Source organism: Ruditapes philippinarum, unplaced genomic scaffold (genome assembly GCF_026571515.1).
Source record: "Ruditapes philippinarum isolate M1 unplaced genomic scaffold, ASM2657151v2 ctg1993_1_1_1_1, whole genome shotgun sequence".
In the NCBI taxonomy this organism is placed as follows: domain Eukaryota; kingdom Metazoa; phylum Mollusca; class Bivalvia; order Venerida; family Veneridae; genus Ruditapes; species Ruditapes philippinarum.
This window is the reverse complement of record NW_026864840.1, coordinates 4,151-128,315: the sequence shown is the minus strand read 5'-3', so window position 1 is coordinate 128,315 and position 124,165 is coordinate 4,151. Positions and strand designations below refer to the sequence as shown.

The 124,165-nt window shown below is 32.0% G+C and overlaps 4 protein-coding genes and 1 long non-coding RNA gene across 7 annotated transcripts; 1 reads left to right on the top strand and 4 right to left on the bottom strand.

Annotated features, from left to right (window-relative positions):
* Positions 1-2,618: 2,618 nt before the first annotated feature.
* LOC132727000 (uncharacterized) lies at positions 2,619-85,078 on the bottom strand. Its single transcript, XM_060712412.1, has 4 exons — positions 84,758-85,078; positions 3,617-4,255; positions 3,280-3,333; positions 2,619-2,993 (listed from the first exon to the last, which is right to left on the bottom strand). The coding sequence occupies exons 2-4, from the start codon at positions 4,020-4,022 to the stop codon at positions 2,650-2,652; spliced, it is 804 nt and encodes a 267-aa protein (XP_060568395.1). The 5' UTR covers positions 4,023-4,255; positions 84,758-85,078; the 3' UTR covers positions 2,619-2,649.
* LOC132727002 (uncharacterized) lies at positions 18,934-29,220 on the bottom strand. Its single transcript, XM_060712415.1, has 4 exons — positions 28,746-29,220; positions 28,221-28,421; positions 24,292-26,388; positions 18,934-22,631 (listed from the first exon to the last, which is right to left on the bottom strand). The coding sequence occupies exons 1-4, from the start codon at positions 29,218-29,220 to the stop codon at positions 22,165-22,167; spliced, it is 3,240 nt and encodes a 1,079-aa protein (XP_060568398.1). The 3' UTR covers positions 18,934-22,164.
* On the bottom strand, positions 31,832-86,588 carry LOC132726999 (uncharacterized). Of its 2 annotated transcripts, none has more exons than XM_060712411.1 (9): positions 86,452-86,588; positions 85,573-85,706; positions 51,189-51,834; positions 50,856-50,909; positions 50,153-50,638; positions 46,406-46,468; positions 44,881-45,357; positions 44,387-44,557; positions 31,832-34,377 (listed from the first exon to the last, which is right to left on the bottom strand). In XM_060712411.1, the coding sequence occupies exons 3-9, from the start codon at positions 51,832-51,834 to the stop codon at positions 31,916-31,918; spliced, it is 4,359 nt and encodes a 1,452-aa protein (XP_060568394.1). In that variant the 5' UTR covers positions 85,573-85,706; positions 86,452-86,588; the 3' UTR covers positions 31,832-31,915. The 2 variants fall into 2 exon arrangements, with proteins under 2 accessions (XP_060568394.1, XP_060568393.1); XM_060712410.1 differs by lacking the exon at positions 86,452-86,588 and adding an exon at positions 85,988-86,155.
* Positions 55,901-58,412, top strand: LOC132727003 (uncharacterized). The gene is made up of 3 exons (XR_009625278.1): positions 55,901-56,377; positions 56,861-56,974; positions 57,290-58,412. It is a non-coding gene; the product is annotated as an uncharacterized LOC132727003 (long non-coding RNA).
* An 8,763-nt stretch (positions 86,589-95,351) lies between the features above and the next one.
* LOC132727001 (glucosidase 2 subunit beta-like) lies at positions 95,352-110,665 on the bottom strand. 2 transcript variants are annotated; one of them, XM_060712414.1, is made up of 9 exons: positions 110,545-110,665; positions 105,959-106,366; positions 105,046-105,137; positions 103,465-103,604; positions 101,596-101,750; positions 100,105-100,240; positions 99,063-99,166; positions 98,003-98,124; positions 95,352-97,780 (listed from the first exon to the last, which is right to left on the bottom strand). In XM_060712414.1, the coding sequence occupies exons 2-8, from the start codon at positions 106,328-106,330 to the stop codon at positions 98,026-98,028; spliced, it is 1,098 nt and encodes a 365-aa protein (XP_060568397.1). In that variant the 5' UTR covers positions 106,331-106,366; positions 110,545-110,665; the 3' UTR covers positions 95,352-97,780; positions 98,003-98,025. The 2 variants fall into 2 exon arrangements, with proteins under 2 accessions (XP_060568397.1, XP_060568396.1); XM_060712413.1 differs by having other exon boundaries at positions 95,352-98,124.
* Positions 110,666-124,165: the final 13,500 nt, after the last annotated feature.

Genomic DNA, 124,165 nt, shown 5'->3' with positions numbered 1-124,165 from the left:
ATTAAATATTTTTTTAATTTTTAAAAAACCCCCTTTGTCTTTCAGAAGGAATTTTTTGGAATAAAATTTTTGGGGGAAAAAGGGGGGAAAACCTTTTAAATTTTTAAATTTTTTCCAAAAATGATTTGTTTTTACCCAAACAATTTTACGTTTTAAAAAAAAAAAAATTCATTTATTTAAAAGATTTTTTAAAAAAAAAAACAAAAAGGCCTTTCAAAAGGGATTTTTAAAAAAAAATTCTTTTTAGAAAAGCTGTTTTTTGGGTTTCTTGGTAATGAAGAGCACAAAAATTTTAGGGGAAAATACAAGCATTTTTAGGGGAAATATGCCTATTTTTTTAGTTTTTAGGGGAAAACAGCCTTTATTGGGCTGTAAAAACAGTGAAAAAAATTCACTGATTCTAGTCCTGTGTTTAACAGAAAAAGAGAAAAGCATGTAATCTTAATTATTACTACTGTCAGTACAAAACAATTCAACACCATTTTGTATCCATCAGAAGATTGTTTAAAGAATATTAAATCACTATAAAACTTTACTAGAAAACATGTCACTTTGTCAGAATAATAATGGCATGCATCGCAAACAATTTTTATTTCCTGTGGAATCGACACAACCGTCAATAATTTAAATCTGTAAATGTTTCAGTCTTAACCTTGAATGACATAACCGGTCATTTAGTCACATTAAAACAGTAAAAGTGAAAGTCATAAGATAAAATACTTATTGAAAGCTTCAAAACGAAGTTATGTTAACACTACATGATAGGCTCAACTTACGTTCAGTAACCTCTGATTTAACGATAATTGTTTGTAAAGGTACATCCACCACGTGGTCAAGAATGGCATGCCGTCCGATTTCGTTGATACATTTTTCTAGTTTACCCTTTTTACACGTTAATACCATGTTGAAATTCCCTGCTATAACTGCTCTGTACAGGTGATCAAACATGTTGTACCATTTGTACACATCGTTCTCTTCGTAACGATATTTTCCAGCAAACTCGTCAATGATAACTAAGCAGATGTTTGTAAAGTCAATGTAATTGACATCGTTAGGCTTCTTGAGAAGTAAACATTGGGATGATTCATAAGCAGATGCCAACGCAACAGCTACAGAAGTTTTACCACATTTCTTAGGCCCTGTTAATACTACTGCTTTACCTGTCTTGAACTTCTCTTTCGCTGTCTTGAAAACATTCGCATCAACTTGACGGCTGAATACCTGATATTCGCTCAAAAAATTCTTCGTCATCACTTAAATTATAAAAAATAGCAAGCGTACCATTTTTCCGAAATACACCGTTTAAATGCTTTAGTTTCATCATGGGGAACAGTTTTTATGAAATACCTTAATTTAAGAAGAAAAAATGGTCAATACTCAAACGTACATTTTATCCTGAATTTCCGCCTTTGTTTTTGACCTAGGCTAAAGGGAACTAAAATTTACGGACAATTATATACCTTTCTTTTATTTTGGACAAGGGGTATTACCTGTGACCCTTAAGTGTGACATTGGACTATCAGTCCAACTTCGTGCCCAGTTCTAGAAGTATAAGATCCCTTCTTGTATGTTAAAGACTCCATTTGTTACATTCAATCATCTCTGGAGACATTGACTTGAATTATGCTTGTCATTTTCAGTCTCACTATTGTGAACATATGTGATAATTGTAATCCCTTAGCTCAAGTCTATAAATTCTGTTTACACACATTTTCTTTCTGATAAATTGTGACCTTGACCCAGAGACATACTTCATTCGCCAAAATCCATTTCATGATCAGGATCTATATCCTCTTTGTAAACTCTGTACATTTTATCATCTTGGTAACCTTGACTTTGCATATTGTGACCAAGATAATGTTGGCAATACCAAGTCTCATTTTTTGAACATTTGAAATCAGAGCTCTTAAAAGCTACACTGTAGTGCATACGCACATTTTTATATTTTTTATAAGACCTTTGACGTCAACTTACGGGACCTACATTTTACGCGTAATACTAAGCATAATAATGTGAACATTTGCGCAATATTATTTCTAAAATCTTCAAGACGTTTTGCTACATATGACCTCTAAATGTGACACTAACCTAGAGATCTATTTCATGCCCATGAACTACGTCATATCGTGGTGAATATTTGTATATTATTATACCTAAATCTCACCATGCATTTTAGAAGATAGATTTAATATTTAACTGTACACCAATCTCGCTCCCATGCAACAACAGCGAACCAATAATAAGACCCGTTCCATACAAAACGGTCTAAGTAAACAACAAAGCAACTTACCTTCTAAATTTCTGTATACTGACACCAAGGACTGTTGTACGTATAGATTTTGACTTCCACGACCTGCAATTATAAATGGTTCTTGTTTGTGAAAATTAAACAATTGAGAAATTATATAACAATTTTTTCACTTAAAATATTGACAGGAATTATTTCAAAAGTACATGTATGTTACATTTTATCGAACAGTTGCATAACAAAATAGTATACCTATTGTAAGATCAGCCGGCTGTGCTGAACTTGTCTTAGTAAACACCTTCACCACTTCTTCTAATAGATTTCATGGTCATGATGCAGTTTTGCACTCTTCCAAAATCTTAAGGTCTGTTACTATGACAATGTCAAAGGCTTTATCGCCATTATTTCTCTTTTGTTGAATGCATTATGCTTTTAAATATATCATCCATTGCTTTAGCTTTGCTTTCATCATAAGAAAATCCTCCAAATGGATCTCTACATAAAACCAAGTCTACATCTTTAGGATCAATGTGTCGCCAATCAGACGACGTGTGCATTGCTACGCTTCGTTTGTAATTATAGTCCATCCCCTTTACTGCTGCAAGAGCGGTCTCAAAGTAACGACTATTGTTGCATCCGGTTACAACCACGTAATGGCAATCTCTTAGTTTAGCTCGAATGTCTGTCATTTCACTTGGTGGTTTGAAATCATCTGATAATTCTTTCATCGTTGACTCAAACCCCGCTTAAAATAGAAAACGATTGTTTGCACACAATGCTCTCATGAAAACAAAAAATAAAAGTAGAAAATAAAACAACAAAAAACGTATCTTGTTTTTACTTTTATTTGATGAAAGAGATATTGTAATATATATATTCTGATGAGATTGATTATATCAGACCAGATAAGATTAGAATAGATATCAGTTTTGTGTGTATCAGATTAGAACAAAATACAAATGTTTCAGTTGAACGTTGAAAAGGAATGTAGATATTACTATGCTAGAGTTGTTTTTTAATAACGAACATACCTTGAAGCCGTGCCAGTATATCATCAGCAACTTTGATTCTTTTATCTTTGTCCCCTGAAGTTTAATGCATCAATTTCCATTAAACTGTAACATCAATTAAGTTTAAGAACAATTTCGAAAATAAGAAACAATCATAATAAAAATATAATGTTTAGAACTTTATGTAAACAAATTGATTGATATCCCTTTGAAATGTTTAAATAATTTCACGTAGCTAATCATATCAAATTTAAGTGTTGATTGCAATAAATAAGACTCAATACATAAACATAATATTATACAAATAAAATACATTGCAATATAAACTTTAAGTTGATGTGTGATTACTGAAACTTACCTGAAGGTCCTGGTTTTTGGACAGTCACTTGTCTGAGAATGGAAGTTGTTTCTTCGGCATTTGCCTGCACTTCATTCATAATGTTTAACAACTGCTTAGAAGTTTCTTCATGCCAAATACGTAAACAATCACCGAGATTTGGTAGATGATTACATTTTACCTGATTTATTTTCCCTAGTAAGGATGCTTGATCATTTGGATCAAGCGCATTCTTTGCTAAAAGCCTAACAGAAGAGTCCAATCGTTCCCAATAATCATCGAAGTCATCATCCGAAATATTGCCAGTATTTGGGTGATGCTGCAACTCATTACGAATCTCTCGAATTTCAACGCGAAGATTTCTAGTGGCGGCAAGCGTGTGGCAAAAAGTTCTGATATCAATGTTACCAGTATTGAGATGTCCCATTTGTTTTCATCAGCGGTGCCGTTACCAGGATACAATAAATCATACTGATCTCTCCTGAGCCTTTTGTTATTAAATAATTGCACCACATCCCGATTTCTGTGAGATATGTATGCATCGACTGATGTATAAGTGTTCCCTGCATCAGTTTTTGCAAGTTTGACAAAATATTTCCTTAATACGTCAGCACAAATATCTACCGCAAAGCAAACAAGTCTATAATATTTGTCTGCCATCTGTAAAATGAACAAGTAATAAGGAAACTCATTATTAATACATATAAATAGCATTATTTGTTTCTTTATTTTTGTAGAAAAAAATGTGTATGCATTATTTTAAGTTCAGTTTAACTAATACAAATGTTGATAAATAACAATTAAATAATGTGCAAAAGTAACTAATCAAAAGTATCAGTATACATCCATGTTTATAGTTCAATGTAGTTAAATTTTTGCCGCACATTTTATATAAAGAATAAATAGAACAACCATTATTATCTAAGGTAAAACCGGTTTTATTACAGTTAAAATAGACAAAAATAGTTAATTATAAATGTTAGCCGGGTCAAATTGCTGATATGATAGGGAGTCTAAAAAGAAAAGAATATGTTCTTAATTCATTGCCTTTATTCTTTCTACTTAAAACATGGCGGAGACTGCCTTTGCATAACAACATGTGGCATAATAACATTTAACTAATAGTTCACAACTAAAAATAACAATGTTTTAACTTTACTCATGTCTAGGGGTACATGCAAAGAGTATTAAAATATAAATCATTATTATGATAATACTGCAATGTAAAATGTTTGGAATGAATAATAATAACATGATTAACACACAACCTTGATTATTTATATATCTGATTGAAATAATAACATATCAAACTGATGATTACTAAACTGCTACTATAGATACTAAACTTGAGAGTTTACTATTATGCATAAAACAATAACAATCTAAATCATTGGCACAAATGATTATACTGACAATCAATTTATTTGGCACTTATAACTGTATATACTTAACAAAAGATGAAAGATAATAAATGAATTTTTATATGTTCGGTTAGACAAATAGCATATAAACAAAGTTCAAAACAATATTTTACATGTTCGACTTTATGTCGTTTATTTAGTAATGTTCAAAACAATATATTATATGTTCGACTTTATGTCGTTTAATCGCTCTTTCCAAATATGGCATAATACATGCTTTTCTAAGTAACTGTCTTACAAATATTAAACTGTATTCTACTTATAAAAAGTTCATTATTATCATGTAAAATGCGTATTAACAATAAACAGTAAAATATGATGATATAAAGATGAATCTCAAAATACGTATGTAAAACGTTCATTCGCGAAAACATATGACTCTAAACTTTAAACATGTTTGCAAGCAAAACAAGTCAATGTCATTGATAACAGTTACGATAAACGAAAAATACAATGAATAAACCTATCGAGGAAAGTCTTTTTCTTTCTCTAACTTGTAAATACTTACCTAAAAGAAAAGAATATGCTGTTAATTCATTGCCTTTATTCTTTCTAATTAAAACATGGCGGAGACTGCACCAAATTACCGCAAAGAATAACTAACGCAAAGAACGCTCAACATTTTTTTATAGGGGTGCCTTCATCAATCTCACATAAAGTTAACGAATACTTTCGCTGATATAACAGTAATGTCTTAATATTCATCTTATGCTAGGGTATCTTTTAATGATATTGTTCATGAGGAAATAAATAAAGTAATGTGAATAAATTTAATAAATATTTCAGACTAAATTTCTCCACACAGTACACTGTGACCAATCTCTATATAAATTTGTATTTTATTTAGCTTAAGGTCTTCAGCGTACCCGTTTATATATATGACATGACGTGAATAATGCCGCATCTGATGAAAAACAAAAATGTTAAAAAGCGGCTTATAAAGTTTTGGAAGCCAGAACTATATTTTATTATGCTATAAGATTTACCTCTTTCAATTTGTATTTCAAATATGTTTTAACGTTAACCTCTTTCAATATCTTTCTTGTTTTATACATAAGTTGTATGATACGTAACAGTGAAATTAAATGAACTATAGTCAAGTGAGTACAAGGAGTAATTTTCAAATAGATTTTATCTTTCACATTAAAATTATATCCTAACGGACGTCCTTCTATCTTTCGCTTCGTTGTATGAGTAACGGAGCGGAAATGATTTTAACAAGTCATAAACCAGAAAACCATTTTCACTATAAATAGAAACAGCTATGGAAATTTTACAGCTAAATATATCACACGATACACTTTTTTAAATAAACATATCTCAAATTAGTCAAATGAATTACGTGTAAGATAAAATTAACATGTAAGGTCATGGTATGTTAAATCTTATTTAAGATGAAAACAATGGTAGATATATTGATTTACATCTCATAAATCATTCCTATGCAAATTTAAACCTGAGACTGAAAATTTTATAATGATGAAACTCAGCTTACAACTGTGTGAAACAGTTTAATACAGCTAATTTTAACAAAAGACAAATCGGTAAACGTGTCTCAAAATTTGATGAATTTAGCAAAGAAACAAACATAAATTTAAAAGAAAATTAAGAAATAGAAGAAATAGTTTCTATTACATGTAGTAATCCCATGAGGTATATGATGAAACTGGTTTTACCTTTTTCTAACAATGAATTCCTTTTGTCATTTTTGCTTTACTGAAAAGGCATTACACTATTGCAATGATAAAAATTGTCTTACAAACGATCAGTCTTTTGAAAAGTGTATAAACTGTAAACCCATTGCAACAATTGTACATTTGTAGACTTCGAAAATTAAGATTTAGTAATTTATTTGCAAAATAATTTATAGTTCAGAAAATTCCTGCAGAAGTTGTTGCTTTAAAATATACTGTTTTACTGAGGAGCAACGCGTTAGTATAAAGCGATTCGAATTTTACACGAAAATAAAAAAAAATACTTTCCTATCAATGATGTAACCTGAGTGGTTGATTTAAGCCAGAAATCCATTTTGACTATAAATAGAAATAGATTTCGGAGTTTCACAGTAACAATTTCTTCTATTTAAGGTTTGTTTAATCAAAAGGGGGATGCTCGCTAGGCGCCCCCCCCCTTTATAGTTTCTAAGCAAAACCTTAATAACATTTTTTTTTAAAGAGTATTTCTATTAGTTTTTAAGAATTTAATATATGTATATTCTTCTGCTCGCTTCGCTCAAAAACTCAATATATATTTTATGTTTTAGGTTGAGTTATTTTACTCATGTTTCATTGTATATAAAGACAAAAGAGATGTGTCATATCAAGCATTAGCTCAGATGTCAGAAAATCAGTAACTTATAAATCAAATGACAATTTAATATAAATAAACAGACATAATTACTATCAAATAGCATTTTGAATTCCTTTGTTGCCTTTAATTTATGCTTGTACTAATATTTAAAATGTAAAATATACCGTGTTTTAAAATTAGATCTTTCTTCATTTTTCAGCCTACTACACAGATGTAAACCAAAATCATATAATGAACATAATCATGAAGTTAAACTTTGTTACAGTGACAGCTAAAATTAACATTTTGTCGATGTCGGGAGACGTCATACTGTTCTGCTGACAGTGGAAAGTAGGGGCACCTGTGACCTATCGACCTAGTTGTTATTTTTTATATTGATATTTCATAATCTTTATTTCAAAATTCTAAAGTTAAAGCTAAGGCAAATCCAAAATGTACGGAAGCCCATAAGTGCCATTTTGTCTTAGGAGTTTTGTCTTATGACTAATGACTTGTGTATTATGACTTTTGTCTTATGTATTATGACTTGACAAAAAAGCGACAAAAGGGCAAGTTTCATCATATGCACCCATCATGGACGTTGGAGGTAAATCTGATAGTGAAACAGAAGACAATTTGGTAAGTGTTGAAATTTAAAAAGTATGACAGTACTTTATTTCTCCTAACTTGAATAATTATCTCCCATACAAGGTGTTAGGTTTCGAATATGGGTAATCTCAGATGAAAAGTAGGTCACAGGGCACAACAATCGTGTTAACTGTTAAAGTTTAAGTATCAAGATATTTGCAAGACTGACACATTTTAAAACATGTTTGAAACATTTTTGTGTATAAAATATAAATTATTTCTCCTTCAGGTAAATGCGAGTAGTAAACAATGCGAGCAGTAAACGTATTCAGACACTAGTTCAGAACATAGCAGCCCACTAAGAAAAAGAAGACCAAGAAAACATTGAAAAAGATTAACTTATGGAGATCCATTGATGGTAAACATATTGGACATTCATCTTCTACCTGTGACTCTCTTTATAAAGGTAAATACAAGAAATCGGTTTATGATTTATCAGACAAGTGCCGAATGAGGATATTTTATCAAATTAATTCTTGATTGTTCAACAGTATATGTGAATATATGAAATACTGATACTGAGTGGAAGAAACATATTTATTTTTAATTTTAATTTAAAATATATAATTGTCAATTTCATATCACATAAGACATAATACAAAAGTCATTATACATAAGACATAATACAAAAGTCATTATACATAAGACATAATACAAAAGTCATTATACATAAGACTGTTAAGACATAATACAAAAGTCATTATACATAAGACATAATACAAAAGTCATTATACATAAGACATAATACATAAGACAAAAAAAATGAAAATAAAACCTGACAATTAAACATCAAATTTCTTGATAAATATGTATGCCTTGGTGTATTTTCATTAAATTACACTTAATATCCTTTTTTACAGAACTAGCTGGGTCCTGGGAGGCATTTCACAAATAAATTACAGGTTGGACGTCTTCATGAAATTCGTAGGAAATTTTGACAAGTGACAGCACGGACAGAGAGAAAGAGATGCAAGAATAAATTTGTAATGCCAAATGGAGATATATCAAATCAAATCTTCAAAGATACTTTAAATCGATAGGTGTGTTTCATCGCAGTACTATTTATATTTTAAAAATACCACAAAAAAAACGAGAGATTGAAGGACGAGTGCTCTAAAATCAGCGGCTCATAATAGCTTTCCTTGGCTTTAAAAAAAGTGTATTACTATTTTGTATTGATGACAAAGAAAGATAATTACAGACCTATGTTAAAACAAAATAAGTTGAATTTTTGTTTTATTATCATCGCGAAAACAGCCATATTGTATACATTGTATAACATTTTTGTAATACCAATGTGACGTCAATGCTGTTTAAGATTTTTGGACAATGGCATGATTTTACCATTGGCTGGATTTACCATTTCCATAACGGACAAATTGTTTCAATTGCAATAAAAAGATAAGATAATAACATCAATATTGTTTCTTTTGATATTGAATTTATTGCATGTCTTGATTTTATAAAGGATATAATTAATTGCTCACACAGACGCATATTTTTATTTTTCATAATTCTTTCAACAAAAAAACCTCAATATTAAAATACACTCGTAATACCTACTTTACAGTTGTACAAAAATAAAGTAAAAGTACACATAAACAACTTCGTCAAGAAGTTCTAGTAGTCTCCTGTTCCTTGTACATCCATGGCAGTGCGGATGTTAATCTTTAGTAATATTGCTAACTCTTGAATTGCATTAAGTGTACATTTCGCAACAAGCGTCAACATCATGTTGATCTACAATCTTTGCAAAATTGTGTCCACCAACTTATTCCGACAGAAAGTAAATTAAATCGTGTTTACCATTTGATATCTCAGGACTCATTTGTTTATGTATGGTTAGTAGGTTTCAATTTAACGCTATTCTGTTAATCTCGGCCTGGACCAAGTGAATGAAACAAAATTTCAATCATTCACATCACTATACTCGTGACTGTCTTTTTCATCTCTGAAAAAAAAATCCAAAATTGAATTCAATGACGTCGTGTTGGTCCCCTCCAGATCTCTATTCATTTAAACGTTTTTTTCCCTGAAATGCAACTTCCATAGGATTCGACATATTATTTCTATCATTTTACCGGAAAAACGGTTGGAGTAAAGGTCGAATGTGTTGAGATTTCCGTTCCTTTAACATAACGAAGTATTTGTGTAGCAATGCTTACCGTCTCCAGTGCTTCAAGATAAAACATGGCGATGACTGCAAAGGTTGTTGTTACTTTGTGACACTTCAAGTCTCAGTATCCTAATAGCACCATGTATGCAAAAGTCATATGGTTTCAGTTTATTGTGACCGTCTTCGTGTTATACATTACTTTTACCCTTTATTATTGCGTCTTTTCATTATGGTGGCTTTCCAGTAATAATTCAATCAGGATCAATAGTTTTCTTAAAAGATTTAACTCTGAACCTATGTTTATTTATCACTGAACGATAGCCAATGCATTGATCGCTTGTCACAATTCCATTGGAAATATAATCAAAGAACAAAATTGTAATATGGTGTGTTTCCAGTTTGACGTCATACGTCGTTACATTTGGTTACTCTTTTTAGCTGTCGAAGCGGTATTTTATTGTTATTTATAACGAACAACAGAAGAACTATTTCAGGATATGTAACCCAACAGTACAGTAAAGTATTGTTTCACGAATACAATTTTTGTACTTCCAGCAGCGTTGTCAATGTTTCAGGTATGTTAGAAGGTGTCACTTCTAAAGCAAGCTCAACATTTTGTATCCCAGACAAAGCCACGTGCTATAAAACGCCAACATATTCTTTAAAGATATCTGAAAAACAAAGTACATAGCTATTAAACTATTATATATAATTAATAAGATGACAGACAAAAACAATATAATATGCAAAAAAAATTTTCAGTCAAAGTTCCTGTGAAATAAAGCTTGCACAGGGCCAGAAATTTGTTAGTATGCTCATTTGGATGTTGACTATGAATCCATAACATTGATTTTCTCGAATACAGTTGGGATATGTTAAAAATAGATGAATACTTACCGTCCATCAATTTTGTTTCGTGCGCTGACATGTATATACTGGTACAGCTGTCGACGATTGAACTGCTGTCTGCCCATTCGATTGTACGGTGTGAAAATCGGCTACTTTGTTGGTATGATGGTAGAATATAGAGCTATCTTGTTGCTACGAAGAAGCCAATTAGGTTGTATCTTAATTAAAATGTAACTAAACCGAAGTATTTAATTATGACACGAATAGAAAAATTCAGCTAAGAAATTAGGATTTTGTTTTGTTTTGTTGTAGTTTAGGGCAATTGCACAGTATTTCAGTCATATAACTAGTGTCCCTGGATTCTGTACCAGTACTAATGTCTTCAAGCTATGCGGGCAGGATATAAGTAATAAAATGTCTGTTTAAAGAACAAGAGCACCAAAATCAGGCCCTGCATGAACACTTAAAATTACTTAATGCTTTAAAAAGAGTTAAAGCGGCATAACTCTATAAAGGCATCAATGGAATCAAAGTTCCAAGTTGTTATGCATACAATTATGTCATAAAGTTTTGGAAAAAATGAAACAGATGCGAGGAGGAGTTACGTTTACAAAGTTTACAAAATCAGGCGTCTGGTTAAAACATTCTTTTTCAAGCCTGTACAGTAGTTGTCATTTCATAAACAACATAATTATGAAAAACTGTTCACAATTCAACACTTACCAAAGAAGTCTTCTTTTCTCACTTTTTTACCCCTTCTGTTTTACCCCGCCTATTTGCCGCCTTTTTAAGTTTATATCTGACATAAGTCATAAGGCATAAGACAGAAGTCATAATACATAAGTCATCAGTCATAAGACAAAACTCCTAAGACAAAACGGCACTAATGGGCTTCCGTAAAAATGCAATAAATCAATACTAATTTTTGTGAATGATGGTTGTTATGTTACTTTATAATTATTTTTGTAAACCTTGTTTTATAATGCTTTCGTGCTTTCGTCAACCTTATATACTAAAGTATGCTAATTTGGTTTTAAAATGGGTTTGCAAATGCCCAATTATGCGATTCAGATGGTATGCATATATTTTATTTATTAAATATTTGCCTTCTTGTTTATTAGCACATGATTAAAACACAATTAAACCAAGCCTGAAAATATTAAGTTAATACAAAATTTAATGTTTTGTATTTATTAATAACTTTAATGAACGTTGCATAATATTTTCATCGATTAGAATTTGCATGTTCGTTATGACACGTTCTCTTTACTACACCCTTCCCAAAACAAATATTTGTTATTTTGCCGAAAGTTATTTTTTTATGAATTGATACTGTAGGAAAAGTACGGTGATACTGCTTTTGTGAAGAGGTAATTGCTTGACAGGGGGCTATTCTGCAAAGATATCTACAGTTCTATTCATTTTATTGAGACATTATGCTCAGATTGTTTGCAATGTTGAATTTTTATAATTATGTATTTACGTCATTTATTCCTCTGATATTTTAGCTACATTCGTATTACGACAAAATATTTGCATGAATACCATCAAAATTTCACATTTAATTTATACGCAATGAAATGTATGTAGAAAAGGAATTTTGTAATGTACTCGTACATTCATTATTATGAGTAAATGCCTCAACAGATGGTAGGATTTAGTTGTACAGCACTAATTAGAGATAAGATGTATGAAATATACTAAACATAAATATGTATTTTCTTCTTCATAATAAGTATGCAAAGATTATAAATGCAAAGAAACAAATGTCAAGTAATTTATTACTGTATAACAACACGCCTTGCTAAAGCCCACGACAAATAAGTGGTTAACATGAACATGTATTAGTTTAACAGAAAGCAAATAATACTATAAAAAATGAACATTCTGTATCTCGATCGAACGCTTTTCTTATGACTAAGAACAATTAACGGATGGAATCAACTAACACTAACGCTGAAATAAGATAATATTAAGATACTTTTATTTCAAATTTAACACATGTAAAAAAATCGTTTTACTTTCTTTAACGACTTCTGCGATTAAATAATATGTTTGAAATTAGTCTACTATTATTTAAAATATATATATGCTGTAAGAAGCATTATTGATTTCATCTTATTTGAAACTTTTTATAACATAAATATTTTGTATTTTGTTTTCATCCGAAATTATCATTTATATGAATAGATAAATTTTGCACTAAGAGCTAATACATAAGTACCAAGTGACACATTCAATAAATTTGACAAAAGTCTGGAAAAAATTAAATATGAACATGTCTTAAATTCCTAAGTATCATACAGCAATCCTGTCTTTATTAACAATTATATATAGAGAATATTAAATACACATAAACAAATATTGTATTACCGCATAATAAAACTAATAGATGAATAAAAAACAAGTGGTTAACATCAACATGTATATATATGTTTAAGAGAATGCAAAAAAAAAAAACTTTTATAAAATAAACTTCCTGTATCTCGACTGAACAATTTTCTTTTGAATAATTTAAGATCAATGACGGCATTAATTAATTCGAACATGTACGAGGGATGTCCGGAAAGTTCATATACATCTACATTTTTTATTGTATAACAATACATACGCTGTACAAATTTTGTCAGCATAAATATACATATCTAGCGAACACATTTTTATCAAACATTATTGAACTGTGACTTAACAGTATTTACATACAACATATATACATCGTCATGGAGCACTTTGACAGCGTCAACGGCGTCAAATTAACTTCATGTTTACCAACTATTCAATTTCTTCCGTTTTCAATAGGCATGGTACCTGTCTGGCTTATACTTAATACATGTAATGTTTCTTTGCTATTACCTCATGAATTTCATATTTAAAATTATTCTTTAAAAACAAAGATGTCGCTGATACCATACAGTGTGTGAGATGTCTGCCTTTTTCAAAAATGGTAACACAATCTACGATATTTCGGCCTTGCTACTTTTGGTCGTCTGATGTGTTTCTTATACGACATCCTGTCATGACCGCTTTTTAATCTTGTTTGACATTTAAACACAAGTTGCCTTTAACATTTTATGGTTGATTTTTTTTAAAAGTAAAGATTTAAATCTCAGTTGGCGCTAAATTAGCGTTGCTATGAAGTTAAATATCATTACGTTGCTCCGTAAGTGAATTTGACGTAATTTTTGCAACACAAAATTTACGCACCTTCATTGCCTATAATTGTCGTTCCCAAGCTTTTTATTTACGAATGACGTCATAATTTACACTAAATATCATGTACATTGTAATAGTATCATATGATGTCACAAAATTAAAAGGAGAGTTTGCGTTAAAATTACAAATTTTAGCAACAAACTATTCGAGTAGCTATGGTTATTAAATCAAAGTGCTCCGTGATTCGTTGATCATGTTGCCATAGTGATCGGCGCTTTACAGATATTTATTTTATCATGCCTTTTAATTTGAAATATGTACATGCTTTTCGGTGGTTTATAGAAATATATCAGTGATATAAAACTGGTAATTTCACTGTTTGAAACAGTGAAACTACCACTTTGATAATTTCACTGTTTTGAATTTAAGCCCTTTACGTTGTTTCAGTGAAATACCAGCGTGCACAGTACTGGGTACCAACTATATGACGTGATGGCGTAAATAAAAAAAAATGAAATTTAAAAAAAAAAAAAATAACGTGTTATATTATATTAAGATTTATGTATATTATATGTATTTTAATCCATCAAATCTTGCCCGTGGTGGTGTTTTGTCCACTCTGTAAAATTGAAGGTGTGGGGTTTTGTCCACTCTATAAACTTGAGGTGTGGGTTTTTGACCACTCTGTAAAATTTAGGTTTAGGGTTTTGTCCACTCTATAAAATTTTGAGATGTGGGGTTTGCTACTTCATATCGGGTAAATATTTCTCAGTTTATTAGATTTGCCAGAGCATGCAGTCTTGTTGATAATTTTAATGAACTCAATTTATTTGATACTGACAACATTCTGAAATAAGGCTATCGCTATCATAAATTGCGTAGATATTTTACAGTGTTTTACTTTCGTATTTCAGATGTAGTTTTAATTAAAATTTAAAAACGCTTTTACGTCTAGGTATAAGCAATGCTGATTTCCATGAAAATGTGGTATACAAACTTTGTGGGTCATAGTAATTTTTCTGCTGTCTTCACTAAAATTATCAAACTTTATCAAAAGAGGTTATGACCCAATTATTTTTAGCATAACTGCATGCTGGTGTTCCCCCAACTTTAAACGGGGTTTTGACTCAAACTTTTTCCAAATTTGAAAATATGACAAAACTAATGGTAGTAATTTTTTAAAAGCCCTTTTGGGACTAAAATTGTTTTAAAAGGTTCCCCTTTCCCTAGGACCCCCTTTATTTTATTTTTTTTGTTCCCCAGTCGCCCTTTTAAAAGCATCGTTTAAACTTTTGGTTTAATTGTCCATTTCCTTTCCCTTTTTGTACATATTAAAAGATATTAATGTTTTTTTGGATTTTCCCGTCTGGGGTTACCTCCCATTGTTGAATTTCATTTGGCGGGTTTAAAATTTATTTACAATGTCTTTTTATATGGGAAAAATATTTGGACTAAGATGGGGTTTTGGGCGGGGCCTAAAACGGGGTTTTAAAATTCCCCGGGTGGTGTAATACCAAAGATTTTTTCCCAAAATGCGGTACCTCCCCTGTGTTCCTTAAACACGTTTCACAGTTGTATTTACTTGTTTTGAATGTTTGCATGTTTTGTCATGTCTACCTTATTACATTGTCGTAAACGTTAAGTATTTTGTCAACCCTTAAACCCCCTTCTCCCATTTTTGACCCCCCTTTTTACCCTTGTACATATTGTGTAGCCCTTGTACCTTTCATTCCCATATGAGCCCGTTTTGTTTTTATTATTTCACTCATAACTTGTCCCTCTCCTTTTGCCGCCCTTGTGTCCATTCCCGGTTTGTGTTTGGTGCCTTCTGAGTGCCTTGCTGAAGTAGCCTATGAAACCTCTGAATTACGGAATTTCTAAATTCTGAATTCCGAACGATTTTCTGGTAAAATTCCGGCTTTATCAATCCAAAATCCGGACATCCGACCATTGAAAAAGGTGTGAAGTAATATTATAAAATTTTCAAAAAATTTCATGTCAGTATCGTCCAATTAGCAGTAACCATTTATCTTGACATCTATTAGAAAACAACCTGTCAAGCATGTCAAACACTTGATTAAAGTGTGAAAATTCAGAAACTGAAAAGCGTATTATGTGATGAAAATTAAAAGTTAAATGTAAATAGCCCTTTTCTTGCATGTCAGCCAGGATTACCTACCGTTTACACCGGTGCTAGAAAACTCTGTCTCACACCCCAATGTAAGACAAGTCGCGTGATTTAAATGACGTCATTGCAACGCGCCTTTTATGAATGAATTGCGTTCTTAGGATGACGTCATATTGTACGGTATGAATTTAATTGTAAGTTCATACTCTACTCTAAGAAAAAAGTGCGTAATAAGAATATCAGTTTTCGTAATTTCTGTTCTAAAAACAATTAAATATGTAATATGCAAGAAAAAGAATCAAACACCGGCTGTCGGTACAGACGGGAATATATAACTCTCGGGTAACTGTTTAGCGGAAACTCTTCAAAGCCTCGTTATCGATGTAAACAGTTATCCTCGAGCTAGATATTCCGGTCTGTGTAAGATTCTTATAATCACACACATGTGCAGATTTTGCGACTCCGTAAATATGGTATTGCACGGCCGTGTATATATTTTGACGTGACGTCATTAGCGTTATACAAACATAGTGTAAAGACGTGCTAAATGTTAGCGTACTAAATGACTCTTATTTCACTCTAAACTGTCTCTATTTTGGGTAAGTGATAAATAGAATATTAAATGTGTAAATTCATTACTGAATTTATTGCACTCGTTGAATAAAATTATATTATGCGAGCCTGTGGCGTGCAATAAATTCAGTATTGAACTTACACCCATTCAATATCCTCTAAGTATAACATGAAATAAACTTGATAATTATCATTATGCTTTTTTATCAACAAATTAAATTATAGGCGATTATGAAATTTAATATACATTTTAGTCCTGTAATTTTGCTATTTTAAGAATTTAATCAGCTTTTCATAATTTTCATCATGTCTTACTTAAACAAATGATTTATATTTCTACATGTTCAGATAATTTTGAACTTCTGAACTCCGAAAACTTCCAAATTCCGAACTTTTTGGCTAGTCCCACAGGTGTTCGGTTTTCAGAAGTTACACTGTATTTAAACATATAAATATTTCTAGAAATACACATAGAAATACACCCTTTAGATGCCTTTGCTCCTTCGATTCAAAAGTAATAGTGAACCACTGGAAAAATGAACGATTCACGCTGTTTGCTCTAAACCCTTGCAATTTTCCTTATTCAGTGCCAAATTCTTGTCTTTTGCACTGCGGCACAAATATATGGACTTTTAAGATACTACGTTAAATAGTAAAAAAAGTTACACAGGTTGTTTTATTCCTTCCGCAGACATTAAGTAAAATTGGGCGTGGTGGATTTTTAATGGCATAGGTGTACTAAAAGGTGGTCAAATAGATAATTTTGTAGATACTGTACAATAGGACTATTTCGGCAATTTCCAATTGTTCGACTTTGACAAGATTTCAAGAAGGAAGGAAACCTTTAATTGATAAAAAGAGTAAGGCTTGATCTTGTTGCGCTAGCCCGTAACACAAAATGGGCTTACAATACACTTGAGGCGTGCCTGCCTGGAATACAAGTGTTGAAGGAACTGGACTTAAATAACCATTTGACGAGGTAAGTTAATGCTTTTTTGCTTAATGCGAAAAATGACACCTGTGACACATAGTTATCCTTAATCACATTTCCAGCTTTTTTCAAAATATAATCTAGAAAATATTGTACATAAGAAACTCGGTGTATATTTCAGAGGTATATCTTGTAATTAACGAAAATGTAATTTTTACTTAACACTACTTCCATCTTTTAATAATTAGGCTGGAATATTATGTTCATATGTGTCATGACTTATTTAATGGCTTAATGGTCAGAATCTACTGTAAAACGAAAGCATTGTTTAAAGCAAAAAATGAATAATTTGATCATTGTTTCAGATTTGTCATGGAGGTCAGGATGCAAAATGGCGATTACTTTTCACTGGAGTCAACATCTTTATAATAACTGCATTTTTAAAAAAAGATGATCGAGATGATATGTATATATTTTTTGAAAACAAAAAAGTTCTGTCAACTGTGTGATGTTTTTGTTTTGCTTATTTCAGGTATGCTCACTTTATTATTTGAAATAAAATAATAAACCGGAAAGTATACTGCTACCTTATTAAGAGCTCCCCAAAAGCGTACTGATACTTAATTTAGAGCACCTCAAAGTTTTCCAATACTGAAATTTAAAAAACGTCGATCATCATAGAAAAGTTGTGGCGGTCATGCGTTAATATCATGGAATTCCTCTTACTACATATACAAATTCTAAAAAGTACACTTACTGTTTTTTTTGGAATGATATTGTTCATTAATTATATATTTTTACAGAGTCATCAAGATGTAGTAAGTAATTTCGTCTATTTAAATCAGTAGTTTAGTAACCAATATGTCACAGGGTGAGAAAAATGTGCAGCCTGACTGGGACTCGAACCCGGGACCCTCGGAATACCGTACCGCGGCCCTACCAACTAACCTATCCGGCCGCTTACACATCTTCTCCCCTAAAAGGTGAACAGTTCTAAACCGTCACATACTCCCGCGCTATATTGAAATTCGTCCTCGAATTTCTAATTGGTATAGAGAACAATGTGAAATTGGACTCGGAGCGTATACCATCAGGGTAACCTGTTGGGCGCCAATGTCGCAGAGGCGCCAGACGTCATTCTTTTATCTAGGGCACTGGACCGTCTCAACGGTAAAGTTTTGTAAATCTGGGGTCAGGGGATGACGAATCAAAAACATCTTCCGTCTTAAGCAAAATATATTTCTTTATTATAATTAATTTAATGATTTAAGTTAAGATTATAAAAACCAAACGTACACAGTACAATCTTATTTTCTTTTAAAAACATATTGTTTAATTGTATTGCATTTAAATAATGTAAACATACGTGTACAAAATAGGCGACATCATATTACACAATGAAAAATGTATTCTAAGAACTGGTCTTAGAATTCAAATAATATACGTCAATTAACATTAGATGTAAGCAATTTACAAATGCAACATATGAAGGGAATAAGTAACATAATATATTCTTATTTATTATAATTAATTTAATGATTTAAGTTAAGGTTATAAAACCCCAACGTACACAGTACAATCTTATTTTCTTTTAAAAATATATTGTTAAACTAACTTATATACGTCATAGAAAATCATTTAAATAACAAAAGAATAGTAAAGAGATAGCGCTATTGTAAATCACGTTAAGTCGACGATTTACAATATAACGGCATACAGTATTAATATATTGGAGAGAAAGGGATGATATAGGTAAATTTGTACACCTGTGACACATAGTTATCCTAGTTACCCTAGCGTTCAAACCATGCTTAAACTGAAAAATCCAATTAAAAAAAGTTTTGAATGTAACAAAAGGGTACTAAAAATGTACAATCTACAAAAGGAAAAAATATATGTACATGTACATAAAAAACAAAAAACTTAACTATGACAAAAATAATGTACCCTAGATGAAAAAATTAAAGAAAGAAAGACGGAAAAGGGTAAAAGAAAAAGTAATCTCATGATCGCTAGCGGCATAGGTTCAAACCCCGTCAGGGGCAAGTCGTCCTTTCCTTGAGTAAGAAACTTTACACTCATTGCTCAGTACTGGTTTGTTCCAGGAACGGATTCGAAATTGTGTCTATAAGGTCATAGCTTTCTACACAATCGAACTAAAATAAATTAAGAAAAGATGTCATTTCATTTTTATGTATATTTCAGTCTAAATTAACCACATGGCTTGTGTTAATTTCAGTTAATATTTTATAAATAGAACTGTCCAAATATTTCAGTCTAAGTTCAGTGTGTGATTTTATTTTATTATGGCATGTTATTATGTTACTAGCCCTATATTATATACGGTTTTGTAATGGTATTTTCACTTGGCATTGTTTGAACAAGCATTTATATTTGATTTTATTATACCTCAATATATCTTTCAATGTAAAACTCCCATAGGCCTATCATGTGTCCTGATTGAAGAATATATTCACCGGGGAATATTTCTTATATCACCCTGGGAAACATATAACTCCATATTTAGCAAAATTTCAATGATACAATATGTTTTGGGTGTAAGTGAGATAACACCTACATACATCCGAAATTATTAAGCATCAAGCCTTTGGACGGTGACTAGCACTACATGTAAATGAATTATGGCCCTTGATTAAAAATGCCTATGCATTTCTGTCAATCATTGATCTAGTGTACGGAATGACTCTGGCCTTTATTAGCAACAAATATCAGGTGAGTACCCCTCGTGGCATATATCTATTTATGTGTGCATATTCTTTTTCCTTTCATCTAAACAAAACCATTTGGACCATGTTACTCGAATTTCTTTTTTTTTCTTGTCGACAATTTTAAACACAAATTCAATCGCTATAATACCGTCTATAGACCTATACATGTCAACACAGGCACACAATAAACCATTTAAGTTGTCGTATCTGGATTATACTTGATATTTGACACCAATAATAATGATCAAGCATAGCATAGCAAAGATGTAGGGGAGACATTCCTTAATAATGTTACATGATCGAAAATATGCGCCGCAATATGCAGTCCCGTTCCCGAGTTCCTATGGTGTAAAGTAAAGTAAATTTATTCATATACAAAATGTGACAGATAAAAGTTAAAAGATTGTCTGTAGGTTTAAGGAATGAAATCTTGATAAAGTACAAATAAGCAGCATTAATTAAACGTTAATATTAATGTAATAAATACACTTTAAAACATGCAAAAATAGTAATACTATTAGTAAACAAAACAAGAGGCAATGATTGGCCTGAACCGCTCACCAAAAACAACTGTCAGTGCTAGAATTTTTATCAAATAAACTTGCCGAAAAGCAAGTCGAAAGGCAAGTCAAGCTCAACTTTAACTTACCCTTCTGGCTATGTAGTTTCTCGTCACTGATTGTTTTTGTTTTATTTTTCTTCATAATAGGAAAAGGAACCTTTTTAGAAATAGCTTTGACGAACAATATCATTGTCAATGTATATCTGGCAAGTATATAAAGCATGTTAACTCACGCTTTCTAATTTCCTATTCATACTGGAGAAGAAAAAAATGTTGTTGTTAGGGAAACATGTCCATTTAAAATATGAAGGGTATGTAAGCTTTTTTTATTTTTAGCTCACCTGTCACAAAGTGACATAGTGAGCTTTTGTGATCGCATAAACCGCTGAACAAATTTCATTTAAACTTCACTGGCATGTTCCTTCGGTGGACACCTTTAAAATTGTATAAAGAATTTAATTCCATGCAGAATTCTGGTTTGCTAAGGCAACCATAAGAAAAACATAAAATATCTTCTTTTGGAAAAAAACAAAAAAAAGGGCTAGAGCTTAGATACTTGGCAGGAAACATCTCTTAGTGGATGTCTACCAAGTTTGTTCGAATAAAAGGTTTAGGTTATTGTGAGCTAAAAATCAATAAGATATAATTGAGAGTGAAGAGAATAATTAAGGTCCTAAAGCACGTCTAAATTTTATATGTATCAGACTGGATCTGACGGTGCGTGTTTCGTTATGATACACGCTATCACTCAAGTTTTCTTAGCAATGTCTATTACAGCAGAAATCAATTTATAAAAAACTGGTGTGTTTAAGTTTGATAAAGCAATATTTGTTGACAAGAGTTTTCGACTATGTGAACTTTCAATATGACACTTTCATATCTAATCACAGGTGATAAGGATATTCACGTTTCGCAAGCAACATTCGACTAATAGAAAATAAGTCAAAATATCCACAGAATACGTGTATAATATTCAGGATTCAATATTGGTTTACCTTAAACAAAGCAAATCTAAAGGCATTCACAATTTAGTAGAAGCCACTTTAACATTATAATGTGCTCACCAACAGTGGATAAATTTATTTCATATATCAATTATGAATGTAATTTCTAATGTTAGTCGCTAGTTGGTAAATGTATTGTAAACATATCTCACACTTTCTGATATGTTTAAGATTCATCCATTTCATCCGTTTCTCTGAACTGTTTTAACTCTAATGTTTTACCAATATTATGGCCCAAAATCTTCAATATATTATCAATAGGTGTGATTACAGCTGTGAAGTCGTTACACAAGACACCAATAAGCATTCCAATACAATGTAAATGATTGTTATCATCGACCAAAAACACACCAGAACCAGAGTCGCCAGCTTGGCTAAATATTTTTTTGACATAAGAGTCCACCATAAACTGACTGTTTATTAGAAATGTTTCCCTACTCCCATTGTATAATGTTTCTAATGTAGAATACTCCAATGTTTCCTTAACACATCCATCTGTTGTTGACAGAGTTCCTTTTGTAAGAGAGGTTGTACAGCCAATCTTGATGATTCTTCGCGTGGCTTGATCTTTTACTGTTAAAGACTTTGCATCCAGAAACTTCCCGTCGTTGTACACTGGTTGCTCCGTTAATCCTAGGATAGGTAAAACAGCATATTTGGTAATAGTCGAAAAGAAAGAAACAACATAATTTCTAATATGTTTAGAATATTTGAACAGATCATATTATAGATAAAACAAGGGCAACATTGTCGCAATATACTCCCGTCATAGAAGCTTTTGTCTTTGTCTTTGAGATGTGGGCATTATAGATATGCATATAGGAGATATGCTCTGGGCAATAACTTGAAAATATAGGGATATACATATTATCATGTGCTTTTTATCTGAACTTTGACCCCTATGTGTGACCTTGACCTGCATGGACCTAGATTTTGCGCGCGACACTCTTCCTCACAATAGCGAACATTTGTGTCAAGTATTATTGAAATCCTAGGCATGTAGAAGTCATGCTCAGGACAAGCACTTTTAAATGACCTCTAAGTGTGACCTTGATCTTTGACCTAGAGATCTAGTTCATGCACGGGACACAGCTTCTTAAAGTCGTGAACATTTGTATGAAGTTTCATTTCAATCTCTCCGTATCTGTAGAAAACATGCTCTGGACAAAATCTCTATATTTTATCATCTTCAGTGACCTTGACCATCATCTTTAGTCATATTGACCCTGCATATATGAACCTAAATTACATGTTTCACACCAGTAGTCAATCCCTCAATAAAGGATGACAAATGGTCCTTATAAACATTTTCATATTTTATCTGAGCTTTACCCCTATGTGCGACCTTGATTTTGGACGCAGGTTGTGCTCAACACTCCGCCTCACAATATTAAACGTTTATGCCAAGTTATATTGAAATCCCACTATGCATGTAGAAGTTTTGCTCCGTACAAGCATTTTGATGACCTCTAAATGTGATCTTGACCTTTGATCAAGAGGCCTGGTTCATGCGCACGACACGAATTATCATAGTGATGAAAGTTTGTATGAAGTTTTATTAGAATCCCTCCATATGTGTAGGAGATATGCTCTGGACAAAATATCTATATTTTATCATCTTTAGTGATCTTGGCAATCATCTTTAGTGACCTAAACCTTAAATATATTAATCTAAATTACATGTTTCACACCAGTAGTCAAGATAATGACCATTTGTGATTTAATCCCTCAATAAATGATGACTAAATGGTTCCAATACACATTTTCATATTTTTATCTGAACTATGTGTGACCTTAGCCACAGGGACCTAAATTTTGCACTCGACACTTCGCCTTACAATAGTGAACAAATTTTGCCAAGTTATATTAAAATCCCTCTATGCATGTAGAAGTTTTGCTCCGTACAAACGTTGTTCAATGACCTCTAAGTGTGACCAAGACCTTTGACCTTAGAGGCCTGGTTTATGCAAGCGACACGGCTTCTCATAGTGATGTGCATTTCTATGAATATTCATTAAAATTCCTCAATGGGTGTAGGAGATATGCTCCGTACAAAAATTGGACGCCGCCCGTCCAGCAGGAGCCAGGGGCCCGTCAGGGGGAAAACTATAATACGACCCATTTATCAAAGGGGCGTTTAATTATGATATTTCTGTGCCATAATATCAACGGTTTCTTTTGTCGTATGGAAATGCATCAGGAGATTATTTTTTTAGGCTTCAAGGAAACTAAATCAGCTAAAGTAAACAATAAGCAAAACGACAATAGTTTGTTTAATTCACTAAGATGTTACCTGCAATATTTAAATCTTCTCTTGTCAATCGTATAAACTGACCACTTTTCGGTAATCTTTCAGGAGATATCTTTACTATACTAGCATCGATCTGTCCTCCTGTCTGACTGCCTATAACCTCTCCACATTGTCGATCAGGCATTCCATCGGCACCGGGTGGCAAATGAACGTCAGCCGGTTGAACGACTTTTACTCCGGTAAGACTTTGGTCTGTACGTGAAGTAGGAACAAATACATGTCGAACTGTCAGAAAACATGTTTCGTTTGTTTCTTTAATATTAACGAATGGCCCTAAAGTCGCAGCACATGTTCCATTAACTTCTCCAATACTACAACCTAACGCAAGTGTCTTGTTGAAGTCAGTACTGCGGCCTATACTATTAGGTGAGAAATAACCTTCCCGAACATCAGTTCTAAACGTTTTGCACTTAAACGGGTGGTTAAGGTTCTGAGGGAAAGAAGGATCGCCATATGGTTTATACCCTTTTGCTCTACAATATAAGACTATGCATAATTTTGAGTGCCCTAATTTTACTTCTTTAGGCTGGACAAAACTAACTTTCACAGCCTCCAAATTTCTATGAGATGTCATAAGAGCTTCTGCATGGAATGAGAGCGTTTCATTGATATCTACAAATTCTTCCTCTGTTGCCTTTATTATGGTACTGTCTTCTCTGTCACATGAATTTTCTGCTAATAGTGATTCTTTACTGGTGCAGTTGTAATCTCTTTTTAAAAGAGGGAATCCTTTAAAGGAATCTATCCGAACTTCATCGTTTACGAAGCAAATCAGTTTAATCGCACCATTTTCCATTTCCGAAGGATAGCATTCTGATACAGAACTGTGTGTTTTCACAAGTACATAGCATATCAAATCTATCATTATTTGTTTTACCATTAAATTTTTGTTTTCAGCTTGAACATCTTCTTTGTCAAACGAAATGCACCTTAGACGCGGACCTAATATGCGAGCTCCAAAACGGTAATAGTCCTCCTTTGACTCTATAGAACGCCTGATTTGTCCAATCTCTTCTTTTTGAAGTTCAACAGTGATATATTTCTTCCCAAATTTCATATCACACAAGAGCAACGTTTCAATATGAGTTGCTTTAGATATCTCATAAGCAAATTGCTCATATACATTATTGTAAAAGATGTGACTTGATATTGTAAAATGTATAGCAATAGTTTTCAAAGTTGGTGTACAAATGTTTTCTGGTAGAGGATTCATATTCGGTTGATATTCTGATATATCTAAATGATTTGCATAGTGCATTACCTGAATATTGTGACTACATCTGTCAAAGTTTATGATCTTAATATCTTTTGGAACGCGTATCGTTGCAACTTTATTTAGCGGATGAATATTCTCAAAACAGATTTTTGTAATTGCGTCTTTCTGCCATAAAGTACATTTTCTCTTTGATACTATTTGATCGATGCATTTGCTCAACTTTTGTCCATCTATGTCTACCAATACTTCCCCGTATTTACTAGATATTTGCAATGCATTATCTTTACTAGCAATGAGAACAAACTCAATATCTAGTTTCAAATCAAGTACAGCCGGTTTATCGATCTTTGTGATAATGATAAACTTGCATGTAATTAACTTGCAAGAACAGGCCAAATCATAAATTGCTTTCAATTTCGAATGATCTGTGTCAATATATTCAAAGATAATGAGAATATTTTTAGTGTAATATAACTCTTTCATTTCAAATCTCTCCTCCAACATAATATTTAAATCAAAAACATTATCAGCATCTGTTATTTGTAACAAGAAAACTCCATCTGGAGTATCCAATTTCTTGGGGCGGAAAGTGTCGGCAAAATTTAACCAGGAGCTAACAATAAGGTTTGCAGATGCTGCTGTGTCTGTTGCCAAGATAAAAATTTGCCGGTAGTTAGGCATCTGCAGAATCTTAATCAATGCCTCATTTTGATTCAAGGCTGTGACTTTTTTGTGTTTCATATCTTGATTTTCAAACGTCGGCCCGATTTGAAATGATAAATTTTCCAATCCCTCTAAATCGCAGCAGAAATTGTTAAAAGTTGCTAATTTTGAATAAAAGCTTTTCAAGTAAACTTTCAGATCTGGAAATATAAATAGACACAGAGCATGGTACCTGTATGGAATTTTTGTGTAAAAAGTTTGGTTCTCTCTGTAAATATCATAATCAAATAATAGCATACCTTATTTAGATAATTCTAGCGTAACTTTAATTACCGAAAAATTCATAATTTAAATGTGTATATTTTCCGTCTTAACCTCAAATGAAATAACCGATCATTTAGTCACATAATCATTAAAGCAGTGAAAGAGAAAGTCATCTGATAAAATACTAATTGAAAGCAACAAAACAAAGTTATGGTATATAACACTACGCGAGAAGCTCGACTTACGTTCAGTAACCTCTGATTTAACGACAGATGTTTGTAAAGATACATACACCACGTAGACAATACCAAGTCTCAGTTTTTAACATTTGAAATAAGATCTCTTAGAAGCTATAAGGTAGTCCATACACACATTTTTATATCTTTATCAGACCTTTGATGTCATCCTACGGGACCTACATTACATACGGCGTCGGAGTTTAAGATTTATAACTAAATTAGCTGAAGTGTAATGATTAAATTAACAAGAACTGTCCGATGACAGTAAAGCTCAACTATTCGAAAAAATTGCCACAAGGGTGTTTTATTGAGTATAATAATGCTGACCCATGAATACATAAAATTGACCGAAAAGGTACAAAGGCTTGCTATTAAGATGTTTTAAGTAAATCACTGCTTTATTATTATGAATGCATAAAATTGTCCCAAAAAAGGCACAATCCCTTCAGTAGGTATGGAGATAACAGCTTACAAGCAAAACTTTATCATGAATTAAAAAAGGGGAGAAACATCAGCCTAAATGCAAGATAGAATTATGGATTTTGGTCAGTGACCAATAATAATGACCATAAATGCATATGTGAAGTTTTAAATAAATATCTTTAAAAGTTATTGAGATATGTAAAACTTACATATTTATAAACATTAACCAAGAGACTAAGTAAAATTGGGGGAGATAAATCAGCCTTAATACATGACACAGATAAGAGTGCTATTCAGTGATCATTATTTATGAACACAAATATACATATGAAGTTTTAAGTTTGTATCTTTAATAGTTTCACAACTATGCCAAACGCATGTTAAACTAAACGAAGAAAAAGAGATTTTTTTAGTACAAAAGGGAGCATATTTAAGTCAAAATACATGGCAGAGAAATGAATCTTGAGAGATGTGACCTTTAATTATGAATCTAGGTACATGTGTAAAGTTTCAAGTAAATATCTTGAAGACCTTTAACCAAAATTTCTAGGTTTCAAAGGAGCAAATAATTCTGCAAATATTGCATGCAGAATTATGCAACTTTGCAAACTGATGCATAGTGTTACTATAAAAAAAAGTATTGTAAATTTCAATTTAACATCTCAAGCAATAATTGATATATTTGACTTTACAAAAAAACTTTAACCAAAATTTCTTAGTTAAAAAGGGGCATTATTCTATTAATATTGTAGGCAGAGTTATCCAACTTGTCAGTCTGATGTACATTGTTACTATTAATAAGTATTGTAAGTTTCAATTGAATATCTCAAGCATTAATTGAGATATTTGACTTTACAAAAAAACTTTAACCAACGCAGACGCGGACGCCGACGCCGGGGCGACTTCAATAGCTCTCATATTCCTCAAATAGTCGAGCTCAAAATTGATGGACTATTTACGGACAGATGTGACGCGGACAGCGCCAAAGCCAAATGATGCTTCTGTTCCGCTGCCTTCACCGAGGAATAATGGAAGCTCATTATGATAATTAATATTGTTTGGTAACTTTAATGCTTTATATTTAAGATCGTTCATGTTAGACATACCTTCCATTTGTGATCTACCAAGGAGTGAAGTATTTCCTGTAGAAACCGGAATCGTGTCATGACTTGACGGCATGATTGACACGTGTGCCGGAATCACTGACAATGGTGGTGGGTAGTTCTTAGACTTTGTGATATTTGATATGGTGCCTATAGAATGATCTGTAGTGTCTATCGGTCCATAAACATGTCCATAATCTAGTCCTACGTTTAAGAGAAAATGAGAAATGCAATCCTCAATACAAACACCATTGTATATCTTTAAAGAATATCAAATTACTATACACTATACAAGAAACCTGACAATTGTCAAAATATATGCCTTCAACAGCATGCATCACAGACAAACTTTATTTCCGCCAGAATCGACATAAGCGTCATTTATTTTAATCTGTATAATTTTCGATCTTCACCTTGACATGACATAACAGTCACAGATGGAGTAACTTAATTATTAAATAAAAATAAGTATTGAAAGCAATACAGCGATGTTACGATATATTACACTACGCGATAGGCTCAACTTACGTTCAGTAACCTCCAATTTAACGACAGTTGTTTGTAAAGGTATTTCCACAACGTGGTCAAGAATGGCATGCCGTCCGATTTCGTTGATACATTTTTCTAGTTTACCCTTTTCACACGTTATTAACACGTTCAATTTCCCTGCTATAACTGCTCTGTACAGATGATCAAACGTTTCGTACCATTCGCACACTTCATTCTTATCGTAACGATACTTCCCAGCAAACTCATCAATGATAACCAAGCAGATGTTTTTAAAGTCAATGTAGATGAGATTGTTTGGTTTGTTGAGGAGTAGACATTGTGCCGTTTCATAGGCAGATGACAATGCAACAGCTATAGAAGTTTTACCACATTTCTTAGGCCCTGTTAAGACTATAGCTTTACATGCCTTGAACATTTCTTTTGCCGTCTTATAAACATTCGCATCCACTTGACTGTTGAATACCTGATAAGCCTTCAAAAAGTTCTGCGTCATCACTTAAAACATATAAAAATAGCAATCGTAACATTGTTCCAAAATACTTTGCTAAATAATCAATGTGTTTCATGGTGAACAGTTTTATTAAATGCCTTTATTCAAGATGAAAAAATAGTCGATAGTCACCTGCCTGTATTCCGACATCTGAATTTGACTTCAAATGACCTTGGCTTCAGAAATCTTAATTGAATATTATGTTTTACAATGTTGAACATTTATTACAACTTAGAAATGAAATTTTAGATTACATGCGACCTCTAAATGTGACCTTTGACTAAAATACTGCTTCATGTCAAGTACTATAAATACTGAGATCCCTTCATGCATAAAAAGATATTCACCGGACAAAATCTTTTCACTTCATCATGTTTGGTGACATTGACCTGAATTATGCTTGTCATGCTCAATATCACGATTGTGAACATATGTGGTATAATCCCTCAGATCAAGTCTCAATAACCAGCAAAAACATTTTTCTGACTAAGTGTAACCTTAACAAAGAGACTAGCTTTATTCGCGCAAACCCATTTAGCAAGTTATATCAAAAGCTGGTCATACATGTACAACAGAATCTGTACATTTTATCATCTTTTTGACATTGACCTCTCAAATTTTGACCTTGATTTTGTTGGCAATCAAGTCTCATTATATGAAAACTTGGAGAATGATCTTATTAACTACAAATGTATAAATAACAAAGTTTTATATTTTTATTTGCCCTAAGTGAACAACTCTTTGCGAGCAATTCTCAGCATAATACATGTACATGTAATAATTTGAACATTTGTGTCAAATAATTTCAAAATACTCTGATAAATGTAGATGTTTGGCTACAGATATGGTTTTCTTCCTAATTTCGAAGTGTGATATAATTGATCTGGTTCATTTGCTTGAAACTGCGTCTAATGACGGGAAACATTTGGATATTGCTATATAGCTCATATGCTTAAGATTTAACTGCATGCCAGCCTTCCTCCCATCCACCAATAACGATTCAATATTAAGACTCGTTCTATAAGAAAAAGGTCTAAGTAGACAACAAAGCAACTTACTTATCAAGTTTCTGGATACTGACACCAAAGACGGTTGTACATATTCATTTTGACCTCCACATTCTGAAATATTAAATGGTTCTTGTTTGTGAAAATTAAACATAACAATTTCTCACTTAAAACATTGACAGGAATTATTTACAAGTACATTTATGTTACATTTTATCCAATAATTGCACAATATTAATTTTAATACTCCTCGTGATTTTGTCACTATAGACAAAGAAGAAAAAATGTGTTTAACTGCCAATAAACACTCATTAGGGTGTACTATTTGTATATGCGGCTGTTATGTTTTCTCTCTCGATTATATAGTTTACAAAGCCTTTTAAAGCAACAATAAAAATGCATCTTTATTCTTATAATGTGTTCTTTTCATACAATACTGAAATAATATCTCACATACACAATGTCACATGTTTGGTCCAATATCAGTTAATAATTTTTTTGACAAAACGGCCCTAATTCGTAAGCAGCGTTATGACGTCAGTCATCTTAAGTATACAACTCATTTATATACGAGCTCTAATGACGACATCTCAAACATACAAGAATGATAAATCAAACATTGATATAAACACAATACAATCCGATCCAGGACGAAAGTTTTTATAGTTAAAAACTTGATAAAATAAGGGTGCGAAATCGAACAGCGTAATACTAAATCGGCACCGGAAGTATTCTCCGCTTAAAAATAACATAGGGGATCTTCCTTATTTTATCGTGTTAGGATCGAAATAATATAGGTCTGAGTGGTGTTTATCGGCAAACCTGTGTAAAATAGTCGATAAACATTGCTAAGACGGATATTATTTCTGAATTATTATATGACGGCTGCAATCTCATTGGTCGAACAGAACTATTTATGAAATCATATTCACTGGGTGAAGCATCATAATTATATACTGGCTGTATTGGATTTTCTCAATTTCAAAATAGATTGAGACTCAAATTCAATGACCATACATCGTAAAACTGTTATTTATGCGTGCGCATTAAAAACTAATTGTTGCATTTTGTTTTTATGTCGTATTTCTCGATTAAAATCTTTAATAACTTTAGCATAATAGTTAGTTGTTGCACTGCAATTATGTGTTTATATTCAACAGTCATCCTGGATATCCAACTTGAAATTACCAATATCTCCACAAGTGCTGAAATGCAACCCAATAAATATAATGAAACTTCCACTCAAAGGAAAATATATTCATTTTGAAAAGCACAAGTTATACACTGGTATTACGACAAAACAACGATAACAAACATATTTGAGTATTTTTCGAAACATGTTATTTTTCTATTACACAGCTTATGTTAGAAAAACAAGAACAAAACAAATTTAAAAAAATGAAGTTAAAATGTAGATAAAATGAAACATATTAAAACGTTCATTGAATGTGTTTAAGAGTCATGTGTATGTTATCAATTCCAACGATAGAGATTAAAATATATTTTATATTTGTACAATTAATCACGCAGTATGAAATATGTTTTTTTTAATTCAACACAATTGTGTTTCTATCAAAAAACAAGTTCATGTTGTTTTTTTGTTGTTGTTTTTTTTTTATTTCTTTGTTTTTTTTTATGGACGACCTGAACCGTTATCTCGTTTGTAAGACACACTTAACGAATTCATAGGCTCAGAACCCGCTGATAATATTCTTTAAAAGATCCAAATTAACATGTACTTTTTCCAAGTTGCAGTTTTCTATCGCTTGTACAATAACGTCTAGGGTAGCTTGGTCTCCTTCCTTGATATCCCATTTCAAAAACATTTCATATATGCGCGCTGCAGTATTATCTTTATCCATTCGAATATGATCTAAAGTTATGTTATCAAGACCAAGTTGCAATCCAAGCAGCTCCCAACCGTTTCCAATTGCCATTGCCAGAGTGCTGTACTCTTTTTCTGATAACTTTCTCTTCGGAACATTATCTTGTTTAAAATCCGTCATGAACCATTCCTTCACAATACTGCGTACCTGTAAGCAGTGACTTCTTCCATCGGGACATCGTATTTTCTCATAATTACATGATTGTATATTGTCAATAGGTAATGTTCCACTACTTCCCCCTGTTCCATGATCTGTATGCAAACACCTCGCAGCAAGACTGAAAAACTGTCCCTCATGCTTATTTGCATTTAATTTACGCATCCATTTCATCATAACTGCCTCTACATATCGGCGAAACATATCACAGACATCAGCTTTGACATTGTCGGGAGGACAAAGACTAACAACGAGAAGCTCGAGTTTATTTTCCGTCAGCATCAATACACCAGCGTGTTCTCGCTCTATTTCACATGCAGTTACGTTATCAAACAAAACATAGGTGTTGTCGAGCTTTGCAAGTGGCCATCGTCCAATAATACCGGCCAAACAGGCCTGATAAGTAAAGGGCGCCATCGTTTCATGTTCAAACTTGTAGCACAAAGAAACGGTTGACAATGGTTTTCCTTCCAAATATGACCTCATAGTGTCATCATCGGCTGAAATCTTGAGTAAACTTGGAACAATGAAATACCCTAATCCTTTTACGACCGGCTCAGACTCAAGCTCATAAGCTAGGGCCTCCGCTATAATATGATGTTTTTGCATGTACTCTATCAATAGCTGTTTAAACTTATAGAAACTGTTATCTTTTTCTTGTCTCCAAACCTCTTCAAAAAGCTCTGCACGTATAATTGCGGTGTTACACAATTCTTCCCAAACGCTTCTCATTTTTGGGCGCACTTTGCAAAACTTTTCTGATGTAATTACGCACCTGAAAGCGTCAACAAGGAATTGTGGATCTAAGACAACATGGTTTGACAAATTGTCCTCATCAAAATAACAGAATGTACCCTTTGCATGATGATATGACAGAAACAGTTTGATCTGGTCCATGGTTTCTTTTGAGTTGTCAGTTTGTAACGGACTATCAGTATGACTGTCTATTTCTAGAAGTTTATCTATTGTTATTATTTTTTTCTGTTTGTTCATTTTAAGAGCCGTCTCAAGGAGAATCCATTTAGCCGGAATTCTTGTTTCCAATTGTCTTTGTCCTAAACGTGTAATATACGATCGTAATGCATCAAATTCGCTTTCTGACCCATTTGTGTTTGAAATTGGAAATTGATCCGATTGAATGTGATTAAGGCATACACTGTGGTCAAATATTTTCCTTACATGCTCAAAATAGTCCTCACTATTGCTTCTCGCATTCAATTTGTCCGTGTGGGTTCCCACTAAAACAATAGCGGGTTCCATTCCATCCCTACTCCCAACAAAAGAGCTTACAGAAGTCACCCAGAATTTTAAATAATCCCTCATTTTCTTTTGATGTAATGGGAACTCCTTATCTTCGATAATTGTGTCCAGGGCTATGCTTAGATTAAATACAAGCAGATAAACAGCTTGTTTTGAATGAAATATTTGATGAGTTGCATAATAGACAAACTCTCCTCCGAAGTCCCAAATATTTAGTGTGACATTGTTTTCAAGTTTTATTTCCTCCTGAATTGTTTCGACAATTTCTAATTCAGTCTTGAATGAATTTAAGTTTTCGTAATTGACTTTTTTATTCTTAGCTAATGTTTCAGCAGCGCCAGCAATTTGAGATCTGTTTGTTTTAACGTTTTCTCTTCCTTTGCCTTCGTACTCATTAGATTTATCATTTTTTTGGATACCACTCATTTGATATGTTAAACTTTCATCCGTTGTTTTTGAGATATCCGTTGCGGAACTAGGTATTAATTTATGTTTGTAAGGAAGGCAGTTTTCTCCATGGGAAGCATAAGAAGTTGTATGGTACGTTGTTTCTTTAAGTGCAATATTTACCAAGCGTTGAACTGTTTCTTTATTGAGATCTTTATTGTTTGACATTTTCCAGTCACCATCGTTGATAACTGTACATCTATGCAAATCAATGCCGTTTGTTGTTTCAACTCCTTCAATTGATTGTTTCAATAATTTCCTTACTAATGACGTTTTGCCTTGTCCAAAACAACCAATAACCATTACTCGAATTATGTTGTCTTTTTCTGTGCCTTTCTGTAGTGCCTTTTCATAGAGTTCTCTTGTTCTCGGATCGCTTGCAATCTCATCTGGTATTGTATTATCTAAACGAAAAGAAATTTATGAAACAGTCACGCCTGTTGTTATGATATGCATTAAATTTTAGCTCTATCGAACAACTGTGTTTAAATGACGCCGGACTAATAATAGAAGTTCATCAATATTTATTTATCCTTAAAAAAGGTCATCTTTCAAAGATTGCATTTTATTCAAATAACATAATAAATATTTCTCCACTAGGTATTATAAAAAGTTTTGTTGATTTTTTAAGAAAGTTGACTGATAAATTATGTTCTTTATCATACTTGTTTAAGAAGAATTTTGTATAGAGAGATAATCAATATAAGTTTTTTGTAATTTGCTCTTATCCTTATTTTTATCAATCAGGATGAGAAAAACTTTCAGCTTGACCAGAACTCGAACCTGTGACCCACAGAATAATGTACCGCGGATGTAGCTATTGAGCTGTCTGGCCGCTTACACATTTTCTAGTAAACAGATCTAAACTATGACAGATACTTTTAGATTTTTAAATTAACAGCTAGGTAGATTAATTCTTAATTAAACAAATAAGAAAAAAACCTTACATACTCATAGTCTTAATCTATAACAGGTCAATTTGAAAGTGAACATAACTATACTAATACATGAACAATATCTATTTATTTGTACAGATAAAAAACTAACCTTTTTTCTATGATAAGAAATTTTATGAAGGCTGATTTGTATTTTGCATCAGGGGCACTGGGCGAAAACATGAAAACGCAAAAAACGAACCATTTTGTAGTAGATTGTATTTTCATGTTTTCATCTGGCGCCCGGTTACATTTTGTACTTTGTTGGGACAAAGTGGCACAAATCACCCACTATAAAATTTACTGCACAAATTTATTCAAGAGCAAGTAACAATCTACTTCATGAAAAGTCTGTTGTTGGGTTGACTCTGGAGACCTGGAGGTTGAGACCTGTGTCCCTCCATAACAAATAGATAAGACAGAAGCTGTCCTTTTCAAACTATGCACATGTTAGAAAAAAATTAGAATAACGTTTCATTATATGATTTTTGAGATTTAAATAGGTATATTGCTTGATCCTAGTTTAAGGACATTTTCAATCAATACATGTATTTTAATGTATAACTTTAAATGAAAGTCTCATCCCTTTAATAATAATGTCATAACAGTAACTCTTTAAATACAGAAATATTATATATGCATAGCTTTAATTTTCTACCTTTCATTTTTATCAAAGGTTATTTTATTAACAATTTATATACAAACACATAGAAAATAACAATTAGTTTCACATAGTGATTAGAAGATCCCGGTAGCAGAATACCCAGGTTTGTACTAACTGAACAAACTAAAAAATCCAGTCTATAAGCCAGTAAAATAAAAATCTATTAATATTCACTCCTCAGGGTCTCTATGCTTTTGATGACCTTACAACTGGTAAATTTTATACAACAAATAAAGTAAGAAATACCTAAGTTAGACAGAAAGAACAAATAATTTAGTAAACATGAGTCATTTCCCCTTAAAATAGAGAAAACCTGAATCCCAAAAGAACACCCTAAACAGCAAAATTATGAAATGTTGCAGGCTCAGTTTTATTAAATAGATAAATACAGAATCCCTAAAGAAAGCCCAACACGGCAAAATTGAAAATGTTGCAGGCTCGGTTTGATTGAGCCTGCTCATGGACGGTACTGGAAAGTGCAAGGTACCGTCCACGCCCCCCAGCACCGGCCTAAGCAGAATTCAACATTTAAAAATGAAATAGTAAACTTTTGAATTTAGAAACATGCGCAGATGTGTACATACGGTGGTTTTCATGAAACCTTCAATGTGACACTTCCGTGCCATTCCATGAAAAGCGGCGTATGGTCCCCAAGTAATAAAAAGCGTGTGCCCTAAACGAGAAAACAATGGGCGGAACTAAATAAAATGATATTTTGAAAGGGGATCAGAGGTTATGAAGCCTGTGTATCACAGATAAGACGTCAAAAGATAAATTTAAAAAGCTGGCAACATATCCTAAGTGTGATTCAACATTATTCAAGAAGGAATATTGGAACCACCCAACTAGAAAATGCCGAAAAGTTGAAACTAAGAATACCACAAACACAGCAATAATGTCGTGCTGAACGATCTTCAAGGATCGAAAATATAACATCATTGATTAAATGTACGGGGAGACTTTTTACAGCCGCCACACGGCACGTGTGGAAATGGTAGTAAGTATTCATTAAAAGTTAGATGGTCATGTGACAGCAGTAATTGCAGGACATCGGTTAGTTTTCAACATCCGGATACTGGTACACTTTGTAGAAACAATCATTATGTGCAGTAGATTAACGTAATATGCATAAAATCAATAGGATAATCATTTACAACAGTTGCATTCCTATCCTAATAATCATTTGCAGGTGAACGTTCTTCTTGTAGGAAAATTTTGAAAATATATAAATGAATGAAAATGAAAACGGCATCAATGTAGACTACAACGATATTCGAAATCCGGGTTTTAGTATTGCTAATAAAGGTAAGGGACAAGCTGTAAAACTGAACCTGCAATTTTGTGAAAATAATATCACAATGTACATGCTATTTACATGAAGTTATTAAAAAATGTCTGAATTAGAAAATTTAAAGCATAGTAATCCAAAACAATTTTGGAAATATTTTAAGAGTAAATCCAGTTCAAAACATAGCGGTATCCCTGTACATGTATTTAAGGAATATTTTGAGAGCATAAGTAGTGATTTATTTAACTGTACAAATATTGATGCGGAAAATTTTTGTGAAAGCCATTCTTTTAATGACTTGAATACTCCATTTGAAGAATTAGATAAACAAATAACTTTAGAGGAAATTTCAAAACTGTTAAATTATTGAAAAGGGGCAAATCTTTAGGTAGTGATTATTTAATGAATGAATATTTCATAGAAGGTTTTGATATAATAGGTACGCATTTGTGTGATATATTTAATACTATTTTAAATTCGGGTTTTTATCCAGAGAAATGGACTGAGGGAATTATTATACCTTTGCATCAGAAGGGTAGTACTGAGGATGTTAACAATTATAGAGGCATAACATTAGATAGCTGTCTTTCAAAATTATTTACCACTGTGCTTAATAATAGAATTGAAATTTTTTGTGAAAGTAATAATATTATATCTGATGCTCAATTCGGTTTTCGAAAAGGGCGTTCTACAATGGATGCTATATTTATTCTTTTGTCTTTATTCCAAAAATATTTAAATCAAAATAAACGTTTATATGTAGTTTTTGTTGATTTGATGAAATGTTTTGATAGTATTTACAGAAACGCATTATGGCTCAAAATGTATAAAATAGTTATCCAAGGTAAAATGTTAAGAATAATTAGAGATATGTACCAAAATGTAAAATCATGTGTTAAGTCATGTTCTAGTTATTCTGATTATTTCAATTACGCCATTGGCCTACGTCAAGGGGAGGTAATTTCTCCAATTTTATTTTCTCTCTTTCTTGAGGATTTGGAACTTTATTTGCAAGACAACATTGAAACTGGTTTGACATTTGATGATGTTATATTGATTTTATTATTAGTTGCTGATGATATGGCCATCGTGGGCAAGTCACCAATAGAACTTCAAAATAATTTAGATCTTTTATATTCATATTGAAATACTTGGGGTCTCAAGGTAAATACTACTAAAACTAAAGTAATGGTTTTTAGAAAGCGTGGAGGACTTCTACCCACAGAACACTGGACCTACGACGGCCAAATCTTAGATATTGTAAATGATTTTAACTACCTGGGTACTGTTTTTAACTATACTATTAATTTCACACTTACTCAGGAACATTTAATAGGGAAAGCATTAAAGGCTCTAAATGTTTTATTTTATAACTGTAAGAAATTTGATTTAAAACCAAAAATATTATGCCAGTTATTTGATGCATTTGTAGGCTCAATCTTAGGTTATGGATCTGAAATATGGGGGTACACAAAATCTAAAGAAATAGAAAGAATTCATTTAAAATTTTGCAAACGATTATTAAATGTAAGACCTAATACTTGTTCTGCTGCTGTTTATGGTGAATTAGGAAGATATCCATTATATGTGTCCCGTTACGTTAGAATAATTAAATTTTGGTGCAAGTTGAAAAACTCGGATAATATCATTTTAAATACAATGTATAGAGAAGGTGTATTTGAATGTAAAAGAGGGTGTAAAAATTGGGTCTCAAATGTGAAGAAGTTGTTATGTGATTATGGTTTTGCTGATATTTTTGATAGTGATAATTATATAGATCCTAAATTGTTTCTTCAAAATTTTAAAAGTAGAGTATAAACAAGAATGGGCCAGTATCCTAGATCGAAGTTCTGTTTTATGTAATTACAAACATTTTAAATCGTGTCTTAGTAACGAAAAATATCTTGACATTTTACCACGTAAATTTAGAATGTATTTTTGTCGATTAAGACTATCTGTTCATCCTCTCAAAATACAAACAGGAAGGTATGCCACTAATAACATTCCCCGTGAACAACGAAACTGTCAGTGCTGTAATGTTTTAGATATAGAGGATGAGTATCATTTTATATGTGTGTGTTCAAGTTTTGTAGATTTACGTAAAAAATATATAAAAAGTTACTATTATAACAGACCATCTATGTTTAAATTTACTGAATTATTGTGTATTAAAAATAAAAAAATATTAATAAATGTTTGCAAATATATCAAAGAAGCTTTGAATCTAAGAAATTCAATTTTGAACTCTCAATTGCAGTTTATCCTCTCATGAATTTGGTGCTTGTAATTGTTATGTTTATATTTATTATAATGACACGCCATACATATATTTATGTGATTATGTTGTATATATTATTATATACATGTTAACAAGACGATGTACTTTGTATAAGTCTAGAAAATAAAATTTCTGTTCTGTTCTGTTCTGTATTAAATACAAATATAACAACATATTTGTATACTTGATTTTTACGAATCAAAATAAAACTAATTAACATCTGCTAATAATAACAGCTCCTTCCATAGGCCAAAATAAAAAGCATTCCATAAGAGACGACGCCGCTCACCGGCGTCGCCAATTATAATAACAATTACACATAGTTATCACCCTTGTCTAATTGATGTCAAGTGACTTAAAATACATCTTTATTATAACGTTTTCAAATACTTAAAATAAAATAGTCAAGTCTTTTTTTGTTTTCATATTTTCAATTTTTATTAAATACACATAAGTATGTTACAAATATAGGATTTGTGTATTTCAATATTCATTAAATACACATACGTATGTTATATGTTCTTGTTCGAGATCAATCGTAGCGATCTGTATCATTTCTTTTCTGGTGTGTCCATTCACCTAGTCAATCAAGTATAACTAGGCATTTTTCTTTTTTTCTTTCAAAATTATAAGCAGGACATTTTCGGAAAGCTTTTCTTCTAGACCAAAATTAAAATTAATCGTCTCAAATATGAGATCATTTATTAAGCATAAAACGCCCGAATCTCACAAGAACTAGACTAGAATAAGAAATCAAATTCTTACATTCTATATCATTCTTAAACAAAAATTCATTCATGTCGATATTTTTGCTTTATATGATATGAGAACAGTGTATTTATTATCCACGAAATTATTGTTCGCACATCGCATATTAAATAGCCCACCTGAAAATCTATTTAGACAAGTAAAAAATCAATTGCTTTATAAACAATGAAATTAAGTAGCAGATTATGATTGTGCAATAAAGACAAACATGAAAATTTTGCGAAAGTTTTGCAGCAGTAATAGTTATTCATAATAATAAATACATGTATATCAACTTTGTTTAGAAACATTAAACACTGCTACTTGTAATAATATTAATCATATAGGCAAAATGCTGACTGAGAATAAATATCCTAAGATATTTTGCTACGTTAGTAAAATAATTTTATACCCATAGACAATTTTTCAACAAGCTTGTTTAAAAAATACGACTAACAAAGCTTAATGCGTCATACAAATAAATAAAGCTGCGTGTTGTCTTGCATAAGTAGACATGATATATCTTTAAACTATTTCTGCATACATGACATTAATGGAACTTCGATACAAGTTTGGTCGAGGTACAGTCTTCGCCAGAATACTAAGACTTTGCGCAATTATATCCGATGTTTCCATTTTGACTGGTGATGATCAGACGTGCAATTCTGGTACTGTTTATGAAAAAACTGATATTACATTACTCACTCACAAATTCTCTGCTACTTTTACTGTAAAAAGGGTGGCTCTGAAACAATACTTAGTATTTAGTACAATGCAGTATTTTGGTAAATAATTTCGTCCAAGAAGATAAGAACTAACTTAAATGCTGAATCATTCCGAAATCAAATGAGGATAAAACGTAACCACCAATGAACATTAATTGTGATGTATGTTACTGCACTAGCAATATTTTCCTTGTCGATAATGAATGACATAGTAGAGTACATATGACTAATACATTTTGTCTAATTCGGCACCTTCATATACACGAATGTCAAGTCAGAGAAATAAATTAATTGATTTTTTTCTTGTCTTCAATACACTGCTGCATGTATATAGCAGTAAAAGCACATGTATCGGTTTGGGAATAGTGGTATACCAGTAATCAATGTCCTGTAGTTCAGGAACAGTATGACGATAAAATACCGCTCCAGACTTAATAGTTAAACTGAAAAATCTGGAAAAGGTGATCCCTCGGATAAAATTACATAAAAATTGCAGACTCGGTTTGATAGTGTGTATAGTATATATATGCTCGGGCTTCTCACCGGTATAGAGATTACAAGGGACCCATGCATAACCAATACTAAAGACTTCTACATTTATTGTAAATGAAATAGACATCTGTATTTTCATTCAATTAGTTAAATAATTAAGAAATTGTAACAAAACTAATCCTTACCAAAATATTAAGTAAAAATAAGAAGCGTCAGTTTCCTGGTTAACTGTTCTCGTCTGGAGTTTCTTCTTTATGTACTTAATGAACTTCATACAATTTAATAGCTATTTCACATAGACAGTCCACGTTCACTGACAAATGTCATTTAGTTCTATCTCATAAGGTTCGAAAGCACTAACAAAAGGCGCGAAAACAAGCTTAAAAACCACTGCATTAACGCAAGCAAAAGTGCAAGGTACACGCACTCCCCCGCGCCGCGGATGCGGTCTAGAATTGAAATTAACCATTAATTTAGCAATACAGTAAACATCTTTTTCAGTCTTCTTCATTCTGAACTAATTATTTCCCTGTTCTGTCCTGACAATAAAACTATTGTTGACAAAAAGGTTCTGTCTTTACTACATATAACTATTCGCTAGTTTATTGGATGTTGTTGTACCGAAAGAAATGGTGGAAAAATTGTGCACTTTGATGGCACTTGTTTAATTTGTATTTTCTAACGAATGTGAATCTATAGTCACTTTCATGATAACACAACCGGTTAAATAAGTATAAGGATGTTCGGACTATGTTTTTATTACTTACTTTCTTTTTTTCTTTTTCTATACATTTTGAATGCTTCAATTGTGATTTAAAAATGAATCATTTTATAAACAATTGGTTCTATTATGATCAGACAATTCTGATAATTTTTCGGTGATACTGGTAGAATATATTCTTTTGTTAAAAATATTCGCTAAATATTTAAAAACATTTATACGATATATTGATTCTGTATGTATTACCCGCGTTTTCATTGGTTATCGCGTTTACAAATCTACATGTAAGCGGCAAGTTTCATTATAAGTTTTACAGATAATAAAAGTTAATACTTGTCATTTTTTAAAAAAAAATTTTTAATGACTATTTATTGTTTATATCAAGAAATGTACATGTAATTGTGATAATTTTTATGTTGCAGTGAGATAAAATAAAGTTAAATCCGTTCGATTTCCGACCTAACAGGTTGAATCGTAAAGACCGACATCTATGTAATATTAGTTTGAAAAAAAACCGTTCTGTTTTGCACTGTATGTTTCCGATGTTTTACATTATTTTTTCGCGTTTATAAGGATGCAATATAATTTAGATAAATCGTGGCCTGTCCCCTATTTTTGGTCGAATTCCTAGCTCTAAAGTAAATGTGGCTATTACAATATATGATATAGAACTTTGTCTATTTCATATATTTTACATGGGGTTAAAAGCGGAATTATCTCTGTACTGACTTAACGGAGAAAGACGCGGAGAGCAACAGCCGGACAACGCTCAACCTTTTCTAAAATAAAACAAATAAACAGTTTAAACAAAATTTTAAAAAGAAAAAAACATGATTTTTTTCCTTTTATATTTTTTATAGGTCTGTCTAGCCACAACTGTTTTATCCAAGTATGAACGATTTTCATATAAAGATGATACAAGCAAAATTCAATCATCTGACGGCCAATGCCATTTAAAGGTTCAAATCCATATTATATATTGAACACGTCCGTATGGTCACAAGTGTTGTTTTGTCCACGTTTGAATCCAATCCGTACATAAATACCACAATTATGACAAATTAACCAAAATTCAATAATTTGACCTTGACGGTCAAGGTCACGGTCACGTAACGGTCTAATGTCAGTTCAAAGTTTAAGGAGGTATTGTCATAAACGTTGTTTTATCTTAGTATGATGATAATCTATTTATTTATTACCAAGTCAGTTAAAGCAAAAATCAGTGACAATTCAATTATTGGACTTTCAAGGTCAAGGTCATTAATGAACTACGGTCAATTTGAGTTTGATACACATGAAGACCTAATTCTAATAGAATGTTGTGTCTCAATATGAATGTATAGCCAGTTACAGCAAAAATATGACGAAAATTTCAATGTTTTACTTTCAATGTCAAGGTCATTTTTGAATGAAGGTCAATGTCTGTTTGTTTAACTTGAAGGTCCATCCAAAATGACAAAGTTATAGCCACCATTCAAACTAATTAATTCAGTTTTTAATGAAAATGAATTATGAAAATCCGAAACAAGTGTTAGAAAGATAGTTTTAAGAACTCTATTGCAATACAGTGAAAAACGACCAAACTCTCCCTATAAATACTTATCAGGAGTTGACCAGTTTCAGTTAAATGCATATTTACATATCTTGTAATGTATTAAGTCAATATCTTTAGCTTCATAAGAAGACCAATTTTCTGAGCCATATGCCAAAATAGGTTTTATTTTTTAGTCAAAAATATTTTAAATTAAATACTGGTAGTTGTCCGTGTCGGTATAAATAAGTTTTAAGTGAAAAAATAGCTTTGTTTGCTTGTTGCGATTATGTATTTTTACTAATAGCCAGATTATTATCGCCAAAGCTATATACAGCTGTTTCTGCTCCGCTGCCTTCTGCGAGGAGTAATTGTAGCTCGTTATTATAACTACTGTTTTGAATAGTAGCTTTATTCATATAAATGATAATTTATGTAGGACAAATATTCCATTTGCGCTAATGAAACATTTTCTGTAGAAACCTAAGGAAAGATTGGCCCTTGTGACGGTACCACTGACAATGATTGTGTGTAGTTCTTAGACTGTGTGGTATTTGGTACTGTGACCATAGAATGATAAGTAGTTTATAATACTAAATGTCCGGACAGATGTCCATTTCTAGTCCTAAGTTTAACAGAAAAAGATAAATGCATTCAATCCTTAAATCTTACTGTCAATACAAGCAATTCAACACAATTTATTATCCCAGAGAAGATTGTTTAAAGAATATTGAATTACTTTAAACTATACTAGAAAATGACACTTGTCAAAAATATAATGGAATGCATCGCAAACATTTTTTATTTCGACTCGAACTGACACAACCGTCAATATTTTTAATCTATATATTTTTCGATCTTTACCACACAGGGCCATATTCTTGTCCTGTGTTAAAAAGAAAAAGAGAAATGTATAACATCGTAAGTCATTGTATATTCTAGAGAAGATTGTTTAAAAATAATAAATTACTAGAAACCTGGCACTGGTCAAAATGTAATGGCATATAACACAAACAATTCAATTAGGCAAACCTTCAGTTCCTGCTGTGCCTTGAAGTGAAGTATTCCCTGTTGAAACCGGAATCGTGTCATGACTTGACAGCAAGATTGGCACGTGAGAAGGAACCACTGACAATGGTGGTGGGCAATCCTTAGACTGAGTGGTAGTGTCCATCGGTCCATACACATGCTCATATTCTAGTCCTATGTCGAACAGAAAAAGAGAAATACATGCAATCTAAAATATTACTGTTAGTACAAACAATTTAACACCATTTTATATACCAGAGAAACATGTTTACAAAATATTAAATTACCATGAATTATACAAGAAACCTGAAAATTGTCAAAATATATATAATGGCATACATCACATACAGAATCGACATACCCATCAATTATTTAAATCTGTATATTTTTAGATCTTTATCTTAACTGAACCATTAATTATTTTTTACGAAAAAAATACGTATTGAAAGCAATACAACAGTGTTACGATATAACACTACCCGATAAGCTTCACTTACGTTCAGTAACCTCTGATTTTATGATAGCTGTTTGTAAAGGTATATCCACTACGTGATCAATAATTGCATGCCGTCCAATTTCGTTGATACATTTTTCTAGTTTACCCTTTTCACACGTTATTATCACGTTCATCTGTCCTGCTATAACGGCATTGTACAGGTGGTCAAACATGTTGTACCATTCGTACACATCATTCTCTTCGTAACGATATTTTCCAGCAAAATCTTCAATTATAACTAAGCTGATGTTTGGAAAGTCAATGTAATTGACATCGTTAGGTTTCCTGAGAAGTAAACATGCGGATGATTCATAAGCAGATGCCAACGCAACAGCTACAGAAGTTTTACCACATTGCTTAAGTCCTGTTAAGACTATAGCTTTATGTTGTTTGAACTTCTTTTTCGCTGTCCTGAAAACACTGTCATCCACTTGATTGCTGGATATTTTATATTCCATCAAAAAATTCTCCGTCATCACTTAAAATAAAAAATAGCAATCGTTCCATTGTCCCAAAATACATTGTTAGATAATGAATGCGTTTCATCATGGTAAACAGTTTTTTTAAATACCTTTATTCAAGATGGAAAAAATAGCCGATAGTCACCTGCCTGTATTTCGACCTCTGAATATGACTTTGACCTTGGCTTCAGGAATCTTAATTGAATATTATGCCTTACAATGTTGAACATTTACTACAAGTTAGGAGGGAAATTTCAGATTACATGCGACCTGTAAATGCGACCTTTGACTGAGATACTCCTTCATGTCAAGTACTATAAATACTGAGATCCCTTCATGCATAAAAAAAGATATACTCCGGACATAATCTTTTCACTTCATCATCTTTGGTTACATCGACCTGAATTATGCTTGTCATTCTCAGTATCACGATTGTGAACATATTTGGTATAATTCCTCAGATCAAGTCTCAATAACCTACATATACACTTTTTCTAAGTGTAACCTTAACAAAGAGACTAGCTACATTCGCGCAAAACTATTTAGCAAGTTATAACAAAATCTGGACTTATGTACAACAAAAATTTTACATTTTATTATCTTTTGTGACCTTGACCTCTCCAATTTTGACATTGAAATTTTTGGCAATCAATTCTCATTATTATTTTTGAAAATTTGAAGAATGATCCCATAAACTACAAAGGTATAATTACGAATAAGAGAACAACATTTTGCGCGCAATACTCAGCATAATAATTTTGAACATTTGAGTCAGATAATTTCAAAATTCTGTGATACTCGTAGAAGTTTTGTACAGATATGTTTTTCTTCCTAATCTCTACTCTGTGACATTATAGATCTGGTTCATTCGCTTGAAGCTGCGTCTAATGATTGTGAACATTTGGATATTTCTATACATTTGTACCTAAATTTTCCCGTGGATGTAGAACATATTTATGCTCCAGATTTTACTGCACGCCAGCCTCCCTCCCATCAACCAATAACGATTCAATATTTAGACTCGTTCCATAAGAAACTGTCTAAGTAAACAACTAGGCAACTTACCTATCAAATTTCTGGATACTAACTCCAAAGTCGGTTGTACGTATTGATTTTGACCTCCATATTCTGAAATGTTAAAAGGTTCTAGCTTGTGAAAATTAAACATGAGCAAAAATATAATAATTTCTCACATAAAATACTGACAGGAATTATTTACAAGTACATTGATGTTACATTTTATCCAAAAATTCCATAACACAAATTCTAATACTCCTTGTGATTTTGTCACTATATACAAAGTAGAAGAGGTGTTAACTGCCAATAAACAGTGATCAGGGACTATTTGTATATGCGGCTGTTATGATTTGATGTTTTCTCCCTCAATTCTTTACAAAACCTTTTAAAGTAACAATAAAAAAGCATTTTTATTGATATTTTTAGTTCTTATAATGCTTTCTTTTCATATAATACTGAAATAATATCTCACATACAAAATGCCACATATTTGATCCATAATCAGTTAATAAATATTTTGACAAATTGTTTATGACGTCAGTCATCTTAAGTATACAACTCATTCATAAACGCGCCGCTATAATGCCGTCATCTCAAACAAACATGAATGATAAATCAAACATTGATGTAAACACAATACAATCCTATCTAAGACGTAAGTTTTTATAGTCGAAAACTTGATAAAATTACTAATTTTTCATATCAGTCTTTTGTCTAATAATTTTTATATTTCAGCAACAGTAGGGTGCGAAATCGAAAAGCGTTTTATTCGAAGATCGGCACCGGAAGTAATCTCCGTTTAAAAAAATAACATACGTGATCTTTATTTATTTTATCTTGTTAGAATCGAAATAATATAGGTCTGAGTAGTGTTTATCGGCTATTTAAAATAGATAAATACAGAATCCCTAAAGAAAGCCCAACACGGCAAAATTGAAAAAGTTGCAGGCTCGGTTTGATTGAGCCTGTTCATGGACGGTACTGGAAAGTGCAAGTTACCATCCACGCCCCCTAGCACCGGCTTAAGCAGAATTCAACATTTAAACATGAAATAGTAAATTTTTGAATTTAGAAACATCCGCAGATGTGTTCATACGGCGGTTATCATGGAACCTTCAATGTTGCACTTCCGTGCCATTCCATGAAAAGCGGCGTATGGTCCCCAAGTAATAAAACGCGTGTGCCCTAAACGAGAAAACAATGGGCGGAACTAAATAAAATGGAATTTTGAAAGGGGATCAGAGGTTATGAAGCCTGCGTATCACAGATAAAACGTCAAAAGACAAATTTAAAAAGCGGGCAACATATCCTAAGGGTGATTCAACATTATTCAAGTAGGAATATTGGAACCATCCAACTAGAAAATGCCGAAAAGTTTCAACTAAAAATACAACAAACACAACAATAATGTCGTACTGAACGATCCTCAAGGATCGAAAATATAACATCATTGATTAAATGTACTGGGAGACTTTTTACAGCCGCCACACGGCACAAAAAACACGAATGTGATCATAAAATAGATTAATACAGAATCCCTAAAGAAAGCCTAACACGGCAAATTTGAAAATGTTGCAGGCTCGGTTTGATCGAGCCTGTTCATGGACGGTACTGGAAAGTGCAAGTTACTGTCCACGCCCACTAGCACCGGCTTAAGCAGAATTCAACATTAAAACATGAAATAGTAAAAATTTTTGAATTTAGAAACATCCGCAGATGTGTTCATACGGCGGTTATCATGGAACCTTCAATGTGACACTTCAGTGCCATTCCATGAAAAGCGGCGTATGGTCCCCAAGTAATAAAAAGCGTGTGCCCTAAACGAGAAAACAATGGGCGGAACTAAATAAAATGGAATTTTGAAAGGGGATCAGAGGTTATGAAGCCTGCGTATCACTGATAAAACGTCAAAAGACAAATTTAAAAAGCAGGCAACATATCTTAAGAGTGATTCAACATTATTCAAGTAGGAATATTGGAACCACTCAACTAGAAAATGCCGCAAACATTAACCATTCATCTCTACGGCCTTCGTGGTCAATTCCTACACATCAAAACTCCAAATTGGTGTTAAATAGCCGATAAACATCGCTAAGACGGATATTATTTCTTAATTATTATATAATCTAAAAATAGCTGCAATGTCATTGGTCAAAACAGTAGTTAACAGAACTATTTATGAAATCAAATTCACTGGATGAAGCATCATATTCACTGGCTGAATTGGATTTTCTCTAAAAATAGATTGAGACTCATATTCATTGACCATACATCGTAAACCGTTGATTCTAACACTATCGGAAACTTTTCTATATAAACAAAGTAGGCCCGAAGCGTGCATTATTCTACAACAATGCACTCGTCGTTCTTATTATCTACCTGTGTATTTTCACATTGAGGGCGCCATTTTGTTGGAAAAATCTGATAAATAAAAAAAGAAATTTTGTCGAATTTTGTTGTGAAAGATATCTAGAATGAAAGAAAATGAATCTGAACACCAATATCTTTAATTCAGTCGTTCACGCTGTACAGACGTTTAAAGAGTTGTTTACGTTACGTCACAATGTAGCGCCAAAAAGCACGTGCAAAACAATCAAATCAAGTACGTTATTTTAATGTCGCAAACAAATTAAATTTTACATTTATTTCACTTTTAATAATTTGTATTTCGCTTGAAAATGACAGAGTGAAATAAAATAAACAAAGTTTTATAAACATTTTCAAAATTCGTTATTCTCAAAATGTTTCTACACACGGTAGATTTTCAACCCACTGGAACAGCCTTTAAAGAACGTTTCTATTGGAAACTCTGAGACAACAACAAATTTAACCACTAAACATATCAATTCTTCATGCATAATTATACAATAATGCACGTTTTTCGTTCAAATGTTTTGTAATGAATCACTCAGGCATATCGACCTTCGTGATTATATTACTACGCATTTGAACTCAAACCGTGCATGATTCTCTAACAATGCACTCAGAATTGATATCTATTTCCTAATTATACGTGTGCATTAAAAACAATTGTTGCATTTTGTTTTAGTCATATTTCTCGATTAAAATATAATTACTTAAGAAATAATATATATTTTATCGCTCAATAGCATCACTGACTGTATGGAGTTCGGATGCGAGGAATTATATCACGAGGGCGTAGCCCGAATTATATAATGATACGCATCCGAACGCCAAACAGTGATGTTATCAAGCGATTAAATCACCGATTTGGATATATTATTTCGATTCTAACAAGACATCGACACATAAATGCTGCCGTACCTGATATTAACTTAAATTGCGCCTGATTTGTTTCCGTACTTATTTTCAGCGGGTCCCATTTTAGTGGTTACGTCACGTGTATATTGATTACGTCACATGTCTACATATAGAACGTCAAACCGTGATTTTGTTGCATAATAACACATACTTTTGGTTATTCTATCTTCAATGGAGAAATGCGGGTCGTGTTAGAATTTACTATAATTATAGGTATTAGTTGTACCGCAATTATGTGTTTAAACTTGAATTACTTTTTTTGCGCAGCGTTCGTGTAGTCATTAAGCACCTGACGTCATTTTGTTCTTTTTTCCTCGTGCTTTAATGAAAACAGGCAAACGTTGCGATTTGTATTTCCTTAAAATGCGTATTTTAAAAAAAAATTGTCTATTCATATAATAAAACAATTACTGACTGGCGACACGTTATATGTAGGCCTCGGTCAATATGCCATCTGTCGGTGAATATCACATAATATTCAATGTTTCACTAGTCAATAATTGTATAATTTACCTCTTGAAAGACCAGCCGGTTGTGCTAAACTTGTACTTGTATCATTAAACACCTTCACCACTTCTTCTAATATTTCATGGTCATGATGCATTTTGCACTCTTCCAATATATTCAGGTCTGTTACTATGACAATATCCAAGGCTTTATCGCCATTATTTCTCTTTGTTGAATGCATCATGCTTTTAAATATATCATCCATGGCTTTAGCTTTGCTTTCATCGTAAGAAAATCCTCCAAATGGATCTCTACATAAAACCAAGTCTACATCTTTAGGATCAATGTGACGCCAATCAGACGACGTGTGCATTTCTACACATCGTTTGTAATTATAGTCCATCCCCTTTATTGCTGCAAGAGCGGTCTCAAAGTAACGGCTATTGTTGCGTCCGGTGACAACCACATGATGGCAATCTTTTAGTTTAGATCGAATATCTGGTATTTCATTTGGTGGGTCTGATAGTTCTTTCATCGTTGACTCAAACCCCGCTTACAAATTGAAATATATATATTTTATTTGATCAAAGAGATATTGTTATACAATTCTGATGTGATAGATTAGATTAGATCAGACCAGATTAGATTAGATTAGAATATATATATTTAGTTTTTGGTGTATAAGATTAGAATCGAATACAAATTTCTCCGTTGAACTTTGAAAAAGAATGTAGATATTACTATTCTAAACTTGATTTTAATAACTTACCTTGAAGCCTTGCCAGAATATCATCAGCAACTTTGATTCTTTTATTTTTGTCCCCTGAAGTTTAATGTATCAATTTTCAAAAACTGTAACAAAATCAGTTATGTTAAAGAACAATGTCGAAAATAAGTAACAATCAAAATAAAGATATAATGTTTTGAGATTCATGTAAACAAATTGACTGATATCACTTTGAAATGTTTTCACTAAGCTTATCATATCAGATGTAAGTGTTGAATGCGATAAATTAGAATTGATACTATGACATGATCGTATAAAAATGAAAAATACATAGCAATAAAAACCTCAAATTGATGTATGATTACCGAAACTTACCTGAAGGTCCTGGTTTCTGGACCGTCACTTCTCTGAGAATGGAAGTTTTTTCTTCAGCATTTGCCTGCACTTCATTCATCATGTTCAACAACTGCTTAGGGGTTTCATCATGCCAAATTCGTAAACAATCACCGAGATTTGGTAGATGACTACATTTTACCCGATTTATTTTCCCTTGTAGGGATGCTGCATCATTTGGATCAAGCGCATTCTTTGCTATAAGCCTAATAGAAACGTCCAATCGTCCCCAATAATACTCGAAGTCATCATCTGAAATATTGCCAGTATTTGGCTGATTCCGCAACTCCTTCCGAATCCCTAAAATTTCAGTTTTCAACGCGAAATTTTCGAGTGGCTGCAGGCGTGGCGCAAAAAGTTCTGTTATCAATGTTACCAGTATTGAGATGTCCCATTTGCTTTCATCAGCGGTGCCGTTACCAGGATACAATAAATCATACTGATCTCTCCTGAGCCTTTTGTTATTGAATAATTGCATCACATCCCGCCTTCTATGAGACAGGTATGCATCAAGTGATGTATAAGTGTTCCCTGCATCAGCTTTTGCTAGTTTGACAAAATATTTCCGTAATACCTCAGCACAAATATCTACCACAAAGCAAACCAGCATATGATAATTGTTCTTCATCTGTAAAGAGAACAAGTAACAAGAAAACACATTATTAATATATTCTATACAAACAGAATTAGCTGTTTCTTTATTTTTATAGAAAAATGGTATAATTTCGTGTATGGATCTTTTTTAGTTCAGTAGATCTATTTGAAAAAGTAATATAAAATTATCATATTTCAATGAACAGTTTATTGTTAAACATGTTGCTGTGGTGTAAACGTTTTCTACATGTAAATGTCAAATAGCAAATATCAACGTTTTGGGAGAAATGTACATCAATTTAGGGAAGGCACACTGGTAGTGTTTAGCATTTATTTATTTATTTTATTTTTATTTATTTCTATTTGTTTGAGAAGAGAAGAGAATTTGTTGATAAGAAGGGGTTTTTGTTGATTTGTTAAAGTTGGTTGAATTTAATAGTGATGATCCTATTGATCAGGGTTCCTTGATTGTAATTAGTTGTTTTTAATTTTGTCTGGTCAAGATGCTTGTGAGGATATCTGTGAAAATTTTGTGCTTAAGTTTAAGTTGTTTACTGATGCAGATTAGATTTTGTGAAGTTAATATTTTTGGTTGAATGTTTGTGGTTTATACTGTATCTATCAGTTGTAAAAAATATTCATTTTGTGTTCTTCATTTTTGTGGCGATTTTATTGTTTTGTTCGATTGTAAGTTGTTTAGAGCTTGGGCTCGCCAGGTGTCTAGTTTTGTTTCGTGTTAAAGACGTATACGTGAAAAGATATTTTGTATTTTAGTCACGTGGTCATGTAATGGCAAGACATGGATTTTTACTCTCTTTAATTTATGGTTTACGTCTCAAATACTATTGTCGCTGGCCATCAATTCATAAATTTGAAAAACTAATGTCTACAACAAACACGCAAATGTTGAATTACCTGTCAAAATGTTTGTGTTTTTCATTTAAAGAAAGAACTGACAACAGTTAATATTTTGTCAAATTTTTTGTATTTTTGACAACAGTTACAGTAAGTCTCGCTATTAAGACCACTTTGGGGTCCTGGTAATAATGGTCTTATTATCGAGTCGGTCTTAATTTTGAGACCAATGCTAATGACTATTATATGTATTCTGGAGTAGCGATCGGGATCATTGAAACATAACAATTTGAATAACATTTAACAATCAACATGAATTTTATTCAACAAAAAGATGAAATTATCACATTTATGCATCATTTTCACAAAGAAATTTCATTTTAATCATTGTTGTTCAATTTTTGTACTTTTGACAACAGTAACATGTAGTATATTAAATTTATTCGCTTGTCAATTTTTTTATATTTTCCAAATAAAGAACTGACAACAGTTAGTAACTTAAATTTATTCAAGAACTTTTTCTGTAAAACATTTCAACTTTGTTAAGGTTTTTTATATTATGTATATCTTCCATTACAAGAACAGATAACAGGAACTTAAATTTATTCAAATTTTGTAGCAAAAAAAACTTTCTCTGTAAAACATTTAAATTCGTTAAGGTCTTTATATTATATATAATGTTCTTCCATTACATTATTGTTAATTGTATTGGCTATAAATGTGTATTGTCATTTTATGCCAAATAAAGAATATGTTATGTTATGTAAAAGTGGTTGATAAATGATGTATGTTTGTTTTGGGTGTAAATAATGATCAGAGTTCTTTTTTGTGTGTAAATAATAGTTTGTATGCATGAAAATTTGAGAAAGAAAAATATAAAAACACCTAAAATAGCGTTTAGTAAACAATTACATGCTAGTTTTCCAACTGAGAACATTTTAATTTCAAGTCAGGCAATGCTGCCCAGCCTCCGTATCTTAGAAATTGGTTCTATCTTTCTTTAGATTAAATAACATCAATGCAGTCATTCTCCTGAAAACAGTTTTAAAATTGAATAGATAAAACCATGTCTCTGATTTTTCTTATTTCATGTATCAGAGGATAACAAATAATCGATGAAGTGAATTAATTTTTTAACTATTTCAGGCTTAATCTTTCGACAAATTACACTAACTAAAATAATTATTTCATTTTCGATATCTATCCGATTTTGCAACTTAAGTATTTTATACGTAACAGTGAACTTGTAAGTGAATAAGTTTAGGAAGGCAACAAGAATAACAATAAACATAGCTTGTACTTTTTCTAAAGATAATTTCTGTCTACTAATCTCATTTTAATTATATCCGGACTGATGCTCTCAGCTACATTTTGCTTCTATTTTAACTGTAAATAGCTGTGAGAATTTTACAGCTGCTATATGTTACACTATACATTTTTCTTTATATAGTCAAAAGAATTTCTTGTACTATCGAACACTTTATAAGATTTATTAACCCATTACTTCATATAAACGTAACGTCTTTTCATGCCTTTTCACCTCCCCCTTATAAGGCCTCAAATAGAGAAAATAGTGCCCTATTTAGACCCAAAACACTTGTGTTCGTTTAAGAAATTTTGTGAAAAAGTGGTCACTTTTTCGGCGTCATCTGAGTGGGTCGTTACAAAGGTTACGGTCCAGTCAACATTTATGCAAAGTTTGAACAGTATTGCAGCCCTTTTTATTGTTTCATTGCAATATGAAATTGTAGCAGAAGACTTTTCAATTAAAACAGCATTTTTTTTTTACAAAATGATCATGCACTAATGGGTTTGGATGAAAATGAGAAGACATTATTAGTTATAAAGACCGTTGACTGGTTACATGGCCCTATATAAACGGCGAGGGTTATATTGCATACAGCCGTTAATATACGGCCATATAACCTATCAACAATCTTTATAACGAATTTATAATTATACAGCAAGCATCATTTTTATAGGAAAAAAGTAAGATTTCTTCATGAATCAACAGCACCCGAGCATATAAAACAATATAAACGTCATTATTATCCAATGAAGAATGACGTTACAAACGTGCAATATTATAATGATTAATATAATAGGTCTTAGTATATTAAAAATTTACCTAAGCTGAGTTCATACACAGGAACTTGAAATTCTATCAGTATTAATGATAATATCCAAAATATACCCTCTATACAGTATAAATTTATACTGTATAGAAGGTATATTCTGGATATTATCATTAAAAGTGACGATTTCAAGTTCCTGTGGTTCATATAAACACACTGATTTTATATAAAAGGACATAAAAACCATTCTCTGCGATCATAATTATTATAATCATCTTCTGATACCATATACACAGTCTTACATTGAAGCTATTTATTTACTTCTTGTAAACAGACATTATAATTTATTTTTGGCCTATAATCAAATTTAATTATGAAGTAATTTCATGTAATAGTATTTTAAACTGGAATACCTAACTAAATTAAATTTCGATATTTTACTGAATTATAATCTTTCTTTCTAAAGATTAATGTAACCAGTGATGACTTTAAAAAAGAAACTTTTATTCCTATTTCAGACTTAGTTTCTCGACAAAGTACATTTTGACAAATCTCTACAATGAAGTTAACCTCTTTCAATATTTGTCCGCTTATTCTATACCATACGGTGCAATTAAATAATAATCTAATGAGTCTGACAAAGTTACACTAGAAGTATTTTAAAAATAGCTTTTACCTTTCTTATCTAACTGACCATCTATATACTACCTTTCGCTTTGTTGTACGAGTCAAGGCCTCAACAGACAGTAGGATTTTGCAGTACAACACCAATTATAACTAAGATGTACAAGCAAATCTAAATGTGTAAAATCAACTATTTCTTGAATTCATACTAGATTTACAGGACAGGACATGTTTTCTTAATACTTGTTGTACAGACCTACCACAATGACAGGGGACATATTTCCCAATTATCTCCTGATAATGTGTTTAATGAATGAACTCTAGAACAACTAGAGCTAAAAAGGTAAACAAAGTAGTAAGAAATAGATGGGGTAAAATGATGTTGAAAAGCTCTTCAGGAGACCTATAGTTGAGGTATGTCCGAATCCCAAATTTTACAGAAAGTGATTATGTCACGGTATTGAACTGTACTCTAATCAAGGGAGGTAGTTTGTAGGCGGCCGAATAGCTCAGTCAGTAGAGCTGCAGTACGGTATTCCAACCCAGCAAACACCTGACGTTGTTTCAACGTTGGATCTAAGTTGGATTTATGTCATGACGTCAAAATCCTAAATACAACGTTGACACAACGTTGTATTTGCGACGTCGTATCAACGTGTTGGAATTACGTTGATACAACGTCGGATTTGAGTGTAATCCAACATAGTAGTCTTGATTGTGTTACTTCCCTTTGTTCTGATTTATAAACCCGATAGGTGGCTCTAATTTCAGGTCAATATATTAATTATTCGAATTTTGTTATTCATTTTTTTACATCCATTGTATTTTTGTTTAAAAAATGTTGTTTTACTAGACCATAAAAAGGAACAATATTAGTATTTCAATTAAATTAATTGAAAAAAAATAATGGAAACTTGATGAATTTCAAAACGAGGCTACAACAACAATTTGTTTTCAAATTCAAACAAAGACAAAGGAAGGACATTATATGCTCATCATAGAAGACAACTCGCATAGTGAAAAGTAAGTGATATTTTTTAAGGTAGATAAATATTAAACTTACTGTATGCATAGTATAATTACTAAAAATTATTAGTTACATTTGGAATATAATTATATTTTAATCTCAGTTCTAAACCAGTAAATTAATGTAGTCTGATTCGCCCTCATTTAACTCGTACTTTGGGATTCAATTGATGTATAAATTGTATGAAATTCTGTCAAACTTTTTGTTTCATTTGTGTTGTCATTTTAAGCCAAGATCCCTACATGACCTTAATCTCTCTAATTCGATTTATCAGATTAGTAGACTAGATAACATTAGGTATTTCACCACAAGGTATTTGTTAACAAAGGAACACCTGTCAATATTTGAGATTTAATCTATTGTTATACAAATAGATCTACCTGTAAAAGGTCAAAGTAGGGATCTACCAATACATAAGTATACTGTCAAAGTAAATTTATAACTTTTTGTCAATAATAATTTGGTTTTGTTTTTTATAGACTGACACTTAATTTTTGTGTGATGACAATTAGCTGATCAGATTGTATACATGAACAACAGTCGACAGAAAACACCATTTGGACATAAAAGAATGCCAAGTGCATCAAATTAAGGTAATATATGGATTTTGATTTTGTTATTTACTGTAATTTCTGTTTTGTCATAATTAACTGTTAATCAAAAGTAAAATAATTACGTGAAATGTCTTATGATTGAATTTGCACCTTTACATGTTACTGTTTTGCAAATTACATATATTTAAAGTTACAGTTTTTGAGTGTTCTACATCATCAATCGACATCTGATTTTAATTTATGATATGCTAGGGTAATCTATTGGTAATAATATTTCTATTTAATATAATTTAATTGACAATTTTGGTAATGTACACCTATGTACACCTATTTATTTCTGTTTCTTTTTTTCAGTTTCAAGGAAAAATAAAACAAGTTGAACATCAAAACAAGTTTGACACAGTGTCTTCGTAGATGAAAATAATCAGGATCCAGTGGTGGACGTTTAGTATACCAGAATTATTCACATGGAGGAAAATATCTCCAAATTTAATACTTTAAAGTTTTTTTTTAAAGAATAAAGATAAAAAAGTACTTACTTGCTTTAAATGTGAACGTTTATTTATTGTTTTGTATGTTACACTTAATTTTGACAGAAAGGAATATTTTCCTTCACTTATTCGATTTGTTACCGATGAAATCAACTGCAAAAGAAAGCTTTATTTTCCATGATTTCCATTTTCTATGAGTTATTTAAAAGAAAACCCTTTTAAGCATGTTGTAAACATGAATACTTTTATTGACATAAATTGTAATAGGTAATGTATACTGTAGACCTTTAAATGAAAATAATTTGTTGACTGTTTTGTTATGATTTTGGATTACAAAATGTGTATAATTGTATTGACTGAAAGAGGTCTGATAAATGTTGAACTTCAATTTTGAAAATACATGTAACTCTTATTTCTTTTTGATTTTAAAAGTTTATATACAATTTATAAATATCAAACTTTATTTTATTATCACTATAAATGATTAAAAGTGAGTCATTTTTGTGATGTTATACAAATGTGTTGAAAATATATATTTACTGTATATTAAGTTTTACATGAATAGATAAATCAGAAACTGTGTTATATACATTTTGTTTAATTGTTTTTATGATCACTTTCTTAAAATAATAAAATCACTTTTCCAGTATAGAAAGTTTTGTATTTTCTCTTTATTTGGGAATTATTTAATGAAAACGGGTCAGATTTATGTTGGGAATTGGTTGGAATTACGTTGGAAACTAGTTGGTATTACGTAAGTAACTGGTTGGAATCATGTTGGAAACTGGTTGGATTCACGTTGGGAATAGGTTGGAAAGTAGTTGTATATACGTTGAAAAGAGGTTGGATTTATGTCATTTTATGACGTTGGATTGACGTCGGACTCTGACGTCTAAAAAACTTTCATATACAACTAAATTCCAACGTCTATCCAACGTCGGACTCTAACGTCTGAGCAACGTTGAAACAACGTCATGTGTTTGCTGGGAAGGGTCCCAGGTTCGAGTCCCGGTCAGGCTGCACATTCATCTCGCTAAGTGACAATTATAGAAATTCAAAATGGAGGTGTTTCAATCATTATCTATGGAGAAAAATATTATTTTTCGTGAGTAAACTATGTAAGGGATCAACTGGGAGGGAACTGTTTTTTTTTGAAAGAAACCTGGCTGATGATTCCTATAATGCAGATTAACAGTCTGAATGCAAATGTTGAATTGCTATGAAAATTGTACATCATAACTCTAATTAGTGTTGTACAACTACATCCTACCGTCTGTTGGGGCCTTAACGGAGCAGACATGATTTGTTTGATTATAAATAGAAACAGCTAAGGGAATTTTATAGCTTAATATATCACATGACAAATATATCTAAAAATAGATTTACGCGTACAGAGAGAAAAATAGAATCTATCGATCGCCAATGCTCGCTCCGATGGAACCGATCAAAAAAAAGCGGGCGGGGCTTAGGCGTCTGAGTACGTCAGCAAAAATTCTACTGACCAAGTTTATGTGTGAATAATTCAATGAAAACAAATTCATAAGAGATCTCTCATTAAAAAGCAAGGTTATCATGATAAAACACATCAATATTAAAGTCGGAAAGTGTCATAAAATAAATGTTTATAAGGAATTCAGCCATACTTTTATGGTTGACAAAAAGCGTTTACCGTTTGCAAAGATTTTTCTCCTTATTCGGTTATTTTGGCCAAATATTCAATTAAAATATATCAAAATGAGATTCGTCATCAAGAAGCATCGTTATCATAACAGAAAACATGGATGTTTTTCAGGCAAAGTGTCTTAATATCCGATTTTACGAAGAATTTTGCGATATTTTAAAGTGTGCTATTTTTAGTAACATATCGATAATGAAAAGGGCGGACCAAGGTAGAGTAGGACTCGTTGCAGTGTGAAAGTTAATATCAATCTATTTTTATTCCGCGGACAATCTAATAGATTAGCTCACATATTTTTAATACATTTTGATCATTTGACGTTTCAGTTTTGTAAAAATAGAGTGAATCGCGTATGTGTAGGAATACGTTTTTAGAAGTGCTGCACGTTGAGTGTGAGATAAGCCCATGTGAGATAAGATTTTCCAAACAACGCTATTTTAGTAACATTTTCGGATTTTTCTGTCTGGTAAGTGAGAAATATTTAAGTTTTATATAGACTTAGATGGAAAATGGAATATATTGATTAATATAACAGGTCATAGTTTTTTTAAGGTCTACAATTTATGTGGAAACCAGATGCCGACATATCGAACGGTCAAATAAAGTTTACATCTGATAAATCATTCAGAGTCCCATTTAAGCCTAAGGCCTAAATTTTTGTCTTTCCATATTTACATGTAAATTTTCTATAACAAGGGTGCCATAGTCACAAAATACGCCCGTTTACGAAAGCTTTAGATGGAGATGGGGGCATTATGGATAAGTGTTATCTAGCAAGCAAGTTTTTATTCTTGGCACTGTGTTGTTAAATGAACCTTAAAACAAATCAGTAGGGCAGATATGCACAGGATGTGTGACATTGACTTTGAGCGCAGGGGCCTGAATTTTATGCACGGCACTCAGCCTCACAATGATGAACATTTGTGCCAAATTATATTGAAATCCCTCTATGCATGTAGAAGTTTTGCTCCAGACAAGAGTTTTTCTATGAGCTCTAACTGTGACCTTCACCTTTGACCTAGAGACTTGGTTCATGTGCAGGGCACTACGTCTCATGGTGGTGAACAATTCTATAAAGTAACATTAAAATTCCTCCATGCATGTAGAAAATATACTCTCGACAACTTCTGGATATTTAATCATCTCCAGTGACCTTGACCTTGCAAATATTAACCTAAATTAAATGTGTCACACCTGTAGTCATGATAGTTACCATTTGTGCTACAATCCATCAATAAATGATGACTAAATGGTCCCTATACACATCTTCAAATTTTTATCTGAACTTTGACCTCTGTGTAACCTTGACTTTGGTCGCAGGGATCTGAATTTTGCATGCGACACTCAGCCTAACAATGGTGAACATTTGTGCCAAGTTATATTGAAATCCCCCTATGAATGTAGAAGTTTTGATCCAGACAAGCGTTTTTCAATGAGCTCTAAGTGTGACCTTGACCTTTGACCTGGAGACCTGGAGCATGCATGGAGCAATACATATTATGGTGGTGAACATTTCCATTAAGTATTATAAAAATTCTTCCATACATGTAGGAGATATGCTCCAGACAAAATCTGGATATTTCACCATCTTTAGTGACCTTGACCTTGCATATATTGACCTAAAGTACATGTGTCACAGCCGTAGTCATGATAATGACCATTTGTGTTACAATCCCTCAATAAATGATGACTAAATGGTCCGAATACATGTTTTCATATTTTTTATCTGAAATTTGACCCTTATGTGTGACCTTGACCATGGCCACAGGGACCTAAATATTGCGCGACACTCCGCCTTACAATGTTTAATATTTGAGCCAAGTTATATTGAACTTCCTCTATGCATGTAGACGTTTTGTTCGGACAAGCGTTTTTTCAATGACCATTAAATGTGAGTTTAACCTTTGATCTACAAACCTGGTTCATGCGCATGACACTGCTTCTTATAGTAGTGAACATTCTATGAAGTTTCATTAAAATCCCTCCATGCGTGTAGGAGATATGCTCCGGACAATATCTGGATATTTCATCATCTTTAGTGACCTTGACCTTGTATATATTGACCTAAATTATATGTATCACAGCCATAGTCTTGATAATGACCATTTGTGTTACAATCCCTCAATAAATGATGACTAAATGATCCATATACACATCTTCATATTTTATCTGAACTTTGACCTCTATGTGTGACCTTGACCTTAGCCGCAAGGACCTAAATCTTGCGCGCGACACTCCGCCTTACAATGGTGAACATTTGTGCCAAGTAATATTGAAATCCCACTATACATGTGGAAGTTTTGCTCCGGACAAGCATTTTTCAATGAACTCTAAGTGTGACCTTGACCTTTGACCTAGAGACTTGGTTCATGTGCGCGACACTGCTCCTCATAGTGGTGAACATTTCTATGAAGTTTCATTAAAATCCCTCCATACATGTAGGAGATATGCTCCGGACAAAATTGGACGCCGCCCGCCCGCCCGCCAGGGGCGTTCCCATAATACGTCCCGGCGTATAAAAATTGTTAAAATTAAAATCAGCTTACAACTTTGTGAAACAGTTCAATGCTGTGAAATTTAATAAAAGACAAATCGGTAAGAATATTTAGTAAAGTAACTTAAGCTCAGTCTATTAGCAAAAAGGGATACTCATGTTTGTAGTGTTCTAAATAGAACCAGCTAGACCCTTAAGGGGGTTATTTGATAACACAGACCAGATGGATAGTTTCTAGCTTTTTAATGTTTACTGTACAAGTGTATTTTAAGAACTAACTACAAGTATCATAGGGGCAGAGCATGCATTATACATACGAGGCGGGGCTTCTCATAACTGACAGCAGCATACTACAATGCTTAGCAAAAAACAAAATATTAATACAGTAAAACTTAAATCATATTCTAACCGTAAAACTAATAACACGCATAGCAAATGTATGCAATTCAAATGTCATACTTTAAGCCCAAATTTGCAGCATTTTATAACCAAAGACATTAAACGGGTATAAAAAATAAAAGAAACAGTTTCTAAAAGATCTAGCAAATCCAACGAATAGGTGTTACCTTTTTAAACAATAATTTCCTTGTATCATTATTACTTTACTGAAAAGTGCTACACAAGTCCAATGCTTTAGTCGTTCTTGACAGACGGTAGGATTTAGTTGTACAACATTAATTAAAGATATGATGTACACTTTTCAAACAAATACAACCGTAAGTCTGTATTCTATGATTCTCAAGGTTTCCCTCCAAAAAAAATCTCCTTGAATGGATCTCTTAAAGAATTTATTCACTATTATCACTGAAATATATGTAAATGTTATATAATTGATGGTATTGACCAGTCAAGAAGATTGATTAAGAGAAAGGCTCTGGATAGCATGGGAGCATTAAAGAAATTACCATGTTCTGGAATGAATTGCATAACTGTGCACCCTAAAGCCAGTTAAGAATTTTGGTCTCACAGTGAAAAATTATGTTTTCTGCATGTGTAATGATGGAAACTACTCCATTAAAAAAATTTGGATTCGAACATGCCACAACTTTGGGGTTCCCCAAGAGTTTTTCAACATCATTTTTACTCCATCTTACTACTTTACATTTTATCCCTAATAGTTCTGGAATATCATTCATTAAACACACTAGCCGGGGATAATTGGAAAATCTGTCACCTGTGATCATGGGAGGTCTGTTCAACTACTATTGTACAGAAATAGACATAGAACATGTCCTATCCTGTAAATCTAGTATTAAATTGTAAGAGAAAAAGTAGCATTCACACATTAAGATTTACTTGTAAATCTAAGTTTTAATTAGTCTTGTACTTTAAAATCCTACCGTCTGTTTAGACCTTAAGAAGGATGAGTCATTTAAGCTTACCTTCCTTTAACGAGCTATTCGGACTAGTGCATAATCCGTTAACCCATTTTCAGGATAGTTTAACATTTGTAGACATAGAGAAATAAGTTTAAGTAGATGTCTTTGCAGAATAATATATTGTTCAGAAAATTCCTGTTTTTCATGGGTGAGGTTTCCCTTATAACTAAAGAGCAACACGTTAGTCCAATTTGTTAATAAAAAAACAATCCAATATAAACACGAGAAAAAATATTTTCCTATCTCCGAGGTGACCTGTATGAGTGATTCAAACCAGAAACCCATTTTGACTATAAATAGAAACAGTTTTTGGAAGTTCACAGCTATAAATATCACATGTAAAGTACACAATATTTAAAGAAACATTTATCGTAGCAAAAGCACAGGCAAAAGTATCGGACCTGGGAAGAAAAATTATGACCACATTGATAAAAAAAAAACCTGTGTTCATCTTAAAAGTGTAAAAAAAACCACAAAAAAATGTATATAATGATACCCTTTAAAAATATACTATAAGTTAACTTAAAGGGGGTCATTATATACATTTTTTTTGACACTTTTAAGATGAACACAGGTTTTTTTTTATCAATCTGGTCATATTTTTTTCTTCCCAGGTCCGATACTTTTGTCTGTGAGCAAAAGCCGGGGCGGATTTAATGAGGAGGGCGTTTGCTCAACCGGCGGCCACACTACAGTATCCAAACAATACCTAATTTTATATGTTTAACTATTATTTAAATAAGTATTTAATGTATTTATATTTTTCTGCTTGCTTCGCTCGAAAAAGTTAATACAATGTTTACAAATGATGTTAATGATCAACATTATTTTTTCTGCTTCATTTTATAAATCATTACACGAAAATAAGATAAAATCATATAATAAACATAAAGTTGAAATTTGTTAATTACAGTGATAGCTGAAATTTATCATTTTGTGGATGGCGGGAAACAGGATTACGTGCATATCATGATATTATTCTAGTTTAATACATCAATGGATAAAGATAGTTTTCATTTAATTTACATAATTTAGTTATATAATTTTTGGACAACATAGTTCATAACATACAATAATGACATTCGAATCTTTAGTCATGTATAAGAAGAGTTTTAAAAAGTATAATTGTAGGCCAAATAAGTAACGTAGTTTACACAACAAAATGCAAAAATATTGTCGTAGTCTTAAATTTTGAAATTACTCCTAGGAATTTGTTCATCTTTATAAATATATTTGCCCAAGTATCTTTATCTGAAAAATCGGTGGTATGATCGTAATAATTAACTAAACAAAAGTTAGAAGAGTTTATTATTTTTATTTAAACAAAAGCATTAGACTTATCAGTTATGTTAACCTGTTTGAGCTATTACATCGTAGAAGCCTCCCCACGTAATACAGACTTTTTATACTGATGTATTATCATATCTTAAAAGTCAATTGTAATTTCTTGATAACAGACTGAACTGTAATAAAAATTATTCTTATTTTTATAATTTGTTTCCACTGTAACGTTGGACCAAAACACATGAGACATAATCAAGACAACAATATCCATATTTTTTGTACTTATCAATTAGCAGTATGTATGTATACAATTTATGTGTGAAACAGGATTAAAAAATACTATCGAAATACGAGACATAAATTGTCTTATGTTTGCAGATGTTTGCTAAAGGCATCATCAGACGGTAGGATTTAGTTTTACAACACTAATTACAGATAAGATGTATAATTTTCAAAGCAATACAAGACGGTAATTCTGCATTGTGGGAATCATATCAGGTTTCCTTAAAAAAATCCCTACCAATTGATCCCTTACATACTTTACTCACTATTTTTTTCCTCCATGAGTAATGATTGAAACACCTCCATTTTTATTTGTTGTATTTTTTTTATTTTTCTGTTTAATGTGCAGCCTGACGTGAACTCAAACCTGGGACCCTCGGAATACCGTACCGCTGTTCTACTAACTGAGCTATCCGGCCGCCTATAAACTACATCCCCTGATGAGAGAACAGTTCAATACCATGACATACTCATAAGTTGAATAATTTGAGATTCGAACATACCACAACTTTGGGTTTCCTGAAGAGTTTTTCAACATCAGTTTTACCCCTTCTTTCTACTCTGTTTACCTTTTAGCCCTAATTGTTCTGGAATTTCATTCATTACACCCATTATCAGGAGATGATTTGATAATCTGATACTTGTCATTGTGGGAGGTCTGTAGAAATCTGTACGACAAGATTTTCAAAATAGAACATGTCCTATCCCTTACATCTAGACTTAAGGTTTACGAATTCAAGAAATAGTAGCCTTTACACATTAAGATTTGCCTTGTACATCTTAGTTTTTATTGGAGTTGTGCTTCAAAATCCTACCGTATGTTGAGGCCTTAACTGAGCGAATTTAAACTATCTTCAAATTACAGCAACAAATATATTTGGTCGAGATATTAAGTATACATGTATGTTAGTGTTCATCCGTGCTGTTCTACAGAAATAAGAAACTTCGACGGGAGCGATAGCGACCGGAGAATGTTTCATATTTCTTTAGAACAGCTACAGATATATATTAACATACGTAGTGTGAAGCTTTATTTGGCCTCATTAATATTTACTTAATATGTCACTACTTAAAGAATTACCTGAATGGTGGGTTTCAATTTGACCTTATAAATGTGCATGATTTACGTCACATGCGCGCGAAGGGAAATATGGAGGACGATGTCGTATGAGTTTCGCAAGTACCATGAGATATACGGCAATACGGCTGATGCAAGTTTTCATTTGCTGATTTTTAATGAATTGGGCAGTTGATACCCAGTAGCTAATGTTTCTGACATGATTTATAAATGAATACACTAAATGTCACGTGTTAACACGGGGTCACGTAATGTATTTTCCAAAAACATAGATCTTATGTCTAGATCTACTTTCACTTTCTCTCTACTGAAATAAGAAAGTGAATGGGCACTTTCCTTTATTAATTGACATTTTGTGTGCAGTATCTTTTTGCCCAGACGTGGCTGCAGGTATATCCTTTAATCATAATACAAAATTAAAATAGATAATCTAATGTTTTAATTTTGATCGCTAAATCAAACCTGTATCTGTATTCTCTTGCATCTTGTATCATTGTGTGTTTTTATTTTTGTATTTTATCTTTTAATTCTGATTTGTCATACTATTTGAAGCGTCGAATGGTACTTATTAAAATCGTTATGATAACAAGCTTCCCAATGATAAGCTGAATTATTCCTAAATTACACTTGTATACTGACTTATTTAAATGAATTGATAATATTATATTCACAGATAACACCTCGATTGAGAATTTCAGTAAAATAAGATCACTCGACACATTACCTCTAGAAAACTGCTGTTAAGCTTCTTGTCCAGAAAAATGTCCTTATTTCTACGCAGAAAGTGTCCCTATAAAATGATCTATTTCACTGAAAAGCCTCACATATGTTCAAATTGTTAGTAAAACATGTAAAAAAAAAGAAATGAAGGTGACCTGAATAAATGGATAAACCAGAAACCCATTTTGACTATAAATAGTATTAGTTTTTGGAATTTCACAGCTAAAAATATCTCGCTGTTCTATATATAAATACTTTAAACACTATTTATAGAAACTCAATCATTCTGTCTTACGGTGAAAAGTTATGTTTTCTGCATTAGTAATAGTCCATAATAATTTTCTGGGTAATTTGGGATTCGAACATGCCACAATTTTGGGGCTCCAAATGATTTTTTCAACATCCTTTTTACCCAATCTTACTACTAAAATTAGATGTTAGCCTTTATTGTTCTGGAATATCATTCATTAAACACACTTTCAGTTGATAACTGGGAAATCTGTCACCTGTGATCATGGGAGGTATGTTCATCTACAATAAAGAGATAGTACATGTCCTATCCTGTATAGTCTTCACACATTAAGATTTGCTTGTAAATCTAAGTTTAATTGGTATGGTACTTCAAAATCATGCCGTCTGTTGAGGCTTTAAGAACGATGAGTCATTTAAGCTTACCTTCCTTTAACGAGGTATTATCTGTTAATCCATTTTCAGCATGCATGTAGTTTTACATTTGTAGACATAGAAATATAAGTTTTAGTTGATTTATTTGCAAAATAATATATTTTTCAGAAAATTCCGTTTTTTCAAGGCTGAGTTTTCCCATTCAACAGAAGAGCAACACGTTAGTCCAATTTGTTAATAAAACAATCCAATATTCACACAAGCAAGAAGAAACATTTTCCTATCTACGCAGTAACCCTAATGAATGATTTAAACCAGAAACCAAATTTGACTATAAATAGAAACAGTCTTTGGAAGTTCACATCTAAAAATATCACATGTAAAGTACACACTATTTAAAGAAACTTTAATTTTATCGTAGCAAAAGCCGGGGCGGATTCAATGAGGAGGGCGTTTGCTCAACCGGCGGCCACACTACAGTATCCAAACAAAATCTCAATACCTAATTTTATATGTTTAACTATTATTTAAATAAGTATTTAATGTATTTATATTTTTCTGCTTGCTGTGCTCGCAAAAGTTAATACAATGTTTGCAAATGATGTTATTGATCAACATCATTTTTTCTGCTTCATTTTTTAAACTATTACACGGAAATAAGGTTAAATCATATAATAAACATAAAGTTGAACTTTGTTAATTACAGTGATAGCTGAAATTAACATTTTGTGGATGGCGGGAAACAGGGTTACGTGCATATCATGATATTATACTATTTTAATACATCAATGAATAAAGATAGTGTTCATTTAATTTACATAATTTAGTTAAATAATTTTTTGACAACTGTTCATAACACACAATAATGAGATTCGAACCTTTACGCATATAAAGAGTTTTAAAAAGTATTGTAGGGCAAAACAGTAACATAGGTACTTTACTCACCTTTAACAAAATGCAAAAATATCGTAGTCTTAAAAGCAGCCTGTCCGTTTTGGAATTGTAGAAAATTCTTTACTCAATGAAAGTTGTTCATCTTTTTAAATATTTTTTTATCATTTTTATTCTTTTAAAAAGCATTAGACAAATAAAGTCATGTTAACCTTTTTGAACTATTACATCGTAGAGGCCTCCCCACTTCCTCAAGACTTTTTATACTGATGTATTTTCATATGTCAAAAGTCGATTAAGCTATACATGTATGTTAGTGTTCATCCATGCTGTTCTACAGAAATAAGAAACTTCGACGGGAGCGATAGCGACCGGAGAATGTTTCTTATTTCTTTAGAACAGCTACAGATATATATTTACATACTTAGTGTCAAGCTTTATTTGGCCTCATTTATATTTACTTAATATGCCACTACCTAAAAAATTATCTGAATGGTGGGGTTAAATTTGACCTTATAAATTAGCATGATTTACGTCACTTTGCGCGCGAAGGGAAATATGGAGGACGGTGTCGTATGAGTTTCGCAAGTACCATGAGATATACGCAATGCGGCCGATGCGAGTTTTCATTTGCTCGATATTGAATGAGTTGGGCAGTTGATACTCATAATGTTCAAATTTGACGTCATTTCAATATGGAATGAATGCAAATTATTAGACAGTTTCTAAAAAATTTGGGACACAAATCTCAGGAAAATATTTTCACCCCGTCATGCCTTCAGTGGAGTCTCTTTCAGTTATGATATCGTACAGAAATATGTTTCAGTTATTTTTAAAAACAAAATTTATAGATTATCTAATGTTTTAATTTTATCGCTAAATCAAACCTGTGTCTGTATTGCTCTTGTATCATTTTGTGGTTTTCTTTGTATTTAATCCTTTAATTCTGATTTGTCATACTATTTTGAAACGTTGAATGGTACTGAAATTAATAGGTCACCGGCCATGAAATTTATATTATTTTATTCAACTCGTTCAATAAATTTAGTAATAAACCTATCCTCTTTCTTTCACATTCGCGCTACGCATATATGTTCGGGATCCCAGGATTTCGGGGTTTCCAGAAGTTAGGAGGAATACATGTGGATCCCATTGGGATCCCTAAAATTACCATGTATAAGAATGTTATATTGTTACAGTCATCTAGTCCATGATGATACAAAATAAAACAGTTACATTGCCATTTACAGGAGACGACATTTGTTCAGACTGAAATTTGTTCGTAATTATCATAATACAAAATACAAAAAATAAATTAAGTAACCAACAGTATTGAGCCTGGTCAGACTGCATATTGAATTGATAACATAAATTCACAAATATTCAAGGAAAGTCATGTTAATGATCAACATTATTTTTTGTCCAATCACATTGAAGTATTTTTCAAATTTCTGCTAAGTCTAACTTTGGTTAATGTGTACTAACTAAATAAAATTTACTTAATCTATTGTCTAACCAGTCTAACAAATTTCAATAATGCATTATATTAGGGAGGAGTTAGACCAACGTAAAACAATTAAGCGAGGTCAGGTGTTTCTAAATGTGAGGATACAATAAATTAATTTATTACATAGATAATACATGTGGGGCACGCAGAGATAAATTATTATATAGTAACTTTTTTATATCCTTTTAACTCTAAGAAAAATGCCTGTTATAAATTGCTGACTGTTTTAAACTTTATATTTTCTAGAAAAAGTAACCAAAACATTATTTTCTTTCAGTCGATAGGAATGAACTGCATTAGCAATCCTTGATATTAGAAAACAATGTTTACATTTTTGGCTAGAAAACTCATTTTAAATGGACCCCCACCTGTAAACTTAAATTGACACACAGAAAAATAAAAAAATTCAACTGTTTTTCAAATGAGCAAATCAATAGAAATTTTAATGTTAGTGTATCAATTAATAATCTCTAATGTATTTTTCTCAGATTTTTCCCCAGATTTTTTATAGAAACATGATATAGGTACTGTAGATAAAGGTATAAATTCTGTGATATTTCAGTAAAACATGTGCCTAATTATATGTTGAAAGGGCCATTTATTTAGTTTATCTAAATGTGACATGTTAGAAACTTGACAAGGTGTAGACATCTTGTAGAGCGAAAGGGCGGAGCTATCGGTGATTTAGAGAAATGCCTTGTTTTTGGTTGAAAAAAAATGTTGATCATTAAATAGGTTAATGTTTAATAATAGATATTAACAAAAATAATTGGTCGCCTGCCTGCGGCAGGCTTGACCAATTATTTTTTGTTAATATCTATTATTAAACACTAACCTATACTTAAGGCCTCAAAGACGGTAGGATTTCGAAGTACAACACCAGTTAAAACTAAGATGTGCAGGCAAATTTTAATGTGTGAAGGCTACTATTTTTTTGAATTCAGAAACCTTATGATAGGACATGTTCTATTTTGAAAATCTTGTTGTACAGATTTCTGCAGACCTCCCACAATGACAAGTAACAGATTACCAAATTATCTCCTAATAACGGGTGTATTGAATGAAATTCCAGAACAATTAGGGCTAAAAAGGTAAAACATAGTAAGTTAAGGTGGGATAAAAATGATGTTGAACAACACTTCAGGAGACCCAAAGTTGTGTTATGTTGGAATCCCAAATTATTCCGAAAATGATTATGTCACGGTATTGATGTTCTCTAATAAGGGGAGGGGAGGTAGTTTGGAGGCGGCCGGATAGCCTAGTCAGTAGAGCTGCAGTACGGTATTCCGAGGGTCCCAGGTTTGAATGTCGGTCCGGCTTCACATTAAAAAAAATTATACTCATGGTGAAAAATGTATTTAGTGAGTAAAGCATGTAAAGGATCAATGTAAAGAAATCCTTATTAGGGAAACCTCAGATGATTCCTACAGTGTAGAATTACCGTCTGAATGCAAGTGTTGTATTGCTTTGAAAATTATAGATCTTATCTCTAATTAGTGCTGTACAACTAAATCCTACAGTCTGTTGAGGCCTTAAAGTAAAGCAAGAAAAGGAGGAAATATAGCGCCAATAAAATCTACTGTACGATATTCTTTCTTCGTACGGTCAGTCCATCAACTCATTTGTGATAAACAGTCCTACGCATAAACCCAAATTTCCAGTTTTCCCCAAAAATTTCCTATCTCTGGCCTGTGATGAGCATTTAATTATAATTACATGGCTTACAGTATCACTGATAGCAGCACCCTAGAATGTTTTCTGATCCTATCATGTTTCAAGAATGTATAGTTTTATTATTAGCTGGAGGATATAGAGAACATTTCAGATATAAGGAAAAAAGAATTTCATAGATATATTCAATATATTCAATTTTAAATAAGTTAAAGACTAAAAAGACTGGATTACATTAAAAAGGAGTTTAATCACTTACAACTCAGCATTGGGATAGTATAAAAAATTAATTTTAGAGACAAAAATATTTTATAAGATTTTTATTTCTAAAATTCCGAGTATAAAAGGATGATGATTCTGAAAATATTGATGCGAGAGTTATGTAGCTTGTCGTGTTATTGTTTAAAGTTAGAAATAAATTCTTTCATAAATAAAGAAGTAAGAGCAAAAAAATATAAATATATAAAAATAATATATATAAAGAAGAGCTGTCACAGAACGTGACAAATGCCCCTAAAGGATTCTAGTTATAAACCACCTATAACATGCTAAGTGTGGTGGTAAAAAATGACAAAGTTCGAACCCCAGCAGTGACCTTTAAGTAAGACAAAGAAACATGAATCTTGTTCACAACACATTGTCCATCTATGGTGACTTTATATTTAAAAAAAATGAAACCTTCATGTATATGGAAGTTACAGAGCGGGCACAACAACAACATTTATATGTCTTAAGGGCAACACATCATACATTTATGATGATTTCATATGTGAAATAAAAAATATAATCATATATATCATGCATATTAATTTCAGAGCATAAACACGACCATCTCTGCCTATATGAATATTAACATCAAAATTGACAATTGAAAGTTTGAACCCACACAGTGACATTGACCTTAGGCGAAGGAACCCGAGTCTTGTTCTTGACACGTCATACATCTATGGTTATTTCATATATGAAAGAAAAATTAAAATCCTTTCATGCATTCTGACACGACCACCACTGTCTATATGTAAGCGGGACGGACTGACAGTCGGATTCGGTTCGATTTTTATATGCCACCCCCTTTCGGGGGCATAATAAACGATCTAAGTTCAAAGGGGAAATTTTATTCTGGAAATATCCATGCTAGAGTTATATGAATATTTGTCACACATGTATAAGGGAACATATATTTTAAGTTAGAAGTAGATACCTTAGGAAATAAAGAAGTAAGTAAAAAAGTAACATTTTGTTAGGAAAAAAATGAGTTCATCTGGAAAATATTGTGCTAAGTGAAACAACATTGTCACATATGATGTAGTTGTCGGTAAGGAACACATATTTTGAAGTTTTAAGTCAATCCTTATGATTGAAATGAAGACGTAGAGTAAAAAATAACATTATTTTTGGGAAAATTATATGTTCAAAAGGGAAATTGTTCTGTAAAATTACTGGTTTTTGAGTTTAACACCTTATCAAATGATGTGTATTATGATAAGGAATACATGTGTACATACAGATGTATAATAAAAATTAATGACCCTTCGGGATGGGGCCAAATTTTACCACAGGGCTTTCATCTGAACAAACTTGATAGACACTCAGTAAAAGATGTTTCATACCAAATATCCAAGCTCTTGCTCTTTGGATTTTTTAAAAAGAAAAGTTTATGAGTTTTTTTTATGAAGTTCTGCATGGGATTTTATTCTTTGAACACCTTTGGTAGAGCTTTATGCAAGATACACTCCTGCAATGGCTAAGTGGTTTAGGAGTAAAAAATTACAATGTTTTTTTTTGGGGGGGAGGGGATGAGTAACATAAGTAACAGTGACACTTAACTATGAAAGTGTATTAATTAATGAGATGATTATCACTTATAAAGGTATATCCCAACATATAATTCATTTAGTAGCTAAAATTTATCTTGTAATATTAAGTATATTTACAAATAATTCAAATAATTGCTAAGTTTCACAATTTATTTGGGCCGCAGACCCAGAGAAAAAAAACATCGATAAAAAGTGAGTGTATATTCAGAAATTTGATCCCTCTACGTTAGGGCCATAAGATAAGAACACAGAGGACCAATTAATGATGACAAGACTCTCAACTCAGTGGACGTGTTAATCAAAGTTTTGAACAACATCATTACTGCATGAGGCGAGTGTCTTTAATGTGACAGATGTCAAAACTTAATGCAAAATTCAATACACACAGGGTAGAAAGGAGTCGGGCAAAACATAATTAAGTATAAAGTTGGATATGTTCATTTCCCGTCATGGACTTGCAGCAACTTGTTTTTTGTTTGTTTGTTGTTTGTTTTTTTTTTGTTAAAATAAAATCATTGAGAGGTACATTTAATGCAACTTTTTCTTGATATTTTACTTTTAGGTTGAAATTAGCAAAATACATCTATTTTTTACAAACTGAAGTAAATATTTTTCAAAAAGTCCAAACCAGATCTAACTGGAATAGAGCCTAATCATTATCTGTAAATTTTATAAGACCTTAAAATGATGAGTGGTCTCTATTTCAGTGAACCCTGTGCTACCTTGGAAGACACTACCCTACTCAGCCCTAAGCCACTTAAACAGGTTTAAGCAAAATTTTTATTTTCAAATTGAACCTTAAGCTTATAACAGTAGGTCTGTTTCTCTGTAAAAAACATTTTATTTATAGAAAGAAACAGACCTACTGTAATAAACACTTTGAAGCATCACAACAATTTTTCAAAATTGCTCAAAAACTTATTAGTTCAGGCTTATATCTGAAATAAGGTAAGATCTTGTATGTGATCTTAAAAAAGAATGTGAAATCAAAGTGTTGCACTCTCTGTTAATCTTTACTTTCATTTTACTATTTTGATGTGAGGAATCTCTGACATTAAGGAGGGATCCCTGATGTGAAATCACTGGCAAAACAGCGTTGAACCCTGTAGTACTGGCTGGCAATGTTAACAGTGATTTGATTCGATAATGTGCATGTAAGTGATCAATCAAATGTGTTTTAACAATTGTAAACCAAGAAAAAAGTAGTAGTAGTAATAGTAGTAGTAGTAGTTGTAGCTGGATATAAATTTGACTTCAGGGCAAAATACTGTTTTGAAAATTTAGAATTTTGATCTACGAGCTATCTGGAAATTCTACTCTAGCTCTAAATTCAGCTTTTGAAAAAATTGAATTTCGATCTTCGGGCTGTCCCAAAATTCAACTCCAGCTTAAAAATACGATTTTTAAAATTTTTAATTTCGATCTTCGAGTTGGCTCGAAATTCAATTCCACTTTCATATTCTATTTTTTCAAATTCTGAATTGCTATAATCGAGCTTACTCGAAATTCAACTCCAGCTTCAAAATTGGATTTTGAAATTTTTTAATTTCGATCATGGAGCTGGCTCTTAATTCTTCAGCTCGAAATTTAGGTGTAAAAATTTTGAATTTCGATATTCGAGTTATCTGGAAATTCAACTCTAGCTCTAAATTCAGCTTTTTGAAAATATTGAATTTCGATCTTGGAGCTGTCTCGAAATTCAACTCCACCTTAAAAATCGGATTTACACAATTTTTAATTTCGATCTTCGAGTCGGCTCGAAATTCAATTCCAGCTCGAAATTAAGCTTTTTCAAATTTTGAACTTCGATAATCGAGCTAGCTGGAAATTCAACTCTAGCTCCAAATTCAGCTTTTGATAAAATTGAATTTCGATATTCGAGCTGTCTCAAAATTCAACTCCACCTTAAAAATCAGATATTAAAATTTTTTAATTTCGATTTTCAAGCTGGCTCTTAATTCAACTCCAGCTCGAAATTCGTTTTTTTTTTCTAATTTTGAATTTTGATCTTCGAGCCCGCTGGAAATTCGACTTCAGCTTGAAATTCAGCCTTTAGAAATTTTGAATTTTGATCTTCCAGCTAAACCAAAATTCGACTCCAGATCGAAATTCGAGTTTTATAAATTTTAAATTTAGAATTTATCGAAACTCAAATCCAGCTCGAAATTGTGGTTTTGAAAATTTCGAATTTTGATCTTTAATCTGGCTCGAAATTCAACTCAAGCTTGAAATTCGGGTTTAAAAATTCTAAATTTCGATCTCCCAGCTATCTGGAAATTCAACTCTAGCTCTCAATTCAGCTTTTGATAAAATTGAATTTCGATAGTCTAGATGTCTCAAAATTCAACTCCACCTTTAAAATCGGATATTAATTTTTTTTATTTCGATCTTCAGGTTGGCTCGAAATTCAATTCCAGCTCGAAATTCAGATTTTTCAAAGTTTTAATTTCGATCTTCGAGCTGTCTCGTAATTTTGAAATTCGGGTTTTAAAAATTTTTAATTTTGATCTTCGAGCTGGCTAGAAATTCAACCCCAGCTCGAAATTCGTTTTTTTATATTTTATTTTGAATTTTGATCTTTGAGCTGGCTGGAAATTCGACTTCAGCTTGAAATTCGGATATTGATTTTTTTTTAAATTTCGATCTTCGAGCTGTCACTAATTCGACTCCAACTCGAAATTCGGGGTTTGAAAATATTGAATTTCGATTTCGAGCTGGCTTGAAATTCAACACCAGCTTGAAAATTGCTTAAGTTAAATTTTGAATTTGATCTTCGATCTGGCTCGAAACTCAACTCCAGCTCGAAGTTCGTCGTTTTTTAGCTTCTAGTAGTAAAAGTAGTAGTGGTAGTAGAAGTAGTAGTGATAGTAGTAGTTGTAGTAGTAGTAGTAGTAGTAGTAGTAGTAGTAGTAGTAGTAGTAGTAGTAGTAGTAGTAGTAGTCCTTATAGTAGAAGTAGTAGTAGTTGTAGCTGGCTCGAAATTCGACTTCAGGGCGAAATTCGGGTTTTGACAATTTTGAATTTCGATCTTCGAACTATCTGGAAATTCAACTCCAGCTCCAAAATTGGGTTTTAAATATTTTGAATTTCGATCATGAAGCTGGCTCGAAATTCGTCTTCAGCTCGAAATTCAGGTTTTGAAAATTTTGAATTTCGATCTACGAGCTATCTACAAATTCAACTCTAGCTCTAAATTCAGCTTTTGAAAAAATTGAATTTTGATCTTCGAGCTGTCTCAAAATTCAACTCCAGCTTAAAAATCGGATTTTTAAAATTTTTAATCGATCTTCGAGTTGGCTCTAAATTCAATTCCAGCTCGAAATTCAAATTTTTCAAATTTTGAATTTCTATGTTCGAGCTTACTCGAAATTCAACTCCAGCTCAAAATGTGGGTTTGAAAATTTGGAATTTGATCTTCGAGCTGGTTTGAAATTAAACTCCAGCTCCAGCTTAAAATTTCGATCTTCGAGCTGTCACTAAATTCGACTCCAACTCGAAATTCAGGTTTTGAAAATATTGAATTTCGATTTCGAGCTGGCTTGAAATTCAATACCAGCTTGAAAATCATCTTTAAAAAATTTTGACTTTCGATCTTCGATCTGGCTCCAGCTTAAAAATCAAATTTTAAAATTTTAATTTTGATCTTCGAGTTGGCTCTAAATTAAATTCTAGCTCGAAATTCAAATATTTCAAATTTTGAATTTCTATGTTCGAGCTAACTCGAAATTCTACTCAAGCTAAAAATGTGGGTATGAAAATTGGGAATTTCGAACTTCGAGTTGGCTCTAAATTAAATCAGCTCGAAATTCAAATTTTTCAAATTTGGAATTTCTATCTTCGAGCTTACTCGAAATTCAACTCCAGCTCAAAATGTTGGTTTGAAAATGTGGAATTCGATCTTCGAGCTTGTTTGAAATTAAACTCCAGCTCCACCTTAAAATTTCGATCTTCGAGCTGTCACTAAATTCGACTCCAACTCGAAATTCGGGTTTTTGAAAAGGTACATGTAATGCAATTTTTTCTTGATATTTTACTTTTAATTTAAAATTAGCACAATACATCTATTTTTTTACAAACTGAAGTAAATATTTTTCAAAAAGTCGTTCAACCAGATCTATCTGGAATAGAGCCTAATCATTATCTGTAAATTTTATAAGACCTACAAATGATGGCTAGTCTCTATTTCAGTGAACCCTGTGCTACCTTGGAGACACTTCCCTACTTAACCCTAAGCCACTTGAACAGGTTTAAGCAAATTGTTTATTTTCAAATTGAGCTTTACGCTTATTCCGTTTCTGTCTCTCTGTAAAATATTTTATATTCATAGAAACAGTCCTACTGTAATAAACACTTTGAAGCATCACACCAATTTTTCGAAAATGTTAAAAAACTGTATTAGCTCAGGCTTATATCTCAAACAAGGCATATCCTGTATGTGATCTTAAAAAAAAAATCCCAGTATTGCAGTTTCCCCGTTTAACTTTCCATTTTCCCATTTTTTATTTTGAGGAAACTCTGACATTTAAGGGGGATCCCTTGGGTGCCAAAAAGCGTTGACCCTGTAGTATGGCTGGCAAAAGTTAACAGTGGGTTTTTATTAGATTTAAAGTGCAAAGTAATTGATCAATTTAAATTTTTTTTACAATTGTAAACCCCAAAAAAAGTAATAAGAAAAAAAAAATTGTTTTTTACTTAAATTTATCTTTATTTTCATCTAAAAATCATGTTTTAAATCCCCTAATTGTTATTTCCCGTGTGTTTTATTTTTTCATGAACCCAAATTTTTTTGTTTTTTTTTATTTTTTTTTTAGTTCTTGTTATTTTCATACAATTGACATTTTCCCCGAAAAAAAAAACCCCCCCCTTAATCTGGTCTATATTTCCATAGAGATGTTTACAAATTATGGGACTGTCTCAACATTGAGTTCAGCTTCATTTTAGACATATATTTCATATATTTGACTGGTCCAAACTACTAAAATTTTGTCCCAAGAAAAGCTCAAATACCATGATATACCATGATTTTACATCTATTTTTTTTTCAAAAGTTTCCGGGAGTGCATGTCCCCGGACCCCCTAGTAAAGTGTCCTCCTTAATTTCTGAAATTGTCTCCTACACCAAATCCTAGTGAAAACCCTGCAATGATAAGCTAAATTATCCCTAAATTACACTTGTATATTGACTTATTTAATTTAATTGATAATATTATATTTCACAGAAAACAACCCTTATTTCTTCAACACCAACAAATAAAAAAAAAAAAATTAAAATTTTAAAAATATCATTTTAGAAGAAGAAAGATAACAACAAACATTAAAAAACCCCTTAGGGACAACTGGCTGTTCAAATCCTTTGTTTCCAGCTTCTTGTCCAGAAAAATGTCCTTATTTCTAAGCGGAAAGTATCTCTATAAAATGATCTATTTCACTAAAAAGCCACTCATGTTAATAAAAATAAAGGTGGTCAGGATAATAGATAAACCAGAATCCCAATATGACTATAAATAGTAACAGTTTTAGGAATTTCACAGCTAAAAATATCTCGCTTTACGGTAAACTCTATTTATAGAAAAGCCGGCGCGGGTTCATATGGGGGTAATGCTCAACCGGTGCCTCCAATTAAATTTCCAAGCAAACCATCAGTACCTTTTTTTCTTTTAAAATTTTACTATTATTTAATAAGAATTTAATAAATGTTTATTTTTTCTACTCGCTTCGCTTGAAAACTCAATATACATTTTATGTTGGACAGTTTTACTAATATCTCATTGTATCTGACGTAAATAGTGATGAAGTATCTCATATCAAACATTAGTTCAGAAGTCAGAAATCAGTAACTTATAACAAATCAAATTCACAAATTGTTATAAATATACATGCATCCCAGCAAACACAAGACGTCAGACCGACGTCAGATTTAAGTGAGGTGCTGACGTCGGATGACGGTCGGAAAAACGGTTATATTTGAAAGTTTTTTTGACGTAATTTTCTGACGTCAGGTAGACGTCAGAATCTAACCAGTTTTTGACCTTTTCCGACCTTAATCTGACCAATTTTCGACCTAAATCTGACCATTATCTAACCAGTTTCTGACCTCAATTAGACCATTTCCCGACTTAATCTGACCCATTTTTTTTCCCGACCTAAATCTGACCATTATCTAACTAGTTTTCTGACCTCAATCTAACCATTTTCCGACCTTAATCTGACCATTTTTCTGAACTGACCTTTAATCTGACCATTATTTAAACGATTCTGGCCTCAATCTGATCAGTTTCCTAATCTTTCTTGTTTTTTCATGTTATAAATATTTTTTTTGCTAATCCTGATTTGATAAATTTTATTTACCTCATTCTATCAAGTAACTTCCACTCCAATGAAATGTATTACAAAAAACTAAAACCAAAATTTTGTTTTTATGTTTTTTATTTAAAATAAAAGTTGCAATTCATATCTGATACATACATTTTTAGTAAAATCTGCAAGGCTAAATACCTCCTACAAATTATACAAAATAAATCATAAAACTAAGTTAATAACAAAACACTACAGAAAGTATTATCAAAACAATTTCTTAAATGAAATTAAGAAAACATAATAATGTACAAATATTAAAGAACATAACAATTTATGTACATTTAATCAAAGTTTGCCTTATCAAACAAAACAATAGAAATATTAGAATTTTATGAAAAGTAAAAAGATTCAAGTAATAATATACCCGTTTTAAACTCACTTTTGTGCAATTAATGACTGATTTTTCATTATTTTAACTATATTTCTACTGCGTTACTAACACATTAAGTGCTATTTTTGCATATTTGACCTCTTTTTTGATAACTGCCATTGATAATTATGTATAAATTACCTCCTTTTGGTTACCTCACAAAGTTATTCTTTTAAATATGTGTCAAAAATTTTCATGAAAATCGCATGAATTTGTAGGTGTGCTGCTTTAAGGTATGTGACTCTTTCTCCCAACATCCCCATGTCTGTCAAGGGCATATCTTAAACAATGTCCAATGGCGTTTGTGGTATCATTTCACTGAAAAAAAACAAATACAAAATATTTTAGAAAACAAAATGGGAAAATAACAAGCAAAATGTTTTTCATGGTTATCTGCCCTTAAGAAATTTCTGCCTATTTTGATAGTATTCTTATATAACTGAACATCTTTGCTAGCTCTTTACAAGTGAAATTTAACGAAAATTAAAAGTAAACATAAATACTGAAAATAAAAAGGACAAAAACTGACCAAGTATTAAATTAACCTTCCCTTTTTAAATGCTCTTCAAATTTAATAATAAATAATATGAATTACAAGTTTGAACAAAATACTTTTGATTTAAAATAAAACAAACAAATTGTGCTTTAAGAGAAAATGGAAACCATGCACAAAGGAGTCATTATTTTTCTTTAAGAGTAGACTTTAAAACAGTTCTTTCATGTTTTCTAAAATTATGTACCTGTTATCAATCAATGTTGTTGATCTAAAAGACATCTTTTGTTATAAATTTGACCAGCAGCTCATTTGCCATCAACCTGAATTGAAATAAATTTAAAAGTTAGAAGTTGTGATGGGATGTTATGTATATGTACCTGACAATTTTTTGTTGATCTGTTAATGATTCATCAATGATAATTGAATATATTCAAACTTTTTTTAAGATCTTTAATTGGTTATATTGTTAGAAACATTGAATAATTCAAATACCGGTATGGAATCTATTAACTGAATCTTTTAAGGGAAGAGTTGAGCATGTTCAGAATGAATCACCAATAAACCTCACTCTATTGATCTTATATAATAATACACAACGAAATTCCTTTGATTTTACATTTATTTGAAATGATTAATTTAAAGATAACTTATTTAACCTTTAGATAATCTGAAGGCCGCTTTAAACTCCAGTTTAGTATGTATTATAGTATGTAATGAAATTTACAGAAATCTTACTTTCTCTTGTTTCTTTTAACACTATCGCGTATTCCTGTCCCTCCAACCTTTTAGAGCATGTCCACCTGAAATGAAAATAACACCCTCCTTATGTAATTAATAAGATAGTTATGCAAGTCTTTAATTTTTCATAGTTTCAAATTAAAGATTTTAAGTTATTGTTGGTAATAAATGTATGTTAATTACTATGTGGTTTATGTTCCGTTCTGATTGTTTTAATTATTTTTTCCTACTAGTTTAATGTCCCTATAAAGTCATTATTAAACAATCAATCAGCTAGCTCTTTCATTCATATTCCTTTTATTTATTAGAACGATATTAAAATTGTGTATGAAAAAATAAACGTATTCTGTATTAATTAAAAATGGGTCCGATATGGAAAAAGCCCGAAACATCTGGGGCCGAAACGTCTTGGGTAATTTTGGGCCGAAACGTTTTGGGTACGAAATGACTCGAAATCTGTCTAAATTCATTCTCATTTCACTGATTGTAACAGACAAAAATATCACAATTTAACAAGGATATGAACATTTAGCACTGCTGAAAGACACAATATTAACTCTTTACGTATATAAAAAAGAGCTAAGTAAAAACATGCCAAATTTGAAAATGATTTATGAACAGACATCATCGCGAAAATGTGTAACATTTTGCTTCAACAGTTTACATAATAATAGTTTAAGTTTAAACTGCTTGCAAACATGCATTTAGTTATCAAATACAACATAGAAATAAATTGAACTGACCTTTTTGTTCCAGAAAATCTAGAATATCCACTAAATCAATGCATCCCGAATCCTGATCTGTCACGCTGCCGGCCGCCAAAAAAACATACAAATTTAAATTTTCCATCAGTGCCAGCTAGTAGATTCGAATTATATAATTATGCTTTCTTTCCGTTTTCAGTCACTATGTTTAATAGTGTCCTTTTTATGTTTGGGGTCCGCCTTGGCTCCTTGCCATTGGGTTCTTGTTGCTTGGTCATGTGGGGGGTTGCGTTCATTGAACGCCGCCTTTCCTTGTTGATCTTGTTTATCATATTTTAAAACAACAATAAAGCTTGTTATTGTGATACAAATAATACCAGAAATGATAATAAAACGTTAAATGATCAGATCTATGGCTATAAATAGATTTCAAGACAATAACATGAAAACAGCGCCACCTGTATATTTTATTAGATCGCAGTACCGCGCACTTAGCCTTGGAAAGGCACCTGTATAATTATATACCCCTTATGCCAAATAACATTTGAAAAAAGGCTTAAATGATTACACCAGCGAATTAATAGGATTATATTTTTGTTATTTTTTTACTTACTGTCAGGTTACCGACCAGAATCTGGCGTTATTTCAACGTCAAAAAGTAACGTCTAATAGACATCGGTTTTTGGACGTCCTATTTACGTCGTATTTTGGTCGCCGACGTCGCGACCAAAATCTAACGACAATCCGACGTTATTTAAACGTCACGTGTTTGCTGGGATAATTCATATCAGATTATATTTTGAATTTCTTTGTTCGCCTTCATTTTATGTCAGTACTAACATTTGAAACGTAAACGTGTCCTGTTTCATTTTTCAGCTAACTACACGTATGTTAACTAAAATCATATAATTACAAGAAAAGCATTGATGCAAAGCATCAAAGAGCGTCCAAGCAAGAAATGCAGCAAGTGAAGATGAACTAGTAGACATATGATGACAAGATATTCTTATAAACTTTTCAATGGTTATTTGGTTTTTAATATAATTGTATATCATTTATGAATGGGTGGAAGAAAAGCATTGTTCATTATGAACTTTGGTAGGCATGCTAGAGATTAGAATATTACTTTTTTTTCACAGGAACTTAAAAGTTATCAATATTAACGATAATATCCAAAATATACAGGTCAATGATATCCAAAATATACTCTCCATATGGTATAAGTTTATTTATACTGTATAGGGGGTATTTTGGATAGTATCATTAAAATATATTGGTGATTTGAAAGAATTTCAAGTTCATGTGGTATTTTCTTTGGAACATACAAAATGGTAGGGAAATCAGGGTCGATTTTAGAAAAAGAGACTTGAACAGCGAATGGGTTTGATAGTATACTACTGCTAGACCTGTTAATTGTCGCACAACGTCAAAATAAAAGCGACATATAAAGTTATGAACTTGGTCGATTTAAATATTCTACGCGGTGGCGAGGGTAAACAAACGCTAACACACACACGCACACACACACGCACGCACACGCACGCACGCACGCACACACACACACACATTTAAATATTCACGGTAAATATGTCATAAGTGATATCAGGCCCGTAAAAACGAAAACCGGAAAGAACCTACAGAAAAGACATTTACAAAATGATAATACTATGATATAACAATTCGTAAAAAATGGCATACATCAATTTTTTCTTTAGATTCATAACAAATGCAATTAATTTTTTGAATATGTTTCCATTTCAGTTCCTTCAAAATTCTCCAGTTTGTAATTTAATACCATAGCGCGACACGAATGAACGTTTCGTTAAACTAAAACTGCTTCTATGAATATATTTTCGGACATTCACAATGATAAGTCATCATTCTATTTATAGCTTTTGGATACATGTACAACAATTACATACATAATAACCCAATGTGTACTGCAAAATGATTAATAAAAAAAAACAAAAGGGCGCGATTAATTGACGGAAAAGACTATTTCATTTGAATATGTTTGCATTGCGAAAATTTCCAGTTCGCTATTCATTGTACATATCGCGACATTTCATTTTTAATAATCAAACACCCTCATACCAATAGGAATGATCGATTATGATGACCGACTAAAAGGCCCGAGAAGTTGCAATTGCCAATTCACAAAATCTGATTTCATTCCATAAAGGGCATCGCGCTTCGGCTCGGACGCCAACAAGAGCGATCATGTGTCGCCTCATGATAACTAATTGCAGGTTGCAGCTATTTTGTAGCAGGAGACACAAAATCATTAACAGGACAAAACGTTTTTTTTTTCAAAGGCCATAACTCAAAAATCATTCAACGTAAAAATCTGTGTAATATGCACAAGTACTTGCGCTACCGACCAATCCTTTTAAGTTTCTTTAAAATTGCATCAGTGGGATATGATATGTAGTCCGAGAAAAATTTTAAAAATTAGAAATAATTAAAGGGCCATAACTCTGACAAAAATCAATGAACAACAACATGATGATGAGATGCACAACAACACGTGGTATTGAACATTCCTGTAAAATATTCATGAAATTGCACAAGTAGTTTCTATTGTGTAGTCCAGAGAAGCTTATGTGTAGCTGGCAACACAAACAAAACACAGTTTTATAAAAGGGCGATAACTCTGTCAAAAATCATTCAAGCCAAAAAACAACTTGTGAACTATGTATAAGTACTTGAGCTACCAATCAATCATTCTGTTCTGTATTTTGGTCTCACAGTGAAAAAGTATGTTATCTGCATGAGTAATGGAAACTCTTCCATTAAAAAAAAAAGTCCATTATCACTTTCTGGATAATTTGGGATTCGAACATGCCACAACTTTGGGGTTCCCAATAAGTTTTTCAACACCCTTTTTACTCCATCTTACAACTCAGTTAACATAATATCATTCATTAAACACAAACAAACTATCAGTGCAACACCCTTTTTACTCCATCTTACAACTTAGTTAACATAATATCATTCATTAAACACACTATCAGTGCATAATTGGGAAATCTGTCACCTGTGATCATGGGAGGTCTGTACAACGACTATTAAGAGATAGAATATGTCCTATCCTGTAAATCTAGTATCAAATTGTATGAATTCGAGAAAAAGTAGCCTTCACACATTAAGATTTGCTTGTGAATCTAAGTTTAATTGGTATGGATACTGAAAAATCCTGCCGTCTGTTTAGGCCTTAAGAACGATGAGTCAATAAGCTTACCTTCCGTTAACGAGCTTTTCGGACTATTGTATAATCTGTTAACCCATTTTCGGCATACATGTAGTTTTACGTTTGTAGACATAGAAATGTAAGTTTTAGTTGATTTATTTGCAAAATAATATATTTTTCAGAAAATTCCGGCTTTTCAAGGCTGAGTTTTCCCTTTCAATAGAAGAGCAACACGTAAGTCCAATTTCTCAATAAAACAATCCAATATTAACACAAGAAGAAACATTTTCCTATCTACGCAGTAACCCGAATGAATGAATTAAACCACAAACCGATTTTGACTATACATAGAAGTTCACAGCTAAAAATATCACATGTTTAGTAGCAAAAGTCGGGGCGGATTCAGGGAGGAGGGCGTTTGCTCAAAAAAATTTACATGTTTAACTATTATATAAATAAGTTATTAATGTATTTATATTTTTCTGCTTGCCTCGCTCGAAACATTTAATGCAATGTTTACAAATGATGTTAATGATCAACATTATTTTTTTTCTGCTTCATTTTTCAAACTATCACACCACACGAAAATAAGATAAAATCATGTTGAACTTTGTTAATTACAGTGATAGCTGAAATTAACAATTTATGGATGGCGGGAAACAGGGTAATATGCATATCATGACATTATACTATTTTTAAATACATCAATGAAAAAAGATAGTGTTCATTTAATTTACATAATAGTTATATAAGTTTTTGACAACAATTCATAACACACAATAATGAGATTCGAATCTTTACTCATATAAGGGAAGAGTTTTAAAAAGTATTGTAGGGCAAAACAGTAACGTACATACTTTACTCACCTTTAACAAAATGCAAAAATTTGTCGTAGTCTTAAAAGCAGACTAGTTGTCCGTTTTGGAATTGTAGAAAATTGTTAACTCAATGAAAGCTGTTCATCTTTTTAAATCTTTTCCCCAAGTTATGGTCTCTTTTTCTGAAAAAAGGCGGTATGATCGTAATATTTAACCAAAAGAAGTTAGAAGAGTTTATCATTTTTATTCTTTTATAGAGCATTAGACAAATTAAGTCATGTTAACCTTTTTGAACTATTGGATCGTAGAAGCCTCCCTACGTACTAAAGACTTTTTATCCTGATGTCTTTTCATATGTTAAAAGTCGATTGTAATTAATTGATAAAAGAATGAACTGTAATAAAAATAATTATTAGAACTGTTTTTCAACATCAGTTTAACTCCATCTTTCTACTATGTTTACCTTTTAGTCCTAATTGTTCTGGAATTTCATTCATTACACCCATTATCAGGAGATAATTTGGTAATCTGTTTAATTGTAGGAGGTCTGTAGAAATCTGTACGACAAGATATTTTCAAAATAGAACATCTCCTATCCTAAGGTTTACGGATTCAAGAAATAGTAGCCTTCACACATTAAGATTGAGTTGTACATCTTACATCTTAGATTTTACATCTATTTTTTTTCAAAATCTTCCGGGGATGCATGTCCCCGGACCCCCTATTAAAAGGGCCCCCTTAATTTCTGAAATTGCCTCCTACACCAAATCCTAGTGAAAACCCTGAGTCTGACAATGATAAGCTTAAATTATTCCTAAATTACTCTTGCATGTATACTGACTTATTTGAATTAATTGATAATATTATATTCACAGATAACAGCTAATTTCGAATTCTACAGTTAAATAAGATCACATGACACATTACCTCTAGACAACTTCTGCTCAATCCTTTGTCAAGTTTCTTGTCCAGAAAAATGTCTTTTTATCCTAAGCGGAAAGTCTCCCTATAAAATGATCTTTTTCACTGAAAAGCCACACATTTGTTCAAATTGTTAATTAAACAGGTCAAGAAGAACCAGAAACCCAATTTGACTATAAATAGTAGCAGTTTTGGAATTTCACAGCTAAAAATATCTCGTTTTACTGTAACACTATTTATAGAAAAGCCGGCGCGGATTCAGAGAGGGTGCTTCCAATTAAATTTCCAAGCAAACCATCAGTACCTTTTTTCTTTTAAAATTTTAATTTATTTTAATAAGAAAATAATAAATGTATATTTTTTCTGCTCGATTCGCTTGAAAACTCAATATACATTTAAGTTGGGCAGTTTTACTTATATCTCATTGTATCTGTTCAAAGTAAAAAGTGCTGAGGTATTTCATATTAAACATTAGCTCAGAAGTCAGAAATCAATAACTTGCAAGTACAAATGTTGCTGCAATGCAGCAATTGAGAAGCTCCGCGCAAAAAATGCGCTCATTACAGATACCTTACCAAATTATTCCTACGCACAGGTCATGTTATATTCAGATTAAGTACTATTGTATATTTTTCCGAATGTTTTGTAAACCATTTTTTGCATAATTATACTTATCTTATGCACTGTCCATAATTAAAAAGAGGGGCCAGATTTTTAATTTGAAAAAAAATGCTTTCTCTGATGCCTACCTGGTAAGGAAAGTAATTCCATTGAATACAAACAAGACTTACAAGACTTGTAAATGTTATGTGACATGACTGTACTGTGTTCTGTTTGTGTCACTACGGTAGTCAGTAACATAAGATGATAAAAAATATAAAAGTCTGTTTTTATTATCATTAAAATTGTAACAAATATACAAAGAGTTACAAAAGGGACTCATATTATAATATAGTGATATTACATGCAACTTTTATGTCAAATTAAAAACATGGTTTCTTTCAATACTGATAGAAGACTGTTACCTGAATTTTAGGCAGGTATGAGGAAATTCACTCACTATGCGAGTCAAAGATACAAAATCTACTTGACATTGGTGATATATAAAAAGCTATTGTTAATTGATTTATTGGGATAAAAAGAAACACCACATGTTGAAACTGCATTTCAAAGTTTCTGATCTATCTATCTATAGTCTATGCTTAATGAGGGTCCTTCTGCCCGTACGGCCAGAAAATGTAGATTTAGCTTTCGAGTACGGACCCCGGACATATGTCACCAGTCATGCCCTAAAAGTCATGCCCTTAAAATTATTAAAGTCTTAAAATTATGCCTGAAATCTTCTTTATATTGACAAATTCAATCACTAATAGTATACTTGATATGCTGTGTGTAAATGTAATTCAAAATGTAACAAATTATAATTTCATGTACTAGTAAAAAAGGGAAATAACAAATTTATTACTAAGTGTCAAAAAATCAGAACATTAATAGCTATTTGTAGCTTTCGAATTCATGTACAGCAGAACTGCTTTTCCGGTTCTCATTAATTAATATGAGACGCTGAGAATCACCGAAGAAAGAACCAATATAATAATCGAAAGGAGTTATTAAATCCGAATTTATTTTAAGCTGTTAATCGAAGGGATTAATAGTTAAAATCCGGGCCCATGGACAAAAAAAAATAGTAAACACAAATAGCTCCGCGCCTGTGGGCGCAGAGCAATAACAAAGCAAATGCACAAATTGTAATAATATACATACATAATTATAACTCGATTAATTTGAATTTCTTTGTTCGCTGTACTAACATTTGAAATGTTAACTATGCCCGATTTTAAAATTTGGTCCTGTTTCATTTTTCAGCTAACTACACGGATGTTAACTAAAATCAAATAATTACAAGAGCGATCAGTGTTCACATGTGTCGCGTCGTGATAGGTAATTGCATGTTGCATCTACTTTGTAGCAGGAGACACAAAAATCATTAACAGGACAAAATGTCAAAAATCATTCAAGCAAAACAACTTGTGTACTAGGCGCAAGTACATGAGCTACCAATCAATCATGCAAAGATTCATTGAAATTGCATAAGTAGTATAAGAGGTGTAGTCCGGACAAACCTTAGAAAAAAATAATCAAAGGACCATGACTTCGAAAAAAATCATTAAATCATAAAATTTTAAAGCAGATGTCACGCACAACAAAGACTTATTAGTGATTATCTCTGTAATGTTTGGATGAAATTGCACCAGTATTAAACAGGACAAAGATTATGGTATACCATAAAGGAGGTCGTCTTTGAAATAATGAGTATTGATTCAATCGTGGATCTCTCTTTAACGTGGTATCAGTTTATTTCTTGCATGTCAGGAAGGATTATCTACCATTTACACCGGTGCTAGAAACCCTGTCTTACACCCCCATGTAAAACAAGTCTCACGTGCTTTTAATGACGTCATTTTCCGCGGCGCCTTCATGAATGAATTGCGTTCTTAGGATGACGTCATTTAACGGTTATGATGAAGTTGTAAGTTCATACCGTACAATAAGAAAAAAGTGCGTAAGGAAAATATTAGTTTTTCGTAATTTCTGTTCTGAAAATAATTGATATTTATATAATATGCAAGAAAAAGAATCTAACACCGGCTCTCGGAGTACAGACAGGAATATCTAGCTCGTGGGTAACTGTTTACGGCGGTAACGAGGCTCCACTAAACAGTTACCCGAGAACATTGAGAAGGAATACCATAATTTTTGTCCTGTTTCAGCTTATATAATACCATAAAGAATCTCGACAAATATATCATAACATTAATTTGCTGCTGTGTAATTTCACAGTTAGCACTGCCGTCATTGAAAAATTTATTATTCATTTAGTTGCAATCGACTTTTTACATATGATAATACATCGAGATAATAAGTGTCTATTCAGGCTAAGAAATCAAATCTAGCAATCAATAAATACCAAAGGTCATTTGGAAATGTTCCTATATGTGGCAGATTACCTTTATGCTTATTTCATATGACAACTAATTTAAATTGTTGGTGCAAGTTAGAAAGGAAAGATTTAGTAATAAAACCCTAGAACAAATTTCCAAGATATGGAGGCTGGCAGCACCGCCTGACTTAAGATTGAAATATTTGCAGTTGGAAAACTACTTGTAATTGTTTAGTTACACTATTTTTAGGTGTTTTAAATCTTTTTCTATCTCAAATCCATATATACATTTAAACAACTAACTCTGATTATTATCAACACCCAAAACAAAAATACTCTGATCATTATGTACATACCAAACAAACACACATCATTTATCAACCACTTATACGAAATATCTTTTCACATATACGTATTTTAAACGAAAACAATACTAGACACCTAGGGAGCCCAAGCTCTAAACAACTTATGATCAAACAAAATAATAAATCGCCACAAAAATGAAGAACACAAAATGAATATTCTTTCAACTCTAAGATACAGTATGGACTACAATATTTCAACCAAACAATATTAACTTCACAAAATTTAATCAGCATCAGGAAAAACAACTTAAACTAAAGCACCAATATTTCACAGATATCCTCAAAAACAAAGCATCAACTAATATAATCTTGACACCAAAAATTCAACCAATATCAACCAAATATTTCTTTACGAAACAGATATAAACTCAACAACCAAATAAAATACAACAACCAAAACAACTTATTACAAGTCAATGAAACACTGATCAATTAATTAAGATCACCACAATCAAATTCAACCAACTTGCAAAAAATCAACAAAACTCCTTTTCAAAATACTCTTTCTCAACAAAGAATAAAACGTTACGACACTATAAGTGTTGCCTTCCCTAACTGATGTAAATTTTCTTTCCAAAATTCTTGGAAACAAAAGTTGATCCCTCGGAAGCATTAATCACAACAAAATAACATAAAGAATTGCAGACTCGGTTTGATTGAGTCTGTACATGAGGCATAATGAATAAGTGCAACATCCCTCACGCCCTCCTAGCACCGGCTTGGCAGCGGTACTCAATTCTCAACACTTTATAGTGTGGCATCAATGATCCCGAAGGACCAGAAAATATAACAACACTGAATGAAGTAGCGGAGGCAACTTTTACGGCTGCCACACGGCACTTGACACCTGCTGTTTGTGAAGTACAAAATTCTGCGAAACAAAGTGATCCCTCGGAAGCATTAATCACAACAAAATAACATAAGAATTACAGACTCGGTTTGACTGAGTCTGTACATGAGGGATAATGAATAAGTGCAACATCCCTCAAGCCCCCTAGCACCGGCTTGAGCGGTACTCAATTCTCAACACTTTATAGTGTTTATAGTATGCAAAACTCGCATATTTGCTAGAGTAACGATTTTACATTTACATGTAGATGCACAGCAACTGGTTAAACTGGTAGAGAACCGCAGACAAATATCTGCCCCAATTCTTAGGTCTTTCTTGGCACATTTTCTTCAACATGATTTTTAAAATACCATTCATTCTCTCATAAAGATCATTGCATTTTGGATTGTTAGGGGTAGTAAACAACTGTTTCAGTGATACAAGTCTACAAACTTATTCCATGAATTTTGATGTGAACTGACTACCTCTATCACTGAGTATTTCCGATGGAAAACCTACTCTTGCAAAAATATCTAACAATGCTCTGGCTATATTTTCAGTCTCTATTCTTTGTAAAGCAACAGCTTCTGCGTAGCATAATCAACTACAGTTAATATATGTACCTATTTCGCTTTTCTGATACCGGCGAAATTAGCCCTATCAAATCAACAGCTATTCTCTGGGTTGGAGTGTCAATAATAGACAGATCATCTATAAGGGAGTTTTCTGAAGTCACCCCTGGGCACCGTCTTCTGACAAATATCACAGGAACGACAAAATCTAGTTATATCACTAGAAATACCTGGCCAGTGAAAACTAGACTTTATCCTGTCTAAAAAATAGAGAAAAACAGAATCCCTAAAGAAAGCCCAACAAGGCAAAACTGAAAATATTTGCAGGCTTCACAAAAGTCTGCAATTCTTATGTTATTTTGTTGTGATTAATGCTTCCGAGGGATCACTTTGTTTCCAGAATTTGGTTTGATCGAGCCTGTTCATGGACGGTACTGGAAAATGCAAGTTATCGTCCACGCCCCCTAGCACTGGCTTACGTGTGCAAACAATGGGCGGAACTAAATAAAATGGAATTTTGAAAGGGGATCTGAGGTTATGAAGCCTGCATATTACAGATAAGACGTCAAAAGACAATTTAAATAGCAGGCAACATATCCTAAGGGTGATTATACAGTATTCAAGTAGGAATACTGGAACAACCAAAGTTGAAAAAGGTCAAATAGAAGAAACTTAAGTCTTGCGTACAGACAAATGCCCACCCACTATAGACTCATGAGCTAATGACATTACTCATTTGTGATCTTTACTAGGAACAACGATTTGTTTTGTTTCAGACTTTAAATCACCTTTCACCGTCTCAAATATTATATACAATACATTTTGCTACTTCATATCTGACTTTGTCGGTGCTATGGGGTGTGAGGGATGTTGCACGTATTCATTGTCCCTCATGTACAGACTCAATAAAACCGAGTCTGCAATTCTCTTGTAATTTTGTTGTGATTAAGGCTTCCGAGGGATCCCTTTGTTTCCAGATTTTTGTTACCACTTTTTGTTTTCATGATCTTATTTTCTCTATCATACTGCCACATTCGCTGTAACGTATTGTAACTTGATTGTTCTTTCTTAAGAACATCTTCCGTAATTTCATTATCTTCGACCTTTGGAACTTTGATTGCTTTCTTCTCTTTTTCTGCCTGTGCTCTAGTAACAACAATTGCTATGTTTGTTTCTTTTCGGCTAACCCACTTCTCATTTGGCTTATCAAGTACCCTGATGATTGATTGCCCCAAGACTAAGTCCACAAATTGCTGATATTTAAAACCATAGCTTCTATTTTATACCTTATAATAAGGTTGTTATCAATGTCTTTTTTGCCATGGGTTACCAAACCACCGACCCAAATCTATTGCCTATCATGACACCCCAATTTTTATTCAGCATTTGTACCTTCTTCCATCAACTTCTCTTTCTAACTTACTGTTAACTTGCAACCAGTGTCTCTTAGGAACTTGTCACCTCTTGTTTACAACATATCCTTTTTGTTTCAGATCCAAAGTTGACCGATTCACCTTTCTAATGATTTCAATTGTCAACAGTTACTTGTATGACAAAGCACCAGAATTACCATTGGCTTATATTTGGAGTTTCCTCTTTTTCAATACAACCATCAATAAGGGAACTTCGTTTGGAGAAATTGACCATACAAAGCCCCGATACTTTCTTATCATTCTTGATCTACCATCACATCTATTTTCCCAGGATACTACGCCCAGTTCCTTGTGAAGAATTACCCAATAATTTATTAGCAATTTCTATTTTGCTCGCCATATTGACATTTGGAAAGCAGCATCTTTTCTTAGTCTTTCTTCCGACAATCTCTGGCCCAAATGACCAAATTCCTATTTTACATATAAGCATGTAACTTTCTCTTTTTCTCTGTGATTGGGCACTGTTTGGGTTTCGATAGCATTTACCTTGGGATTAGGCGCTAATTGGTCAATTTTATTTGAAAAATTGGGCAACTTTTGAAGCTTTTGCTATTTGTAAAATGTACCGCCATAGCCTCTAAAGTATTGATAAGCCAAAGGGATACATCTTTTAATGATCCTTTGGGTTTTCGTTCCTTGGGGAAAAAGCTAGCTCTGTTGGGAACAAACTTTCAACAAATTTGCTTCTCCAATAAATAGGCCTTTCAATTTGTCTACGCATCTGGCAGCGTCGGCCATTTCTTTCGACCTATTAAAGTACCTATCTAAGCGAGCCATAAATTGGTTTACAGTCTCCCCTTGTTCCGGCTGACTCTCTCTAAATGTATTTTTGAATTCGGCTTCTGTTAAATTGTAACTTTTCAAAACTGCTGTTTTTAATTCTTGATAGACCGATGCTTGCTGAGGGGGGCATACCAGTGAAAACCTCAAGACCTTTCGTCGTTAATAACGAACTTAAGCTTGTTGGCCATGTATCCTCTTTCCATCTATGTCATATTTTGACTCTTCGAATTTTGGCAATCTTGGCCTGAAACCGGTGCTAAGTGGGGTATTTAGGCAATCCCCAACCGCGATTTTTAACTACATCAATTCTATTTCTTACTCTTTCATTTTCACCTCTACTTCAGCACAAAATTAATGTTTCGTTTCCTCTTTCTAGACGCTCGGCTTCAAAACCCCGTGGCTCGGCTTCACATTCAGCTTCTTTTGCTTTACGTTCAGCCTCAAATCGCCGTCTATTTTCTTCACGTTAATATTCCTTTCTTCTCTGTCAAGATATTCTGATTCTGTCCTTTGAACATAATCAACATAATCCCGTCCCTCACCCAAGCCTCTCTCCCAATGATACCCATTTCTCATAATCCATATTTACTATTCAATAAAATAATCAACTTTTACGAAACCCGTTAAATAAACACGTATTTCTCAATAAAAAGGTGTACCCATGTAGCACCGACAATCGTTAATCCAAATATAATCTCTATATAACAATGGCTCCTACAGGGCACCGGCAATGAACCTTTTTTAACAGTAACAACCAGGGCACCGATATTAATCTTCTCGTAGTGTTTAACAACTAGATAAAAGAAAAATTATGAAAAACAACCAACTGAAAACTGGTGGAAAAAACTATTTATTCATCTATTAAACTACATAAAAACCCAAAGAGCTAGAGCTAAGAATTATTTGGCATGAAACATCTTCCAGTGAGAGTCTATCAAGTTTGTTCAAATAAAAGCCCTTGGGTCAAAATTTGCCCCGCCCCGAGGTGGTCATTTCCTACTATGTATATATTAAAAACTTAAAGAATCCTATTTGAAAAAAACCCAAAGAGCTGGAGCTTAGATATCAAGCATGAAACATCTAATGGGTGTCTACCAAGTTTGTTCAAATAAAACCCTACGGTCAAAAGTGGCTCCGCCCCGGGGCATCATTTTCTTAAATGTATATAGTTAAAATAAAAGGGCTTCTTTTAAAAAATCCAAAGAACTAGAGCTTAAATATTTGCATCAAACAAATTCTAGTGATTGTCTACAATTTTCTTTTTAAAGAAAACCCTGGGGTCGAAATGTCGATGGGGTCATTGATTTTCCTTATATACATCATATCATTTGTATCGCCAATAGGGGACGTAAAATGCATTGTTAAATGTGTATTACGTACCGGTGATATTAATATCAAACAACATTGTTGTTGTTGCTGAACTGTGTCGCTCACTGTGTCCGTAATAATTGACATAAATGGTCACTTTACATATGTAGACAATACATTGATAGTTGTCCAATTTTATTATAAAAATATAATCACTTTAACAAAAAAACAATCACAGTATGATATATGTTATGATGCTACAAATCTCGCTGTTTATTTTGTACTACCCAAGGGTCCCCAAAAATTAACATTTTTTTTTATAATGTAAAGATAAAATTTTTCACGTGGTGGAAAAACAGGAAACTGGAGGGAAAAGAAATCACCTTTGGTTTTTTCTTACATGTAAACTAAACCCAAAAAATTTTTATTTTTTCCCAAAGGGAAAAAATCGTAAATAGAAAAGTTTTTTTTAATTTTATTAAATTTTAAAAAAAAACTTACATTATTCAGGTAAAGAAATAGCTATAACCCATGCTTTTCATTTGTGAAAAACATTTTTTTATAGAACACACTGTGGCTAATTTAACCCTTTTACATCATGTCCATCCAAATTTCAGCTCCGTCTGACTTCTTGCACAGCTCAGGTTGTGAATGTGTTAATAACTAGCTAATACATGTATGTTCATATTCATTATTTCTTTAATAATTTTACATTTTTTTATTAAACAAAAACAATTCAACAACAAATATCATTTATATCTTGATTAAATTTTTAACATTTCGTAGAGTTATATAACGGAATCTGTTAAAATCAGAAGTAAGAAGAATTGTCTTTATAAACACAACCACCAATTCAGAAGAATTGCCAGTATAAACATAGCCAGTAAATTAGAAGAATCTCCAGTATTAACACAACCAGCAAGTAAGAAGAATCGCCAGTATTAACATAGCAAACAAGTAAGAAGAATCGCCAGTATAAGCACAGCCATAAAGTAAGAAGGATCACCAGTATAAAAACAACCAGCAAGTAAGAAGAATCGCCAGTATAAACATAGCTAGAAAGTTAGAAGAATTGACAGTATAAACACACAGCCAGCAATAAGAAGAATCGCCAGTATTAACATAGCTAGAAAGTTAGAAGAATCGACAGTATAAACACACAGCCAGCAATAAGAAGAATCGCCAGTATAAACATAGCTAGAAAGTTAGAAGAATCGACAGTATAAACACACAGCCAGCAAGTAAGAAGAATCGCCAGTATAAACATAGCTAGAAAGTTAGAAGAATCGACAGTATAAACACACAGCCAGCAATAAGAAGAATCGCCAGTATTAACATTACAAGCAAGTAAGAAGAATTACCAGTATAAACATAGCCAGAAAGTTAGAAGAATCGGCAGTATGAACACACAGCTAGCAATAAGCATAATCGCCAGTATTAACATAGCAAGCAAGTAAGAAGAATTGCCAGTATTAACATAGCAAGCAAGTGAGAAGAATCGCCAGTATAAACACAATCAGCAAGTAAGAAGAATCACCAGTATAAACATAGCCAGAAAATTAGAAGAATCTGCAGTATTAACACAATCATCAAGTAAGAAGAATCGCCAGTATCAACACAATCAACGAGTTAGAAGAATCGCCAGTATTAACACAATCATCAAGTAAGAAGAATCGCCAGTATAAACACAATCATCAAGTAAGAAGAATCGCCAGTATAAACACAACCAGCAAGTAAGAAGAATCGCCAGTATTAACACAATCATTACAAGTAAGAAGAATCGCCAGTATTAACACAACCATCAAGTAAGAAGAATCGCCAGTATCAACAAAACCAGCAAGTTAGAAGAATCGCCAGTGTTAACATAGTCTGGATATCTATTACAAGTATTAATCACACACCTTTGTACAATTATCAGACAAGTCGAAAAGCCGCGTCTCACATCACATCACACTCTACATAATATATTGAATGAGTGTAAGTTCATTACTAAATTTATTGCATGAGTTGAATAAAATTATATTATGCGAGCCTGAGGCAAGCATAATATTATTATATTCAACGAGTGCAATAAATTAAGTAATGAACTTACACGAATTTAATATTCTATTTATCACATAATCAAAATAAAGACCATTTAAAGTGAGATAAGAGTTATTTTTAATTGACGCGCCTATAGTATAACGCTAACATTTAGCACTTCTTTACACTATGTTTGTATAACACTAATGACATCACGTCAAAATATATGCACGGCCGTGCAATACCATATTTACGGAGTCGCAAAATCGGCACTGATGTGTGTTAAAAATAAATATATATCATATCAATAAACATAAAAGTTAAGTTATGAAAGAAACAGTATAATACTGGAAGTCCTATTTGATAGGAAATAAAGTTATTTGACTGCCTATAGTAAACCATGTGATAAAAATGTGTATATACACTAACATTCTTCGCTTTTGCTGTTACGACATGAACCTGGGAAGTTTATCAGATTCTGGTGTCTAGAGAACCAGCTAAATGTTGTTCATTTTTCCATAATGAAATGATGTATGTGTGCTTCCTGTACTGTCCTGATGATGTCCTATTTAGAAACGAAGTCTAGCCAACAGTCTCTATATCCAAGAGGTTGGAATGTAGCAACTTTTAAGCACAATGATACTACTTATCTTTGCAGGTTAAAGTCCAGTACTAAACGATACATAATGAACAATGAAAACGTCCTAAATCTTTGGTAGTGTTTAAAAGTAACACTGCAACTCAATAATATGTTTGCTCCCTTTGTTTGACTTTATACTGGCAGCACTGGCAGTTCATTATCAGCACTTGCTGTTTGAAACGACCCCTGTTTTCCTAGTTACAGTCACTTCTTTGATGTTTTCTAAATCTTCTCGCCATTAAGGCGCTCCAATGATGAATGGGTGGTTAAAAAAATTTCAGCAAACTTCACAAATTTCTTTTAACAAATACTTATGCAAGTCAGTTTTTTTTTAGGATTTCTGCTGCTTTCTGATTAAACTTTATAACAAAATATGGGATGATAATAGCTTGTTTTTTTCTTCAAAAACTTAAACTGAATGTATACTCTTAAAACACATTTAAGCCGCGTCATGACAAAACCAACATATTGGGTTTGCGACCAGCATGGATCCAGACCAGCCTGCGCATCCGCGCAGTCTGATCAGGATCCATGCTGTTCGCTATCAGTTTCTCTACTTGTTATAGAGTTTGAAAGCGAACAGCATGAATCCTGATCAGACTGGTCTGGATCCATGCTGGTCGCAAACCCATTATGTTGGTTTTATCGTGACACGGCTCATTTATCGTTCCTAAAACATAACCTTCATCAACAAGCTGCAGGTGTTGAAAATTTCATGGAGTATGAGCACTTTTCTTCTTCAGAAACTTTCACAATCTTGTCTGTTAGACCACATATAAATGTCACCTGAAATAATTACATATAATATCAGTGTTCATATTGACTGTGTTATGTAATTTGTGTAATGAAATTTGTATACTGTAATAATTATTTGTGTAATGAAATTTGTATAATGTAATTTGTGTAATCTGGATTTTGCAATTTAATAATATAAATGTATATTGCATAATGTAGTTTCTGTAATGTAATTTGTGTAATGTAATTTGTATAATGTAATTTATGTAATTTTGATTTTGTAATTTAATACTATAAATGTATATTGAATAATGTAGTTTCTGTAATGTAATTTATGTAATATTATTTGTGTGATGCTATTTGCATAATGTATTTTGTGTAATTTAACTTGTGTAATTAATGTAATTTGTGTAATGTAATTTGGATGATGCAATTGGTGTAATGTAATTTGTGTGATATAACTGATGTGATATAATTTGTGTAATGCAATTGTGCAATACAATTTGTATAATGTAATTTGTGTAATGTGATTTGGGTTATGTAATTTCTGTAATTTCACTTGTGTAATAAAATTTGAGTAATGTTACTTATATTTGAGTAATGTAACTTGTGTACTGTCATTTGTGTACTGAAATATCTATGATGTAATTTGCGTTATTTTACTTATGTCTTTTAACTTGTGTAATAAAATTGATGTTATGTAACTTGTGAAATGTAATTTGAGTAGTGTCATTTGCGTAATGCAACTTGTATAATTTTATTTGTGAAAATTAATGTAAATTTTGTAATGTAATTTGTGTTATGTAACTTGCATAATGTAACTTGTGTAATTGATGTAATTTGTGTAATATAATTTGCATAATGCAACTTGTGTAATGTAATTTGTGTTAAGTAATTTGTGTAATGTAACTTGTGCAATGCAATTTGCGTAATCTTATTTTAGTATTGTAGTCTTAGAATAAAATTCAAGTTCAACATTTTGTACTAACCACAGTATTTCTGTGTTTACCCATAGGGCATCTTGATGAGTCACCTTTGTCCATCTTCAAAACAAAATGTCCTGGTAGTTTAATTTTCCATATAGGGCTCTTTCCTGTAATAATATAAAATAATAATTTAGTGGCAAACAAACCCTATAACAAGTAGAGAAACTGACAGCGAACAGCATGGATCCTGATCAGACTGCGTGGATGCGCAGGCTGGTCTGGATCCATGCTGGTCACAAACCCATTATGTTGGTTTTGTTGTGACGTGGCTCATTATTATATTTTTACCTGTTTCTCAAAATAACTGTAGCAAAGAGTGCCTGTCTCATTCAACACACATGAATATTTGTATGTAATCAGAAAATATTGTTCCTGAACAATATTATGTTGCTATTTTAGTAGGATTAAAACGGTTTATCAATTGCATCGTGAATGTGCCATATGCTCTTAAATTTACGTTTCATACAGATATTTTGAAAGCATTTTTTTTTCTAAAAATTTAAACATCTTTTTTCAGCAGATATATACAATGTAGCTTTATACATTTAAAAAAATTCTAAAACTTTTAAATTGAGACGCAGACAGAATCATCCAGTAGTTTTAAAAACATGTCCTGTGACTTGAACACACCCTTGAAGATACAATAAGAGATATTTTGGATATTGTATGATTGAAACAAGTCTAAGTCATTCGTTTGACGTGTTCTTTAATGTTTCCAGAGTTCAATATGACAACAATTGTGACATCTTAATGTTCTAACCTAACCGACATGAATATATGCCCACGTGGGTCAGGTTGGGAAACCATCATTTAATTCTTTATAAGGAGAAAAGTGTTGTTCTTGTGACTGCCTAGTGTATTCATCTCGATCACATTTACAGAATAATAAATCAAAAATTCAAAACGAGGAAATGAAAATTTTGCCAATGTCTCCCTTTAATATGATATTGTCCTTAATTTGAGATCTAAACAAACCTCTGTAACAACTACCTGATAGTAGGTTAGTAGGTTAGCATATAAAAATTGAAATGAAAATAAATCTTACCCAGATCTATTGGTGCTGATGGAAATGCCTGTTGACTGACCGACTTAAAGGGACATAACTTGTACTTGTATTCATGAGCATCATACTCAAAGCACTCTGTTGACAATTTATAGAACACACCATTCGGTCCATATTGCTGTGAAATATTCAAAGAACTCTTCTCAAAGTATATTAATATATGGTGAACATAATTTGATGTATTTGTTCCATATAATTAAGTGGTGAACATAAAAATGTTATTGTACCATAAACATTTGAACATTAATTTTGTAATTGAATGGGAAACATAATTACATGTGATTATGCCATATAAATATTGGTTGAATACAATTACATGGGTGCCAGTTAAAAATATCAGAAAACTTGAAAACCCTGAATTAGACATTATTTTGACTGGTTTTACAAAGAAAAAAAGAGTGCTTTTAGGAGTGTAAAAAACCTGAACTCCAGGCATATGCCTGAAAACTTGTACCCATGCAATTAGATGTACATTTGTAATTGTAACAAATACGAAAGACATCAGTCAGTTAACAAAGTCTGTATGAGCAAAAGTGTAAAAAAAGATATATATTTTTAACACTAGTGACCTTGACCACAATGCATTCTCACTACTACCAAAGGAAAAGAACCATATATACTCAATTTAAGTTCTTAACAAGTATGAAAGACATAGATCAATAAAGACTGTACCAGTAAAAGGGTAAAAAATATTTTTCACACCTTAAATTTGTACCCCAAGACCCTTACACTAACAGGGAAGACATTGGTCAATAAAAAAAACCTGTATAAGCAAAAGTGTAGATCTCTATTTGAAGAACTAACAACCTTGACCTTTAATCCAGTTATTCCAAACTTCAACAAAATGTAGATGTCTACCCATGATTTCTTCCCGATAATTATGATAAATAAAGGCTGTAAGGGCAAGTATTAAAATCTATTTTAAGCACTGGTGATTTTGACCTTTATCCAAGTGACCCCTTTTCCACAAAAAGGTGCAGGTCAACCAAAGATATGTTCTATTAAATATGAAAGACATTGGTATTCAGATAAATGCTGAATGAGCAAAAGTGTAAAAATACATTTTTTACCAATAATGACCTTGATCTTGATCCTACTGACAAAAACTCCAACTAAAGTTAGAGGACATAGATATCTATCTACCAAACCGAAAATGAAGTTGCTCTGTACACAGGAGACATACAAACTGTTAGGGTGTATGGCATTTTTCTACATGAATTAGTAAAACTTACTACTAAAACTAACCGTTTATGTCATTCCCTTCTTTTCTCAATCTTAAACTACGATTATGGATAAAATGCAGCTTATAAACAACTGGGTGTTGGACGGCTTTGAGAGACAAACAGACGGATAGTGAAATTACTATAAGTCTGCAGGGCATGAAAATACCAACAAATAAGTCAGCTGTGGAAAATTGCTACAATTTATTTGATGATAAAAAATAAATTTAAAAGGTTAATCGAAAAACCCTACCTCTGGTTTAGAGATTCTACGCCCTTTCTCTAAATAAGTTTGTTTTAATCTTTTTCCCAGTTCTCGTATTCTGGCATCTTCTTCATTGACCTTGAGAATAGCCTGACAGTCATCTTTACACGGCGCATGCTGTAAACTTCCTGCCATTCTTTTATCTAAAAATATCAATACATGTATATTAAACTATATTTTTGTCACAAGCATTTTGAGACTTAACTATTCAAAATATTTCATAGATGAAATATCAGAATTGCCATTCAAAGTTTTGTCACAAGCAATGTGAGACTTAACTATTCACAATGTTTCATTACACAAGCATTGTGAGACTTAACTGTTCACAATGATTCATTACACAAGCAATGTGAGACTTATCTATTCACAATGTTTCATTACACAAGCATTGTGAGACTTAACTATTCACAATGTTTCATTACACAAGCAATGTGAGACTTAACTATTCACAATGTTTCATTACACAAGCATTGTGAGACTTAACTATTCACAATCTTTCATTACACAAGCATTGTGAGACTTAACTATTCACAATGTTTCATTACACAAGCAATGTGAGACTTAACTATTCACAATGTTTCATTACACAAGCATTGTGAGACTTATCTATTCACAATGTTTCATTACACAAGCATTGTGAGACTTAACTATTCACAATGTTTCATTACACAAGCAATGTGAGACTTAACTATTCACAATGTTTCATTACACAAGCATTGTGAGACTTATCTATTCACAATGTTTCATTACACAAGCATTGTGAGACTTAACTATTCACAATCTTTCATTACACAAGCATTGTGAGACTTAACTATTCACAATGTTTCATTACACAAGCAATGTGAGACTTAACTATTCACAATGTTTCATTACACAAGCATTGTGAGACTTAAGTTAACTATTCACCATGTTTAAAATAAAAAAAAGAAAAAAAAAGTTCCAGAACAAAATATCATTTTGTCATTTCATTCAGGGTTTTATCCCTTTAGCAATGATTTTGTGCATGCGCATTCACTTTTAAGGCAATAAATTAACATATTTATTTCATACAAGCATTTTGTAAGTATACATTCTTAAAATCCAAAGAATAATGTTTGTATCAGATACATGTTGTATATAGCTTTATACACTTCAAATAATGGTTTTGGAGAATGTTAGAAACTTGTCACCTGAAGAAAGTAGCAATCAATGTGAAATAATTTGTCATAGAAGAAGCAATATGTAATAGTATTTGACTCCCATACAAAATACTATTTCACCATACCTGTACATATTGCCAAAAAGCAACAGCTTAAGGTAATTCTTTTTTGATACACCAAAAACGTTCAACAAAATTTAAAAAAACTTTTGAGGCATTTATGAGGCATAATGGGCCACTTCAAAATGATATTTCCTGGCCCTGTGTTCACTAAGAAAAGATCAGGATCAGGATCATGTGATCCTGATTTTATTTTCATTGTTTTATGTTACTTAAATTGTGTTTTGTTAGAATTAAATGGTAAATATTCAGAATGTAAAAATATTCTGATTTGCAAAGAAACCAAACAATTTTGGGATAAAAACAACAAATAATAAAGCAAATACAAAAAGATTCGGATCAATATAAGGATCAATTTTAGGATCAGGATCAATATTTGGATCAACTGTAAAATGTCCGTATCTTGCAAAAATAACAATAAATTTATTCTAAAATTTCATACACTTGCAATTGCAAGTCCAGTTTTATCATGTCAATATTAATATTAGATAATTAATCTATGAAGATAAACAATGAAGAATATTAGAGTTTTTTTAATTTGATCCTGATCTTTATCCTTAAATCTTTGTGAACACGGGGCCTGGTCATCATAGATTTACCTGTTAAATGAACGCCAGAAAATACAGATATTCCAGTCCATTCATCACTTCCATCACAACAGTCACACACGCCATCATTGACCCTTGACCCCAGTATATATTGCGCTTCTATATCAGGGTTTTGAAACGTGCAATAAAATCTATAAATATAAAGAAAAAAAACGAAGTCATAAATAGAGGATTTTGAATGAGTGTTGGTTCAATACTAAATTTATTGAACTTGTTGAATAAAACAATATTATTCTCGCCACATGAAGATATTCTATTTATCACATACCTAAGAAAATGACTGTTTACAGTGACAAAGATCCACATAGCGTAAAGACCCACTAATTGTCACTAAAAAGTGAATCTTTTTCACCACACGCCTACACTGAAATGCTAATATTTAACACATATACGCTATGTTTGTAGGACACAAATGACATATCAAAGGTTGTTGGATAAAAATGGGGTTACTTGCTTGTTAGTAATGTAACGTTACCCTGATAGTGGGTAGGCAGCAGTGTTTGGTTGTAAATGAGGTAAAGTTACCCTGACAGTGTTTGGTAGTTAAGGAGATAAAGTTACCCTGATTTAGGGTAAATACTAGTAACAGTGTTTGGTAGTTACTGAGGTAAGTTACCCTGACTTAGGGTAAGCAGCAGTGTACAGTATTTAATGAGGTAAAGTTACCCTGACTGAGGTTAAACAGCAGTGTCTGGTAGTTAATATGTAATAGAAAGAGCATAATCAGATTGCGGAGTGTTTTAGTGTTCTTTCTCTTTTCTCTCTCACATTCCCTGTTGTCACAATATGAAACCCCAGAAAAAAAGTAACAAATGAAGGAGCATCTGAATATTATATATCTGTCACGTTTCCTTTCTCTGCCGTCACAATATGTAAACCCCAGCAAAAATGAACCAATCAATGGGAGTGCTCAGGAGTGCAGGTAATTAATACCTGCACTCCAGTTAACGCACTGTGCATGTATAAGTACATTGTATACGATTTAAATCTGACGCATTTTCAACAGAAGTTCCCCAAACTTTGATACAAAGTAAAGTTACCCTGACAGAGGGTAAATAACAGTGTTTGGTAGTTAATGATGTAAGGTTACCCTGACTGAGGGTAAATATAGTGTTTTGTAGTTAATGATGTAAGATTACCCTGACAGAGGGTAACCAGCAGTGTTTTGTAGTTAATGATGTAAAGTTACCCTGACTGAAGATAAGCAGCAGTGTTTGGTAGTTTATGATGTAAAATTACCCTGACTGAGGGTGAATAACAGTGTTTGGTAGTTAATGATGTAAAGTTACCCTGACTGAGGGTAAAAAACAGTGTTTGGTAGTTAATGAGGTAAGGTTACCCTGACGGAGGGTAAACAACAGTGTTTTGTAGTACAAAGTTACTCTGACTGAGGGTAAACAACAGTATTTGATAGTTAAAAATTAATGAGGTTAAGTTACCCACACTGAGGCTAAACAGCAGTGTAAGGTATTTAATGTGATAAAGTTACCCTGACTGAGGGTAAGCAGCAGTGTAGGGTATTTAAAGATGTAAAGTTATCCTGATTGAGATTATGGTATTATTTAAACCTACCTAGATTGAGGACAAGCTGAGGTACCTGGTTCATCACTGCTATCATCACAGTCACAATAATCATCATTAACAGAGGAAAAAGGTATCATTTTCTGTAAAGGTATACAAAACATTTGAGCCGCTTCATGACAAAACCAATATAGAGTGTATGCGACCAAAATGGATCCAAACCAGCCTGTGCATCCGCACAGTCTGATCAGGATCCATGCTGTTCACTTACCAACCCTATTACAAGAAGAGAAATTGATAGCGAACAGCATGGATCTTGTTCAGACTGTGCGCATAGACAGGCTGGTCTTGATCCATGCTGGTTGCAAACGCACTATGTTGGTTTTGTCGTGAAGCGGCTCATTTTCATTTATAACTGAAATTGGAAAAATTGAAAAAAACAAATACACATGTATCTGAAAAGCATGTTATACAATAAAACAATTTTATTTAATATATTATCACCTTAGTGCAGTAATGAGTTAAAAGTCTTTCTAAATTACAAATGTAAATAGGTGTTAACCAGTTATTGCAATAAAGTGACGATATGTATTTATATATTTAAATTTTAATTTAAAGACTAAAAGTAATACAAGCACTTAAACCTTTAAACAATGTTTTCTTTAATTGGTATATAATATAATTCAAACAGTATAAGTTATTTCCTCACCGCTGTGGGTTCGAATCCCGACAGGGACTTTGGATTCTTTCATGTGAGGAAGCTATCCAGCTAGCTTACGGAACGTCGGTGGTTCTACTCAGGTGCCCGTACGTGCCTGAAATAATGCATGGAAGGGTACCTGAGGTCTTCCTCCACCAGTAAAGCTGAAACGTCGCCAAATGACCTATACTGTGTCGGTGTGACGTAAAACCCAATCAAAAAAAAAAAAATTCAAGTTATTTAGAATCACTTAAAACTACCTACCTTTGAATCAAGACACTGAAATTTTCCTTCAGAATTTGGTTTATAATCCTCCACATGTGTCAAGTGAATACCTCTAACTAATTTTGTGAAATCATTTATAGATTTCTGTTTATCAACTGTTTTAACAACACTATCTATAGGCACTTTTTTACCTTTGGCAACGGGAATATCTTTCACATATTTCAGATCTGACTTTGGGTGAAAATCATCTAATACTTTACCATTTTGTTGTTTTGATAACTGTCTCAAGTCATGTTTACTAGAAAAATTGAGCACTTTCATTGAGAATATTTGGAAGCACAGATATATTATCCCAGCCACTGCAATCAGTGATAAAATTCTGTACTTTCTTCTTACAAGTGGCAAGTTCATTGCTGAGTAATTTGTTGAAACATGTGTCTAGGACTTCTGAAATTTAAAGTTACATGTTTAGAAATTATGTATGGAATTTAAAGATCCTGTATGTTATAATTAAGGTTGTATACCACACTAAAGTGAAATTTTATATATGTGTATAATTATGCTTATAAAAACAATTTTCAAACATCAAAGAATATGTAAAATAAATTATATGTACTGCAAATATTTGTATGCATTATAATTATGTAATGATTAAAATATATGCATTCATTTCTTATTGAAAAATTTGACTTTGAATTTATGGAAAATAAATTTCTTATTACCTCCCTTTATTTACATGAAATGTTATATTTGGTAATATCTTTACAAATAATGATTTTTGGAACTTACAATATTGATAAATCTTATTTTGAGCATCATCTTAAAGTTTATGATTTAAAACCATAAAGAAATTTGTGTTACAGGATCTTTAACACAAAGAACATCAGTGGAGGTTACTTTTCTATAATTCTTGATATAAAAATTTATCAGTCTAAACTTCAGTTATTGCTCAGAGACATGTTTTTATGCCTTCATAACAAAACAAAAGCCATCAGAGGAGCATCGTGCTCCACTTTTCTCAGTGTTGGATATTAAAGGGACTCCACTGAGGTTTAAAAGCCTAAAAACATAACATTTGAATTTCTTACATAAATGAGCTGGGGCACTTTAAACAGAAATATATGCAAAGATAGTTAAGAAATATACTTTGAAATAAATTGAAAATTGTATTTTTATGCTTTTCTTAGCCCGATTTGAGTGAAAAGCGTTTAAATGCTTTTCATTTTGGGTCATTTTTTTACAATTTGAATAATTATTCTGGAAAAACGAAGTGCGCAAATGATCTGAAATTTTGCACAAAGATTAGTGGTCTAAACCTACATCAAATGGTACATTTATCTGGAAAAAATATTTTCAGTCCCATCATGTCAAAAAACCTCAGTGGAGTCTCTTTAAACTGCACAATTTCTAGGTAAAGCAATAATTTGACTTAAATGAACTCCACTGAGATCTAAAAACATAAAAAATATAATTTCTTTACATAGATCAGCTAGGGCATTGAAAACAGAAAAATGTGGAAAAAGAGATAACATAGAAATATACATAGATTAAAAGAAGTGGCTAGCCGTATGGGTCTATACGGCTAGCCAAAAGTTCTAGCCGTATGTGAGTCACATACGACTAGCCAGGACGCACTGTATTGTCTAGCCGTACGGCACTTTTCAAAATTATATGCATATGTTATTTTGTGTCTTTAAACTAGGATTATAATCAAGTTTCTGCATTTGTCCTCGTGTGTTCACTTTAACAAAGATGCTCTGTCATTTTGTAAAAAAATGAATACGAACTAGCGTTGTATAATCTATCTTGTTAAAAGTGTCAAAGTTGCATGTTATAAGTTATACCGTTGATTTTCATGCTTATCATTTGTTGTTTTATTTGTATGAAAGATGAATTATTAAATCATTTTTGTTTATTAAGCTCATGGATCGAATAAATATTGATCGTAGTGGAATAAATAAATAGATAAAAAAGAACATTGAAAAAGAAAACGGTGCTAAGCAAAAATAATTGTATAATTTTTACATAAAAGCACAATCAATTGATTAGCCTTAATTAAAGCCTATCTAAGGACTGACAATGGCATTTTAGAATGCGTTTCACGGAACATGCAAACTTTCCTTAATATGATGGACAAACTTCTATACCGTCAGTAATTGACGCAATTATCAGAGCCCAACAACAATTATTTTCGGTGTTGTTTTTTTTTCCATTTTAAAGGTGTCGAAAATTAAACTTAATGAAACCAAAAAGGATTATTATCAAAACTTTGTAAACTATTTCAATTGTTTAAATGCAACCAGATGACAAAGATCGATAGCCAACAATGCGAGAGTAAACATACGAAGACAATTGCTGTTTCTTGGTTAAAATCCTCGCTTAAAGTCATAAAGTAACATATGCATATTTTCGACTTCCATATAATTTTGAAAAGTGCCTTACGGCTAGCCAATACAGTACGTCCTGGCTTGTCGTACGTGACTCACGTACGGCTAGAACTTTTGGCTAGCCGTACGGGCCCGTACGTGACTCACATACGGCTAGAACTTTTGGCTAGCCGTACAGGCCCGTACCGCTAGCCACTTCCTAGATTAAAATAAATCAAAAATTGTATTTTTGTGGAATTCTTAGCCCAATAATTTTCCAAGTCCTTAAAAAATATCTTACATATACAAAGTATAAAACAAAATAGGTTAAATAACTTCTTTATGATCTAATTTATTACTCCAACACCTTTCAGTATACATTTCATTCAGTTTCCAAAGAAAACTTCAAAGTATAATGTTCACTGTCAAAGAATTGTCAAAATACAAATCCCAGAAACAGAATATTAAATCCAAATATATAGAATAAAGGTACCGGCGCAATAATTTTGAGCAAAATGAAGATCTCGGACACATTTCTGTTAAGAATTTTACATTGCAACATATTTTTTAAGGACTTCAAAAATTATCTGTCATATAAACATGAAAAAGGGGAAATAATTCTCAAAAAAGTGACAGTTACCTTCTGTTTATGTTATAGCGAGCTCGACGAGCTGGCCCGAAGGGCCCGCTCGCAAAGCGAGCTTTACGGTAACGCGAGTACCTGCTAAGTGATGATTTTGAAAACTTTCGTCCGAAGTACCGAATTGGACACATCGCAACTTTTCGAATTAAAAGATAACGATAAAAACTGAGGAATTCTGACTGAAAACGGCAATCTCCACGCAGTGATCTCCCCTTAATGCTTCGGCGTAGATCTCTGCCACCAAGGTCCCGATATATCAGAATTTCTGATATACTATATTTTTTTCAAAAATTGTTTTATTTACTGCTTTTATCTATCAGTTAAGTTTTTTCTCATTGATTAAACAATGTTTATGGATAAATAAATAAATAATATGAATATTTAGAAATAATTTTAAAATTATGAGAATATTTTCTACCGAGACAATATTTTGATATTTTATATTTTTTAGCTTTTGAATTTATTTTTCGTTATTTTGTACACTTTTGATAATTTTTTGATAAACTATATCGAACGTAGGCACTAAAAGTTAAAAATAAAACAGAAAGAGAAAAATGACGTTAGATTTTCTATGTAACGGTCGATATTTACATTTGAATTTCGACGTTACGTCATGTGACTTTCATCATCATGTGACGTCTTTGAAGGCAGTGATTACAATTCTGCCAAGGGAGGTAATCACTGTGAGGAGTTTGTGAAAACGGATGTGTAGACTGGTCACCCGCGCACGTCTATAGGAACCATAATTGGACAGGGAACCAGAACAACGGAAGTTGTGTATAAAATAACGAATGACAGTTTTAAAACGGAAAATGTAAAATGAAACTTGAAAGAGCCATTTTGTTTGAAAAATCTGATAAATAAAAACAGTTTTTTGTCGAATTTTGTTGTGAAAACTATCTAGAATGAAAGAAAATGGTCTAACTAAGAAAATGAATCCGAACACCAATATCTTTTATTCAGTCGTTAACGCTGTACAGACGTTTAAAGTATTGTTTACGTGACGTCACAATGTAGCGCCAAACAGCACGTGCAAAACAATCAAATCAAGTACGCTTTTTCAATGTCGCAAACGTTTTAAATTTAACATTTATTTCACTTTTAATAAACTTTATTTCGCTTGATAAATTATAGAGTGAAATAAAATAAACAAACAAAGTTTTATCAACGTTTCCAAAACTCGTTATTAATTTAACGACAGGGACGGAGCCATATTTAACACAGTACGTGTGACGTCACACGCACTGGTCACTGCATTTGAAATAAAAATGAACGATTATTTCATACTATTTGACGTTAAAAGTACATCGAGCTCGCTTTGAGGCTTTGCCTTTTTCATATTACATTATGTTCAATAAACAAACAAAGTTTAAAAGAAATATCTTGATTATTTTTCTAGAAATATGATTTTTTATGTCATAAGCCTGATACGGCATTTTCACCAGCCTGTTAACTGATGATTATCATAAGTATTATTATCATAAGCAGCTGCAGCATTAATTAAGCATAACAATGTTTACAGGTTTTTTCTAATTATCTGCATGTACCATCAAAAGCTTAAAAATCAACATTAAACTGAAGTATAGAATTAAAACAGGGTAGAAAATATGACATACCTGCAAAGTAAATTGTTATTTACTAATGTTTTCCGCATGCCTAAGGCAAGACAATCCGTTGACAACAATGTTGACAAACACCATGGGCGCAGCCATTTTGTTCACAGCCACGTATGTCACATGATCTGGCAGATAGACTATATGCCGTGCTTGTTTTTGTTCCTGAATCCCGTACCATATCCGATAAAAAAATCTTTCTTTCTTTTCTTTCTTTCTTTCTTTCTTTTTTTCTTTCTTTTTTTCTTTCTTTCTTTCTTTCTTTCAGAAACAGGGATTAAACAACAACTGTTCTTTCCGTACTTTACAGTTTGCAGAGATTTAGATAAAATGAAACTTATAGACTTTATTTAAGTGGAGGAAGGAAAGTGGACTCTTTATCCGGAGGTCGTGGGCTCAAATCCAACTATATATATATAGTGTCAGGATGTCGACTTCTGCAATCTGCACTTGTACCACTGGTTTATGATAGCAGTCAATAAACAGAACAACTACTTTGATAGCAGTCAACAAGCAATTATCATAGTATTGCAATCAATCCATAAGTCCCCTACCAGTTACAACCCCAGCAACATTCTGAAGGGACAGTGGTCATTGAATTATGCCATTAAATGAATGAATGAATGAATGACATGACATGAATGAATGACATGAATGAATGACATGAATGAATGACATGAATGAATGACATGAATGAATGACATGAATGAATGAATGAATTAATGAATGACATAAATGAATGACATGAATGAATGAATGACATGAATGAATGACATGAATGAATGACATGAATGAATGACATGAATGAATGAATGAATGAATGAATGAATGAATGAATGAATGAATGAATGAATGAATGACATAAATGAATGACATGAATGAATGACATGAACTTAAATGTCTTGAGTTCTTAGTTTGTCTATATCTTAGTAATTTGTTAAGTTTTCCTGCCTACTACAGTAATGAAATTATGTTTATACAAGAGATAATCAGACGATCCAATTTTTTCAGGATGAATATTTATAACTAATGTTTCAACTTTTCTCTATTTTAAGTAAATTTGTTGGAAAAGTTCTTTAAAAGTGATGTCAGGAAACAGATTTTAGGAACGGACAGACAGGACTAACTGACAGACACTCTGAGGGTATATCTTTATGGACGCTAGATTTATAACCCTTGTCATATTTTTATGATGTTGGAATTTGAAGTAAATGCTATAAGAAATGAAGAAGTTTGAGTAAAAAATAAAAGTTTCTTGACAAAAATCTAAGTTCAAGGGGAATCCTGGAAATACTTAAGGTAGAATAGTATTGAACCTTCTCCAAAATGATTTGAGTGAAAATAAAACGCTAGATAATATGAATTTTGAAGTACATGTAGATACATTAAGAAATAAAGAAGTTATAAAAAAACATCATTTTTTCATGAATATTCTTAGTTCAAGGGGGTAAATCTAATCAGATTGTGCTAGAGTTGTAAACTTTGCTTCGATGATCTGAAACATAATATTTGAAGTTTGAAGTAAATACCTTAAGAAATAATTAATGAACTTATAGTGAAAACCCGTAAAATCTTGAATCAGAAATCTTGACAACGTCGCCGATGCTTTGCGAGTAGGACAGCACTCAATATACTCCCTATAGTATTTATCATTTATCTTAAAGCTATTTGTTGCCATAACAACAAAAAATTTCAACATAGAGTGAAATGAAAAAGACGTGCATAATCTCCAGACGGTCATCTTCCCATATTTCAAGTTTCCTAAAATATGTTCAGTACTTTTTGCGTTATCACTGAATCCAGTTTATGTGTTAATTAGCCATAATTTCAGTCTACTTGTTGCCATAGAAACCAAGTTTTCAACACAGGAAGGAAAGAAAAAGACGCGCATAATCTCCAGACTGCCATCTATCCATATATCATGTTTCATAAAAATGTATTCAGTACTATTTTCGTTATCGCGGGATCCAGTTTTGTCGACGGACTGACGGATGCACAGACGGAAGGAGGGTTAATCTGTTAAACCGTTAGGGGACTAGTAAACAGAAGCAAAGATTTTGAAGCGCGAAACTTAAAATGCTATCATTTGTAGTCGTGAAGGTCAAGTGCTGTGTCAAAACAGGGTCTTTTAAATAGTTACACTTCATTGACATAGGTTATAATAACCAATGTCGCACAATTTAAAACGCTTCGTCAAATGAGCCTGAATCAGTGAAGAGGATTCAAATAGTGCAAAACATTTTTTCCATTTTTTTTCTGAAACTGGGCTGGGAACTTTTTCCAAAAAAAAAAATGAAATGACTTGGAAAAGGCCTGAAGAAATGGCATGAAGGCATGCAGTGTTTTGGCCGACATTTTTCTATGACAGGCCTAGGAAGCTCAGTGAAGAGCCAGGCTCCAATAAACAAGGATTAAGTGACCTACATTTAACTTATTACCCTTTTACTGATATTCACTGGTTATGTTCCTTTTTATATAAAACATCCGCATTCAAGGGCGTCTAGGGACGGGGCTTCACCTTAAGTCCTGTGTCCGTGACTTTTGAAAGAAATGAATAAGGACAAAATTAATGGCTGCTTAACATTAAATATGTTTACTTTTCAAGATCATTTGTGATAATGTCGACATGGCTAGCTTTTGTGTTTCGTCGGTATTTATTTGTACAAAAACGAATTCACTGTTTCAGTGTTTAAATATTTGGTATACACAGGGTCTTTCAAATAGATTTCTATCTGAAAGACGCTGATATACCAAAGACATTTACCAACAACTCGTGTCATATAATGTAACAGGGACACAATCTGTTATTATTTGTCATTAAGAGAGTTGTTTCCCTTGGACCAGTGTTTTTCTATGGGTCAATGGTTATGATTTCCCGCCAGTTTGATCATGTGACTATTGTGTTCATTTGAGCGAGGAGACATGTACATTGTCCTTATGGTTTTTAATTTTTTGTGATTTATGTAATATCATTATTATTTATAAGATAATAACAGCACACTGGAGAGAGAGAAGAGTGTATATTATTAGTTATAAAGATTCTTGACAGGTTATATGGCCCTTTATAAACGGTTGTCTGTATATATAACCCGAGCCGCTAGGCGAGGGTTATATTGCAAACAACCGTTTATATACGGCCATATAACATGTCAGAAATCTTTATGACGAATTTATAATACAGCAAGCAGCATTTTTAGAGGATTAAAGCGCGATTTCTTCATAAATCGACAGCAGCCGTGTATATAAAGCTATATAAACGTCAAGATTATCCAATGAAAAGCGACGTTACAAACGTGCAGTATTATAATGTATTTGTGTAAATGTTGAAGTAAACACTTATTTCCATAAACTGAGTGTGGTTAAGAGGTTACCAGGTTAACTGGTTATAATTAGTGCTGAAAACTTGAAGATTGATTGTCTATTGATGTCTAAGATACATGCTGTGCCAACAGAAATAAAAGCTTCAGAACCTACGAAATCATTGACTTTTATTCACCCTTTCAAACTGATAAATTTCAAAGGAGTTACAATAAGTAGTTGAAATGTGGTTAAGACACTTTTAAAGTGCCTAGCTGGTCCATTTATTTATTATATGATAATAGATCGGCAATGTCTCAAATATAACAAAATTTAACACAAATAAAGTTGTTAGGCTTTAGTGTACATCTGGGTAATTTTTTGTCCCAGCTAGTAAACATGTAATTATTAACAACACAAAACACAAAAATTGGCACCAATACGTAAGCATGGTTCTCATTCTCATGTAAGATATTTATAACGCTGGTTAAAATATACATGATGTCTACTTAGCAGTCATATATATGCGCCATTTGACTTCTTTCTTGGTCCGTCTACTTTCAGTTAAGCTTGTTTCTGCTATAGAATTGCACAGTTTCGGCGTTATTTTAACACAAATTACCTATTATTTGCACATTCCTACTTTACTGGATATTCACGGTGATTTATCAGACACGGTTGAGACTAATGAAAATCAAAGCGCTGCAGGCACTGAAGTATTCATTAGTAACACTTCATTATTGACAACATGAGGTCAAACTAATGAAAATCAAAGTGCTGCAGGCACTGAAGTATTCATTAGTAACTCTTCATTATTGACAACATGAGGTCATCATTAACAAAAAATGGGATAATAAATAGATAACATACACAGACTTATATCAGGAAAGTGCTTTATTCATAAATAAAAATTATGAATTACTGTACGCAACATGTATACTAAATACAGATATTGGAAAAAAATCACATATACTAATAAAATCATTTAACAGTGAATATTATTTTTTTAGAAATAAAAAAAAAATATTTATACACATTCAAACACATAGTATATTATATATAAGTATGCTTGCAGAATTTGTATAATAATTCTATACATTAATATCAACAAATGTATATATAACAAAGTATATAACTGTTAACAACAATAATGTCTCTTGGGATTACATGTAATTATAACCAGGTATAATAATAGAATGCTTTAAGTTTTCAATTAAAAAAAACTTGACATATGAAACATAACAGACATTGCAAACAAATAGTGTGTAAAAGGTGTTAAAAAAACTGCTCGACTACTAATTAAACAATGTGTTCTCACACTGTTTTATAATTCTCTTTCGCAAACTACTGTGACACAAACATAGTCTACAACTATACAATAAGTATACACAATGTATATATGGTTGAAACACTTGAATACACTAGGTTCAGAAATTGTGTAACACTTGAATACACTAGGTTTCAGAAACTGTGTAACACTTAAACACACTAGGTTTCAGAAATTGTGTAACACTTAAACACACTAGGTTTCAGAAACTGTGTAACACTCGAATACACTAGGTTTCATTAATTGTGTAACATTTAAATACACTAGGTTCAGAAACTGTGTAACACTCAAATACACTAGGTTTCATTAATTGTGTCACATTAAATACACTAGGTTTCATAAATTGTGTAACTGAAACCTAATGTATCCTTGAATACACTATGTTTCAGAAATCGTGTACAATTTGTTATACAAATTAAATAACGAAATGGAGCCAGAATAACATGCTGTACTGCTTGAATACAAGAGGCTCTACAAGCTGTATATATGTATAGTACAAAATATGACATAACATAAGTACTACATTATGATTCAGATATCGAACACTGTTGTTAACATACAAGAAGATTAAATACATGTATATTTTGTTTTAATAAAAAAGCTCTTTAAAGGGACTCCACTGAAGTTTTTTGACATGAGGGGACTGAAAATATTTGTTTCCAGATAAATGTATCATTTGATGTAGGTTAAGACCTCTAATCTTTGTGCAAAATTTCAGATCATTCGCGCACTTCGTTTTTCCAGAATAATTATTCAAATGGTAAAAAAATGACCCAAAATGAAAAAGCGTTTTAAACACTTTTGACTCAAATCCGGCTAAGAAAAGCATAAAAATATAATTTTCAATTTATTTCAAAGTATATTTCTTAGCTATCTTTTCATATATTTCTGTAATCCCAGCTCATTGTAAGAAATTCAAATATTATGTTTTTAGGCTTTTAAACCTCAGTGAAGTCCCTTTAACATACAAGAAGATTAAATACATGTATATTTTGTTTTCATAAAAAAGCTCTTTAACATCATACATTATGCTTTTATAATTTACATCATAGCTTCAAAATGTCATATATCAGAGCTTAAATATTTCAAATATTCGAACTAAAATATGCCAAATATCAGCCTATAGATATGCAATATAACACAGTTAAGAAACATTTACAGTGAGTTTCTAAATATCATAATATTATATCAAACTTAGAATTATTATATTCAAGCTTAAAAATGTCACACAACAAAGTTGCAAAATATCATATATCAGAACAGAATTTTAAAGCGTAATATATCAAAGCGCGATAAAAAAGTTCTCAAAAAAAAAAAATCATATATCAGAGCTTAAATATGCTAAATATCTATAGGTATGTAAGCTTTATTATAGAGTCGATACCTAATAACATACCTTAGATATATATAAATGTGTTTTATGGAATGTTAATGTTAATGAGCTTAGATACACTTTTTATATCAAAGCTTAAATAATCTACATTTCATTTTTGTAAATAAGCTTAGTATGTACAAGGTATATAGACAGAAAATAACAGATTATGCTACATGCCTTGTGAAAGTGGTCGAGTATATGAGCCACACCATTACAAAAACCAAACATAATGGGTTTGCGACCAGTATGGATCCAGACCAGCCTGTGCATCCACGCAGTCCGATCAGGATCCATGCTGTTTGCTTACAAACCCTATAACAAGTAGAGAAACTGATAGCGAACAGCATGGATCCTGATCAGACTGCGAGGATGCACAGGCTGGTCTAGATCCATGCTGGTCGCAAACCTATTATGTTTGTTTTGTCATGGCACGGCTCAAATGTATATTGTATACATGTATACAAATTCCAAAGTGTAAACTTCTATAAATTTAACAATATTCTGGTTTTTGCCAATTATATTATTGTCTAAAACAGGGAAAACAAAACAAGACACAAAGGTATATCATGAGATTAAGCTATGTTGAAATTTAAATATAAACAGGAAAATCATGTGACAGACACATAAGAGCATAACAATGTGACAGTAAAACCAATATCAATGTGACAATCTGACAGAGTGATCCCTATGTCACAGGCAAATTGTCATTCAGCAAACAGACACATATGATCTTACAGAAATTATGACATTTATGATGCATTCTACAAAAACAAACTTTTATAGCTATACAAACATTAATGAAATACCTACACACATAACACATTTTAACAGCCATATTGTAATTGATGTCACAGTCAAAAATGAGAAATTGTCACAGTCATATATGAGAACTTTCTACTTGAAAACATTCACATGACTGCCTCACATACATTTCACAGCAACATAATTTTATACATGTATATGTGAAATTCACAATTGTAAACATTCACATGACTGCCACACATACATTGATGTGGCAGTAGTATAAATATGTATGTAACATCCACACATATATTTATATGATGATGTTAAAAGTATACATTTGCCAGTAACTCATATATTCACCTGGTATTACAAGGCATTTTTGTGACTGTCAACTTATAGACCCTTTAAGCGACTACCATTTGATATTATCTTATATGATGTACATTCAAGATTTTGACCGTCAGGCATACAATTATGACACAGTAAAGTGTGTGAAATACACATACATAAATGTAACAGCCTTGCTTACATTTATATTGCAGTCACATATATTTATGTAACATATAATATATACCCACATGTACGTGGCAGTGATAAATTCACACATTTCTTCATGTAAATGTCACACTTATATCATGTATATATATGATACATTCATACATTTCTTAATGTAAAGGTCACACATATATCATGTATATATATGATAAATTCACACATTTCTTCATGTAAATGTCACACATATATCATGTATATATATTAGGGCCGGGAATTTTATTCGAATATTCGAATATTCGAAACACTATCGAATATTCGAACATTGAAAAACGAATACGAATATTCGGAAAAAAAATGTTTTATTATTTTTGATGTTACTTTCAAATTCCAATTAAGATCGTAAATTAAACCATTGACCTTTACTTGACCAGGTGTTCACACGTTTGTATGACACGTGTCAACGATTATCGCCAATTAACTGTGAAAACTTTGGGGACTAGAACCTGTTTCACAGTTTCCAATTTACCTGTTTAACAGTTTCTAATGTAATACTTTCTGATATTAATTATCTTATTTATTGTTTTCTGTGCTATAAACTTTCCGATTAATCAATAATTGTCTTAAATTTTGTGAAGACGAAAAAATCGACACGCATTAATCGGTGCTTTATGAAAGCATGGTAAGCGTCTATATTCCGTCAGAATATATTTATTCCGTAGAAATTAGACTCCTTGTGACATTTACTGTGTTATAGCTAAATTTATCTTAAGAATATTTCAAACCTTATCTAAAATTATAAATAAATAAAAAAGATATTTAATACAAGTTAAGTTTCAATATAATTATGAGTGATGATTCATATTACTGTCAATCAAGTCCACGTGAGTTACCTCCCGTTAATAAGACATACGATCAGCAGTCGGATCAACTTGAAGGAAATCAAATTATGAATTTATTTCAAAAGTAAATATAAATTAAAAACTTTTTACATAGTTATAAATATATTTTTAATCGTCGATTATTCCAAGCATTTTAAAGTAGTATAGTATTCGACGCAATCAATTTCGGATACGTATACGTCACAGAGAAATATTGAAACAAATGTTGTAAAAACGAATATTCGAATATATTCGAATATGGAAAACGAATATTCGAACATCAAATTCCTTATTCGTTCCCAGCCCTAATATATATATATATGATAAATTCACACATTTCTTCATGTAAATGTCACACATATATCATGTATATATATATGATAAATTCACACATTTCTTCATGTAAATGTCACATTTATATATGATAAATTCACACATGTCTTCATGTAAATGTCACACTTATATATGATAAATTCACACATTTCTTCATGTAAATGTCACACATATATATGATATATTCATACATTTCTTCATGTAAATGTCACACAAATATATGTGAATTATTTGTGCCACATGGATAATTTATTCGAAATCAGCATCCAAATATATGTGTGTGGCATTTATACAATAAAGAGCTAGGTTCACTAACCATGGATTTTTGCCCAAGATTTTGGCAAAAAATAATTTGATGAAAAGTTCTTGTTTTTAGGTTTTATTTAAAAGTTCAATCCTTAAACTGTTAAAAAAATATGAATTTAAAGACATATGTTTACATTTAGTATGATTTATGTTCTATGGAAATACCCCTATTTCCAGCAAAATTAGGAAAATTCACGTATTTTGGGTGTTTTAAACGAAAATTAAAGTATCAGCACAGTCCAGCCCCAACACAATCATTACACCATTGTGTTGTAATGAATCAAAGGCTTTAACTATATCAATATAAAGTTGGGGCTTGCCTGTGCTCTATTCCAAAATTAGATTTTTATCTAATATCTAAACGTCATTTTCTGACATTAATTTCAGTAAATGCAAATCATGGAGCATGTATATTGCACTCAACATTATTAATTTTGTATTCTAAGTTGTTGAAATATGATTCATAACATATATTTTAATAAATGTTTGCAGAAAATCATTTCTAGTCAATTAAAGGCACTTTCACTAAAATAAGTACGATTATGTTTTGGTACGAGTTCGACGGTTTCCACTGTACATAACGGTTGTAAATAAAACTATGGCAAGTTAAAAGAATTATATGTAAACGCTTATAAATAAATGCTGAAATCCTACTTATGCCTAAAATATTTCATTCTTAGAATTAGCAAGGTCTTGTTATGTTATTTTTTTGATTCATTGAAAGAAGTTATGCTGAATACTTGATCTGGGTCCGGTTCTTTCGCCCTCACAAAAAACAACAACAACAACAAAAAACAACTGTGGTCGTTTAAACACAGTGATTAAGAGGTTTTTATGTCTTTTTAAAAGGTAGATAATAAGAATTCAATTTACTGTGTGAAAACAAAATTATTGCAAGTCTCAAAACAATTTAAAGATACTGTATGTAGAGTATTTAAACTTTATAATTCCACATCGTCTGCATTGATGTAAAACTACTTGTTAAATGATGTCATAACGTCTCGGAATGTGGCATTAGCTCAGTGGTAGCATGGGAGCCTCTCACCCAGGAGTATCGAGTTCAAAACCTTGATCATGAACTCTTTTTTCTTTTTTTTTTCGTTTTAATAATTAATAAAATAGATAAATAGTGCTTTTTCAGTAAATAATATGTTATTTCATTAATGTATTTATTCCCTAAGATTTTTAGCATTTTAAGTCAATGCTATTTCATAGTTATTAAGGTATTAAAGATTTGTTAGACATTTAATTGCTTAAATAAAAGTTCAACAAGAAGTTTTAAATCTTATTAATTTAGTATTATTCTCATTAAAAAAATATTCACAAGAAATTGCCAAAGCAGGAAATATGTTAGGAGTCAACGGACGAAAAGTCTTCAGTACACTTTCCCAGGATGAGAAAAACACAAGGTATTAAGCTCTAGCTGTTTCCAAGAAAGTCTTGACTTGTCCTTTTTCACAATTCAAAAGGATCCTTTTATTTTGTGCACGAAATTGCAGAGCATACATGTAAGCAGCCATAACTACATGAATTGGATTATCTACACGAATGACAGCATTGATGTGTATTACTGCCTTTCTTATGGCTGGTGCACATGTAGTTAGAATGTGTTCCGATGTATCCACCGTAACATGGTATCTCGCATATGGACACCATGAGGAGTGTTGAGACTCAGTCAGGAGTGAGAAATTGGTCTGATAATTTTTCTGATCATGTAGCGGTATTTTGAAATTGATAGCCATTCAATACAGTGTGAAAGAGAATCGTTAAAAGGAACAGTAATAGAGACAATGCTAAATTTAATTTTTGATTGTAGGCTTCCTTATGTTAAATGTTAAATGTACAACCTTTATGTAGATGTAAGGGCATATTGGAATGATATAAACCAAATCTTACTTAGAGTTGTTTTATGTCACATACATAATGAATACATGTAAATAGAAATTTTATGCCCTCGAAGGATGGCATGAAAGATGGCATATTAAAATCGAACCGTCCGTCTGTCAGTCTGTCATTCCCTCAGTCATTCAGGCTTTATACATATAGACAGTGGTGGTCATGTCCGCTCTGATTCAGTATGCATGAAAGGATTTTAATTTTTCTTTCATATATGAAATAACCATAGATGTATGGTGTGTCGTGAACAAGACTGGTTTCTATGACTTAGGTCCAGGTAATTGTGGGGGTTCAAACTTTGTCAATTTTGATGTTAATATTCATATAGGCAGAGATGGTCGTGTCTGCTCTAAAAATAATATGCATGAAAGGATTATACTTATTTTCACATATGAAATTATCATAAATGTATGATGTGTTGCCCTAAAGACCCGTGTTCCTACGCCTTAGTTTAAGGTCACTGCTGGCGTTTAAACTTTTTCAATATTTATGTTATATACATATAAATGGTGGTTGTTGTGTGTCCGCTCTGTAACTTCCATATACATGTACATGAAAATTTCAATTTTTATTTAAAAATATAAAATCACCATAGATGGACAATGTGTTGAGAACAAGACCTAGGTTTCTTTGTATAACTTATACAATGTAGTTCACTGCTGGGGTTCAAACTTTGTCAATTTTTACCACCACACTTAACATGTAATAGTTGGTTTAGAACTAGAATCCTTTAGGGGCATTTGTCACGTTCTGTGACAGCTCTTGTTTTTTCTCAGTTCTCATATCGTCATGGATCATTACATTACAATTGTAATAAAAGTCTGATTTCCATAATTATAAATAAAAAAATAACAATGTAATAAAAGTCTGATTTCCATAATTATAAATAACACAAATCGTTTTCTGGATTTGGCTGTATCATAATTTATAAAAGAAAATAGTATCGAATTTGCAGTTCAGTATCAAATATTACGTATACTCCGAAAGAGCATACAGTCAAACATTATTTTTACTTGACAAAAAAATTCTAACGTACTTTTATATCTATAAATTTACTTAATTTAGGCTGACTTTTACACTATACATTGGAATAAGTCAACAACTCCTAGTATTTACATACTATTTGCTTACATGTATATAGTTACTCAGTGTAAGTTTAGTTAGGTAAGACAGAAATACCTATCTGTTTTGTGTTATTATAATATAATAATAATAATAAAAATAATATTTATTTTATTATTATTATTATTATTATTATTATGTTCAACGTCCTTGTCTAAAGACTGACTAAAAAGACCGTTAAAATTGCGATTGATTCTATACACCCTTATTTTAAGCGTAATGTAAGAAGTAGATGAATATAACAAGCAAATTAGACATTTATTATTAAAAAATGAACAAACTTACAGTATTTATAAAAGTAAAAATAAATACATTTAGTTAGGCGAAAAATAATATGCATGAACATTTTTATTTCTAAATATCCAAATTTGGAATATCCGAAACGTGCCCCATTTATCTTTTATATTAGTTTTTTGACACAATAGTCTAATTTTAACTAAACTATAATTTTGTTTACAATATATAAGAAATATATTGCTATCTTTATGAGTTTAATTCAGTCAAACACACAAATTTATTAGTCTTGTATGAAAATTGTCGTCAAATTTGTGATTTAATTGAATTAAGCAGGTGCTCTAATTATGACGTCATTATGTCGTCATAGTAACCAGAAATGCCTAATAAATGTCTATTTTGAAAATGTAACACATTGTATTATACACCTTCAGGTTTTTGTCAATATCTAAGATGGGGCCATTTTTGGTGCTTAGTGAACCTTGCTCTTTCTTGAAGAAGTGTAATTCATATGGCAGCCATATGGTATAACAATCACCGTAATGATTACACCCATATAGCATTTATGCATAAAAACATACTTTAAATCATGTAGTAAATTTTCCCTACAGTCTTACCAAAAAATTTCTATAAAGGTAGCAAGGTTTTAACTAAAAAGCTTTTAAATGGACTTTACAGACATAACAGATCAAAGGAAACAACACCCGTTTCTGAAAATATTAAATTGGAATCAGTATAATTATGTTCCATAGTCAGTTTAACAATAAAATAATGGTAACAATAAATAAATGTATATTACATAATTATTTCACAGAATCAAAACTTTAAAATATATGTTAAAAATCCATGATCATTCCAACAGGACTGGTGGAGGACAAGATGAACTATCACATAATACTTACATGACTATAATGTAAGTAATAAACATCAGGCCTCGTGTTCACTAAGAAAAGATCAGGATCAGGATCAAGTGATCCTGATTTTATTTTCATTGTTTTATGGTACTAAAATTAATCATGTTTTGTTAGAATTAAATGGTAAATATTCAAAATGTAAAAAATTGCTGATTTGCAAAGAAACCAAACTATTTTGGGATAAAATCAACAAATAACAAAACAAAATACAAAAATATTCGGATCAAAATAAGGATCAATTTTAGGATCAGGATCAATATTTGGATCAACTGTAAAATGTCCATATCTTGCAAAAATAACAATAAATTTATTCTAAAATTTCATAAACTTGCTATTGCAAGTCCAGTTTTATCAAATTAATATTAGATATTTTATCTATGAGGATAAACAATGAAGAATATAAGATATTTTTTACATTTGTCCCTGATCTTGATCCCGATTCTAAAATCTTTGTGAAGATGGGGCCAGGGCATCATGTTTATCAAAACCCATTAAAATTTCAGAATGTTTTAGTCCAATGTAATATACAATTATGAAAACAAAATTCATTTCCAACTATTTTCATAAATTTATTTTATTGCCAGTCAGTCTCAGATTCAGTCTATAAAGGTAAGACCAAAACATGTGAACTGATTAGTCTTGAAATATACAAATGAAAAAATTTCTATTGCCCAACTGTTAACTTAGCGGCTGTTTGAAACTG

Bases quoted from the DNA above. Each gene is read 5' to 3' on its own strand.
- LOC132727000 (XM_060712412.1), bottom strand. From the start codon at position 4,022: ATGGGACATCTCAATACTGGTAACATTGATATCAGAACTTTTTGCCAC. The intron at 3,334-3,616 runs GTAAGTTTCAGT...ATTAAACTTCAG, and splicing joins CCAAAAACCAGGACCTTCAG to GGGACAAAGATAAAAGAATC. The intron at 2,994-3,279 runs GTATGTTCGTTA...TTCTATTTTAAG, and splicing joins TATACTGGCACGGCTTCAAG to CGGGGTTTGAGTCAACGATG.
- LOC132727002 (XM_060712415.1), bottom strand. From the start codon at position 29,220: ATGACGCAGAACTTTTTGAAGGCTTATCAGGTATTCAACAGTCAAGTG. The intron at 28,422-28,745 runs GTAAGTTGAGCC...TCTTAAACGTAG, and splicing joins TAAATTGGAGGTTACTGAAC to GACTAGATTATGGACATGTT. The intron at 26,389-28,220 runs GTATGTCTAACA...TTATATTTCCAG, and splicing joins TGGTAGATCACAAATGGAAG to ATCTGAAAGTTTACTTGAAA.
- LOC132726999 (XM_060712411.1), bottom strand. From the start codon at position 51,834: ATGAAGAACAATTATCATATGCTGGTTTGCTTTGTGGTAGATATTTGT. The intron at 50,639-50,855 runs GTAAGTTATTAA...TCAATTTGTAAG, and splicing joins TATTCTGGCAAGGCTTCAAG to CGGGGTTTGAGTCAACGATG. The intron at 45,358-46,405 runs GTAAGTTGCCTA...TTTTATTTTAAG, and splicing joins AGTATCCAGAAATTTGATAG to TGATGACGGAGAATTTTTTG.
- LOC132727001 (XM_060712413.1), bottom strand. From the start codon at position 106,330: ATGAACTTGCCACTTGTAAGAAGAAAGTACAGAATTTTATCACTGATT. The intron at 103,605-105,045 runs GTAGGTTTAAAT...TTATATTTATAG, and splicing joins TCAGCTTGTCCTCAATCTAG to ATTTTATTGCACGTTTCAAA. The intron at 101,751-103,464 runs GTAAATCTATGA...TGATATTTTTAG, and splicing joins TTCTGGCGTTCATTTAACAG to ATAAAAGAATGGCAGGAAGT.